This window comes from Onthophagus taurus, chromosome 8 (genome assembly GCF_036711975.1).
Source record: "Onthophagus taurus isolate NC chromosome 8, IU_Otau_3.0, whole genome shotgun sequence".
NCBI classification, from domain to species: Eukaryota; Metazoa; Arthropoda; class Insecta; order Coleoptera; family Scarabaeidae; genus Onthophagus; species Onthophagus taurus.
Window position 1 is genome coordinate 6,496,238 of NC_091973.1, and position 144,179 is coordinate 6,640,416.

The window sequence follows — 144,179 nt, forward strand, 5'->3', positions numbered from 1 at the left end:
ATAATTGATTTTGCTATTTTCGCCGATTAAGTTTTCAAAATTCGTATAAAATCTCCCAAATTTCCCAAAGTGTTAATAAAAGTGTTCTCTTTCAGAAATAAATGAGTGGTGGAGGAATATCAGTGTGTGCTTAATGCTTCAAAACTCAAAAAATTGATAAATATTAACAAATATAACAAATTAGGTAACTTCTTCGATGTACAGGATGGCCAAATAAGCGTGCAAAGTACCGTATCTAGGAAACTACTCCTTGTAGAGACTTAATAATAATAATAATAATAATTACCGCCATCTTGAATTAAAAATGTGTATCAACATAAAAAAAAAGTATGTGCATTTTAAAATTTAGATAAATTATAGTTTTTTTTTGTTAAAACACTTTTTGCCCTTTTTGGTTGGGTTGGGTTGGAATTTAATAAGCTTGGTATCGTTGAAAAGAGCTTTTCTTAGACTACAAATCCTACCTTATTTGTAAATTTGAGGGCATTTTTCGATATTACAATGAAGTTGTATATATATATTAAATATATATTATTATTAAATATATATTATTATTAAATATATATTATTATTAAATATATATATTATACTATTGATATTACTTTTTTTCATGAAAAAAATAAGCTAGTTAAAGCAGCTCCTCGATATCATGTTCCTAACCTAAAATATCGGTGAAAGAAGTTTTTATTAGAAAATTTTATGGATTTTGATAATCAATTACCGATTTTGTTAGAAGATTACGACTCGAGGGTTGTCCAGCACATTTTGTTATAAATGTGAGAGAAGAATTCGGAACAAGTTTGGATTTTTATTTATGTTATTAAATTTTTCACCGCAAATCTCTACAATGAGTAGTTTCTCAAATACAGTACTTATTTGGCCACCTATACACTTATTAATTAGAGTTGAGTTACAATTTGTGTATTATTTTATGTATTTTTATGATAAATAGAAAGCAACTGCCATCTATGTAGGAGTATTAAAACTAAACCATGGATTATGAAAAGTGTAAAATGAATCCTTTTCATCTTCCATCCCGTGAATCTAACTCTTTCTACTTTCTATCTAGATCTAATCTCGGGAATCAGTTGTCAATACAATTTGAACTAAAATACACGCTTTCTTTTATCATTTTAGCCAAAAAAATGAAGAAAAGATGGTGAGATAATAACGAAAAATCGTAAAGTAAAGCATAAACTGATTAAAATGAGATTTAACGGGCGGGAAATAACAAAAGTGTGCAACGAATTAACAACACCAAGCATAGAAGGCGTTTTGTTTTACATGAAACCACAGGGAAATGACTGGTCGGATTGGTATCAACAACCCTCGTTTAAAGAACGCACCTTTAAATTGGTATTTAATATGCTTTTTTATTATCGAGTGAACGAAACTGAACCTCAAGGGGTGTTTGTTTTGGAAAATGTTCAAGTCGCATACGAGCAGCCTAGAAAAGGTATTTTTTATGCGTTTTCAATCACATTTAGTGATGGGAAACATGTATTTGCATGTCGTTGTGAGGAGGATGTAAATAAATGGGTTTCTGCATTGAAATCATCTCCATATGAACATTGGAGGTCGCAATTAATCATTTTAAAAACTAAGTTGAGTATGAAAACGGGTAAAGATCCAGTGCTGGAATATATGAGGAGTAAGCAACCGCCAAGTCCACCAAAAAGAAGAAAAAATCGATCCATGTTTTATACTGAAACTAAGGATGAAATTGAAGAGAAAAGTTTTAGTAATGGCAGGAGTTTTGATAATGTACCAGTGAATAAATTAATTGATTTTTGAGGTGTATAAGAAAATTGAACATAACTAGTCCTTTTAATGTTAGCAAAAATTCGTTTTCCCATTTATTTTTTTTAATCTAATTTATTATAAATAATAGACTACAATATATTTATACCAAAAACTTATTTTTGATAAAAAAAACGCTCAATGTAACTGCAAATACTTTTATTTTTAATATAATTTCTTTTATTCCTACTTTACAGGACTACATATAATAATAACAATAAAAAAATCACGTTTTGCATAAATCACCTTTTATTCATACCTTTTTTAAAACATCTATTTTAAAATCTTTTATGGTTTTGGGCGGTTTCCAAAGTTATTTGGGAAACCGAAATAATTCGCAAAAGTTTATTGTATTCTAAAATACAGAGAGATTAAAATTCGCACACATCAAAATAAATATCTGCAAATATTAGTTTCGTAAATGTCCCAAGGCGCACAACACCATGGTAATTTTATCAAAATATGGAAATTGTAAAATATCTGATATCAAAAATGTATTTAATTTGATCGCAGAAAACTGCGATATGATTGAAGTCAAGATGTTTTTGAAAACAGCCTATGAAGAGATACTAAATTTCAGATCTAAATTTGATGAAATTAAGAGAACTCAGCTGGTTTAGCGGAAAAGTTGTGAATTTAAAAGGCGAATTATTTGTAGACGAGATTTAAAGATCTGAAAAAAAAATTTAGAATTACCACTTTTAATAGCATTTTAGACATTCTTAATTTCAATTAAAGTAAAGTTTTCCGCCGGTCAAAATGGCTGTTCTCCCGGTTTTCTTCTTATTAGCAATTGATCCACATTCAAATATTACGAGCTCTTACCGAGATAAATTTAAAAAGTAAAGCAAGAGAAAAAAGAGCAGAAGCCGCAGAACTACAAAATAAAATTAAAAAATTTGATTTTATTATAAATATAAATGTTGTTTCTAAAATATTACAACCAGAAAACTGCGATATGATTGAAGCCGAGATGTTTTTAAAATAGCCTATGAAGAAATACTAAATTTCAGATCTAAATTTGATAAAATTAAAAGAACTCAGCTGGTTTAGCGGAAAAGTGGGGTGTCGCAGAATGTTTTGAATTTAAAAGGCCGCATATTGTCAAAAAACATTTTGACGAATTATTTGTAGACGAGATTTAAAGATGCGGAAGAAAAATTTAGAATTACCACTTTTAATAGCATTTTAGACATTCTTAATTTCAATTAAAGTAAAGTTTTCCGCCGGTCAAAACGGCTGTTCTCCCGGTTTTCTTCTTATTAGCAATTGATCCACATTCAAATATTACGAGCTTTTACCGAGATAAATTGAAAAAGTAAAGCAAGAGAAGAAAGAGCAGAAGCCGCAGAACTACAAAACAAAATTAAAAAATTTGATTTTATTATAAATATAAATGTTGTTTCTAAAATATTACAACCAGAAAACTGCGATATGATTGAAGCCGAGATGTTTTTAAAACAGCCTATGAAGAAATACTAAATTTCAGACCTAAATTTGATAAAACTAAGAGAACTCAGCTGGTTTAGCGGAAAAGTGGGGTGTCGCAAAACGTTGTGAATTTAAAATGCCGCATATTGTCAAAAAACATTTTGATGAATTATTTGTAGACGAGATTTAAAGATCCGGAAGAAAAATTTAGAATTACTACTTTTAATACCATTTTAGACATTCTTAATTTCAATTAAAGTAAAGTTTTCCGCCGGTCAAAACGGCTGTTCTCCCGGTTTTCTTCTTGTTAGCAATTGATCCACATTCAAATATTACGAGCTCTTACCGAGATAAATTTAAAAAGTAAAGCAAGAGAAGAAAGAGCAGAAGCCGCAGAACTACAGAACAAAATTAAAAAATTTGATTTTATTATAAATATAAATGTTGTCTCTAAAATATTACAATCAGAAAATTGCGATATGATTGAAGCCAAGATGTTTTTGAAAACAGCCTATGAAGAGATACTAAATTTCAGATCTAAATTTGATAAAATTAAGAGAAGTCAGCTGGTTTAGCGGAAAAGTGGGGTGTCGCAAAACGTTGTGAATTTAAAATGCCGCATATTGTCAAAAAACATTTTGATGAATTATTTGTAGACGAGATTTAAAGATCCGGAAGAAAAATTTAGAATTACTACTTTTAATAGCATTTTAGACATTCTTAATTTCAATTAAAGTAAAGTTTTCCGCTGGTCAAAACGGCTGTTCTCCCGGTTTTCTTCTTGTTAGCAATTGATCCACATTCAAATATTACGAGCTCTTACCGAGATAAATTTAAAAAGTAAAGCAAGAGAAGAAAGAGCAGAAGCCGCAGAACTACAAAACAAAATTAAAAAATTTGATTTTATTATAAATATAAATGTTGTTTCTAAAATATTACAACCAGAAAACTGCGATATGATTGAAGCCGAGATGTTTTTAAAACAGCCTATGAAGAAATACTAAATTTCAGATCTAAATTTGATAAAATTAAGAGAACTCAGCTGGTTTAGCGGAAAAGTGGGGTGTCGCAAAACGTTGTGAATTTAAAATGCCGCATATTGTCAAAAAACATTTTGATGAATTATTTGTAGACGAGATTTAAAGATCCGGAAGAAAAATTTAGAATTACTACTTTTAATAGCATTTTAGACATTCTTAATTTCAATTAAAGTAAAGTTTTCCGACGGTCAAAACGGCTGTTCTCCCGGTTTTCTTCTTGTTAGCAATTGATCCACATTCAAATATTACGAGCTCTTACCGAGATAAATTTAAAAAGTAAAGCAAGAGAAGAAAGAGCAGAAGCCGCAGAACTACAGAACAAAATTAAAAAATTTGATTTTATTATAAATATAAATGTTGTCTCTAAAATATTACAATCAGAAAACTGCGATATGATTGAAGCCAAGATGTTTTTGAAAACAGCCTATGAAGAGATACTAAATTTCAGATCTAAATTTGATGAAATTAAGAGAACTCAGCTGGTTTAGCGGAAAAGTGGGGTGTCGCAAAACGTTGTGAATTTAAAATGCCGCATATTGTCAAAAAACATTTTGACGAATTATTTGTAGACGAGATTTAAAGATGCGGAAGAAAAATTTAGAATTACCACTTTCAATAGCATCTTAGACATTTTTTTATTTCAATTAAAGTAAAGTTTCCCGCCTAGAAAGTGTAATGAAGAAATGTAACACCCAAATCTCTAATAAATGAGACACGTTGCAACCTCTCACCAGCGACGCTATAATTGTAGTGGATTGTGTTCACCCTCCTAGAGAAGGAAATAACATTACACTTTGATAAGTTTAATGAAAGGCGATTATTTAAGCAAAAAGCATGTAGATTGTTTAAGTCAGATTGCAGTTTAGAACAATCAAGAGGTGAGGAGATACGGAGAAAGAGTTTTAAATCGTCAGCATACATTAAACATTGGGCATAATTAACGACGTCAAATATGTCGTTAACATAAATATTAAACAGTAAAGGGCCCAGATGGCTACCCTGTGGAACACCAGAAGGAACCGACACAGGATTAGAGAAAAAACCATTAACCGAAACAATCTGGCATCTCTCCTTCAGATAGGAAGCAAGCCATTGCAAAATATTTCCCTGAACACCAAACTTCTTTAGTTTGAACAGAAGTAAGTTGTGATCCACCCGGTCGAAAGCTTTACTAAAATCCGTATAAACTGAATCAACCTGGCAAGAATCATCCAGAGTAGATAAGATATACTGGGTATATTCAAGCAAGTTACTCTCCACCGAGCGACCAGCAAAAAAACCATGTTGTCTAGGATTGATTTTAGACTTAAGGGCAAAGAATAGACGTGCATGAACTACTTTCTCAAACACTTTCCCAAATGCTGGCAAAATAGATATGGGGCGGTAATCGGATATAGCACCACGGTCCCCAGATTTAAAAATGGGAACAACAAAAGCCCGCTTCCACAATAATGGAAAGACACCCATTATCAATGAAGCATTAAATAAAATAGTTAAAGGAAGGGACAGAGAGCGTGAACATTCCTTGATTAAAATTGATGGAATACCATCAGTACCTATAGTGTCTGTAACCCTGATGCCCATCAGGGCCTCCTCAACCTCAATTCTGTCAAACTGCATCCGACTCAAAGGAAGGGTATCCATTTCTATACAATCTACATTCTGCTGGATTGGAGCAGGATCCACAAAAACCGAAGAAAAGAAATCAGCAAACAATGAGCATACTCCGACACCATCGCCGACAACAGTTCCATTCCATGACATCGTAGAAGGAATGACATCCGCACGCTTCTTAGACTTAGTAAAAGCCCAAAACACCTTTGGATCAGATTGCATATTACTTTCAGCTCTTCTAACATACTCCATGTAATTGTGATGGATTAGATATTTTGCACGACTCCTTAGAATTGAAAAAGTGAGGTAGTCAAGTCGGTTTCTAAAACGCTTCCATCTACAGTGCTAAATGTTGTTTCTAAAATATTACAATCAGAAAACTGCGATATGATTGAAGCCAAGAGGTTTTTGAAAACAGCCTATGAAGAAATACTAAATTTCAGATCTAAATTTGATAAAATTAAGAGAACTCAGCTGGTTTAGCGGAAAAGTGGGGTGTCGCAAAACGTTGTGAATTTAAAAGGCCGCACATTGTCAAAAAACATTTTGACGAATTATTTGTAGACGAGATTTAAAGATCCGGAAGAAAAATTTAGAATTACCACTTTTAATAGCATTTTAGACATTCTTAATTTCAATTAAAGTAAAGTCAAAATGGCTGTTCTCCCGGTTTTCTTCTTGTTAACAATTAATCCACATTCAAATATTACGGAGATAAATTTAAAAAATAAAGCAAGAGAAAAAGAGCAGAAGTTGCAGAACTACAATACAAAATTAAAAAATTTGATTTTATTATAAATATAAATGTAGTAATGCTTACACAGTATTTTAGAAACTATAATGTGTAAGCCAACACTTTTTGAAAACAGCCTATGAAGAAATACTAAATTTCAGATCTAAATTTGATGAAATTAAGAGAACTCAGCTGGTTTAGCGGAAAAGTTGTGAATTTAAAAGGCCGAATATTGTCAAAAAACATTTTGACGAATTATTTGTAGACGAGATTTAAAGATGCGGAAGAAAAATTTAGAATTACCACTTTCAATAGCAATTTAGACATTTTTTTAATTTCAATTAAAATAAAGTTTCTCCCGGTTTTCTTCTTGTTAGCAATTGATCCACATTCACTGAAACGGGCGATTAATCTCGTTATTATTGAGTTATTAGGTACTGCAACATCTGGATATTTCGCACGAAATTCATCTGCAACACGTAAATATAAAGGAAAGTTTGCAAGTCAGTGAAAACCGTAATATTACCGATGTGAAATGACAAATTTCTGTTTCAATGGCATAGATAACATAAATTTATTTTGATGCGAACGACTTTTCGATCTCTCTGTATACATACAATTTATTACAAATTTAAATAAAATTAAATATAAAAAATATCACATTTTTATCACTTTTATTCGTTGTTATTCGTATCATCAAGGTTTGGATCTGCAAAAAAAAATTAAGGAAATTAATTTTTACCGCATCGAATAAAAATTAAAATTGATACTAACCAGAAAACAGTAATATTAAAAATTACTGTAACGGTCTTCGCTTGAGGGGAGCGCTGAGAACAAAAATACAACAAAATAATTATCAATTTCAAAAAAATGGGGGTTTGATTTGTGTTTGAATATAAAAATGTTTAGATATAAGATAAATAACAAGTTTTTTTTTATTTTTTTTATACTATGGTGTAGTTATAGTGTAAAGTTAAAAATTAAAATTTTTTACATATAAAAATAATAATTAATATTTACTGATTTTGGTTTGTGAATAGATTATAACTACACTATAGATATATTAATGTATCTAATGAATCGTTTCATACCTTATAAAGACAGAAATTTTTAACGTGAACGCTTAAAAATATTTTTTTGGTTCATTTTAAAAATTCTTTTCGGTCTTCTAAAGTTTCGCCGAAGATTTCCGCGAATTTCTCTGAAAAAGATTTGCATTAACCGAAACCGAACGGATTATAACCAGTGTTTCCGAAAATCCTAAAGATTCTAAACAGCAGTTATTATTTTATCACGAAAAGTACGATTTTTAGAATCTTAAGGCTGTAGTTTCACGGTCACGAAGTTGCATACAAGTTTTCTAACTCTCAATTAGGCAAGATGAGATTTTTCTTATATCTATAATATAGTATATTTCTTCAAGCAGGGCAGAGTTAAATATGTATGTGTAAAATTCAATCTAATTGGTGTTGATTTTATTATTTACTGCAATTAATTATGTTATAAATCCATCTCTCACTTTATTATTGGTCATGAAGTAAATTCCGAAATTAATTAGTTCATGCCTTATTTGATGGTGTGCGTCTGAAATAACAAGAAGCTCAAGAATATGAAAATATAAAGAAACGGCGAAAATAATACAACCACAACAGAATATGAGGAATCTATCTTAGAGTATTGATGATGTAATAATTAGTTGTGAAAGTATAGTGCAAATAAATTTTTTCGACCGCGAAACTACACTCTTAATCATTTCAAATTTGTTGCTATTTCGCGGAGATAAAAATATTTGAAGACTGTTTTTTTTTTAATTTTTCAATAAAGTAGTTTGAATTAAGAGGTGAATGTAGAATAAAACAAAACGTATGGGTTACAGAATATTTATATAAAATAATTAATACTAATTAATTTTCAAAGAATAATTAATATAGGAGAATTCCATAATTACCGGTTTACTCCTATTTCCACTATTTAATTAAATTGTGATTCGTTATAGTAAAATAATTGTCGTCTATATAAAAACGTGTACTCTTTTTAATAGAAGACCTTTTCAATATGTTAGTACCTAATTTTACTAAAAATTCCATTTCCAAATGTTACAAGAAGCACTTAATTAGCTATTTAAAAAAAATTTCACAATATAATATTAATAAAAAAAAATTTTTTTTAATTTTCTCGGGATACGAAAAATAAAACGCGATTTGAAGCTTTTTTTAAAAGCACATTTTAGAGATTTTCGTCTATTCTTTCCCGATATTGCTTTTAGTGTTCTGTTTTTAATATCGCCGACGTTTGTTGGAATAGTCTCGATTATCGTTGCCACCCCAATGGCCCTTGTTGCCGCCCATACGGCCGCCACCACCGCCGCCGCGTCCACCGTGTCCACCTCCGCCGCCGCCCTGATGGCCCCCGCTCTCGTAGCGGTTCGGTATATCGAAAGAATTCATGAACGGTTTTGACTCCTGAACGGAAACAAATCATCACTACATATAATGCCAACAAAAAAATAGACCCGGCCGTTTTTATATAAAGAAAGTATTCAAAGAATTTCTATAAACAATTGTATTTGTTTTTGTATCAAGTCTGTATGTTTTCGTTAAAATGGGGGATAAGGTAAGGGATTAATAATAAATAAGGCTATATTTCTTATTCTTATATAAATAAAATTGACCCGATTTTAATTCGATTTTCCGCAAATTCCAAATCCGCACGTATATATTTAGATTGATAAATAACAAATAGTAGTATTGTACATATTCAAACAATTAAAGATAAATGTTATATTTATAACTGTCATAACTAGCATATATACATTGCAAGTATGCAACCAATATCACAGTAATAGTATTACAACACGCGATTTGCATATACAGATATATTCAGTGTGATATTGGTTGCATACTTGCAATAATGACGTCGGGTACGATAATTAATTAACACAATGTATTGTATATAATAAAACAGTTTCAGAAGAAAGAGCCGCAATCGGAGCTGTAAGAAACTGAGAGCTGGACTGAAGAAAGAATTCCCAGGGAGTGGGCGAAAAGTGTCATCTTTCCAATATCCGGAAAACATAATTGGGAAATACCAGGCAGGTTTTAACGTAATTATTTATTGTTAAGCAAGTGCTAAATAAAGAATGGGAGCACTATATTTAGCCGAGAAGAATTGTACTATATTATACACCAATTTGTAATACCGGAAAAGATGGTAAAGCTTATCAAAGCGAAAATGGCGGATTCCATATACACGGAGATGGGCTGGTATCGACCCTGCTTAATTTGGCTTTAGAATACAAAATAAGTCAGAATTAGATGGGTCTAATAACAGCCAATAACAGGCAAGAATACCGGAAATGACTCATTATCACGACATCGTAAGGTAACTGGGAGAAGAGATTGATTGGGACCAGAAGAAAACGGAAACTATATACAGGATGTTTCATAATATATGCGCAAGACTTCAGAATGTGATAGCTTGTCCAAAAATTTGAAAAATTTTATTTTATTAAAACGTTAGAATAAGTAACTTCATAATTGCATAATAAAAAACAATTACAAATCATATACAGTTAAATTAAATGTTGGAAATGTCCGCCGTTAACTTCGGATTACGAAAATTACGAAAAGTTTAACATGTTAGAATGTTACATATTAGAAAATAAAGAATAATTTTTAGTTATAGTATCGTAATTTACAGGAAACTAAATTTAATTTCTTTGACGACACTAAAAAAAAGTTTATTTTTAGCTTTATTCTAAAACAATAAGAAATAGACCTATACAGGCTGTCCCGCAACGATTGTACAATACTGCATCAGCGTATTCTCTGATCGAAAACAGACAAGAAAAGTCTAATAAACATAGGTCCGAAAATGGACCAATTTTGAGATATTCAAACTTTTAGTTTCATAAGCTGACCTATTGTAAACATCATTAATTCTAACGATTTAGATGCAGTAATTATATGATTACCATGGTTACGATAAAGTTTAATAAATAATAAGATAATATTAAGTTAATTAATACAGTTCATTAATAATTTAACAAAACAAGTAACAAAGATTGTCGAAGAAAATCGTTCAACCAGCATAAAAACAACGAATATTTAACAAATTGGAAAAGATTCATATCATAATAAATATTCAATATGCGCACCATTTACTTCTAAACACAAACGGATACGTTTTCTAAATGAACTTCTAATGCGTTCAAAGATACCAGGAATTTGTTTTACTGTGTCAAATGCGTTACTAATTTTATTCTTCAAATCCTGCACATTTTGAACGTCTTCAGAATAAACAATTTGTAAATAATTTAACGGATTTAAATCTGGTGAACGAAGTGGCCACGGGACAGGACCTCCTCGGCCAATCCACTTATTGCCAAATCTATTATTTAAGTATGCTCGAGTAGCGCGTGCATAATGTGCTGGTGCTCCATCGTGCATAAAGTAGCAATCTTCTAGAATTTGTTGAGGTAATTCATCAAATGCCTCTGTAAAGTCATTTTGTAAAAAATGTATGTAGGCATCGGCTGTCAATCTCTTTGGAAGAAAAAATGGACCTAATAAATGATCACCTATAACTCCAGCCCATACATTAATTAGTATTGCATGGGAATTTTCATCGCTCCAAACGTGCGCATTATGAATATTAAAAATTCCGCTTTGAGTAAATGTTGCTTCATTCGTAAATACAATGTTTATGGGAAAGTCGACGTTTACTACCTCTTCCTGTGTGGCCCACCTACAAAAAATCTCTCTTTTTTCGCCATCATTTTCTGTTAGAGCTTGAACGGTGTTGTAATGATAAGGATAAAGCAACTGCTCCCTTAAAATGCGGTGAACGGTTGTTTTGTTAATGTTTTCTTGTGCAGAAATTCTTCTAATGCTGGTTGAAGCATTTTCATCGGCTCTTCTCAAAACTGCTTTTTCTAATTCCACCGGCTTTGTGTAATGTCTCTCCGTGGAATTGCTGTGGGTTACGCTTCCCGTTTCTTTTAATCTGAGAAATAGTCTGCTAAAGGTGTGACTATTAGGCAATCGTCTGTTCGGGAACCTTTGCGCGTAATGACGAGCTGCTAACGACGCATTTCCATCAGCTAGTCCGTAACAATACACCATATCCGCCATCTCTTCCTTGGAGTAATTAATAGGAGCCATACTTAATAGTTTTATTAAATTAAATAGTAAAATAATAATTTCGTGAAGTATTATTTTTTTTTGATTGGACAACTTATCGTAATCATAGTAACGACTTAATTATTATAAAAACAAATTTAAATTCATGATGTTAACAATATTAACTTATGAAACTAAATCTTTGAATATCTCGAAAATGGTCCATTTTCGGACCTATGTTTATCAGGCTTTTTTTGTTTATTTTTGATCATAAAATACGCTTATGCAGTTTTGTACAATCGTTGCGGGACACCTGTATAACCCCATATTTTTGTAATCAGAAAAAAATAACGAATTTAATAAGCGAGTAATCAGTGGTTGTTTCCATTTAAAAAAACGAAAATTGTCGTAATATCTAGAAATCTAAAAGCGAAAAATTTTTTTTGACTACGTCATCAAATTGTCTGTAAAATAATGTCTTATTTATAATACTCCACTTATAATCATAACCAAGATAATTGCATTTGCTGGTTTTGCGATATTTTCAATTTTGGCCTCTAGGAGAAAAACAAAAGACGATAACGGTTTGAGGTTTTTGGTATTAGCAGTTTCTTTCACATTTTTTCTAACTCTTATAGTTTTCGGACATCGAATTTGAACCACCCTGTACAAAAAGCCAATCTTAGCGGAAAATCTCTTGGCAATAACACTTTGGATATGATGGGGATACAAAAGTTGCCTTTTCAAAATTCTCCAAACCGTCGAGTGAGATAGGTTTAAGTTGTGAGCAATTTTTCTGGTACTTGTGGTCGGATTTTCATCAATTTCGTTGAGAACAGCCTCTTTTACTTGAGGGTTACTTGATTGTACGAGGTTTTTTCAAAATTTTTTCAAATCTTTGGACAAGTTATCACGTCCAGAAGTCCTGCGCATATATTATGAAACACCTTTTTTAAACAAACTTATATATTTCATGAAAATACAGAGGCCGTCCAGTACAGGACGTAACGTAAAGCCGATTTACATCAGTTTTTATGTACGGAGTTTCTAAATTAGATTTACGTTTCTCCAGTTTGCCTTAGAACCAGATAAGGTCTTCCAATTGTAAATTCAATCAACTCTCGTTAGTTTTATATACAGGGATGTTTCAGAATTGCACGGCACTATTTTAGGGATGTATTTTTCAGCACAAAATAAACAAAAATGTTCATATAAACATGTGTCTTAAATTAATTTATTACCGAGATATTGAAAATGAAAAATTTTGATTTTTCAATTAAGCGGTTAAAATAAATATTCAAAATGGTTCCGGGTTTGTTGAATGCAACATTGAGCGCGATTAATCCACGCTTCTCTGGCAAGTCTTACAGCACCAATGTCTTGTAGGAGCTCATACAAGTTATTTTGCAAAAAGTTCTATTCCGGAAAGTCTGGGTGGTAAAAAGAAAGAGCCGATGAGATTGTCACCAAGAAGACCACACCAAATATTTTAGGAAAAAGTATGTTGGTAATGAGTAGAAGCAGTCGTATGGGTGTTTCGAAAATTAATAATGCGGTTTCTGAAAAAAACAAGATTTGTAAGTAACTCAAAAAGTTAGGGTTTCGTGTACATAATCGACTTAACCACTGGCAGAAATTTCTATGCTTGTTATAGTCTTCTGGTAATCAATCTTGCACATGTGTAACGTGATATGTATACAACTGTTGCTCACGCAATGTTCGCCATACGTTTTTTTTTATTACCATTTGGGTCGCAAACAGGGAGAACATCCCCAGTGAAGCATCCTCACAAAATATCGAATTAACATTATATTTCATAAAGAGACAATACGCTTAGAAACACAAGCAAGAAATTTAAATATAAAGAAAAGTAGTTACAATGTTTTTACGAAGTTAATACAGAATTAAAGTGGTTCGCAACTAAACAATGTCGCGCAACACGAAATCTTTAAACGAACGCAATGACAGCCCAAATAGAGAAGCATGGTTGAAGCTCTGGTTGGAAGTAGAGATGTGTAACACTGCGCTGCGCGGCGCAATTGAGTTAACTCAGTACAGTGTGTTACGTGCGCTGATACCCCACTTTAAAATGAGTCAACTCAATTGCGCCACCTTTGGCATAGTAGCATACGCTGGTGTGGCTTACTAGATAGGTGCAACACACTGGTAGACCCAAAGTTTAACGCACAACCGCTATGGCGCAGGCAGCATAAGACTTAGGGCTGGTATTTTCAACTATCTATAAAGTTCTCAATAGGTATGCAACAGATCTGTCAGATTTATCACCCTATTATAGCCCTTGAAATGAGCAAATAAAATGGCGACATTGTACAAAACGCGCCATGTACTCTTTATATTCACGTTCTGTACACCGCCACCGTAACATATTCTCATTTTGAGGAGTTTAACAGGGCTAAAAATCTTGCAGATCTGTCAAATAGCTATTAAAAATTTACAGATATGTAGGTGAAAATTCTAGCCCTTAGTCACGTATAAAACCTGCATTTGCTAGAACTTGGAACGAGATATCAGGCTAGCTGCGCCGGCGCATATGATATCGCCGATAGATATGATGCATCAGCAACTGCGTTATGGCGCAATTGAGTTGATACATTGCGCTAACTCACTTAGGTGCGCCAGTATCAGTGTGTCAGCGCAGCAAATTTTGCTGAGTTACACATGGCTAGTTGGAAGTAATAAGAACTCGTATGATTGGCGAATTAGAATAAGTATTCGTATTAGATGTGCACAAACGAAAAGTGATATTATTTTCTTGTGAAGCGCTGTGGAACATTAAAATTCAGCTCGGGGATATCCAGCATGCCGTTAACAATTTTGAAAAGAAAGACCAGGTCAGACAAGAGCCGCTGTTGACTTATACGCAATATATACATAGGCCAGACGGGACGTAACCTCAACATTAGAATCAAAGAACACATATCTAAAGAAACATCTTCTGTATTTAAACACACGTCTGAGACAGGTCATAACTTCAACGCAGATTCAATAAGACTTCTAAAACAGCTTCCAAAATCTAAAAAATTAGATCTATATGAAGAAATGGAAATATCTAAATATAATAATAAAGAATTATTAATGAACGAAGCTACGGATATAAATTCTTACCGTTTGTTTATGCCTTTTATAAGTGTAAATTCACCACCTAAACCTGTTTCCGAAAATCTTCCATCTTAGAATAATCCAAAAGTTGCACATACCAGTTCCTTTTCGACAGTTGTAGAAATAAGATATTTTGGGATCTTGTTCGATTTTTTTAACAAATTTTTAACGTGTAAGTTTATCGTAACAATTTTCTTGTAAATTTTAACAATGCTGAGAGAAATTCAAAAGTGGAAAATCTTAACATCCGAAATTATTATACCACGCAGCCACTATTAATTGACGGTAAATACTTTTTCTCATGTTTATGTTTTGTAAATTTAAAAAATTTTTTACTCATGTTTTGTAGCAACAACCTGATGACGGAAATTTTCTCCGAAACCGGTAGTTGAGAACCAATAAATTTCATTCTTCGGAATCTTAATTAATTTTTTATATTTAACATTATAGGCAATAGGTTGAAAACCGTACAGCGTCTGTCGTAATCGCAGTACGGAAGATAATATTTATACGCCAAGTGAATAACAAAGCGACGTTGATTGGCTTCGATGCGATCACGATAGACGGCGTACATGCGACTCCATACCACAGAACCATAGCTTAATACACTGTTTACAAATGCCATATAAAAGGATTTTATACAGGTAACATTGGTGAAACTTCTACTTATTCTGATAACGAACCTCAAGTTACGTAATGCTTTTTACACCATAAGGTTTAGAATCAAGTGTAATACCAAGATCCTTCACTCTGTCAGTGGACGCAATAGTTAAAACTGTAATGAAAGTTAACCGGATATCGTTTCCATGTAAATGTAATTTTTTGACATTTGTCGTAATTAAGATGAAGTTTGTTGAAATGCAAACGGTCAAGGTCTTCCTGAAGCCGTAGACAGTCGAGACTTGATGTTATATTTGTAAATATTTTATTATCATCTGCATACAGCACGAAATTGGAAAACTTAAAGCTTATCATTAATATAAATTAAAAATAATGTTGATCCAAGATGGCTGCCTTGGGGCACACCGGAAGAGATGGACTTATAACCAGATACAAAGCTACCAACCTCGACTTTTATCTGATAAATATGATATAATCCAGTGAACAATGCCATTTGAGATGTTAAAGGAAGACAGTTTTTGAACAAGAATTGTATGGTCAATCTTGTCGAAGGCTTTAGAATAATCTGTGTAAATAGCATCGACTTGATGTTTAGCGTGCCAGTTCTCCTAAGACGTTTTTCAATGACTTCAAACTGAATGCAACGTTTCACGGTACCTTCAAACAGCAGCAGCTCCATTTTTATGTACATCGCCATAAATTAACAACATGTCTGTTTCTGCTCTCATGAATGTCTTTAATAATATTGCTGTCTACAATTCACCATCGAGAAAGGATCTAACCACAGCATTAATTTCCTAGATATAAACATAAGCAGACATACAAATGATAAATCATTAAATTTCAATATATATTGAAAGCCAACTGCTACTGTTTGTGTGATACCTAAGAATTCTTTCAATTGCATGAGCCATAAAATTGCAGCATTCCGATTCTTCTTTCATAGAGCTACACACATTCCGCTTAGCAATAGAGATTAATTCACCAATGAATTAATTCTAATAATTGAAATTGGACTTAAAAATGGATTTAATATAAAAGATATTCAGACTTTTACGTTTTTTTTCTTACAATACAAATTTAAAGAAATCCTATTCAAGCATAACATTAATGTCGCCTTCACAAACAACAATAACATGAGTCAAATACTTATAAACAACAAACACAAATTTAAAAAGAACGGAATGAGTGGTATCTATAGATTAAAATGTAGCGACTGCGAGAAATTTTATATAGGACAAATAGGAAGAAACATTACCAAGAGCACATTACAAGAAACACCTCCGCCTTTCATAAACACCTTGAAGAATATAAACATAAACCCAGTGAACTGGATATAAATATTATTAAAATTCTTAAAAAATCAAAATTGTTGGACTTATACGAGGAATATTATATAACACTGAACGAAAAGAATTTCCCAGAGCTATTATTGAACGATTAAAACAATTACAAATTAATACAGTGATCTGACACTTTATTTCATTCACGTGACCATATTCCCGCCATACACTTTAACATTTAAGGTTATGATTTTCACCTGATCCGGTTTTACATCGTGTTCGTCTTAATTTTTAATGTGTGCCCAATTAACTTGTGATTTGATATCTGATTATTCGAAGAAAAAATCTTTCCGTTGATTTATAGTGCCCTAACATTTAATTGGATCGTTTATATACGAGATAATTTTGTTTAAACATTAATTTGTAATGAGTTCAATATTCTACAACCTTCACCTGTAAACCCATCTGACGGTAATTAATTTAATAATTTTTATTTGTATTATTTACTTTTTATATTTAATTTTAGTCGTTCCTGATGACGACTCTGCTGTGAGTCGAAACATATGTAGCACTGATATTGAACATTTAATAAATTTTCATCTTTACATCTAAATTCCTCTATTAATGTCTGTTTGTTCTGAAAAAGTGAATAAATTTGTGATATCTCCCATGATAAATAATAAGAAATTAATTTATTTACAACATATGGTATAAAGGTTACAGTAACCTTTATACCAAAGAATGGAAAAAAGGACCCAACGGATCCTAAAGCCTTTCGACCAATTAGTCTCTCATCATTTCTTTTAAAGACGCTTGAAAGACTATGTGAACATTACATTAGAGAGAATGTACTTAAAGCGTTTCCTTTGCATTTCAACCAACATGCATATATCAAAGGTAAATCTGTGGATAGCGCCCTACACATGGTAGTGGGGCGCATCGAACAAGCATTTGATTCGAAAGAGTCCATTCTGGGAACTTTCCTTGACAAAGAGGGAGCGTTTGACAAAACCACCTTTAGTAGCATTAACCTGGCACTGGAATCTCGAAGAGTGCCATCGGTCATCGCGGGCTGGATTAAAACAATGCTAGCAAGCAGAGTTGTTCAGACTAAGGCGAAAGGACACACAGTACAGAGAGCTGTGGTTAAGGGTTGCCCACAAGGTGAGGTACTCTCACCGCTTCTCTGGTGCTTAATAGTTGATGATCTCATCCCTGAGTTAAATAATAAATATCTCTTCACAGTTGGTTACGCAGCCGACGTGACTATCTTGTTAAGAGGTAAACCTGACAATTTTCTTTGTTACAGAATGCAGCAGGCACTTAAACTCGTTGAACGATGGTGTGAAGAACATACCCTCTCTGTCAATCCTAAAAAGACAGAGACTGTTCTCTTCACTAAACAGAAGAAACTGGGACACTTAACGCCACCCAATTTCTGCAATAGTCCATTAACCTTTGCTCCAGAGGTGAAATATCTGGGTGTTATCTTGGACAAAGGACTAACTTGGACATCACACATTAGTTGCAAAATCAAAAAAGCAACGATTGTACTGACCCAGTGCCGAAGGGCTATTGGGAATACTTGGGGATTAAATCCGAAAGTTACAATGTGGATCTACACTTCTGTGATAAGACCCATGGTAGCTCACGGAGCCATAGTCTGGTGCTCAGCACTAAAACATGCATATAAAGCTACATTGCTGCATCAATTGCAACAACTGGCCTGCCTGCTAATCACAGGCGCTATGAGATCTACACCTACGATTGCAATGGAGACTATGTTAAACGTGCTGCCCCTAGATATTTTTATCAGGGAGGTGGCCGTGATGGCATTGCTTCGGTTGCGATCAGTAAATGAAAAGCAGGTTGTTAAAATGGGAATAGTCCGGAGCAAGCTCTGGAGTGAGGCTGTTAGTAAACAACCCCTCCTTAAAGCTCGCACAGACTACATTACACCTACTTTCTTAGGCAAGCCACACTTTGGCATTGAAACGATACCCCAGAGCAACTCAAGCTCGGGCAAAACGCTGACCATCTACACTGATGGATCAAAGAAGGCTGGAGGTTCCGGAGCGAGAATCTTCTCGCACGATCTCCAGCTGCACCTTTCCACTTCGTTAGGATCGTATTGCACGACTGCTCAAGCCGAATTAATTGCTATAAATATAGCAGCCGATGCGATTATCAACTCCAAAAAAGTCGGCAGAAACGTTGTAATCTGTACTGATAGCAGACAGGCTATGCTGGCGGTTGGCAGGCATCATACTGCATCATCGTTGGTGAAGTCCTGTCGGCAATCACTCGAAAAGGCAAACGTATACAACAACGTCACGATAAAATGGCGAAAAGGACACATCGGAATTAAAGGACATGATGAAACGGGCGGCTAACAAGTCACCGATCTCCCCTGAACCGTTTGTACCACTAGCTGTTAATACAGCATCAAAACTGATAAACTCCATCTCCCACCGAGCTTTTTGCGATAGATGGGATGGGACGGCAGTAGGTGCCTTTGCTAAGAAAACTGTGCTCTACCCTGACCGGAAGACATCTACTCAGTTTCTGGGAAAATCGAAAAGTGACTTGAGGCTTCTCACCCACTTCCTGACCGGACACTGCAGGTTACGTAAGCACATGTTTTACATGAAGCTGGCGAATACACCCCTCTGTAGAGGGTATGAAATGGAAGACGAGACGGTAAGTCATACTGTTTGTGACTGTCCAAACCTCATGTACTTAAGGGAATCTATTTTCGGAGTACCATGCCTCCAAATTTCGGATATAAGGAACATACCTTTCTGTTCTATATTAACGTTCATGAAAAGATTGGGCTGGTTTTCTGACCCTTGAATGAACAGTAAACTGTGGGGACGTACAAAGGGTCCGCTGGGGCCTAAGTGCTGTGAGTAACTCACCCCCACGTGAAACTACATACATACATTTATTTACAACTATTGAATTATCTATTCGTTATAAATTTGATTTTTGACGGGTAATGACACGCATTACTCGTGACTGATAAAGTGTTGAATAATGAAGCCATTATTCCACAGTTCTGACATATGAGCATATAATGAGGGCTATTATTCACGAAGGTTAAGTTTATATCACGAGCATAATTAACCTGAGTGAATAATAGCTCATTATATGCGAGTAGAATACTATACTTTGTCCACGACTATTGAAATTGATTCCATAAATTTATTTTTTAAATAAATTTTTGAATAAAGGTTAATCGTCAATGTGACACAAATTCAATGTTACTAACTGTAATTAACTTCACAACAATTTGTCAAAATTAAATGTCAGTTTTATAAAACGTCGTTTTCTTTACGAAAATTAATTAATTTATGCTTAAATCATACGAAAAAAGGAATTTGTTTAGGTTTTTTTAATGTCAAACATTTAGAAACTCCTAAAAAATTGAATTAAATTGACGTTTTTTGAACTTTTAACGTTTGAAATAATTATTATTAGTCTGGTCAAGATGGCTACCCGTGAATAATGATTATTATTCACTCCGTGAAAAATGACTACCATTTTGTTTTAGAAAACTCATTCTAAGGTATATATTATAAGGTAGTCGTGGACAAATAAAATATTAACAGAAATGACAGCTTTCTTATATTGAGGTTATGTCTGAAATGTCTATCAAGTTTATTTTTTTCCTTTTTTTGATTTTTTTTTTCAAAATTAAATAGTTGTAGATAAAGTATAGTATTCAACTTGCGTATAATGGATGTTACCCACTCAGATTACAACACTCGCTCGTGTTGCAACTTCATCTTCGTGGGTAACAGCCGCCATTATACGCTTGTTGAATAATATACTATTTTCGTACAGCACTAGAAAAACACATTTAATAGTAGATTTAATCATCAACTTTAAATATCTCGGTAATAAATTAATTTTGGACATATGTTTATATTTTGTGCTGAAGAATACATACCTAAAATACGCCATGCAATTCTGAAACACCCGGTTCTGGTATAAACTCCTTGAGTTAAGCTTAATAGATTTTTATTAGATATTTTCTATAACGCGATCTATAAACTGAAACAATTGTGATGTTATTACTGTAGCAAGGTTACCTCAAATAGATTTATTGATACGTTGAAAGAAAATGTAGAAAGAAATCGATTACGAACAAGAATTTATACCGCTAAATTTGTAATACTTTTTCGTTTACATTTAATAATAATCAAAAGTTTTAATTAGACGTTGATAGATAAGTTTTTGCGTTTACAGCCAATATTACAGTGTAAAAGGACGCGTTAGGAAAGGATATGACTTGAGCGGTTATGCTACAAAAGCAAATCAATATGATGAATACCGCGACTTAAATACTTTTGTTGGCACAATCAAAGAAAAACCGAGTTTAACCCAGATTATGCCGCTGTCTTTGTTTTCTTAGAAGATTAATAATCCCATTCTTTCTCTCTTCGATAAAAGCTACACTTTTAAAACACGCAACGATGATATAGATGTATTAGAGTTCGTAATCTAATTCTTATTCATCCAACGAATAGGTGTCGACGTCAACTCATAAAATCGGCATAATCTGGGCTAATAAAATAAAATTGGTCGCGAATTTTTTAGTCCAGTTCTGTTAGGAAGAAATAATTATGTAAACAAGGGAATGAGAAAAGGATTAAATATCGAGTTATTGCAACGATAATTTATAAGAATGATTTGTGTAGATTTCGCGAATCTAGTAAACGATATTATATGTCATATTTTATAAAAGATTCAGCTATTATTATTAAGAAACGTGTATTATATAGCCGCGATCGTTTGTGATTATCGATAATCACTGAAAGAAAAGATATATATAAATATAATATTGCCGCGAGTTATAGCATTTTTATAGTTGCATCAGAGATTGAGACTGTAATAAAATAGATATAATAAATTGCAATAACTCTTTTAATATTAATTAATTAAGACACCAATGATACAAGAATATTGAACAAGAAATGAATCCTTTTCTCATAACCCCTCTATATATTTTTCTAAAATAAAGTGTTAATAGCACCACTTACCAATTTATTTGGTGGTGCAGCTATAATCGGAAACAAAAAGCAAAGTGTTAACACAAAAACATAAATTACCTGGTTAAACATACATCCCCCTTCCTCAAATCCACCTTGATCCTTGAGCATGTTATCTAATTGTTGAGCCTGGAGAAATAAGCTATTTTCTTGCTGACGACGCCGCATTTCATCTTCTTGATGCATCATCCTCGACTCAATCTCTTCTTGTTGACGTCTCATCACCTCCTCACTTCTCCTTCTCGCCTCCTCCACTTGCTGTTCCTTCATTTCCCATTCGCGTTTTTGCCTACCCATGTCCATCTCCCTCGCGCGAAGTTGTTCACGTAACATAGCTGTATCATGTTCGTAACGCGCAAACTCCATCTGCGCTAATAACTTTTCCTGTTCAATTTCTTGTTCTTTTTTGAGACCTTCCATTTTTTGCTTGTACAATTCATTAAGTTGTTTCCAGCGCATTCCGTATTCATGCTCAAACGAATTAGTCTCTGCAAAACGGGGGCCAATTTTACGTTGTTGTATAAAATCTGGGTTACGTTTTGGTACGAATTTTTCTGAATAACCGTCCATTTCGTCCTGTGCTAAGTAAGGTTCAACGTAAACCGGTCGAATGCTTGATGTTAAAAAGAAACATTCGTCTTGGCATTTTCGCAAAGCGAATTGAGCGCTACTTTTACGTGTAAATTCAACGATGCCTTCACCAATCGATTTTCCATGATCATCCACAATAACCACGCTTCTATCAATCTCTCCAAAAATAGAAAATGCTACATGTAGAAGTTCGTTAGTTACAAACTCGTCCAAATTCTTTACCTTTATAGTTAAACTATTCGGAGCAAATCTTATTTTTAAAGTACGACCTTTAATCACTTTACCGTTTAACTCATTCTTCGCTCGTTCAGCATTAAAATGATAGTCGATTCTAATGAATCCAAAACATTTTTCTCTGTTAACAAACAACTCGCTTGTTTCACCGTAAGGTTTAAAAAGCTCTAAGATATCGTTATCTTCACAATCGGTCGAAATATTACCAATATATAATCTACTCCTTCCCGAAAACTTTTTTTCCTCATTTTGAATAGGAGGAAGATCGTAACTAGGGCCGGATATCTCCATTAATTTATCATAAAATATACGTTCATTTTGACGACCAGGCGGGCCTGAATTAAAATCATCGCCTTGGTGTTGATCTTTTCTTTGAAAACGGCCACGATTGTCAGGATTCTTAAAAATTAATAATAATTAATAAAAAAACGGTATAATTCAAGAATAATCATGTCGCTTAAAAATCATTAATTTTATTTTTAATCGACGGGAAATCACTCAAATAAGCATAAATAGGATATTTGGAAATTTATTTCTCAAGAACGGAAAGTGATTTTTCAAAACGGCTTTTTGCATTAAAAAGAGGATACTTTAATTAATAATTGGTGATATTTCCACAAGGATCCTTCAAGAAATTAATTTTATAGCGAATTTTGAAAATTATCGCAACATCGAAAATTGTATCAAAACTTCAAATATTGTTTTCTCAAAAACTAAAAGTTATTTTTCAAAACGGGTTGGTTCATTGGAAAGAGGACACTTTTCTTAACATTTTGGGAAAGTTTTATACTCATATTCCAAGAAATCGATTTTATACGAGTTATTAAAACTTAATCGGCGAAAATTATAAAATTCGAAAAAATTTCAAAAATTTATTTTTTAAAAACTGAAAGTGATTTTTCAAAACGGCTATTTGTATTAAAAAGAGGATACTTTAATTAATACTTGGTGATATTTCCACAAGAATCCTTCCAGAAATTAATTTTATAGCGAATTTTGAAAATTATCGATGAAAATTGCAACATCGTAAATTTTATCAAAACATCAAATATTGTTTTCTCAAAAACTAAAAGTTATTTTTCAAAAGGGGTTGGTTCATTAGGAAGAGGATAGTTTTATTAACATTTTGATAAAGTTTCATACTCATATTCCAAGAAATCGATTTTATATGAGTTATTAAAACTTAATCGGCGAAAATTGCAAAATTTAAAAAAATTGTTGATCATTTCAAAAATTTATTTCTCAAGAACTAAAGGTGATTTTTCAAAACGGCTTTTTGCATTAAAAAGAGTATACTTTAATTAATAATTGGTATTTTGATATTTTGATATAATTGATATTTTCACAAGGATCCTTCCAGAAATTAATTTTATAGCGAATTTTGAAAATTATCGAATTTTAAATATTGTTTTCTTAAAAACTAAAAGTTATTTTTCAAAACGTGTTGGTTCATTGGAAAGAGGATACTCTTATTAACACTTTGGGAAATTTTCATACTCATATTCCAAGAACTGGATGTTATACGAGTTTTTAAAACTTAATTAGCAAAAATTGCAAAATTCGAAAAAATTCTCGATTATTTCGGATATCCGTTCCACCACTAGCGTAAAGCTTAATGTCGTTATTTACCACGTATAAACTAAATATAACCTAAAATCTATACCTGATGCCTCTTTAAACGTTACATTCGGATCCACCTAATTTATTGATTTATTTCAGAATTTTGTGTAGAAATTCCACTTTGAGGTAGGTTAATTAACATTATGTCATAATTATTGATTAATTAACAGTGCGAATTTCTCAAATGTCGGGTTGGTCATGGAGTAGAGGGTGGGTTGTACAATACCGTTCAAAAGTATATGATAATTAATACTGAACAAATTTTCACACAATTTTCAGACATCATATGCCAAAGCATAGAGGCGTGACAATTTTTTTTAATCGATGTCAGTCCTAGAAATAGAATTTTATTTTATATTTTTGTTTTGCATTATTTTCACATGATATTTTCGGAAAATTATGAAATATTATTTTTAAGGCCGAGGTTACACGTAGCAATCGACTGCGATGGCAGTAACTACGGAGGGGCGTGGTTTGGCTATTCGCGTCAAAATTTACGTGTAACATGTCCATTGCCATAGTAATGGACTGCTACCAAAGGTACTAACTGTCATCGCTAACAAATTTTCTACTTTCGGTGTAGCAGTAGTGTTATACGTAAATTTGACGCTAACAGTCAAACCGCGCTCCTCCGTTGTTATCGCCATAGCAGTCGACTGCGACGTGTAACGTCGGTATAAATGGGTAAAAAGAAAGGAGCTCGGGATCTGTCGGAATCCACGCAGAAAGTTATCATAGAGGGTGCTTGACAAGGACGCAGCTCGCCACGCAGTTTTCGCTTGCACAGTCAACGATTTCGTTTGTGCTGAAGACATGAAGGACACTCGGGAGCTTCGTGAAGAAGAAACGGACTGGTAGACCTCGAATCACCAACCGTCTACATCGACCATCAAGAGGAGGCTGAAGGATGCGGGACTCATTAGTCGAGAAAGAAACCACTCGTTTCAGCTAAGAACAGGAAGGCGCACCTCAACTGGATCCGGCAGCAGTTGTGGAGCGACGAAAGTAAGTTCCTGCTATTGGGAATGCATGGGCACTCGCTTCGATCCCAAGTACCTAGCATGGCGGTGGTTCCGTGAAGGTGTGGGGGTTCTTCAGCGCTGTTGGCACCGGCCTCCTGGTCCGCATTACGGATACCATAGACCACCACAAGCACAGGGACATTTCGGAGGCCCAAAATGGACACGCAAAAACGTAGGTCGAGGTTGGCTGTTCCAACAAGATAATAATCCCAAGCACACATCCAGGGACGTCGCCAACTGAGCTTTGGGGCCAACCTCGCCCCAAAGCTCTGGGACACAATTTGACTTTCGCCGACGAGAAGTTCCAACAGTTGCAGGTGGAGTGGGCAAAGATTGACCATGCCACTATCGATGCGTTGATTGATTCCATGCCCCATAGGTGCCAGGCTGTGATCAACAGCCTGGGTTACCCAACCAAGTACTTGGTTGACTACTGTTGACCATTGTTATGTTGATATTCCTTGAGTTGTTATTTATTTTTGTTGACATCGCTTTTTACTATATTTTCGTATTTTAATATAAATATTTTTTTAATAACTCAAAGTTGAAATAGATTCTTCTACACAAGTCTATGTCATGTGAAATACATTAGAAAAACTATGGTGAAAAAATTGTCTGATTTCATAACACGTATACGACAATCACCTATTTTAAAGTGAAGTCGCATGAGACCAATGCATATTTTTGCAGGCGCTTGATATGGCCCACCCGTGGGTCATAATGTCTCAGGCGGATATTCTTTTGGATTGTGTACTTTTCTTACTTTTTGTAGTGTTATGCGTAGTAATAGATCTATTTATGTATTTTTGTAATAAAAACTTTAGCACAAATTAATGTTTTCTACACCCTCTGTTAAAGAGTAGTCAAACGTGCCTACAACTATTTCAATTCGATAACCTTTAATTTCTTCGTTTATAATCGATCCAGATTATAACTTTTGAAACTTTTTGTAGTTTTTAGTTTACAGGTAAGTTACAAACAATATTATTGCACATTAGTGTAAAATTAAAAATTTAATAGTTACCAATATAATTTAACCCCGGGGGTTAATTATTTATGGCGTTTTCAGTTATGGATGACGATCTAAATAATTTGGATCAGTTTTTGTTGGATAGTGATTTAGAAGTCTTTGATTTTGCTTCCGATAGTGAGGATTTATTACCAAATGGTGGAATTTTATCTAACTATAGTAGTGCAGATGATTCCGAGAAAGATGACGATAAGGGCGATGTATGGACAGCAAATGTTAAGGAAATGAACGACATGCCATTTGTGGATCGCGATTTTGGCTGGAGTGATCAGTGACATGGTTATCAACAGGACTGCATGTTCGTCGAATAAAGTGATGCCAGTAGGGTATGCAACCAACATTTACTTAAGCGCTCTTAATAAAATAGCATAATAAAACAAGTATGAGCAAATTGCTTCATGTGAATATCTAAAATGACATTATTAAAATGTTTTAAAATGTTATTATTAAAATATTATTCAAAAACATTATTTTCGTCGAAATTTTGAATTTGTTTGTAAACAGGTACTTTGTCATTTTGTCACTGACAAATGTACAGCAGGCCAGAAAATTGCATAGTAGAAGGGAATTTTTGATATTTGCGCATTTATCAGCCCCGCAATAGCATTAACCTTGCCGTGTGGCCTGCCGCTTTTGCCTACAATGGGCACTGTTGGTTGAATAACCTATTGGCATTACTCTTATACACGGGAACTATGCTTAACGCTCAGTCCAGTTAATAATCATGTCACTGGGAGTGATGAAGTGGTGATGGTTTCAACCCCGCTTGAACATTATTCACTGTTTGTGAATGAAATTTTGCACCATGTTGTCATTGAAACCGTTATGGCAACCAAACATCTCAAACTTGGAAGGACATTGACAAGGCTGAACTAAAGATATTCGTCGGTTTGTGTAGCCCGAGTTGCGTAGTTATTGGTGTAAATCTGGAAATTTTGCTGAGGTGACAATTTGTGCCAAGTATATGACGAGGTCTCAATTTGAGAATATTCTTGGTAATATTCATTTGAATGACAACAATCAAAATACAAATCAGGACAGACTTTACAAGATCAGACCATTGATCGATATATTCAACACAGTCAGTGGTCGTTTATTTCGTCCATCACGTAATGTTTGTATTGACGAATCTCTTGTGCCATTCCGTGGAAGGGTAGTATTCCGGAAATATATCCCCAACAAGAGACACTGGTACGGTATCCAGCTGTTCTGAAGGATGTTACACTTGGCGAATTCAGGTGTATGCTGGAAAGGATCCTACTAGACAAGGATCAGTAGCAGAATCTGTTGTACTAAATTTGAATTTGGCTGAGAAGATCGCTCACCAAACATGGTAGGAACAATGAGAAGAACCAACAGAGTAGGTTTACCAAAAGAATTTGAAGCGAGGAGAAATGGTCGCCATGCAAAACAAGAAAGGTGTAATGATCCTCAGATGGAAAGATAAACAGGAGCTGTTCATGCTGTCCACGATGCATGATGATTCGAGGGCGACAACGAACAAGCCAACATATTCGTGGATACAAGTGACCAAATGGCCAGTTACACTCCCTTTGTCCGCCGAACGTGTAAATGGTATGTTCGTGTTTTCTTTCACCATCTCACGCAAACGGCATTAGTTAATTCCCGGAAATTGTATTGTGGAAAAAAAGGGAAAATTAGCTTCACAAAATTCAAAATTTTGATAGTCAGAGAGCTGCTTCCTCAAAATTAACCATCTCAACCATCTCCCCACTGTTTTAAGTAGCTGGTCCTGCAAGAACTTCAAGGAAAAGATGTATTGGATGTTATCAGGACTTGGCTAAGACAGGCAAGTATGAAAAAATCTCAACACAAGATGCAAGAAATGTCAAAAAAGCTTTTGTTTAGATTGTTTTGGTGCACAACTTAACCGGTGTAGGAAATGAATAAAATGATTATTAATAAAATAAATTTAGATATAATAATTTTTTTCAACTAAATCGATAAATTCAAAATATCTTATAAAACTAAAAACATTTTTTTTGCTCATTTCTGTAGGACATTCATCTATCACAAATGATTATAAAACGAGAAAAAAAATCACCCAAAAAGTAGCGCGATATGTCACTATCGTCTTTATTGTCTCTCATTGACAAACACTCATGACTCACCGGTGGGTCATATTGTCGTATCCGTGTTAAAGACGTACGGCTAAACCCGATAGTTTCTAGCTCTAGGTCTAGTGTTAGTTCTAGTTTTACACTAACACTATCACTAGAACAAAGACAAGACGTAGAACTAGAATCATTCATTAGATTTAGCCGCACGTCTCTCAAGACGGCTAAACCCGAATGATTCTAGTTTTCGGTCTAGTGTTAAGTAGTTCTTGTTTTGCACTACAACTAACAAAAGATCTGGAACTAGAATCATTCGGGTTTAGACGTCTTGAGAGACGTGCGGTTAAACCCGAATGATTCTAGTTCTAGATCTTGTGTTAGTTCTACTGCAAAACAAGAACTAACACCAGACCTAGAACTAGAAACATTCGGGTTTAGCCGTCTGGAGAGACGTGCGGATAAACCCGAATGATTCTAGTTTTCGGTCTAGTGTTAAGTAGGGTAAACGCACCAGTGTTTGACCTGTTAAGGATTTTTTAATGTCAGTGTTTGACCTAGCCATATTATTTCTCTTGTAGATCCCTCTGCCTTTACATAAAATGATCAAAATATGATCAAATACACATCTGATTCATTTAAAGTTACTTACCCTACATATAAAATATAACATCATGAAGTAATATTTTTTTAAAATTAAAAAGGAAACCAGTATTTCGCATTTAGTGTTTGACCACTTTGCTTACATTACTTGACCAATAATATCTAGTCTTTGACCTTAAAACCGTCAATGTTTGACCGACACTTAATAATTATATTAAGAATATTCATTTTCATTATTTTTTCATACTATTTTGTTCACAAAAAAATGTTTATATTTTTTGACTCTTTAAGAACATCTTTTAAAAATGGAGCAAATTTTGAGATCTCCAACTTGGTTTTTGAGACAGGAAAACCCCTATCTGCTAAATGAAACAACCATTCAACTAGCAGTTTTTCTTTATCAGAATTTTAAAATGCTGGTGGGCCCATTTTCCTCTGCACTGGTGTGTTTTTCCTTTTTCTTTATAAATAAGATGTTACTTTGGAACGTTAAACATCTTGGCTGCTTTTTCATAAGAAGCCCCTACTTCTTACATCGAAAGTCTTTTGAAGATCTTCTTCACTATTTTTAATCTTAGGCTTCGTTATCATATTGGTACTGAAGAAATGTTAACCTGATTCATATTTACTAAATTTTCCATATAGATTTTCGATTTTTTGATAATTTTTGACTCATTACTGCTTAAGTGCGGTCAATTACTTTTATTGTTATAAAAAAGGTTTAAAAAATAGAAAAGAATCAAACATTTACACTTATATTTATATTACGTTTAAATATTTATAACATTTAAAATCGGTTAAAAACTCAGTTTTGAGTGTGTCCTATAAATGACCAAAAGAGGAACCAGTAATTGACCGCATATTTAAACTGATTGTATCTCACTTTTAAAGTATAAAAGTTTTGGTCAAATACTAAACAACTTAAACGGGAAGATATAAGTTTTAAAAGCAGGTATTACACATTTTTCCATTTTAGTAATCAAATATAAATCCTTGTGAGATTATAAAACAACCAATTCGTTTAGTAATTGACCGTTTGGTCAAACACTAATTTTTAATTAAATTTAGAACTACCAGTCTTGACCGGCGTTATTTCAACAAACAATTAATTAAAGCGGTATTTTTTTAATATAACCAATAGAAAACATTATTAGATCACTGGCAAACAAAAAAAAAACATCATACATGCAAGTACGGCTGAATAGTACTACCCTGTTTGGGCGAATTTCTAAACATAAAAATTACGCTTTTTAGCACGATGCGAATAGGCCGGCAGTTAGCGCGAAATTAAACAACAAAAACTTAAGAACGGTATGGTTGTGGACTTTTTGTGTACTAGGGGGTCAAGAGGAGACTGGTGGCTATTTATGGATATATTTATATTTTTTTAGATATTCCTTGGATCCTTATTTTTCACATTTTTTTACAAAAACGGTCAAACACTGACCAACGGTCAATTACTGGCGTTTTACCCTAGTTCTTGTTTTGCACTAGAACTAACACAAGACCTAGAACTAGAATCATTTGGGTTTAGCCGTCTTGAGAGACGTGCGGCTAAATCCGAATGATTCTAGTTCTAGATCTAGTGTTAGTTCTATTTTTGCACTGGAACTAACACAAGATCTAAAACTAGAATCATTCGAGTTTAGCCGTCTTGAGAGACGTGCGGCTAAACCCGAATGATTCTAGTTTTAGATCTTGTGTTAGTTCCAGTGCAAAAATAGAACTAACACTAGATCTAGAACTAGAATCATTCGGATTTAGCCGCACGTCTCTCAAGACGGCTAAACCCAAATGATTCTAGTTTTCGGTCTAGTGTTAAGTAGTTCTTGTTTGGCACTAGAATTAACACAAGACCTAGAATTAGAACTAGAATCATTCGGATTTAGCCGTCTTGAGAGACGTGGGGCTAAATCCGAATATTTCTAGTTTTCACTCTAGTGTTAGTTCTAATTTTAACACAGAGTCTATTGACACGCAGTCTATCTAACGACAGGTAGTTGGTCGTTATGCATGGAAAAGCACTTTTTTTTATTTTTAACATATTTTTTTGAATCATTTCACATTGATTAAAAAAAAATCGTCGATTTTTAAGCCACTTTATGATTCTCAAACTTGTTCATAAAAATTAATAAAAACTATTTTTACCCCTCCGCCTCTTCGTTTACCAAATCGTCCTGGACCACCACGTCTTGGACCTCTTTCCCCAAAATGTTGTTGCTGTTGTTGGGGGCCATCATTGTCGCCATTAGTATTATGCGAGGAAGATTCTTCCGGGTGGTTATCGTTCGAACTTTCAACTTTAACCGAATCGATTTCCGCCATCAGAATTATTTTAATCGTTTGATTTTAACTTCTATAACCCGAAACTAATCGAAGCTGATGAGAAAGTAACTTCGCGTTTAACTGACTTACACACGGCGTGAAGAAGTGTAGAAATGGCGATTTTCAGTGCTGCCAACTACTAAAAAAAAATTTTTGTATTGACATATTTTGATTATTTTTTTTTTATTTATAAAAAAACTGCTTTATTTAGTTACAACATTAATTTTATTAGATTTAAATAACGGCTTAGGTAAAATCTCACTGTGTTATTAAAATTGTCTGAACTATATTAAAATAAAAGCGCATTAAATATCACAAATGATGATAATAATAATATATATTACACTTATTGACTATCATAATGAAATCTTAAAATAGCTCTCCCTTGTATTTCAGATTGTGAAAGTTTTTTAACAACAATGGAAGCTGCATCTGCTGGAAATTCAGTATGAGATGGTGGAATTATCTAAAAAATGGTTTTAAATAGAAACAAATTAAAAAATGATTATTAAACAATTACATCATGTCTTGCAACAGTTTGTATCAAATCTTTTAATTGAGATAATGTTCCATCATCAATGGGGCAAACAAACAGTTGGTCCTCTTTTAAAATCTTCCAAAATTTTGGTAATAAACTTTCTGCAACTTCATGTGTTACATAAACCACCCCTCTTCTGTTTAAGCATTGCAAGGATCTAAGTAAAGATCTGGATGTTGTGCCAAAATCGATTACCACATCCACTAATCCATTACAAGCATTTAATGTTCGTTCATGTAAAACTTCCTCAAATATTTCTTCATTCCATTGCACTAAATTAACCCTAAAAAATAGAAAATATTAAATTAAGAGATGTTTTGAAGTATTCCACAACCTTACTTTTTAAGCTCATTAAGATAGAACCCCTCATCATTCAAACAAGCAACTGTTATTTGTATTTTATCTTTATATTCTGGACTTTTAAAATAATATTCCGCAATTTTAACCGCCCATAAAGCTAACCCACCAGTTCCAACAATCAAAACTTTAAAAACCCTTCCTGATTTACTTCTTTCATGTTCATCATAATGTTCCTTAACTTTAAGAATAGCATTTTTTGCTAAAAGAGCGCCTGTAGGGAGCATTGCAGCAACACTTAATGACATTGAATTAGGAATTGGAATTAAATATTTCAAGTCAGGAACAACCATAAATTCTGGATAACCATTAGGAACATCTTCATAAGGATACACAACCACTCTTGACCCAATTTGAATCTCTGGGTTTGAAGATTCTGAACCTAAAGCTTCCACAATTCCTGATACTTCGTATCCAGGAAACAAAGCCCCATCTCGAAATCCACAGCAAGTTATTGGGGATTCTGGTGTGTTAATTAAAGAAGGCGTTTTTTGCATGCGATAACAAGCACCTGCACAAATCACTTTTATTAATGCCCCATTTGGTGGTATTTCTGGCACTTGAACTGTTGTGTTAAAAACACATTCCTGTGTGACAACACCAGGTGATTCAATCGAAAGTTGTTTACACAATTTATTCATTTTCTGAAAAAAATTTTTTTTAATAAATACATTTAATTAGAAAAACAAGAAACTTACGTTATATCACTTATTTGTAAATGAAACCTATAACCGATATTTTACAGTATCTTTATAGATTGCGATTTAAAACGCACCGTGAGATGAACTGACAATCACCCGTTGTATAGCTGATCGTAACAAAAAAACGATTTATTATTCAGCCTTCTCTAAATAGCAAAAGATAACGATCCCATTGTTGTAAAACGTAAACAACAACGAACTGTGACCTCTCATTATACTTCCGGAGTACGCGTGATGAAAATGAAAACAACAGAAATTATTTATTTATTACAGAAAAACACCACTTTGTAGATAAAATTATCTATAAATATATTTATAAACACAACAAACAAAGCATGCAGAATATGTCAACGTCATTATCCCGTGTAAACATTCAATTAAGAAAACAGAAAAAATGCGAATTAATACGAAGAAGTTAAAAATTAAAGATGATGACAACCTTAGTTGTTTAAATAAAATATGATTCATCTAATTACTTGAGTTTAACCTTGAGTTATTTAAAATCTACATCAATCATTTATTTTGTAAATTAAAAAATTTTATACATTTTTAGATTTACCCAAAATTTCGTTTCATTAAAAAAATAATTTAAACCTTAGATCTATTTTATTTGTTATCTACTTTAATGCAATAAAACACTCGAGATAAGATATACAGTCAGTACCAAAAGTCATCGTACATCAACGATTTATATCATAATAATGCCTTTATTAACCCTTACAATTAATTTACAAGTCTAAGTAAAAAAAAATAAAATACAAAAACGTAATAATAATAAAAAATGAGTATAATTTGAAGAAAAAATGATAAAACGAAAAGAAACTAAAACTTTATTGATATAAACAAATTTACTTTAATAATAAGAAGAAATGTTACAAGTGAATTACAAAAATTATTAAAATTTATAACAAAAATTATACAGAAAAGTACAAAATTACTTGTAATTTAATACTTGATTACTTTATAATTAAATTACAAAAACTTTGTAAACATAGGCCAATCTCATTATTAATATGTAATATAATAATGTTTATCTACAACTATTGAAGTATCTATTCGTTATACATTTAATTTTTGACGGGTAATGACACGCATTACCCATGACTGACAAAGTGTTGAATAATGAAGCCATTATTCCACAGTTCTGACAGCCTACTAATCAAAAAATAAAACATTAACAGAAATGACAGCTTTCTTATATTGAGGTTATGTCTGAAATGTCTATCAAGTTTATTTTTTTTCCTTTTTTTGATTTTTTTTTTCAAAATTAAATAGTTGTAGATAAAGTATAGTATTCAACTTGCGTATAATGGATTTTGTCCACGACTACCTTATAATATATACCTTATGAATGAGTTTTCTAAAACAAAATGGTAGTCATTTTTCACGGAGTGAATAATAGCGGTGAATAATAATCATTATCCACGGGTAGCCATCTAGATCAGACTAATAATAATTATTTGAAACGTTAAAAGTTCAAAAAACGTGAATTTAATTCAATATTTTAGGAGTTTTTAAATGTTTGACATTAAAAAAACCTAAACAAATTCCTTTTTTCGTATGATTTAAGCATAAATTAATTAATTTTCGTAAAGAAAACGACGTTTTATAAAACTGACATTTAATTTTGACAAATTGTTAACAAACCTTTATTCAAAAATTAATTTATGGAATCAATTTCAATAGTCATGACAAAGTATAGTATTCTACTCGCATATAATGAGCTATTATTCACTCAGGTTAATTATGCCACTCGTTACACTCGTGACATAAACTTAACCTTTGTGAATAATAGCCCTCATTATATGCTCATATAATAATATACTATTATTTGTCGCAAAGAAATGTCCGTACAATAGTCAACAATACAAAAAAATAATAATAATATTCGATAAAAAATGCAATTTAAGTATTCCTCTATTGAGTAAAAGGAGTATTGTAGTAACAATCGCTTCACTTCCTCTGAAGATGGGCAACGGCAACTCAGAATAGCCTGGTGGCAATTCATTATATAATTTTATGCACATATAATTAGTGCTTTGTTGTGCTCTTCTGATGCGGTGATCCTGTTCTTCTGCCTAGTGTCATGTTGGTGCATATCACTATGAGATGAATATCTCATTTTGTTCTTATGAAGAATTAATATTTGCATCGTTTTAAATATGCTTCTGCAGCTATCTCGTGGTCCTGCACACGCCAAAGCTCTAAGGGCTTCCTTTTGCTGGATTAAGAGTATATTGATAGAGCCATATTGAAGTATGGAATTAAAGTGACTAAAGTAAGCGGTTCTAGCAGCTTCATGCGTTGAGATAATCCTTGTTCTTCTCATGAGGTAGGTTGCTGTGGCTAACATTTTTGTAACGTATTCTATATGTGAATTCCATTTCAGGTGGGAATCTATGTTAAGACCAAGGAATTTAGTCGTATGAGTGATTGCGTCTTTTTTTCATTCAGTCTTAGCTTATTGCTGACGAACCACTCTTTCGCTTCCAGCTCAACTTTTTCGGACCTTCCGAAGAGTTCCTGGCTGTCTCTAAATGTCACCAACAGCGAAGTATCATCAGCGAAAAGGCACGTCAAATCAGCTGTCAAGTTTTGTGGTAGGTCATTGATATAGATCAGGAACAAAACCGGGCCAAGAACAGATTCCTGTGGGACTGTCTGCCCTATCTGTCTTCTTGCCGAGAATCTTCGTTTCCAGTAAACCATTTGTGTTCTATCCTGGAGAAATGTCTTGAAGAGTGAAAGTGAAGTACCCCCAAAGTGAATCTGGTGGTCGACGCAATAAAAAGCCTTTGTTAGATCGCAGCATTTGAAGAAAGTGAATCAGTTGCTTCTTTATGACTCGTTCAAAGACCTTGGATAGTGTTGCTTGTATTGCTTTGTCACCACTCTTGAAAAGTGGCACTACCTTTGAAACTTTAAATTCTTCTGGGTTAATTCCATATGACATGCATTGATTGATAGCACCTCTATCAAATCTACTGGTGTGAGGAAAATAGAACTCGCGACCGACCTGCTTCTCTTCACGAAAATTTCCGGACAGAGCACAGGTTCAGAGTGCATCTGGTGCCAATCTCACAAAAATAATTATTAAAGTCATCCGGAGTTGGACCGTTATAGTCACAACATATAATAATACAACTGGTGTCTAATTTCTTTTGGTAGAATTCGTTTCTAAATGGCCTTAGAACGATTGTCGCTATTTTGTATAAAGTTGGAAAGAGTTATAGCTTTTTGTTGTTGAATTGCTTGCTTGTATTCTAATTTGTATCGCTTGTAAATTTCCATGTGTTCAGGCAAGTTCATAACTATTGCCAGAGTGCGCAATATATCCAATATTCTCTTTTTATTCTGCAGTTCCGGAGGAAAATTCATTTGATAACGTCTTTTGAGCATCTAAACGGCTTCTATGAGACATGTATTAATGACATGCGAATTCATATCTAATAAGAATGGACACGACATTTTTATTGTATTTATGCCAAGAAGACCAAATAGCTAAAATACTTGACAAAAGTGCTTCTACTATTCAGTACATAATTAAAAAGTTTGTAGATACCGGAAATATTCAAAATGCACCACGTACATCGAAGCATTAGAGACGAAGTTATCGCAAATCCTCTGACAAGCGCCCCAAAAATAGCAGCAAACCTTTAAACTAGTTAGTTTAAAGAACTAACACTAGACCGAGAACTAGAATCATTCGGGTTTAGCCGTCTTGAGAGACGTGCGGCTAAACCCGAATGTTTCTAGTTCCAGGTCTAGTGTTAGTTCTGTTTTTGCAGTAGAACTAACACAAGACCTAGAACTAGAATCATTCGGGTTTAGCCGTCTTGACAGACGTGTGGCTAAACCCGAATGTTTCTAGTTCTCGGTTTAGTGTTAGTTCTTGTTTTGCAGTAGAACTAACACAAGACCTAGACCTAGAATCATTCGGGTTTAGCCGTCTTGAGAGACGTGCGGCTAAACCCGAATGCTTCTAGTTTTAGGTCTAGTGTTAGTTCTAGTTTTGGAGTAGAACTAACACAAGACCGAGAACTAGAATCATTCGGGTTTAGCCGTCTTGAGAGACGTGCGGCTAAACCCGAATGTTTCTAGTTCCAGGTCTAGTGTTAGTTCTGTTTTTGCAGTAGAACTAACACAAGACCTAGAACTAGAATCATTCGGGTTTAGCCGTCTTGACAGACGTGTGGCTAAACCCGAATGTTTCTAGTTCTCGGTCTAGTGTTAAGTAGTTCTTGTTTTGCAGTAGAACTAACACAAGACCTAGAACTAGAATCATTCAGGTTTAGCCGTCTTGAGAGACGTGCGGCTAAACCCGAATGTTTCTAGTTCCAGGTCTAGTGTTAGTTCTATATTTGCACTAAAACTAACACAAGACCAAGAACTAGAATCATTCGGGTTTAGCCGTCTTGAGAGACGTGCGGCTAAACCCGAATGTTTCTAGTTCCAGGTCTAGTGTTAGTTCTGTTTTTGCAGTAGAACTAACACACGACCTAGAACTAGAATCATTCGGGTTTAGCCGTCTTGAGAGACGTGCGGCTAAACCCGAATGTTTCTAGTTCCAGGTCTAGTGTTAGTTCTGTTTTTGCAGTAGAACTAACACAAGACCTAGAACTAGAATCATTCGGGTTTAGCCGTATTGAGAGACGTGCGGCTAAACCCAAATGTTTCTAGTTCCAGGTCTAGTGTTAGTTCTGTTTTTGCAGTAGAACTAACACAAGACCTAGAACTAGAATCATTCGGGTTTAGCCGCCTTAAGAGACATGCGGCTAAACCCGAATGCTTCTAGTTTTAGGTCTAGTGTTAGTTCTAGTTTTGGAGTAGAACTAACACAAGACCTAGAACTAGAATCATTCGGGTTTAGCCGTCTTGAGAGACGTGCGGCTAAACCCGAATGTTTCTAGTTTTCGGTCTAGTGTTAGTTCTTGTTTTGCATTAGAACTAACACAAGACCTAGAACTACAATCATTCGGGTTTAGCCGTCTTGACAGACGTGCGGCTAAACCCGAATGCTTCTAGTTTTAGGTCTAGTGTTAGTTCTAGTTTTGGAGTAGAACTAACACAAGACCTAGAACTAGAATCATTCGGGTTTAGCCGTCTTGAGAGACGTGCGGCTAAACCCGAATGTTTCTAGTTTTCGGTCTAGTGTTAGTTCTTGTTTTGCAGTAGAACTAACACAAGACCTAGAACTAGAATCATTCGGGTTTAGCCGTCTTGAGAGACGTGCGGCTAAACCCGAATGTTTCTAGTTCCAGGTGTAGTGTTAGTTCTAGTTTTGGAGTAGAACTAACACAAGACCTAGAACTAGAATCATTCGGGTTTAGCCGTCTTGAGAGACGTGCGGCTAAACCCGAATGTTTCTAGTTCTCGGTCTAGTGTTAGTTCTTGTTTTGCAGTAAAACTAACACAAGACCTAGAACTAGAATCATTCGGGTTTACCTCCACGTCTTTCAGTATGGCTAAGGCGGCCGGCAACATCTCGAATTTTCCAAGTATAATTTTTGCTTAAAATTGACCAATAGCAACCGTTCTTTTTGGCGCTTCAATTTGAAAACACTCCTCCGAATTAACCCTTTCAGTCACGATTTTTTATTTGTCGTGATACAATTATGAAATTTGGTACACATATTACTTATTTTTTTTTTTAATTTTTGAATTTTTTTTTAATTTCGAAAAAATTAAGGAATAATCGAAAAGCGGCTTACACTACAGTGGACTGGGTGACCGAAAGAGTTAAAAAATAGAATATACTCAGATTTCATCGTTCATTGCAACATTTCGAACTGTACGATTTCTTTTGTGAGGAGGAATTTTTAATTTACCGTTTAAAATGAATAATATTTTAGAAATCATCCACAAACAGTTGGTGTACGATGACTTTTGCGACTGACTGTACATCAATAAAAAAAAAATTATGAGTAAATAGAACGTGTCTAGTATTTAAGTTGCTTAATTTAAATGTTGTTAAAAAAATAATGTATCCTTAGCAAGTTTTTGGGGCTATAAATAAATCTACCAGCGTAATATTATTATAGCCCCCCTCTCAAGCCTATAATCTCAATGAAGTGACGTCCCAAAAACTTTATTTTATTTTTTGGGCTATATCCGATATTATACATATTTATCTTAATCCTCTTGGTATTATATTGGTGTATGCTATATATATGAATAAGAATATTTTTTGAAAGGTTGATATTTTAAGATATATTAAAAGATGAATTCGAATAAGAGCCTGATGACGTCATTCCTTTCTCCTCCCGCAGCTTAAAATCGATTCAAAGAGCTGTTAGCAAAACAAACGAGAAGACACGTACCTAAACTACCTAACTTCTCCCTCAAAAATTGACTGTAATTTTGTCATGTACTATGTAGTTCCTCTTTAATTCTCCATAAATAAGTATTTGATTATATTAAAATGGTTAAGATTTGAAATAACAAGAAAACGTGAAAGAATCATAAACACTTTTCGATCGTTCTAAAACGAAAACATGGTTGTTTATTAATTAATTTGTTTTTATGTCTAAAAGGGATGTCTTACGTCTTCCGCCTTGGAAGTTACGATGTGAATGTTTGCAACGATCAAAGGAATTGATTTAAAATTGAAATAGTTAGTTATCTCTCTGTGGAATTGAAGTGAAATTTAAGAATGGTGGTTATATCTACGCCCCAAATGGACCAGTTTATATTACTAAGAGGTGTTGTTATATAGGAATTTTGATATTAGTAAGTACATATTTATTTATATTTCATTCACAAGCTGTAATTTATTTGTTATAATAAAACGAAATTCACTTCATGTTAAAATGTTAGGTTATATCCACATCCTATACTTATACAGAATACAGAACAGTATTGTATAGTATAGGTTATATCGTTTTTTTGTAGAACATGAGGTTAAAATCAAGGAAAGGAGAATCATATTATTTTTTGAAGTACATTTTTTGTCCCACATAAACTGGTATGTTCAAATATTGTTGTTAAAATAATTAAATAATGAAGTATTTTTAATTAATTTAGTTATGGGGTTGCCATGGCTGTCGCAAGTGCGTTCTTTGCACTTAGCCATAATAGCACTAACTGGTTCACTAATATTATATTTCCTCCATGTAATAACATACCAATCACCTCTAACGTTGATGTCGCTGGAATTTTCAAAATCTGTGAACCTCTCAACATCGTCAGAAATAGGATTAACTCAAAACAAAAACGAAACGAATCCTATCAAAAATAACGCAAGCAATCGCTCAACGATTGCTTCAATAGAAGGAGCCCAATCTCAACCAGATTTAACCAAAGGGATCCCAGCGAAAGTAATTTATGAAAGCGGTTACCTTCAAATACCGTTAAAGCTATGTCCAGATCAAGGTGTAGGTATACAGTTATTGGTGATGGTAACTTCCGCTCCAAGTCACGAAAGCGCGCGAATGGCAATCAGACAAACTTGGGGTCACTATGCGACGCGAAGAGACGTTGCAGTTGCCTTTATGTTGGGTTCCACGTCGAATGAGACTTTAAGAACGCAAATTGAAAGTGAACAGTATTTGTATCAGGATATAATTCGTGGAAAATTTGTTGATACGTACGATAATTTAACGTTAAAAACGATATCTATGCTCGAATGGGTCGATTCAAATTGCCCGAAGGCGGCCTTTGTACTTAAAACGGACGACGATATGTTTATAAATGTCCCGAAACTATTGACATTTGTTGGGAAACATAATCCCCAAGATAGGGCGATTTACGGTCGACTAGCGAAAAAATGGAAACCGATCCGAAATAAAAAATCCAAGTATTATATATCTCCACGTCAATACAAGCCTTCCGTGTTTCCCGATTTTACCACAGGTCCAGCGTATTTAATGCCAGCCCGATTGGCGAAAGAACTATACAACGCCGCTTTAACGCAGCCCTATTTTAAACTAGAAGATGTATTTGTAACGGGAATTGTCGCAGATAGCCTAAAAATAAAACGCGTACTCGTTCCAGAATTTCTCAATAAACGCGTTTCATTCACACCATGCAATGTGCAAAAGGGTATCAGCGTTCACATGGTGAAAGGCGCAGAACAATATGAACTTTGGAAGAAATTATTGGATGGATTAACCAAGTGCAAGTAACCGTCATCATTATCTTATCCCGGCCATATTATCTTAATTGGTGCTACGCATGAATATATGTTTAACTCGTAGCATATTAGAGTTTCCGTTTGTGCCTTTCAAAAATAATACACTAAATCTAGTAGTGAATCATACAAGAGAATGAATTTATAACACCAAATAAATTCGTTCATTTGGTGATTTTTCTATATAGACCAATTTCATTGTTGTTTTCTCAGTACAGATAGTTAACTCGAATTTTTACTCGTTTATTTCAAAGTAATTAGTAGCGTAAGCATTTTTACAATGTCATTATTACTACACCTTTTTTTCACTTATATATATAATGTAAATATATATATGTATAATATAATATAATATAGTATCTATAAAGGCGTTGTTTTATTTATTTCTTTTTCTTGCTGTTTATGGTATAACCTCTTCAGGTCGTGGAGGGACAAATGATCTCACTTCTTCCAAAACCAAGTCTGCAAAAAAAAAAAAAAGTTTTAATCTTTACAAATTTGATGTGAAATTGACCTATGCGAAGTTAACTCCCAATTAGATACGATTTTACATGTATATTTATCCTCGTAATTTTTTTATAACTTTGTTTATTAATTCCACTTACAATAGTAAAATATTAAAAATCACAATAATATGGAATAAATAATTGGAAACTACATTATGGCAAATCATGTACAATCATTTCAAGAAAATCAAAATCTTATATTGACTTTAAAGATTGGACAATTCAAAAACAGGGTAATATGTTATATATGTTATAATGCTGCTTTTGTTATAATGCTTTTGCTGATTATTTTGAGTCTGTTTATATTAAATCTGATCCTGTTTTTGTCGAGTTTGATTTACCCGATTATAGTCTTTGTTTGGTTGAGGATGCGCTGAAGCGTACAAAGAATACTCTTACTGCTGGAGTTGATGGGATACCGAGCTTTTTACTGAAGGACTGTGCTTCGATTCTGGCCGCCCCATTGCTTTCGATTTTCAATCTGGTCCTGTCTACTTCTACCTTTCCGTCGTTATGGAAAGAGTCATACGTCTGTCCAATTTTGAAGAAGGGCAACTCTGCTGAGATTGTGAATTACAGACCTATATCGCTGCTGTGTGGTTTCTCGAAGACTTTTGAAAGCGTTCTTTTCAAGCACATCTCATATCATTTAAACAAGTACATAAGCCCAGTCCAACACGGATTTGTTTGTGGTCGATCCACTGTCACCAATCTGACATGCTTCGCCCAATTTGTTGCTGATGTAATCGACGGTAGATGCTGTGTATCTCGACTTTCGGAAGGCGTTTGATCAGCTGGATCACTTTATCTTATTAAAAAAGCTGAGTAATTTTGGATTAAGTGCCCCTCTGTTGTCGTTAATGAAATCTTATTTGCTAGGTCGGCAGCAGTTTGTTAATTATGGCGGCTTCACTTCCAGAGGATTTTCTCCAACTTCAGGGGTTCCCCAAGGATCCAACCTCGGTCCATTGCTGTTCCTGGCTTTTATTAATGACGTAACCGAGATCTTGGATTGTGAGAAGCTGCTATTTGCTGATGATTTGAAGTTATTCTCGGCTGTTGGGGAACTCAGCGATTGTGAACGCTTGCAAGAAAACCTGATTTGTGTTGAGCATTGGTGCCTTAGCAACCGTTTATCACTTAATGTTTCTAAATGTTTTACCATGACATTTTCTAAAAAATTAAACACAATTGACTGTGCATATTACTTGGCCAATCAACCGTTGATGTCCGAACGTAAGTGCTCTGACCTTGGGGTGCTGTTTGACAGTGGACTAACTTTTAACGAACACATTCTTAATTTAGTTGCTAATTGTTATAAAATTTATGGGTTTATTGTTCGGAACTGTAAGGGTCTGTCCATCAGATGTTTATGTACGTTGTATTTTGCGTTGATTAGATCGCGGTTGGAGTATGCGGTAATTGTTTGGTATCCGTTCTATCAGTTTTACGCGAATGCGCTTGAATCTTTACAAAAGACATTTTTAAAGTATCTATGCTTTCGACTGGATCGTGTTTACCCGTCTAGGGGTACAGATTACGCGCTTCTCCTTTCGCGGTTTGGTTTTCTTTCACTACAACAACGCAGAGTTGTTTACATAGTTAAATTTATTCATAAACTGTTGCATTATGATATTGATTGCCGCTGGTTGTTGGAAAGGTTATCCTTTCTTGTACCGCGTCTCAACGCACGCTGTCCCCTCACGTTCTATAATTGCCGTAGTAATAGTAACACTTTACGAAAATCTCCTGTCTCGTTAATGTCCGATTACGACAATCAGTAGATTATTAGTAGTTATGATTACGATTAGTTTATTAGGTTATATTAGTTTGTATTTTTGCTTATAGCTATATCTTTTTCATTTAGTTAATTTAAATATTGTGATGTTATATATTTTTTTTCCTGTAACTGGGTGGTACCTGTGGGAAATAAAGTCCTATTATTATTATTATTATAATATGTAATAGGGGCGACAGAGGCGGAGCAGCGGTTATGGGGCATTGAATAATGCTCTCCACTTCACCGTTATGCTTGGCGCGAACAGACTACACATATTCCTGATTTACATCCATCCGTTCGACTTTAGCCAGAATCCAGCTAAGATTAGACACATCAGCCAATTCCTATCTTTGTAAAATTTTGTACAAATCAAGACACCTCCGACATACGTTATGGAGAACAATCCGAACTCTACTCCAGACCTGCTTTTCTGCACAAAAAATATGAGACAGAATCATCCTGGTAGAGGATTCTTGTGCACATCAACACAACATCAAAGTTACCTAAACCTGCTCCAACTATAACTAAAAATTACAAACTTTGCAACACGGAGAGAGTCAACTTAGCAATAAAAGACTTCATAAGAGCAAATCCTGTACTTACACCGGAGGTGATATCAAAGTTTAATGAAAAACTTAAGAAATCATCACCTTTCCGTTACCACCATTCATTATCCGCCTAATCAAAGATAAGAAACGGCTGTACCGAGACTTTAGAGCATGCGAGATCTCTGAACTGAAATAAAAGTTTAACGAGCTCAACAAAAACTAGTACAGCAATATAGAACGGAGAAATATATGGAAGCCTGCGACAAAATCAATTCATGTAAGGGGAAAAAGTATTGACATTAAGTTCGTAAAGTATCTAGATACCAAAAGCTTTCTGACACAAAAGATCCCACTTTTGAACCCTGAAGAGATTGTTAACATCCATGCTGACCGGAAAGAACCTGGAAAGAATATTTTCATTTGTTGAGGATGACTCATTTTGTTCCCAGAACAAAAGCACAATAGACAACTGGTATCAACTTGTTTTTATAAATCCCTCTGAAACACCTGAGGATGCAATTATGCTGGAGGACGACTATTTCACTCTTTTAGACCAAGGAAAGAACACGGCTCCTGGTTATGATAACATCTCGAGGAAGGTGTTGAGAAGCTTGGACCTTGATATTCACACCCATATCAGGGAAATAATTAACTTCTGCCTCATGAGTCAACATTCCAGACTTTCCGACCCAGCTCACTGCAGCCAGTGATAGGAAAGCTTTTCGAGACACATCTCAAGAACTAGCTCCTGGCTGTCGCCTCAAAGAACACCCCACCCTACCAATCCCAGTCACTTACGGTATTGGTTTCCAATTTTCAAGCGGCACGTTATCAAAAACGTAAATCCACGGCTGTGTTTCTGGATGTCTGAAAGGCTTTCGACTCAGTCTGGCACAAAGGCCTATAGGAGCATATTACCTCCTAAACTTGATAAGACAATTCCTTTTAGATCGCTCTTGTTCTGTAAAGCTGAAAAACATCACTCCCGCAGGTATCTCCCATCTCTCCCTCTCTATACAACGTCTTCTGCCACGATATTTACGACAACAATCCAGGCGCCTTTGATGTGAATAAATATACTAATAAATATACAGGGACGTTGCCTCTTCGGTCCAAAAGCTACAGGTGCTTATCGATGAAACAGAGAACTGGTACCGAAAATGGCGGATTCAAATCAACTCCTCAAAATCGCAATTCCACGCCCCTTCTCCTCCAATCAACTCCCCTCTCAGCCTCACCAACCTACAAATACCTAGGCATAACACTCGACAGAACCCTAAAATTCTCTGCCCACGCCATCAAAGTGAAGATGAAAGTGAAAACTCGAATTTCACAGAATTTCCACAAAATGTGCCTCGCACATTTACAAATCCATATGCAGACCAATTATAGAATATGGATCTAAACGATTCGCCTACAACATCAAGACACCATTTAGAAGTCGCAGAAAGATCGGCATTGAGGTCCATAACACGAATAAGGAATCCCCAAAATCCTCTTTTCAACCCTAGCAATAATCTCCTTTATAATCTCATTCATTAACTTCCGTCTACAATCTTTATCTCATAAAACTACCCTAAATTTCCCTACTAACCTTCTCCACCATATGCTCATTATCCCTAGAGTAAACCACCCATCTCTCCTTCAAAAACTGTTGATGAACAGAGAAGACTGAAGCTGCAGCTAACTAGAACTTGCATGGGCAGAAATACTCCGATCGATAGCCCTATTTTTGGCTGAGTTTTAATTTATAACTTTTTTTTAAATTTATTTGTATTTTTTGCACATCCAAAAATAAAATTTGTTTTCTCTCTCTCACAATATTAGAAGTTAGTGTTGATCAAAAACAAGGGAAATTTTGCGAAATTGTCAGTTAGAATCGCAAATAAACTCCTGGACAAAATTAACGCCCCACTTACTCCAGTATTTTTTAATTAATGATAAGTTGTAATTTACTAGCTTTACTGCTAGTAGGCTATGGATCATGGCTATCGTTTAAATCGCTTTTCATTAAAACTCTCTAGTTTTTTTTTTTCAAAAAGTTACGATTTAGACAATTTTGCTGTAAGAGTAAAGCTTTTGCGTGTGATTGATTTTCACATACATGTTTAGTTTCATCTACCAGTGCGAAAAATGAATCACCAAAGAAATTTATCGCCAGTATGGGCATCAACTCTGCTGGACGAGGGGTACTCGATGCGTTATGTTGCCAATGTGTTAGGAAGGAATCATTCCAGCATAAGTCGTATGATTAGACGGTTTATCGAAACTTCTATCGAATCTGGGAGTATGTTCGTAATGTTGCAAAATCGTCTCGAACAATCAAAAGACGTTTAAATGAAGCCGAATTAAAGGAGACCATAAAAAAAACATTATTTACGCACAAAGTTCAAAAATTGCGTTTTGCCCGAAATCACCAACATTGCTCTGTTAATGATTGGAATAAGATTTTATTCTCTGACGAAACGAGGATTAGCTTAAAATTTCTTGATGGACTTTCTTGAGTGCGTATGGCGAAGACAAGGAGAGAGATTTGCTCCAAGGGTGCCGTTTGATGACGGCTCTGTAATGTTTTGACGAGCCATCTGCTTCGATACTCGCACAGCGTTGGTCCCTATACGTGCGAGGTCTATGAATGCGGATTATTACCTGCAAAACATCGTACTTGAACTTTGCTCCTTTTTTGGGTCCTAATTTTGTATTCATGCAAGATAATGCACGTCCTCATGTAGCTAGACAGGTTATTGACTACTTGCATGCTGTTGATATTCAGTTCATGGATTGGCCACCTAACAGTTCCGATCTCAATCCCATAGAACATTTATGGGACTATCTTAAAAAAAGGTCCGTGGAGATGTTTAGAATCATTAAAAAGTATAATTCTTTTCACTGAACATGTATTGTACAATCGATTCTGCCATATTAAAGACATCATAAAGTGTGAAATTGATGCATGGACATCTCAAAGCTGCATAGAGAAATGGATGAGAATATTTAAAATAGTGAAATATGTGGACTAAGTGTTTTGCATTCCAAGACACAACGCAGTAAATGCTATAAGTTGTACATTTAATATACGAGATAATCCTATCTAAATCGGGGCTAATTTCAGATAGGTGCGAAATTGCATATTTTTACCTCTCCACCGTTCTACAGGGAGCTCCATATCTTCAATACTATGATCGTAAGGTTGGGAAGTAGGTTCATCAGTCGGATCCGCATATTGTGCTAAATATGGATGAGCTAAAGCTTGCTCAGCTGTTATACGAACATCACTATCCAGCTCCAACATCAACCTGAGTAGGTCTATTGCTAAATGATTAGCGCCGGTAAAAACTTGCTTTAAATCTTTTTTGTGTACTGGTGGTAATGATTCGATGTAACTTCTAGCCTGTTAAAAACACACTTCTTGATTAGTTTTGTTGATAAATATAAATTTTAATAAATACTTACACTTTGTGAAGTAATTTTTTTCATAAACTCATCAGTCGGTGTTCCCAAAATTTCCATAATCAAATTAAGTTGATGTATGTCTAATAATTTTGATAAGAAAAATAAATGATTTAAAAAACAATTTAATATTTATAGTAAGGATACGATCTGTGCCAGGAAATAAAGTTCTACCAGTAAGTAACTCTGCCATAATACATCCAACAGACCAAATATCAACGGTCTGATTATAGTGCATCCAATTGAGCATGATTTCGGGTGCGCGGTACCACCGCGTGGCGACGTAACCCGTCATTTCAGTCTCCGTAGGTCGGGCAAGGCCAAAATCGAGGATCTTTAATTCGCAATCCTCATTAACAGCGATATTTGACGGCTTTAAATCCCGATGGATAACGCCCGCGGAATGAATGTATTTAAGCCCTCTCAAAATTTGATATACCAAAAACTGGACATGCTCATCTGAGAGTCGTTGTGTACGAATTATATTGTTTAAATCTGCTCCCATCAAATGAGTGACAAGGTAAATCTATTTATTTCATTTTATTAATTAATTACAAATACAGTGTGTCCCAGGATAGATGTTACAATAACCTAAAAATTTTTTAATTTTATTTTAAGGATGGGAGTTAAACTCTGCTTGGTGTGGAGTGAATTTTAAGCATATTTTGAAAATCATCTCGGGCATCGCAGTGAAACAAAAAGTATTTTTAGTTAAGCTTTTTGTTCATGATACGATAAAATTTCATTAAGAAAAGTTGTTCAGAATGAGGAATTATGGCACTGTGCAAAATTTTGTGAATAGCCGGATATCGGATATATATATATATAGTATATTAAAAGTTGGCACGAGCTACGAGCTTCGTGTGTGCTCGGCTCAGCTCGTTTAGCCAGCGGTATGTCGGATCTCACAACAGCGCTTGACCTTGAGTGCGCATTTCTCCTGAACACGACTGTACCTCCTTACTACCAGAGAAGTGTAGGTCTTTTAAATGCCATAAAACGCAGATTTATTGAGCTCCATCAAATCGATACAATCGTTGCTCCTTGATGTTAAAAAAACATTTAATTGGAAACTATATTACTACTAAAGCCAAATCGCTAATTAACGTCAGAAATTGGACAATGATCCAAGAACTAGGAAATATTGTGAACAGGGTGTCAGAGGCGGAGCGGTGGCTATGGGCGATCCTGCACTACAAATTGGAAAATCGAATCCTCGTAGAATAAATTCTCCACTAAACAACGCCCTCCACTTTACTTTTATGATTGGCACAGAAAGAGTACATACACTGTTGGTTTATATACATCCTTTCAGAAAGATAGAAGAAACAATATTTAACATGGCTGCCCGGTATGACAATTGTCTAATAATTGGTGACTTTAACCCCAACCCAGCCAAAAACAGACACATCTACCAATTTGTGACTATGTCAAATTTTGTGCGAATCGCAACACCTCCGACGTTTATCATGGCAAATAATTCCAACTCAAAGCCTGATTCAATCTTCTACACAAACAACATAAGACCGCTCATCACGTCTGTTAATGTCGTTCCTGATCTGTGCTCTGACCATCTGGGTCTTGTGATCTGCATTAATACAAAGTAGCTCCTACCTTAATCAAAAACTATAAGCTTTGTAATATGGAAAGAGTGAACGCAGGAATAAAAGAATATGTAAAATCTAACCCTGTTATAATAATAACGCTTGCTAAATTTGGTTTATGAAGCGAGCCCCTCCATTATCAAGAAACATTACAATTTCCCTCTGCCACAATTTATTCTCCGTTTAATCAAGGAAAAGCGACGACTCTACCGCGATTTTAGATCCTATGAAGAATCTGCTCTGAAAAGAAGGTTCAACGAGCTTAATAAAAACATTCAAAACTGCTGCTAGTGCAGCAGTTCAGAAGCGAAAAATACATCGAGGCCTGTGATAAAATCAACATAAGCAAGGGTAAAAACTACTGGCAAGAAGTCCGCAAGCTTTGGAAGTGCTAAAAGGCTGCTCACACTATAGTCCGGAAAAAATCGTAGATATCCACGCTGAATACCTTGAGAGGGTGTTTTCCTTCAGCATTGGAAGAGCTCTATCATCATATGCATCCCCAAGAAAGATTCTTCTCTATCCGCCTCTGCGAACTACCGTCTTATCTCATTGCTACCCGTAATGGGGAAGCTCTTCGAGGTACACTTGAAGAACAAGCTGTTCGATGTTGTTGTAAAGAGGTTTCCGTCAATCCAATTTGGATTCCAACAGGGTAGATGTACATCTCATCCCTTGGCAGTGCTTGTTTCAAATTTCCAAAACTCTCCCATCTCGCCAGCACTGTACAATGTCTACTGCCACGACATCTACAACGACAATCCAGACGTCTTCGATCTGAAGTCTTACGCTCTACTTTATGCCGACGATGTGGATATCCCATCATCAGTCCTAAGGCTGCAGACGCTTATTCAAAACATAGAATGGTACCGAAAATGGCGTATCCTAATATCCCCTTCCTCCCTGCTCGTGTTGCTCCTCCCACAATAATAATTCAACCTTCTCCTATCACAGCTTCACCAACTTGCAACTACCTCAGCATTATCCTTAAATTCTCTGCCCACGCTATTAAAGTAAAACCACTGTCCGATAGAGTATAGAGGCCGAGGAATATCCACCAAATGCGCTACTCACATATACACTTCAATATGCCGACCTATTAATATGACTCATTAATCATGACTGAAGCGCCAAGAGGATCACAGTACCATCTGGAGATAGCAGACAGAGCAGCCCTGAGAATCATCACTCGCATTAGACACCCTCACAACCCACTTTTCAACCCTTCCAACGAACTCCTATACGACCTTACAAAGATTCCTCCAAACTTCCCCATAAACGTCCTAAAAAATTTCATCGTCACTCTCCTCTCCCCCACCCACTGTCCCATCACACGGCTCACACTGCTTAAAAAATGAGGCCCAATTGAGAAGACCGAAAACCAAACAGAATTCAAGTCACGGGCAGGAAGACTCATATATGTGTGTTATATTAATATTATAAAAAATTTATTTCTCAAGAACTAAAAGTGATTTTTCAAAACGGCTTCTTGCATAAAAAAGAGGATACTTTAATTAATAATTGGTGATATTTCCACAAGAATTATTCAAGAAATTAATTTTATAGCGAATTTTGAAAATTATCGCAACATCGAAAATTTTAAATATTGTTTTTTCAAAAACTAAATGTTATTTTTCAAAACGGATCGGTTCATTGGAAAGAAGACACTTTTATTAACACTTTGGGAAATTTTCATACTCATATTCCAATAAGTGGATTTTATACGAATTTTTAAAACTTAATCGGCGAAAATAGCAAAATCTATTATTTCAAAAATTTATTTCTCAACAACTAAAAGTGATTTTTCAAAACGGCTTTTTGCATTAAAGAGAGGATACTTTAATTAATAATTGGTGATATTTCCACAAGGATCCTACAAAAAATTAATTTTATAGTGAATTTTGAATATTATCGCAACATCGAAATTTCAAATATTGTTTTCTCAAAAACTAAAAGTTATTTTTCAAAACGGGTTGGTTCATTAGAAACAGGACACTCTTATTAACACTTTGGGATATTTTCATACTCATATTCCAATAAGTGGATTTCATACGAATTTTTAAAACTTAATCGGCGAAAATTGCAAAATCGATTATTTCAAAAATTTATTTCTCAAGAACTAAAAGTTATTTTTCAAAACGGCTTTTTGCATTAAAAAGAGGATACTTTAATTAATAATTGGTGATATTTCCACAAAGATTCAAGAAATTAATTTTATAGCGAATTTTGATAATTTTCATACTCATATTCCAAGATATATCATATTGAGATTGTTACAATGAGGTTGCTAAAGATAAACCTGATATAAATAAAGTTGTATTAAATAAAAAAAGTCCTATTTGGGTTGAACTTGATTGTTATTCACACCTCTACTGCGTGATATATTATTAATATCATTAAACATATTGTCATTTTGACTTTGTTATTACTTTATTTTTTGTTAATTTTTCTTTTTTCCTCTTTGCTGGTTTTTGTTTACTTTTATACATATATATATTTATTTTGTTATTATTATTAACATAATTTTTTTGTTATTCTTCTCTTATGCTTCAAAGATTACAAATAAATTATCTGCAGTGTTCCACACCTAAAAGAGATACTAATTCCTGTACCATCTATATTTTCTCAATGTGATGGTTCAACCAAAGTAATGCAATTTTGCATAGTGTCATAATTTCTCATTCTGAACAACTTTTCTTAATAAATTTTTTTGGTATCATGAACAAAAAGGTTACTTTACTTTACATTAAGAATAGTTTTTGATATGAAAATTTTCTTAAAATTCTCTTCACACCAAGCAGGGCTTAATTCTTGCGCCTTAAAATAAAATTAAAAAATGTTTAAACTTGTAACATCTATCCTGGAGCACACTGTATGTTAGATTAAATCTGTTTTACCTGACTAGTGTCATTATGTGGATAGAAAACATCTAACAAACCTATAACATTTTCATGTTTCATGTGTTTGAGCAATTTTAATTCACGGTAGGTACGTTTGGCATGAACAGCTGATTGAAATGGACGGGCTAACTTCTTGATAGCTACCTTTGTATTTGTGCTTGTATCTAAGGCTGAACTGTTAAATAAAATATTGTTCATAAAATGTTAAATAAGAAGTTGGTTTATGATGAAATGATGAAATAACCATTATTTTATTTTTAGGTTGATTTGGGGCTCAACCTAAAATTTCAAACACCTTAAAAATTTTTTTTTTTTTTGATGATAAAATTAGATAAATGAGTGGAAAATTTGATATTGTAATTAGATTTTTCGTAAAATTCGTACCATACTTGGCCGTAGGCCCCAGATCCAACCGCGTTCAGCTGTTGGTACCTGTCAGGCACTTCCCAAACGGTTCTGTTCACCTCGACCCTGTGAAAATTGGACATAGTGGGTAGACCTTATCGTAGTGGATATGCAATTTCAACTAAAACATATTTTGCGTTAATTAGCGAATAATTGTTTGCAAATTTATAAGCACCTTATAGAAAAACAGGATAGTATGTGCTGTCATTTGACTTAATCGACGATCAATGCTGCCAACTTATATAAAACAAAAAATTTTTTTATAAATTACTTTTTATTTCATTTAATAACCATTATTATTATATTAATACAATAAAAATTTATTTAAACAACATCAACTAAAGTTTTAAACCAAATTAAAAGAATCATTAAGAATAAAGACGATGAAAAACGTCACGATGGCAAATATAAAGGGGTCATTCGAACTTCGTGACGTGGATAAAATACATTTAAACCACATTTAAACATAAATTTGGATGAATTAGTCGAAAATAAATTATTTAGGGGATTTTAATTCGATTGGTAACGCTGCAGTTAGAACTAGAGTTCTACATTATCGATAAATATAACAACAATTTGGCAGATGGTGAACATATGATCGGAACATAATTAATATGGCGTATAAGTGAAAAAAAAGAAAAAATTATAAATTAATTAAAAAAGGAATGGGTGTATAATTGGAACAGGAGCTAATAACGTGAGTAAAAATGGAAGCAGATCGGCAAGACACTGAATCAGACATGGACTGTTCAGACAATGAAAACGAGTGTTATGACGATTATGATTATTACAATATCCCTGAAGACAATGATATGGAGCAAATTGACCCTAGTGAGACAGATCCAGAGTATTTCCTGTATGAATGCCTTACAGAAGTGCAAGTTGAGCAGCTTTTGAATGAAACAGTCGCTTTGTTGAGTACCACATTACAAATAACACCTTCTCTTGCAAAGGTAAAGTAAATAAAACGTTTTTTAAGCAAAGTTAGTTTAACATTATTATTTTTGTAGGTACTATTACATGCACATAATTGGTCAGTGTCAGATATTGTGTCAAAATATCGCGAGAACCCCAGCGCTTTGCTAGTTTCATCAAAAATAAAACCAGCAGCTATTCCAACAACATTTACATACACAAGATATGCAACATGTCCTGTTTGTGTCAGTCCCCAAGTCAGTCAGAGTTTTTGTCATTTATCATGCGCCCATTTGTTTTGCAAGGACTGCTGGACAATGCACTTCGAGGTGCAGATTAATCAGGGAATTTCCACTGCCATCAGTTGTATGGCGCGCGACTGTGAAGTCCTCGCGCCTGAGGATTTTGTCCTCAAACACCTTTCCAAGCCGAATTTGCGCGAAAAGTACCAGCAATTTACTTTTCAAGATTATGTTAAATCTCATCCTCAACTACGCTTTTGTCCAGGACCTAATTGTCAAGTTGTTATTAGGAGTAGAGAATTAAAGGCCAAACGATCTGTTTGTACTCATTGCAAAACTATTTTTTGTTTTAAGTAGGTATATTAGTGGAAAATTTTTAGTTTACATCACCATTCACCTAGCAATAAAATATCTAATCACCAAAAGAATGTATGACTAACTTTAACCAGGAAAAAGAGAATTGAAATTTAATATGAATTGATAAGAAACGATTTGTGATGTAAACTAAAAACTTTCCGGTGTAATTCAAGAATCACCATGTGGAAATCACTCAAATAAGCCGTTACAAATAGAAAAAACATACAAAAGTTTTAGTCTTTTTTAAAACCTATTATAATAAAGATGAATTAACTGTACAGAGTCAATCAAAACGTTATGGCAAAACAAAATTATTTTTTCTTTAATGGAACACATCTTGAAATTCTAAACAAAATTTATGTAGCACATCATACACCTAAACTTAACCATTTTCGAGATATTCAACTTTGAAATTACTCTTATAAATAACACAAAAATATTTTAGTCGATTTTGTCGACCTTTGAAAATTTCTCATCTCATAAGAAAATAATTTGCGCCCAAAGTCGATTGATTACAAAAAATTACGTCACTAATTAGATAAATTCGTAAATTTTTAAAAGCTCGATATCTGAAAAACGGTTAAGTTTAGGTCTATGATGTGCTAAATAAATTTTGTTTAGAATTTCGAGATGAAATGAAATATGAAATAATATACAGGATGTTCCATTAAAGAAAACGTAGCTTTGTTTCGTCATAACTTTTTGACTGATCCTGTATACTTAATTTGTCTTTATTGTAATAGATTTTAATAATCACTCAATCTTTTGTATCTTAACATTTTTCGCTAACTATCTTACTTTAGGAGATAATTGACCTGTTCAGATGTTCAGCGAAATGATTAGAACGCACTCGTATATCTTTCGGACGCGGCGGAACTGTCCAGAAGCGTGGAAACTTTCTTAAATGAAAATTTGGTAAAACTAATAAAAAATTAAGTTCAAAAAACAGTATGACGTCACTTTTTGTGACGTCATCGACCATGCAAGGTCGCTAATATATACGGAAACGCTCGGTTATCTCCTAAAGTAAGATAGCTAGCAAAAAATGTTAAGATACAAAAATTTTTGTATTTTTTAAAACCTATTATAATAAAGATGAATTAACTATACAGAATCAATCAAAACGTTGTGGCAAAACAAAATTATTTTTTCTTTAATGGAACATCCTGTATATTATTTAATATTTCGGTTCATCTTGCAATTCTAAACAAAATTTATGTAGCACATCATACACCTAAACTTAACCATTTTCGAGATATTCAACTTTGAAATTACTCTTATATATTACACAAAAATATTTTAGTCGATTTTGTCTACCTTTGAAAATTTCTCATCTCATAAGAAAATAATTTGCGCCCAAAGTCAATTGATTACAAAAAATTACGTCATTAATTAGATAAATTCGTAAATTTTTAAAAGCTCGATATCTGAAAAACGGTTAAGTTTAGGTCTATGATGTGCTAAATAAATTTTGTTTAGAATTTCGAGATGAAATGAAATATGAAATAATATACAGGATGTTCCATTAAAGAAAACGTAGCTTTGTTTCGTCATAACTTTTTGACTGACCCTGTATACTTAATTTGTCTTTATTGTAATAGATTTTAATAAACACTCAATCTTTTGTATCTTAACATTTTTCGCTAACTATCTTACTTTAGGAGATAATTGACCTGTTCAGATGTTCAGCGAAATGATTAGAACGCACTCGTATATCTTTCGGACGCGGCGGAACTGTCCAGAAGCGTGGAAACTTTCTTAAATGAAAATTTGGTAAAACTAATAAAAAATTAAGTTCAAAAAACAGTATGACGTCACTTTTTGTGACGTCATCGACCATGCAAGGTCGCTAATATATACGGAAACGCTCGGTTATCTCCTAAAGTAAGATAGCTAGCAAAAAATGTTAAGATACAAAAATTTTAGTATTTTTTAAAACCTATTATAATAAAGATGAATTAACTATACAGAGTGAATCAAAACGTTTTGGCGAAACTAAATTACTTTTTCTTTAATGGAACACCCTGTATATTATTTCATATTTCGGTTCATCTTGAAATTCTAAACAAAATTTATGTAGCACATCATACACCTAAACTTAACCATTTTCGAGATATTCAACTTTTAAATTAATCTTATAAATAACACAAAAATATTTTAGTCGATTTTGTCGACCTTTGAAAATTTCTCATCTCATAAGAAAATAATTTGAAATATGAAATAATATACAGGTGTTCCATTAAAGAAAACGTAATTTTGTTTCGTCATAACTTTTTGACTGATCCTGTATACTTAATTTGTCTTTATTGTAATAGATTTTAATAAACAATCAATCTTTTGTATCTTAACATTTTTCGCTAGCTATCTTACTTTAGGAGACAATAGACCGTTTCCATACATATCAGGGCCCCTGTATATTTTCGTTAAAACGCATATTTTCGGGTGAAATACGGTTGGTTCTTAGGTTTTCGACGCAAAACGACTAAACTGTCGTTGTTTACCATCTATAAACTAAAGATAACCTTAAATCTATACCTGATACAACAAATGAACCAAAACGTACAAAAAAATCGACGACATTTTGGATTTACCTGGTGTGGAAATAAAGTATCTTGGAGTCAGATTCCAAAATGTATTGTATGTGGAGAACAACTTACAAATACAGCAAAGGTTCCTGCGAAATTAAAACATAATAATTTATCATCTAAAAATAAGGAGGAACAAGGAAAACATTTTCAGAAGACAGTTACAGTTTCTGACAAGGCGCAAATAGCGTCGTATAAAGTAGCGGAAGGATGATACAGTTAAAAGAAGAATTGTAGATGTATCACAAGATATCTAAATCCAAAGAACAGGCCAATATATGCAGGGTGAGTTATTATTATCCCGGCGGTCGATAGTTACTAAACCGTTTGAAAAAGAAAAAAAATTTTTATACAAAAGTTGTTTGACTCATGACTATTTATTACGTAAAATTATTTTCACTTATACAGGGTGCTCCATTTAAGCGTAAGGAGAGTACAACAAATTTATTTAAATGGAACACCTGTATATTTTATCATATTATGAATACAACTAAATTTGTTTATACAACCGTATATGTTACTATTTCACAGCGTTCATAGTTCCTGAGATATTCAATTGTTTTTCCAAAATGTGCCCATTACAAGACCTTTTTAAAAACGATGAAATTTTTTCCAGTTTTGCCTTGAAACTACGTCACACGATAGTCAAAGCCAGTAGATAGATGATAGTATTCAAAGATATTAGATACACTATATTAGATACAGCGTGTTTATAATGCTTAGTTACTTTTGATGTTTTTCAAATGGCTTTTTCTTATGATTTTTAAACGGAACACCTTGTATATTGTGTGCTGGTTGAATTCCCCATCAAGTTCTCTTTAATTAATGATAGGTATGTCATATGTCTAACTTTAATAGTTTTCCTGATATTTAGAATTTAAAGAAAAATGTGTAATAAAATGTCAAAAACGACATTTTTGCTAATTTTGTCTTGAAACTACGTCAGACAATAGTCAAAGCCAGTAAATAGATGATAGTATTCAAAGATATTAGATACACTATACAGGGGCTGTTTATAAAGCTTAGTTACTTTTGATGTTTTTCAAATGGCATGATTTTTAAACGGAACACCCCGTATATTGTGTGCTGGTTGAATTCCCCATCAAGTTCTCTTTAATTAATGGTAGGTATGTCATATGCCTAACTTTAATAGTTTTCCTGATATTTAGAATTTAAAGAAAAATGTGTAATAAAATATGTCAAAAACGACATTTTTGCTGATTTTGCCTTGAAACTACATCAGATAATAGTCAAAGCCAGTAGGTAGACGATAGTATTCAAAGATATTAGATACACTATACAGCGTGTTTATAAAGCTTAGTTACTTTTGATGTTTTTCAAATGGCTTTTTCTTATGATTTTTAAACGGAACACCCTGTATATTGTGTGCTGGTTGAATTCCCCATCAAGTTCTCTTTAATTAATGATAGGTATGTCATATGCCTAACTTTAATAGTTTTCCTGATATTTAGAATTTAAAGAAAAATGTGGAATAAAATAAGTCAAAAACGACATTTTTGCTGATTTTGCCTTGAAACTATGTCGGATAATAGTCAAAGCCAGTAGGTAGATGATAGTATTCAAAGATATTAGATACACTATACAGGCTGTTTATAAAGCTTAGTTACTTTTGATGTTTTTCAAATGGATTTTTCTTAAGATTTTTAAACGGAACACTCTGTATATTGTGTGCTGGTTGAATTCCCCATCAAGTTCTCTTTAATTAATGATAGGTATGTCATATGTCTAACTTTAATAGTTTTCCTGATATTTAGAATTTAAAGAATAATTTGTAATAAAACATGCGTTATTGTACTTAATATTATATTCTGTCTATTTTTATCAGTTTTCTTGTTCTTTCTTTTATGATTTGATTAATATTTTATAATGTAAAATAATTTTGTGCCGATATACCAGATTTTAATACGACTTAGTACTTTATGAGATTCGAAATCGTCAAACTACTTTTGTATAAAACATTTTTTTCTTTCTCAAACGGTTTAGCAAGGATCGTCCGCCTGGATGCTAATAACTCACCCTATATATGACAGCATCAATTCATATTTAGAAGAATTCAACTTGTCGTGGAACTGCTTCGTAGGAATTTGTACAGATGGAGTTCCATCTATGAACAAATGCTCACTTTGTATACATGCGTTGTTTCTTACATAGAGAAGCATTGGTTTCCAAAACATTAGCAATAAATCTAAAATGAGTGTTAGAACAAGTGATATCTGTAGTTAAAAAAACATTTTAACTTGCACTGATAAATTGCTAACATTCCAGAACAAAATTTCATTTTGGAATAATCGAATATTAGAAAAAAAGGACAGTCGATATGTTTCCATTAATTTCATTTCAAGTGAAGATGCAACCGAAATTATTTCTATAATTGCAGAACATTTATCTAGTATTTTTAAATAGTTAGTTATTTACCATCTCTTAATGTAGAAAAATATGATTGGATACGAAATCCATTTTGTAAAGATTTTATTTCTTCATCATCTTATCGTACATTAAAAATGAAATTTGAAGAGGTAGGTCTTGAACAATTTTGGATATTTGCTCAAAGGGAATATCTAAAAAGGCACTTAATATTTTGCTACTATTTTCGACGTCGTATCTATGTGAGCTCGGATTTTCCACACTGACCAACATAAAAACTAAAAAAGGGAAAGATTAAGCAATTTAGAAGATGAAATGAGAGTAGCATTATCGCATATAAGGCCAAATATCAGGGATATCTGCAAGACTCGACAAGTTAACTTTTAAAATTAATATAGCTATTGTTAATGGTGTCCTTTATTGAATTTTTTCAAGATAGATACTCTTAGCCTTTCTAACTAAAGATGGTGTTCTGCTATTTTTTATTACTGTTAAAAATGTTCCGCCACCACGAAAAAGTTGAAAACCACTGATGTAGAAATTCCACTTTGAGTATGGTCTGAAGACGCACGGCTAAACCCGATACTTTCTAGTTCTAGGTCTAGTGTTAGTACTAGTTTTATACTATCACTAGAACTAACATTAGACCTCGAACTAGAAACATTCGGGTTTAGCCGTCTTGAGAGACGTGCGGCTAAACCCGAATGTTTCTAGTTCTAGGTCTAGTGTTAGTTCTAGTTTTGCATTAGAACTAACACAAGACCTAGACCTAGAATCATTCGGGTTTAGCCGTCTTGAGAGAAGTGCGGCTAAACCCGAATGTTTCTAGTTCTAAGGCTAGTGTTAGTTCTATTTTCGCACTAGAACTAACACAAAACCTAGAACTAGAATCATTCGGGTTTAGCCGTCTTGACAGACGTGTGGCTAAACCCGAATGTTTTTAGTTTTCGGTCTAGTGTTAGTTCTTGTTTAGCAGTAAAACTAACACAAGACCTAGAACTAGAATCATTCCGGTTTAGCCGTCTTGAGAGACGTGCGGCTAAACCCGAATGATTCTAGTTCTAGGTATAGTGTTAGTTCTAGTGATAGTACTAGTCTAAAACTAGAATTAACACTAGACCGAGAACTAGAAACATTCGGGTTTAGCCGCACGTCTCTCAAGACGGCTAAACCCGAATGATTCTAGTTCTAAGTCTTGTGTTAGTTCTAGTGCAAAACAAGAACTAACACTAGACCGAAAACTAGAAACATTCGGATTTAGCCTCACGTCTCTCAAGACGGCTAAACCCGAATGATTCTAGTTCTAGGTCTTGTGTTAGTTCCAGTTTTATACTAGCACTATCACTAGAATTAACACAAGACCTAGAACTAGAATCATTCGGGTTTAGCCGTCTTGAAAGACGTGCGGCTAAACCCGAATGTTTCTAGTTTTCAGTCTAGTGTTAGTTCTAGTATTAACACAAAGTCTATTGACGCATAGTCTATCTAACGACAGGTTATGCATCGTTATGCATCAAAAGCCTAAGAAAAACAAAGGTGTTTCATCCGTAAATATACGTTGTAATCTCACGTAGTTTAGTAAAAATAACTTTACTTTTAAGTTTATCAGATTGATTTTATGCGTGGCTATAAAACGTGTTTTTCGAAAATTTTTAAGCCACATGATGATTCTTGAATTTTTTCAACTTTCCTATTTTTTTGTCTTATCTAATATAACTATTGTTAATGAATTCTTTAGGTGTGGAATGGATTATCACGCACCTACTGATTGTGGAATAATAAAACAGTGGTTAACAAAATGTGCGGACGATAGCGAAACAGCAAACTACATAAGTGCACATACCAAAGATTGCCCAAAATGTCATATTTGCATAGAGAAAAATGGAGGTTGCAATCACATGCAGTGCTATAATTGTAAGCACGATTTTTGTTGGATGTGTTTAGGCGATTGGAAGTCTCACGGTTCGGAGTATTACGAGTGTTCGCGTTACAAGGAGAATCCAAATATCGCGCACGAATCGGTTCATGCTCAAGCTAGGGAAGCACTTAAAAAATATTTGCATTATTACGAACGGTGGGAGAATCACTCGAAATCGTTAAAACTGGAGGCTGAAACGTTGGAAAAATTGAAAGCGAGGATAAACCAGAAGGTGATGTCAAATTTGGGAACATGGATCGATTGGCAGTATTTATTTGTAGCGGCGAATTTATTGGCTAAATGCCGATATACGTTGCAGTATACTTATCCGTACGCGTATTTTATGGAAACGGGGCCGCGAAAGGAGCTGTTTGAATATCAACAAGCACAACTTGAGGCGGAAATAGAAAACTTGTCGTGGAAGATCGAACGAGCTGAAACGACGGACCGCGGAGATTTAGAGAACCAAATGGATATCGCTGAGAAGCGAAGGACTACTTTATTAAAAGACTTTCTAGACGTGTGATATTTTAGAAAATGTAGCCTTTTTCTCAAATTCTAAACTTTTCATCTTAATCGTATCGTCTCTGATAATAGGGATTAGTTCAGTTTCCGGCGTCTTGTCGTTAAGCGTGGATGATAATTAATTACTATTTAGTGTTTTTCGGTAAGACCGACACGACTACCAGCGTTATTAATTTATTGTGTCCCCCACCTCCCCCTTTCACTTTCCTTTATCCAAAACGCAACCTATCATTTTTCGTTATCGAATTAATTCACAATCTCTCGTAGGTGGTCGACGTACTTTTAGGAGACTTTTATTCATTTCCGTTCAATTTTACTCGTACTCTCTGTACAGAAATGTAAGTGCAAATATATTTTTAAGTCTTATATATATATAAATATATATGGAGATATATACCGAGGAGTTTACTACACACGTGTCTTTGGCAGTTTTAAAAATATGCGGAAATCTATTTTCCCATTCGTTTTTGTAAAGTTATCTGTAATCAATATAATTAATTAGAATTTTTAAATAATAAATTCGCAAAATTTTAATATGTTTTTATATTTTTTCATTTTAATTATCTAGTATCTCTTTTTGGTGTTGAACTCGTATAAAATCCAGTTCTTGGAATATAAGTATGAAAATTTTTCAAAGTGTTAATAAAAGTTTTGATAAAATGTTGCGATAATTTTTAAAATTCGCTATAAAAGTAATTTCTTGAAGGATCCTTGTGGAAATATCACCAATTATTAATTAAAGTATCCTCTTTTTAATGCAAAAAGCCGTTTTGGAAAATCACTTTCAGTTCTTGAGAAATAAATTTTTGAAATAATCGATTTTCGCCGATTAAGTTTTAAAAAATCGTATAAAATCCTCTTCTTGGAATATGAGTATGAAAATTTCCCAAAGTGTTAATAAGAGTGTCCTCTTTCCAATGCACCAACCCGTTTTGAAAAATAACTTTTAGTTTTTGAGAAAACAATATTTGAAATTTTGATAAAATTTGCGATGTTGCGATAATTTTCAAAATTCGCTATAAAATTAATTTCTTGAAGGATCCTTGTGGAAATATCACCAATTGTTAATTAAAGTATCCTCTTTTTAGAGTTGCTTCGTTAGTTACATCAGCATCAATAAGTTCATTTTGTATCTTGGATCCAAATAAGTTGACATATTATCTTATCAGCTTTCTTATTAATTTCATTTTTATTCAAATATCGCAATAATGTGGCAATGCAAATTGTTACTAACATCACTAAGACGAAAAGCTTCGTCTTGCAATACTTTTTCATAAGGTATATTGAATGTTCCAGAACGAATTTGGCCATTTTTCCAAAATACTGTTAAGAGCCAACATTTATAGCAGTAATCTTGTAATTGAAATCGACCAGAGCTAACAGTACAATTGAGAAATAATTCTTATAGTTATAAAATAAAGATCCACCTTTAAAAATGGAAGACATATTGGAAGTCAGCAACTCAAAATTAACTAAAAACGCTCAACTGATGTTATTAAATGTTATTTTACACCAGACTGCTAACTGCTACGTTAAAATTGGTAACGCGTAAAGTGTTATTTTTGGATTTGTCCACTATGGGGGCGCTGGTGGATTTTCTAATAATAATGGATATGATTAAGAGATGGTAGCACCATTTTTGATTAATATTCTCCCTCTTATATTTTCTCGTACTAATAATAAAAATTGTTTAGTATTTCTTTTTTAATTAATAAATAAAATTTTATTGTATGAAAACAATTTTCTGTAAAAACCGGTTGTTTCTACCAGTTTATTTTCATTAAAAGATAATATTAATTTTTAGAGAAATTTTTGCATTACTTTGAACAATTTGAAGAGTTTTATTACAAATGTGTCGTATTCATTATTGTTTGTTATTGTCAATACCACAAAAAAAGAAAACGTAAATATAATATTAAATTTGTACGATGTCGGAAAATAAATGTATAAATTTCCTCGCGATGAGGAACGTTGCCAAATATGGACAAAAAATTTAGGTTAGTAATAAAGCAGACTTACTTAATTTTTAGTCAATAAAGAAGTATTATTATTGCTGTGACTCTTAAAACTTTTTGGTGCTACATTATTATTAATTGTGACAATTTATTAATCGTGAAAAGTCATGGCAGCTAGTTTATTTGCTTTAAATATCTATAATTATTATTTAAAACTAAAATTATTGGTCTTTCATTGTAAACAAGCTTTATCTTTTATTAATACTTTGAAATAATATAGTAATTAGACAAGGGGTTAAAAGGTATGGAAACAAAATATATTGAAACGTCGAGCTGGAACTCGAGCGGAGATTTTCATTAAAGTCCATCCTAAATAAAATATTGAAACATTTATTAGAGGTACTTGAGGTAGAGGTACTTCAGATAGGGATACTTGGGATAGAGATAGAGATACTTGAGATAGAGGTACTTGAGGTAGGGGTACTTGGCTAGAGATATTTTATAATTAATTAATAATTTAAATCTTAAAGCTCAGTATGTACATAGTACATAAAGAAATAGAGATATTTTATAAAAGCATATGTTGTTTCTTCAAAGAAGAAACCCTTTCTGAAGAAGAACGCATCCCTGGAAGAGCTAGAGAGATAAAGATAAAGATAAATAAACCTGCGTTCTAGGAGGAGGTTCTTGATATTAATTTTTTTTAAATAATGTTGATCATTTTTAATTAGTTCCTTTAAGTTATTGTTAAATTTAAGGGTGGGATTATTCTTAATTTTTGTCAGCATTTTTGTCTCCCATGGTAACAATATGATTTTCTATTTTAATTTTCTATTTCAAATTTTTAATGTTGCAAAGAATTGATTTAGTAAAGCGGAAAGACCCGAAAAGGGTCGATAGCTTAATAAAGATATTTTCTCTCTTCTCTCTTGATTTAGTATGGAAAAATTTTATGTTGACGCTCTTATTCCCACTTGTTTTCCCTCACTCTTTCACCTTTATCATCTGGCGAACGTTCCTTACGACCTCAGTGCAATTTCACCCCCCCATCATGCTGACTCACGTTATTTAATTTTAAAGGAAATTTTTACGTGTTAATTGTAAGTTTAAAAATTTTCCTTTTTTTTTTGATTTCTTATATTTAGTTATTATGGTTCTTTCTCTACTGGTTCGGTAATTTGTTTTGTCATTAATTTTGAACATTTATCTTTAAACACTTTGAAAAACGAGATTTACGATGAAGCGGAGAAACGCCATTTTAATTTTTTGGATTTTTCAATTTACCCGGGGAGGATTCGTTCGAAAAAATTCTTTTCAATTTTATATTTCACCCTTTAGGTTTTTTACTTTTTATTTTTTGTAAACGGAATCTTTTTGAAGAAATTCTAAAGATATTGAAGTGTTTAATACATTTTCCACTAGGAATAATAATAAAAATTCCATATGTACGTATAAATAGAATGTTCGTGCAAAATAATTTGATATTAAAATAGTATTATTTAAGTGTTTGCCTAACCTACCATTTAAATTAGCTATAATATTGAATAATTAAAAGGCAGGGTGGTTATGATGAAGAATAATTTATTGAATCTGAAGAATATATTTAAAAATCGTCATCAGGCACGACTGTAATTAATAAAAATAAAAATAAAAATACAAAAATAACTAAATGGCTGTAAAAATACCAAAAAAAAAAAAATTAATAAAAATAAAATAAAACTAAAAAATATAAAAAAATAAAATAAAATAATTACCGTCGTAAATTTGGGGTAGCATTTCGCAGGTGAAGAATCAAAAAGGGTCGTCATAAAAAATTATTTTTCATTACATCCGTTTAGCGAGCAAGTTGAAAGTTAAAGTTAATATAAAGACTAAAATAAGAATGAATAGGAGAATAAAAACAAAAACAATCTTAAATGAAAGTAAAAAATACAAGCTTAAATCAAATCAATAATAAAACGTGAAATCCCTTCAAATAAATAAAATAAAATTAAATTAAAAAATTAATAATGAATTCTATCTCTTTTCAACGTGCAAGCCAAAAACGCAAAAAAACAAAAAAAAAATTCCAAAACCGAAAAAACAGATTTACATTAAAATATGAAAAAATTTAACATGAAAAAGAAAAATGAAACAACAGAAAATTTATTTTATTTTATATTTTTTAGTTTTATTTTATTTTATTTTTATTTATTTTTGTTTTTGGTATACAGCCATTTAGTTATTTTTGTATTTTTATTTTTATTAATTACAGTCGTGCCTGATGACGATTTTTAAAAAATCAAAACATATGTAGCACCGAATTCAATAAATTATTCTTCATCATAACCACCCTGCCTTTTAATTATACCATTTAAATGACTCCATGTACCTACCAACTGGAAGTCTGGTCCCCAATTAGAAAAAATTAATTTTGATTAAATTCGCTATAACTAATGAACGGTTTGACCGATTAACACGTTAAAATTTCTTATTGGTACTTTTAAGGGTGGGTATCAAAGGGTTCAGTTCAATGGAGTTGTATAGAGTGATGTCAAATTTTTTTAAATAGTGTTGATCATTTTTAATTAGTTCCTTTAAGTTATTGTTAAATTTAAGGGTGGGATTATTCTTAATTTTTAAAATGTTATTTTCTTTAAAAATAGCAATTTTGTCTCCCATAAGATTTTCTATTTCAAATTTTTAATGTTGCGAAGAATTGATTTGGTATGGAAAAATTTTATGTTGACGCTCTTATTCCCACTTGTTTTCCCTCACTCTTTCACCTTTATCATCTGGCGAACGTTCCTTATGACCTCAGTGCAATTTCACCCCCCCATCATGCTGACTCACGTTATTTAATTTTAAAGGAAATTTTTACGTGTTAATTGTAAGTTTAAAAATTTTCTTTTTTTTTTGATTTCTTATATTTAGTTATTATGGTTCTTTCTCTACTGGTTTGGTAATTTGTTTTGTCATTAATTTTGAACATTTATCTTTAAACACTTTGAAAAACGAGATTTACGATGAACGGAGAAACGCCATTTTAATTTTTTTGATTTTTTTTATTTAATCGGGGAGGATTCGTTCGAAAAGATTCTTTTCAATTTTATATTTCACCCTTCAGGTTTTTTACTTTTGATTTTGTGTAAACGGAATCTTTTTGAAGATATTCTAAAGATATTGAAGTGTTTAATATATTTTCCACGAGGAATAATAATAAAAATTCCATATGTACGTATAAATAGAATGTTCGTGCAAAATAATTTGATATTAAAATAGTATTATTTAAGTGTTTGCCTAACCTACCATTTAAATTAGCTATAATATTGAATAATTAAAAGGCAGGGTGGTTATGATGAAGAATAATTTATTGAATTTGAAGAATATATTTAAAAATCGTCATCACGCACGACTGTAATTAATAAAAATAAAAATACAAAAATAACTAAATGGCTGTAAAAATACAAAAAAAAAGAAAAAAATAAATAAAACTAAAAAATATAAAATAAAATAAAATAATTACCGTCGGAAGTTTGGGGTAGCATTTCGCAGGGGAAGAATCAAAAAGGGTCGTCATAAAAAATTATTTTTCATTACAACCGTTTAGCGAGCAAGTTGAAAGTTAAAGTTAATATAAAGACTAAAATAAGAATGAATAGGAGAACAAAAACAAAAACAATCTTAAATGAAAGTGAAAAATACAAGCTTAAATCAAATTAATAATAAAACGTGAAATCCCTTCAAATAAATAAAATAAAATTAAATTAAAAAATTAATAATGAATAAAACGCAAAAAACAAAAAAAAATCCAAAACTGAAAAAACAATTTACATTAAAATAAGAAAAAATTAAGCTTTTTGAAGAAATTCTCTTCGATGCTTGAAACAATACTCTCGATGCTCCTACACCGACGGTAATTATATACAGGGTGATTCTCAACCTATACGCATAAACTGAGGGCTTTATTCCTTAGGACAAATAATGACTAATAGATGAAAAAAATTTTAGTAAAAGTTTTTTAGTTTCCTAGATATCCGATATAATCGGCGATATCTAGATAATGTGTTTCCTGGAAGATGGATAGGTCGAGATGGTCCAATAGCATGGCCACAGTGATCGCTGGGCTTCAATCCTCTTGATTTATGATGTTATTTTAAAATGTTCTATGTTTTCTTAATATGAAAGTAAATATCACGGATACCTATGGAACAGAAAATCTTTTACTACTAACTTTTTCGCTATTAGTCATTATTCGTCATGAGGAGTAAATCCCTCAGTTTATGGGTATAGGTTGAGAATCACGCTGTATATTTTTTATCTGCGTTTTTGTTATATCTGACTGTTTCTTTGTTCCCATAGTCGTGTTCGAAATCTTCGAAGATTAAAACCTAAATAAAATATTTCCATCGGTTATACGACTTTTCATTTTTTTAGCAGCAAGAAACCCTAGGCATCTCCAATAGACCCCGACATCAAGAAAATCTTAATCCTTCGAGAAAAATCAAGCAAGTGCCCGAAACTCTATGGTCTGCCCAAAATCAGCATGGATTTTCCACCGGATGTCGCAGGTGGTGCGGAGGGTTCATTGACCTGCTCTCCGGGGCCTGACGGTCCATCTTTCAGGAAGGCTGCTCCGGATCGGGGACGGTGTAGGACCGTTTTGTAAGTGGCTCACAAGAGTTTGGTCCTCCAATGTGGAACGTTGACTATTTCCATATCGGAAGCTGTTAGTTTTCCATATACAGGTGTCCGGAAATGACGTGTACAACGAAAAACCGCAAATACCTTGACCAAAAGTATGATGATTTAACTCAACTTATCCATATATAAAATTGCTTAGTTTAGTCGCTAGAGGGCTTTAAAAATTCATGATGAATCAAAGATAAAACGCAAAATGAAAATTACGAATACCGCTGTCAAAAACTATTAAAAAAAAGTTATTATTAAAACTACCTTACATCACTCATTCGCGTTTGTGGGGATTTAGAAAATATAGTTTTGTGGCTAAACCGTTCGCCCAGCTGAAATTTTGTAAGAGAGAAAATAGTTTCTAAATTAAAGTAACTAAATATTCAGAAAAGAAAAATGGTAGTGTTTGTACAGGGGGTTAAAAAGATATGGATGCGTAAATTATTGTGACAAAGTTTTTAAGCACCCTATAATTTTCGAAATTGAGTTTACTCCACAAATAACTGTAGTCTACTGATACACGCATGACCAAAAAATGAGTAAAATCCATCGAAGATTTTTCACTTATTAAAAAAATATATTATTTTTAAAGCCCTCTAGAGGCTAAACTAAGCAATTTTGTATATAGATAAGTTGAGTTATATGATCATATTTTTTGTCAAGCTACTGGTGGTCTTGCGTTGTACACGTAATTTCTAGACATCCTGTATACATATACATAGAATAATCATGCAAAATAATTTGATATTAAAATAGTATTGTTTAAGTGTTTACCTAACCTATCCTTTGATATGGACTCTCTCCGCTGATAGAATGAGAGTCATTCGACTTGCGCATACTACATATCAATCCTATTATTTCACGTGGAAAATAACCATGATGCTTTGATCTCAATGAGAGTTAGTACTTTCATGGAAGCATGTGGTCAGAGAGGCTTACAAACCCTCCAGCATGCCTACGAAGTGGGTATATTTGCATCTTGGTTATTTTCCACGTGGAATAATAGGATAGATATGTTGTTTGCCCAAGTCGAATGACTCATTCTGTCAGCGGAAGGAGTCGATATCAAAGGATAGGTTCGGCAAACACTTAAATAATACTATTTTAATATTAAATTATTTTGCACGAATGTTCTATTTATATGTACATATGGTACACTAGCTCAAGATATGGAAGTGCTCAATATATTTTCCACGAGGAATAATAACAAAAATTCCATAAGTACGTATAAATAGAATATTCGTGCAAAATAATTTGATATTAAAATAGTATTATTTAATTGTTTTATATCTCAAACGAAAGCTTGCGTTTGGCTGAATAATTATGTGTAAAGTATATTGATCACTTCCATATCTGAAGCTGCTAGTTTTCCATATGTACATATACATAGAATAATCATGCAAAATAATTTGATATTAAAATAGTATTGTTTAAGTGTTTGCCTAACCTATCCTTTGATATGGACTCTCTCCGCTGATAGAATGAGAGTCATTCGACTTGCGCATACTACATATCAATCCTGTTATTCCACGTGGAAAATAACCATGATGCTCTGATCTCAATGAGAGTTAGTACTTTCATGGAAGCATGTGGTCAGCGAGGCTTACAAACCCTCCAGCATGCCTACGAAGTGGGTATATTTGCATCATGGTTATTTTCCACGTGGAATAATAGGATTGATATGCTGTATGCGCAAGCCGAATGACTCTCATTCTATTAGCGGAAGGAGTCAATATCAAAGGATAGGTTCGGCAAACACTTAAATAATACTATTTTAATATTAAATTATTTTGCACGAATGTTCTATTTATATGTACATATGGTACACTAGCTCAAGATATGGAAGTGTTCAATATATTTTCCACGAGGAATAATAATAAAAATTCCATAAGTACGTATAAATAGAATATTCGTGCAAAATAATTTGATATTAACATAGTATTATTTAATTGTTTTATATCTCAAACGAAAGCTTGCGTTTGGCTGAATAATTATGTGTAAAGTATATTGATCACTTCCATATCTGAAGTTGCTAGTTTTCGATATGTACATATACATAGAATAATCATGCTAAATAATTTGATATTAAAATAGTATCATTTAAGTGTTTGCCTAACGTATCCTTTCATATGGACTCCCTCCGCTGATAGAATGAGAATCATTCGACTTGCGCATACTACATATCAATCCTGTTATTCCACGTGGAAAATAACCATGATGCTCTGATCTCAATGAGAGTTAGTACTTTCATGGAAGCATGTGGTCAGAGAGGCTTACAAACCCTCCAGCATGCCTACGAAGTGGGTATATTTGCATCTTGGTTATTTTCCACGTGGAATAATAGGATTAATATGTTGTATGCGCAAGCCGAATGACTCTCATTCTGTCAGCGGAAGGAGTCGATACCAAAGGATAGGTTCGGCAAACACTTAAATAATACTATTTTAATATTAAATTATTTTGCACGAATGTTCTATTTATATGTACATATGGTACACTAGCTCAAGATATGGAAGTGGTCAATATATTTTCCACAAGGAATAAGGAGTGGTATGTGGTATGCACTAATAATAATATTTTATTTCTCCATTTCACAAAAAAGCGGAAAATGCGCCTATTTAACAATAATTACATTTTAATATAATACAAATTGAATTCAAACATTAAATTGGAAAAACATGTCAATGACATTGTACCCTCCGAAATGTGTAATGAAATAAAACATTGGCTTAGATATTTTGTAATTTATATTTTCTCATTGTAAAATTCCTAAATTCCTCTGTAAATCTGGGTATTTCCTGTCCGCACTATAACTGTTTAGGCAAATAATTTCTTCATTTGTATAAAAAAATATGTAGGCAAAAATAAATTTTTCGATAATTTTATGATTGATTTATCAAGTTGAAGGTTTCGAACATTATCATGAATTATTTATAAAATTTTTTGAGTGCATTAACAGGATGAAAAAACGGCCGAACCCGAAAGACCCACCTTTACAGACGGAAGGTGCTAAAAAACCGTTTACAGACGAAGGGTTAATAATATATATGATTGATATAGCTACAATATATTATAGGAGTATTATAATAGAGAGCATGACACAGATGCCGATTAATAATTTTTATTAAAAAAGAAAATCTTAAACTATTACCAATAAATCAATTAAAACAAATCAGTATTATAAATTTATCGGTTAAAATCCAACGCTCTATGTTTGATTTTTTTTACATTTATTAATTAATATTGGTCTTGGCAAAAAAGAAAGTAATGAATAAAAAAGTTATTATTATACAAACGATGCCAGTTACGATAACATTACAAGATTGAAGGAAGAGTTTATTAAAGATTGGCGTATTTAAAAATAAAAAAAGTGATGAAACTATTTAACATATTTTTTTCTTAAAACATGATTCAATTTTTATTTTTATTTTAGTACCTACATTAGTTTATGTAAGTAGTTGTTATTAGAGTATATGCGATAAGATAATTTATAATAATTAATATTGTAGAGTCTATGTTCGAATATATGCCTTTAATATTGTATTTTTTCATCTTCATTTTTCATTAATTTATTTAAATAGATTATATTTATTTATTTCTTTGATGATTTGTTTTTTTTATTTACTCAAGTTTTATTTTATTTAATTTTTTTTTCTTTAATACAAGCGCCAATTCACACCATCAAATCACTAAACAAGATACATTAAAATATATTTCCACATTTAAAGATTGTTATTATTTCCTTCAGTAAAATGTTTATTAGTCATATTTCATTTTAGTGCGTTTTTAAGATTCTAAGGAGAATTTTAAATAGTAACGATTGTATCTAAGTAACACCAGTGAACTTTAAGTATTAATTGTTAGCATTTTATTCCTCGGAAAATGAGAGAGATGAAGAAAACTTTTTCAGATGCTATTTCTTTGATGTTATTTATACTTTGCAACTTATATATAAAACGTTTAGGTAATATATGAAATATTATTAATTTTATACTTTGCCTAGGTATTCTAGGGGGAGGAGAAGGCTACGGTTCTAAAGTTGTTTGCCCACTACGCTTAAAAAACGCTTTAGCTGTAGTTCCAATGATAATTTAACAGAACAAGCTCGGAAAACGCTTAACACTTCCGGAAAGAAAATTCCCCATATGCCATTGGGTACCACTGTAAAAATCCTTGTTCCGGAAGTGGACAGAGAACGACGAACTTTATAAAATAGATACCAAAAAGTGTTAATATCGCAAAAGTAAGATTTTATGCACTTCAAAATGTCACAATAGTTCCTCATGTAAGAATAAATAAATATATATTTTTATTTACTCAATTCTGAGAGGCTACGTCTTGTTTTTACAGAATTATTTCATTTCCTAAGTTTTTAATACTTATTACTTGATTTTGTACAATAACTTATAGATTATAAAAAAGTTTATTATGGGTAAAAATTGATAAATACAGACCAAAATCTATTTATTTTATACATTGCCGGTCGACTAACACATTACCTAGGTAAAGTATTTAAGGGACAATAATCTTCATAATATTTCATGCATTGCCTAGACACCCCAGGTATTTTATACATTACCTAGGCATTGTATATAGCACCTGAATTATACAGATAGACGGTAACATATATATATTCATCTACATTTATTCTCTTTTTGAGAATAAACAGTGCGTGATGCAACCCAACATACACAGCTGCCAATATTATACATATAGTTAGCGATCTAGATTAATATAATCAATGGTGTTATTAAGCAGTTAGGCAACCCAAATAACCGACCGCAATTAACTAAATTATTAATCAACAATCATGATATCTTTTTTAATATAAATTTTATAACTATGAATAGAAAGATATAAATAATTTTTTTTTGCAACTTTACCGTTTGAATAATTATGCATATTTACAAACCGAGATATTACGTATAAATTAAACGCTTATCTAACAAAAACAATGAGTATAAAGTAGTAATGGAAATTCATTTAATCAGTCAGCACTTTGATAAAAAAAGGGTCATTATTTATTGTTTTATTAGTGAATAGATAATTAAAACTATAACAATGTAATAAACCGATGTGTAAAGTAATAAAAAGTGTTGCAGCTGTGGGTTAAAATAAAGTTACACCTGTTGAACATAGATACATGTAAAGAATAAAGAAGAAAGAAGGGACCTTGTGGGTAATTCAATAGCAATCTCCGTTTAGAAAAGACGAAGGCCTCCGGGGCGTTACGATCCTTAATCCGGAATCCGCAACGTTCAATTCAGAGGTTTCGAATTCAGAAGAGTTGTACAGCAGCTGCCGTCGAGAGTCCCCACATCCCCACATTGTCGAACGACCCACAACACAACGAACGAAACTAACGAACGTTCGCATTCCATTTAGATCATGTTCCCAAAGTGGCATCCCACCACGCGGCCACAACCGTCGTTAGCCTGACATAGTAGCCGGTACTGCGAAGATCGCAGTCGATCCAGTCGATGTCATAGTGGGCAGGTATATAAATACAAAGGCGTTTTCGTCAACAACGTTTTGATTTTTGTGAAAAATGTGTGAAAAAAGTGCGAGAAGTTGACTTGACGAAGAACTACAACTGTGAAGGTCGACGCCTCGACATCTCGATATTCTGTGTCGCTATAAAAATAACGCTCAGACAAATGACCGGCAGCTGTTGATGAAATGTTGTTACGCCACGGCCTGACATTGAACGAAAAAATTTAATTTAATAACAAATATCTTTTTTTGTGTTACTTTTGCGAAACGTTTTATCAACGCTTTATAGGTCCCCCGTGCTTAATGAGATTAGATAACAGATATTTTCGTTCACGGTTTGCTTGCCTCCGGGCTACAACATGTCCTACTCTGACTCCGTAAAGAAAAGTTTTGGTAAGTTATTTTTACTTTTTCCTTCGTCATTTCTTCGAGATTTTTCTTATTCCGATAGAGTACGAGTGGTGCCAATGTTCTTGTTGCCCCTATGGCTACCACATCGACCTCGACTTCGTACGCTACTGCGAGTCAATTTGTCAGTCCGAAAGGACATCCTCCATTTCCAGGAGGAAGGACCGCAGGAGGCAACGGCAGTCGATGGACGTTCTTCTAGGACTCGCTCCATCGACGCCCACACCAGTCCCAGAGAAACCTCCTTCCGCTCCAGGCTTCGTTCAATCGCCCACCGTTAGCAGTACGTTATCCGATGTTGTGTTCGATTTTGAAAAAACACTTCAAAGAACCGCCAACAAAAATGTTTTATCTAGTAATCTTCCCGATGTTACCGCTGTTACAGGTAAAATATATATTAACACTAAAAACATTATTAAAAAAAAATTCATAAAGTGTACATTTGACTATATTTTTCTTATGTAGTTTGGTTCCCTAAACCCAAAAATCACATTTAAAATTTATTCTATGGATACGTTTTTTTTTCTTTTACTATTTGCAGCATATCTCGAATTAGATATGACCGATCTGGTCGTGCTATTCATAAAATTAAAGAGTATTGTATAGCCAATAAATGTTATTAATACTTTTTCCAATCGCTTCGGTAATTTTAAAGCGATGGTCCATAATATGTAAAAAAGGGATTTTTTTTAGACAAAATGTGAACCAAAACTTCATTCATTATCCGAATGATTGAGTCGGAGAGTCGCAGAAAAATTCTTTTTTACGTTCTACGTAATGTTTGCTCTTTTAAGAAGACAACAAGGTACGCAGGATGAGAATCTCCGGAGAAATTATCAATTTTCTATATGTGAGAGCACAGCTTTTTCTTGTACATGAAGTTCCGCGCAACCAGACCGTTAGAAGTTTTTACGTTTCATGTTTCGTACGTTTCTGAGATTTTACGTATAATAATAATAATAATAATATTAGACTTATTAGCTTATTAGCTTTATTAGACTCTTCAAATAAATAAATAATTGGTATTTCCTGATTTCCTGCACCGAATAGAACTCGCCTTCCAATAACATTCTCTTCATAGTAATTTTAAATTGACTGTTATTTAATGATCTTATTTCGGATGGTATCAAGTTGTATAACTTTATGCCAACATATTTGAAAGAATTCTGGGATTTTTCTATCCTATGGTACGGAACCTGAATATCATTTCCGTGTCTGGTATGGTAGTCATGTATGTCTGCATTTCGTGTATATAGGTGTTTCTGATATGAGTCAAGCAGGTTAGTGTGAAACAGGTGGGTATCGTTAAAATTAGTGATTTTTTGAAAATTATTCTACAGCTTTCCCGATTGTTTAATTCCTTTAAAATTCTTACCGCTTTTTTCTGCAGTTTAAAGATATCGATTATTTGACTAGATACCCCCCAAACTTCAATTCCATACGTTGCCATACTGTGGAAGTAGGCGTAGTAAATCTTTAGCTATATCTGATGATAAATTCTTGGTCACAACCCTTAAACAATACAACGAACTTGCTAGTTTCTTTTTTAGTTCATTAATATGCTCTGTCCAGGTTAAAGTTTCTGACAACGTAATACCCAAAAATTTATTTATTCCTTTACACAATTCCATTTTGATATTTTTCCCTTCCAATGAACTTGTTGGTACCTCTGATCAAGGTAGGAACTGAGTAATCTTTATACCTCCCTTCATTTCATACGCACTTATTTTTTCTATCAAAATTTTATGATCCACCAGATCAAACGCCTTGGTCAAATCGCAGAAAGCAATGTGTGTAAACCTTTGTTCATCAAAACCGTCAAGAATCAATTGTAGAACACTTACGAGAGTTGTAGTTGTCAATTTTTGAGGTTGGTACCCATATTGATATTTTGTTAGAATATTTTCCTTGGTTAAATGCGTCATAATCTTCTGCTTTATAATCGATTCAATAATTTTTGACATAGTTGGCAAGATAGAAATTGCCCGATATTTACTACAGTTTATTTACAGTACAGTACTATTTTGGCAAATTTTAGTTCTTCTGGAAAAATTCCTTCAACCAGGCATTTATTTATAACCACCGTTATAGGAGCTATTCATCCCAATCTTTCGATTTAAAATAATTTCAAGATGGCTGCCACATCTCAGTGATTATTCAGTGAATTAAGTTTACTTGAAAAGGGATATTTGAGGTATCAGTGCATTTTATTATTCTTCGAAAATCCTTTGTTCTTCCGATATACTCCCAGTTCCATGCCCCCATCTGTCTTCCTAGTGACTAACACATCCAGGAATGGCAACTGTTTTTACCATTTTATCATGGGGTGCTATGAATTGAGGTGGTCTAGAAATTCCTGGAGTTGCTCTTTTCCATGTTGCCAGATCATGAAAGTGCTCTTTCATCACAGGAGACAGAGGTGATCCCATGGCTGCCCCTTCGCATTGCTCGTAGAATTCCCCCTTCCAGCTGAAGTATGTCGACGATAGGCAGTACTCCACTAGTCCTGGGATATACTTGGGCAAACCCTTCGGGATTTGAGACCATCCACGGCATCTTTGACTGGTACTCTGGTGAATAGAGATTCCACGTCGAAACTTATCAGCATATCCTGAGGATTTAGCTTCATATTCCTAATTGATTCTGCAAAATGTGTGGAATCTCTGACATATGACTCTGTTGTACCTGTAAAAGGAGACAGAATCTTGGAAAGGTGTTTTGCTAGCTGATAGGTGGGAGAATTTATGACACTGACAATAGGGCGTAGTGGGACGTCTGGTTTATGGATTTTGGGTAATCCATATATCCTTGGTGGTACTGGAGCCTGTACGATCTGCTGGGATTTCTGTGGATTTTACCAGTTCTTTCATCTTCCTTCTTTCTAAAATCAAGTTTAAGGAAACTCAATAATTTTGATATTTTTAAGATTTCGACTTTCTAACTAAAAAATTGTTGTAATTAATCTAAATCTGATTATGGATTATATATTTTCAGTTCATTACAAACAATTTATATGTAAAACATTTTTTACCATCATCTTTAATTTTTGAGTTATGATCAAGTTTAGTAACGAAAATCAACAATTTTGATATTTTTAAGGATTATGGCTTTCTAACTATAATAGGATTAAAACTAATCTGAATCTTTTTATGGATTATCTATTTTTGATTCATTATAAGCAATTTATATATTAAATATCTTTCTCCATCATCTTTAATTTTTGAGTTATGATCAAGTTTAGTAACGAAAATCAACAATTTTGATATTTTTAAGGATTACGACTTTCTAACTATAATACGATTAGAACCAATCTGAATTTGGTTATGGACTATGTACTGTTGGTTCATTATAAACAATTTATGTGTAAAATATTTTTCTCCATCACTTTTAATTTTTGAGTTATGATCAAGCTTAGGAACGAAAATCAACAATTTTGATATTTTTAAGGATTTTGACTTTCTCACTATAACAGGATTAGAACTAATCTAAATCTGGTTATGGATTATGTATTTTTGGTTCATTATAAACAATTTATATATTAAATATTTTTCTCCATCATCTTCAATTTTTGAGTAATCATCAAGTGTAGTAACGAAAATCAACAATTTTGATATTTGAAGAATTCCGACTTTCTAACTATAATACTATTAGAACTAATCTGAACCTTGTTATGGATTATGTATTTTTGGTTCATTATAAACAATTTATATATTAAATATTTTTCTCCATCATCTTTAATTTTTGAGTTACGATCAAATTTAGTAACTAAAATCAACAATTTTGATATTTTTAAGAATTTCGACGTTCTAACTATAATAGGATTACAACTAATCTAAATCTGGTTATGGATTAGGTATTTTTGGTTCATTATAAACAATTTATATATTAAATATTTTTCTCCATCATCTTTAATTTTTGAGTTATGATCAAGTTTAGTAACGAAAATCAACAATTTTGATATTTGAAGAATTCCGACTTTCTAACTATAATACTATTAGAACTAATCTGAATCTTGTTATGGATTATGTATTTTTGGTTCATTATAAACAATTTATATATTAAATATTTTTCTCCATCATCTTTAATTTTTGAGTTACGATCAAATTTAGTAACTAAAATCAACAATTTTGATATTTTTAAGGATTTTGACTTTCTCACTATAACAGGATTAGAACTAATCTAAATCTGGTTATGGATTATGTATTTTTGGTTCATTATAAACAATTTATATATTAAATATTTTTCTCCATCATCTTTAATTTTTGAGTAATCATCAAGTGTAGTAACGAAAATCAACAATTTTGATATTTGAAGAATTCCGACTTTCTAACTATAATACTATTAGAACTAATCTGAATCTTGTTATGGATTATGTATTTTTGGTTCATTATAAACAATTTATATATTAAATATTTTTCTCCATCATCTTTAATTTTTGAGTTACGATCAAATTTAGTAACTAAAATCAACAATTTTGATATTTTTAAGAATTTCGACGTTCTAACTATAATAGGATTAGAACTAATCTAAATCTGGTTATGGATTATGTATTTTTGGTTCATTATAAACAATTTATATATTAAATATTTTTCTCCATCATCTTTAATTTTTGAGTAATCATCAAGTGTAGTAACGAAAATCAACAATTTTGATATTTGAAGAATTCCGACTTTCTAACTATAATACTATTAGAACTAATCTGAATCTTGTTATGGATTATGTATTTTTGGTTCATTATAAACAATTTATATATTAAATATCTTTCTCCATCATCTTTAATTTTTAGTTACGATCAAATTTAGTAACTAAAATCAACAATTTTGATATTTTTAAGAATTTCGACGTTCTAACTATAATAGGATTACAACTAATCTAAATCTGGTTATGGATTATGTATTTTTGGTTCATTATAAACAATTTATATATTAAATATCTTTCTCCATCATCTTTAATTTTTGAGTTACGATCAAATTTAGTAACTAAAATCAACAATTTTGATATTTTTAAGGATTTCGACTTTCTAACTATAATTCGATGAGTACTAATCTGAATCTTGTTATGGATTATGTATTGTTGGTTCATTATAAATAATTATATATAAAATATTTTTCTCCATCATTTTTAATTTTTGAGTTATGATCAAGACTCTGTTCTACCTAGCTGATAGGTGGGAGAATTTATGGCACTGACAAAAGGGCGTAGTGGGACGTCTGGTTTATGGATTTTGGGTATCCTTGGTGGTACTGGAGCCTGTACGAATAAGCTTTTCTGTTGATCTGCTGAGATTTCTGTGGATTTTACCAGTTCTTTCATTTTCCTTACTATCTTCTCGGTTGGGTCCTTTTTTATTTTCTGCACAAGTTCGTCACTTCGAACTTGTTTCTGAAGAAGGTTGCAACATGGCATCCGAAACGTCAAACATTTTTTCAAAAAACGCACGGCTTAACCCGAAAGTTCTAGGTCTAGTGTTAGTTCTAGTGATACTGCTAGTTCTAGTTTTAGTGTAACAAATTAACAGTATCTCTATGATCAGGAATTAATAAATTTATATTAAAATCACCCAAACAAAAAATCATGCTATATCGCAACCTAAGTTCAGTCAATTGGAACTCCAAATCATCAATAAAAGTTGTAATATTAGTTGCAGGAGGCCTATTTCAAAAGCAATAGACTTAGAAGCAAAAACATTTCTTGCATAGATCGCAACACCACCTCCACGGCACTCTATCTCTACGATAAACACCAAGCCATCATCAATAGATGGCGATAACCAAGTTGCAGAAACACACAAAATATCAAAATTCTCATAGTGAAGTAATTCGGCAGTAATTCAACATCTCCAGTTTACTAAAGAGATCCTCATTCATGAGAAAGCAAGTAAATCCAGAGATCCAAAACGTATCCATAAAAAAAATTTTAAATGTGATTTTTGGGTTTAGACCAAACTACATGATGATGTAGTATGATTTTTTTGTGGTCTAGTGTAATTATACAATTAACACATTTTTGAATAGGTATTCATAGATCCCCTTCAGTGTCATCTCTTTCAACTTCAACGACTTCCGCGTCAAGTTTAACCATACTACCATACGAGCAAAAAGATTTTGACGCGATAAGTTTAGAATCAAACGGATTAAGCCCGGCAGCTCTTCAAAATATACGAGAACAAATGGCATTAAGTCTAAAAAGAATGAAACAATTAGAAGAACAAGTGAAAACGATTCCTGTTTTAAAATCGGAAATAGAGCGTTTAAGAAATGAGAAGAAAGAGTTAATTAATTTAGAACAAAATAATCTAAACATCAACGGTAATTATCGCCAAGAAGAAAATACGACTCCGAAACGAGATTTTGGTGTGAATTGCGTCGTTTTAACGCGTAGCGTAGGCGTTGGACGTCAAATCCCAAACACCAGGTCAGTATCAACGGCAACTATTCAAGACGTCGGGATGGCTTTTACCAAATACACTCAAACCACTCAAAAAGAAAGCGTAAACGCCAAAATCGGCCCGGACGCGGTTACCACAGCTCAAGTGGCAGTTCAAGCGGAGTCCACAAGATTTTTAGTTAACAAAGAGTGCATCGCAACTCCTGATGTGGCATCTAAAGCCTCTCAAGCCGTCGTCGAAACGAAAGTTGTTGGCACTTCAAACGACGAATTCCACCAAAACGACTTTAATAAAGACTCCCATTACATTTCATTAGCCGATTTATCCTCCCATGAGTCAAAAGTAGAAAACAAAATAAGTAAAAGCACCGTTGGGGTTCAATGTCAAAAAAATGGTTCAAACAAATCAACCCAACATGAAGTTAAAGTCCAATCTAAAGGCTGCCAAAATTCGGTTAGGTTGCTCCATAAATACACTCAACCAGAAATCTTTTTGGGAACATCAAAAAATACCGATACAACCGATTTAATACGTTCCGCCGAAATCGGGGTTAACACAGCCGAACAAGCTAAAGAATGCTTTAATTGTAAAAAAGAAAATGTGGAAGTTGTAAAAGATGAGCAACCTTCTAGAATTCCTCGATTAAACGAAAGAAGAAAATTCGAACGACAAATCACTTACACTAAGATCCCGGCTACTACATCTACATCAACATCATCTAGGTATGTAATAACCCCGCAGAGGGCGCCACCCAAAACCCCCAAAAAATCAATACCCAAGTTGAGTAAACAAAGGTTTAGTTTCAGTTTTGTTGTGCTTCTTTAAATGTTACTTGCTACGCGCTTCGAATGCTAAGCCCAAAAAATATTTCCACCAAGCATGCCCACTGCTCTTACATGCATCAAAGCATTATTTTAACGCGGTACTCCGGTATTTGAAAAACAATTAGCTTCGTCCCGGTAACGACGAATTTTTTTAGGTTGTCAGGATTAGATTTATCGCAAAAAGCCCGAGAGGAACAACTGGACGAAAAGTTTCTTACAAGCGATGATACACCCCAAGATGATGACCTACCGAAAATGGAGAAATCACCTTATGACCAAACTCAAAGAAAAAAGTAAGTTTTTTTCTTATTTATCTTATTACACTTTGTTGATAAAATTTTTAATTTAGAGCATGTCCCAGCAAAGAAATGCAAGCCGCCATGAAAGTATTAAACGATTCGCTTCAAAAAGGCCATACAAAAAACATTGAAAATCAAGTAAAAAGTGCTGTTCACATAATCCTACAAGAATGGTTTAAAATTTCGAGTTTAGTTACCGCAGAACCGCGCGACGTCGAAGATTATTTAGACAGTTTCGAAGAAGTCTCATCCTCCCTCCTAGAATACATAGTCAACATGGTAGATGCAAGCGGAAATACCGCAATGCATTACGCGGTATCCCACGGAAATTTCGATGTGGTATCCATACTTTTAGACTCGAAAGTTTGCGATATTAACAAACAAAACAAAGCGGGTTACACCAGCGTTATGCTCGTTTCTTTAGCAGAAGTCCGCTCACAAACCCACAGCAATGTTGTAAAGCGTTTATTTTCATTAGCTGACGTAAATGTCCGTGCCAAACAACATGGTCAAACGGCCCTTATGCTTGCAGTAAGTCATGGACGTCTTGATATGGTTACTATGCTCATAGATGCAGGAGCTGATATTAATATTCAAGATGAAGATGGTTCGACGGCATTAATGTGCGCCGCAGAGCACGGACATGTCGAAATTGTAAAGTACTTTTTAAGTCAATCAGAATGCGACTCAAGTATTTCAGATGTGGTTAGTTTCAAATAAAAGACATAGAGATGAAATGAATTAATTAATCATTTTTTAGGATGGAAGTACCGCGTTGAAAATAGCGATGGAAGCGGGTCATCGCCATATTGGGGTTTTGTTGTATGCACACCAAAGAAATTTGTCCGGCCCACCGAAACCCAGGAAATGTAAATCAGCCTCCGCAAGTCCAAGAGCGCCTTCGTCGCCAATCGTAACGAGAAAATACGTTCGAACGAGTAATAAATAAACGTTTAATTATGTACTAAATGAAATAATATAAATTAAATTTAATATGAAACGGCATTTTTACCAATAAGATGACTACTTAACATTCCATTTTAGACAATAAATGTATATATGTTAAGATTTCTTTTTGAGATATTAAAATTACACTAAAAATGAAACGAGTTACAATAAACTTTTGTTTGAAACATTCTTCATAATTCTTTATTTTTCGTAAAATCATCAACCGAAAAGAGTCGATTAACCACACCTCTGGTTCGGAAAACTGTGGCAAATTTAGCCTGGCGTTAGACGCAGCAAAAAAAACTTTCACATTAATACAGATTAACATGCACCGAAACAGGGTAGCGGATCATCTCCTCGTCCAATACCAGCGCGAAATGAATATCGACATAGTAATTATTAATTTAATTAGTTTTAAATTAAATTATGTAATCCTTTATTGATGCTTAGTCCATTACAAAAATCATACATAGATTTTAGAAGATTTAGATTTAAACGAATAAAGGCGTCCGCTAGGCGTGAACATCACAAAAGCACCAAGGTGCTGCGCGTGACTTAAAATATTTCAACTTTTAGGGGCCCATACACGGTGATGCAAAACTGAAGCATGTTTGCATGCGAGCAAATGTGAAACGAAAATGATGGAACACACGGTTCAAATTTACTTGTCAGTTTTAGTATCAGTTTCATAGTGAGTTGTGACTAAAAGGTGTGACTTGTTACTATAATGAATGTAATACGACAAAATGATTTATATTTAATTGCTACTGCTATCGCAATAGTAGTGAAGAAGAAGAAAGAAAGGAAGAGAACAAAATGGGTAAAAAATTGGCTGAAAAAACGGAAACAGTATTCTCACGCGAATTTACTGAACGAATTACGGTTAGAAGTCGATGACTATAGGAATTATTTGCGCATGGATGAAAACACATATATTGAACTACTACATCTAGTAACGCCGCTAATAGAAAAGGAAGATACGATAATGAGAAAAGCTATTAGTCCTCACGAAAGGTTATCAACGACATTGCGGTTTCTAGCTTCTGGTCGGTGTTTTGAAGACTTAAAGTTTTCTGCAATCATATCACCTCAGTCATTAGGTAAAATCATACCTGATACATGTGCAGCAATTTGCCAAGTTCTTAGCAAAGATTACATAAGCGTAAGCACTTTTATAAAAAAAACAAATACTTATATTAAATATCAAATTGTATTTTTATAGTTTCCAACGACTGAATCGCAATGGATACAGATAGCGCGGGAATTTCAAGAAAAATAGCAATTTCCTCATTGTTTAGGCGCAGTGGATGGCAAGCACATCAGAATTGCACGACCAGCGAATAGCGGATCATTTTTCTATAACTATAAAGGATTTTACAGCATAGTTTTGTTAGGTATTGTAAATAGCAATTGTGAATTCTTGCTCGTCGACGTCGGTACCAATGGCAGAATTTCGGACGGCGGTGTTATAGAAAATACAAATTTTTACAACAAACTAATACATAATCTTCTAAATATTCCGGCAGAAAGACAAGTACTTTGTACTGAAACAAAGTTACCTTTTTTTTTATAGGAGATGAAGCGTTTGCTTTACGTTCTAATTTTCTAAAACCTTTCAGTCGAAAAGAGTTGAGTTACGAAAACAAAATTTATAATGCAAGAAATACGGTGGAATGTGCATTTGGAATGTTAGCTTCCAGATTTCGCATTTTGCACACCGAAATTAATTTGAAACTAGATAAGATTGAAAAAGTGGTATTAACATGTTGTGTGCTTCATAATTTTTTAAGATCAAAATGTGATCCAAATTTGGGCACGTCACTCACTTCAGATAGTAATATACGTGCAAACTTTACAATTCCTGGTTCTGAATCAGAAAATAAAAGAACCGTCCCGTTGCAACGTTCATATAATCGTCACGCAACCCAACAAGCAAAAGACGTCCGAGACCGTTTTGTAAGGTACTTTATTGATGATGGGCGCGTACCTTGGCAACATGATCGTGTTACATATCAAGAATAGTGGAAATGTTAATTTTGAAAATGTACTTACATAACACTGTTTCGTTATCATATATAGTGTATCGTGTCCTTATGTATCTTAACCCTGCTGTACGAATGAATAAAATAGATAAAACTTTCTACAGTTCTTTATTTAAAACAACAATAATTTAAAAAAATATATTAAAACAAAAATAGTAGGCATACATTATTCACTTAAGAATTGAGAATAATATTGCCCAGTTGGTAACGGCGTGCTCACTTGGGAATCAACATCCTGATAATTGTAGAATGGCTGATGAGCATGTTGCTTTGTTGAATGTTGAGAAACTTGTGGAATGATAATGTGAGCGTATCTGTTTAATGTTCCCAACTGTCCCTCAAACAAGGTATCGTTTATCAATTTTTCCGCAATTATTCTCATATTAGGGTCCAATTTTCGCAATTTTTCTGCCACATTTCGTCCTACAATATCAAATTCATCTTCGGCTCGTGAATTTTGGAGTTTTTCTCCAACGACTTGTAGAATACTATCAGTATCCACTTTACTTTTTTTTTGTCTACGTGGTTTGTTTGTAGATGATTTTGATGATATAGAGGTAGCTGATGAAGGTGTTGGTGGCATATCTGGCGTAGAAGGATGTGGGATATCTGTTTCAATATCATCGACATCAGCATCATTTTCACTCTGTATAAACAGGATGATTTACATAGTAAATTATATAAAAATTATGTATACAGAGCGTTTCAAAAGTATTATTGTTTTCCATCTTTCATGTTATTTTGATATATTATTTTCTGTTTGCGTTTTTCTTTTTTTTGATGCGCGATTTTTTCATAAATTGTTTATAATAATTTTATCGAATTTATCCGTTACTTTTGAAACGTTTATCACTGTATATTAAATTATATATTATACAAAGTAAATTGTTAACGTCTTTTTTCACTTACTCCTGTCTGCCTAGTCATGAAATCAGGGTCATCGGTTGCTATGCTGTTTCTGGGAACTTCGTGGTCTTTAAGAAACATCAACAAATCAAAATACCACAAAGAAGGAGTATAGATGTCCTCGCTGCCTGCACCAGATTTTTTGGATTCTATGACCATTTTATATTCTTTTCGAAAACAACTCCTCATTGAATTAATTTTTTTCTTTACTAAGTCAATGTTCGCAGCAGGGTTTATTTGCTTAAAAACTTCCACCAGTAGCTGGTAACCCTCATCCTTTTTATTTCGATCCATGTATTCGGCACTTTTCACTTTCCAAAGACAACTATTTTTTTGATAAACACTTATAAAATCTCGCATAACATCTTCTTGCTTACGCACAGCCATTTCGTAATAATTTTAATATTACTCTTGCAAAGATCAATTTAAAACTGAGAAGAATGGCATGAACTATCTCCACACGTACAAACTTGCACGCGGCGGGCCGTGCAAACTCAAGCTCAACCAGATCGTATCGTGCCATGTCTAGACCTGACAGCGTCGTCAGTTTTGAGACATAGACGATCACATTTGCTCGTGTGCATTAGCTCTGCGTGCAAATGTGACAGTTTTGCATCACCGTGTATGGGCCGGTTTTAAGTTAACGAACGACAGTTATAGTATATGTTCAGATATGAAAAAAAAAAGAAGCAAATAAAGACATCAAGTAACGGCTAAGTACAGATTAGTTAATTGTTCGTCTGTAATTGATTTTATCCATAATTTTATGAGATAGTTCAAGTTTGTACCAGTTACACTCCTATCAGTTGCGGAGAGAAATCCAGTGAAGCTATTGTAAATTCTATGTGCATGACAAAAAATTTTTCTGTGTGCGCTTTAAAATGCTTAATAGGTCTTGCCAGACTATCAGAAACATTTCTAGTAGAGTAAGTGTGCCTCGGAAATTTCAGCAGTGGTGGATTGTTGATAATAAATTTAGCAATCTCGATTGTATAAAGTTGCCTAAACGTGCATCTCCACTATGCCGATTGGCAAAGCCAATTGGCTTTGCTGAAATTTTAGTTAACGTCCTCACAATACAGAAAGTGAGAACGTGCCGGACTATTTACACCCGATTCTATTTGCGTTTATTTATCCCTGACAATGAGTGATGAGGAAGACCAACTTTTATTAGCAGCTGCTGCTGCAATTATTGTTAGTGAATGTGTTGTTAAAAAACGCACGAAATTGAAGAGAAGATTTTGGATTCGACCAAGCCTTCGAAACAGAAATAAATATCGGGGAAGTGATTTAATAAAAGAATTAATATTGGACGACGCTGATAATATAAACTTAGAATATAGAAGTGATGTTGGATTCAGAAACTTTTTTCGAATGACGAGTTCGGATTTTGAAAATTTACTAAATATGATAGGACCCAAAATTACCAAGAACGATACAAAATTTAGACAAGCCATACCAGCTAGCGAACGTGTAGCAGTAACATTGCGATTTCTTGCTACAGGACATTCTTACCACTCTCTTATGTATACTTTTAAAATTTCAAAGCAAGTTATTTCAAGAACTGTACCGGACGTTTGTGCAGCATTAATACAGTCACTTCGAGATTATGTTAAGGTAAGAAATACAATGAGATTTTTTTATAATTTATTCATAAATAAAAAAATAAAAAACTATAATTGGCACAAAATTGAATCAATATCTTCTGTTACTGACGTTGTGGAAGACATTGTGTCCGAAATCAAATGCACTTCTGAAGGAGTAGTAGATGTGGTTGGAGGTCTTAAATTTGTTGAGTAGTTTGCATGAACCATTGGTTGGGGTTGTAAGTAATGATATTGTTGGGACCCAAAAAAAAGGTTTGTCGTATTTTCCCATTTCAGCCTCAAAGAGAGTGTTAGTTATTATGTGTTGTACCATAAATCGAGCATGAGGGCATGGTAATTTCCTGACTTTGATGGCAACCTGCTCGCCAAATATTGCGAACTCATCTTTTTCCTGCTTCTTTGTGTTTAATGACCTTAAAATGTGTACAGGCGTAGTAGATGGAGATTCTCGTTTTCTTTTAAAAGATCTACTTGAAGATGATGTAGAAGATGCAGGTGTAGGTGGATTCTCTTCTGTTGGTGCATGTATTGAATTTTCTTCTATTGTCTCATCTTCTTGTTGAAGTGTTTCCTTAATCTGAAAGAAATTTATCGTTACAGATGCCAAAAAATGAAAGAGATTGGGAGATTATAGCCCGAGAGTTCCAGGATAAATGGAACTTTCCACAGTGTGTTGGTGCAATGGATGAGAAGCACGTAACTCTACAAGCTCCTCTGAATAGTGGTTCCGATTTTTTTAACTACAAGTCATTCTTCAGCATTGTACTATTTGCAGTGGTTGATGCAAATTACAACTTTATATATGCAAACGTTAGTTCTCAAGGAAGAATATCAGATGGTGGCGTATTTAATGCAACACATTTCAAGAAATGTCTTGAAGAGAGCACATTGAATCTGTCTTCAGCCCTAGTTTTACCGGAACGGCACGTGGAAGTTCCTATGGAGACAAGATGTTGCGCATTTCCAAATGATGAGTATTCTAAAAATACCTCGAAGGAGCACAAATGCAGCACAAGCTGTAAGAAACGAGTTTAAGGAATATTTTAATTCACCGGAAGGAGATTTACCATTTCAGCGCAAGCACAACTAATAAATTATTTTGTACTCTATACACTTAGTAAATATAAAATTAACTTACCTCTGTATCTCTAGTTTTTTTTGGTTTATTTCTATCCCTAACAAATTCCATACTTTTATAGGCAAACCATTTGCTTTTATATGAAGAATCTGAACCAGTGCCAGACTTATTACATTCATCTTCTTTTTTAATTTCTCTTGAAAAATCCGTCCGATGGGAAGTCGCGCGGTTTATATGTTATAATTTTTAAAATAGTTCTCTGGGCAACCTCAACGTTAGTAATAAGATAAGTCGAGGCATCTCCCCAAGCTAAGATACCGTATATCAACAAAGATTGGACTAAGGCGTAATAAACCACTTTAAGAGAACCACTCGGTAGAATTTCACGCAGTTTCTTGAAAACATAGAATAGTTTTCGCAATCTAGCACACAAGTTACTTATATGATCCCCCCAACGAACGCACTGATCAATCATGACACCAAGGTACTTGGTTAACCTGACCCGGTTTATTTTATTTGAGCAGACGCATGCTTCTGGTTAGCATTTATCTGAGTGAAATGTTATTTCATTTATATTTGGTAAGTTAGCAGAATACGAAGAGAATATAATGAAATGAGACTTCTTAATGTTAAGTGATAATTTATTTCTATTTAACCAAGCTTTTATTATTCGTAAATCGCACACCACGATTCGCCCTCAAGATGAATATCAAATATATCATTTATGTAAACTAGAAAGAGTAGAGGTCCCAGGACGGTGCCCTGCGGGACACCAAATATTTCTCAGAGCAAGCAACACCGTTTATATTAACTTGCTGATATCTCTCACTTAAGTAGTCCCTAAATAACTCAAGAGTGCTACCTCTACATCCACACATTTCCAGTTTATTTAACAAAATGTCATGATGGACTGTATCGAAAGCTTTAGACAGATCTAGAAAGGTAGCTATGCAGGGCCTTCTTCTATCCAAAGAGTAATGAATGAGTTGTGTTAAGCGCGAAATTGCATGATTTGTAGACCGCCCAGCCCTAAAACTATATTGATTTTTATTTAAGATGTTATTTTTTTCAAGAAATGCAATAAAACGAGATTTAATTATTTTTTCAAATATTTTGGACAAAGTGCTTAGTAACGATATGGGTCTATAGTTGGTCGGTTCAAGTTTACATCCATCTTTGTATATCGGGACAATTAATACTCTTTTTAGGGGTCGCGGGAAGCGACACCAAAAAGCATCTATTAAAAATACTGATATCATTAATTGAGGCAAATGATTTATTTTTTAAAGTTTTGATAGTGTCAGTAATTTCATCCTCAGTGACAGGCAGTAGAAATAGAGAGTTTGAATTGTTAGTTGTTACCGGCAAATCGCAGTGAATGTCATTCTGAATGGTGGCAGATAATGTCGAACCAATGTCAGTAAAAAAATCATTAAAATGATTAGCAATTTCAATAGGTTCACTAATTGTTGTTACACCTTTTGTTATCTGAGTTATATTAGTAAGTTTTCTTTGCCTCTCTATGTATGAATTAGCGGTGTTCCAGGTATGTTGTATTTTAGTACTTTTATTAAATAAATCGCTTCTTGTTTTTGCTATTGGTTTTTCTAAAGAAAGAGGATTGCTTTATAGATAAGTTAATGCATTTCAGGAAGTCTTCCATACATGCATCAACGCCAGACGTGTCTTTAATAATATCTTCCCAGACAACCGACCCTAGAATATTCTTCGAGTTCTTGAAATTAATCACTGAGTCGGTCCCCTTTTTAATTTCTACAGAAATCGCCTGTCGAAAATCTTCTCCAGGGAAGACGATGCTGGCTAAGGTGGGATAATGATCAGTTAGTTTGAGCGTAAATTCGAGGATACGATCCAAATGATCGAGAGAAGAAAAATCAGCGTGGCGGGAGATTTTAACGGGAAAGCGACCGAATGGAGTGCAAACAGTATCGACTCCAGGGGCCGAAGTATCCTTGAGCTAGTGTCCAGATGCGGCTTGGAAACCAGAATCACCAGTAAGAAAGTGATTAAATACCTAGGAATGATGCTGGACAGCAAACACACTTTTCGCGACCACATCAAGACGGCTTGTATTAAAGCCGACACAGTTACAACCATGCTCATACTCATACTAATGTTATAGGGCTGTATGGGACCGGCGGTATCGACCTCTTAGCTGCTAAAAGAAAGAAAATATATGAGACAAAGGCAGAAATAATAATGTACGACATAGCAAGTTTCGTGGAATACGGAGCTATGGAGGAGGTGGACAGCAAGACTCATCCCAAATGTCAAGGAATGGTGCGAGCGAAAACACGGTGAAATAAATTTCTACACCACGTAACTATTAACGGGACATGGCTGCTTTCGCAACTATCTACGGAAAATCGGTAAAGTCAACAGCTACGGAGACACTCACTTGGATGATGCGGAGCACACTTTTTTTTACTGCCAAAGAGCCCCCCTCCGATACCAGTAAGTTAAGGTTTTGCTTTCTGAAAATTAAAAGTAATCAGTACCTTTTATTGTATACCTACCCGAATATGAGTACTGCATCCAATACCAGAAGACGGAGCATATCTGAACCCGAGCAAGACGTGATGGAAGTAACTGGAAAATTTTACACTTTCATACTTCCCATTAGAGATGAGCGAGCCACCATCCAACGCCCGCAGTTTCTCCGAAGAAATACCCTGAGGGGTGGTACCGGAGAAGAGTGGTGCACATAAAGTCCCAGGCCGAAATAAACCTTACGGACATCTTTAGGAGCCAACAATTATTATTTGCGTCACCAATTGTAACGAGAAAATACGTTCGAACGAGTTATAAATAAACGTTTAATTATGTACTCAATTAAAGTAACGAAATAATATAAATTAAATTTAATATGAAACATTCTTCACAATTCTTTATTATTTTTTATACTTCATTTTGACAGTTTTTTTCGGTTTTTTGGGAACCGTAAAATCATCGACATCTGCGTGATCCGCGCAAACCCTCGCGGTCGACGATTGAGATAACTCCTTTAATTGTTGGCTATATTTGACTGTAACGGCCAATAAAGCATCGCCGAATTTTTCGTAATTCGCTTTGGTGACGTGTTGTATTTTCATAAAATCGTCTTTATTATCGGGAAGTTGTTCCGACATGATCCGCAGAGCTTGCAAATTTATTATCGACGATAACGTGACACGTCGTTCCAAAGCGAATTTGTTGCAAACCTCTAAAAGTTCTTCGTGACATTTTAATTTTATCGAAGATACTTTATAGTTTTGGCCATCTGATGGGGAGGAGATTTCGACTGGTAGTGTTGGTGCGCTTGATGTTGATGGTTTTGGTTCATTTAATGGAACGGGCGTTTCGTTGATTGATATTTTAATTTTATCTAGATTGTTAATTAAGTCTTTATATTTTGGGCCTGGTTTGATGTATTGAACAGGGAATCCGGCTCCGCTGTTTGTGGTGGTTTTTTGCAAGTAGTTTTTCGAAACCATTTCGATTAAATATCTTTGAATATCTGCTCTGTTTTGTTCGGCGCCTTTCCCGTAAAGTGCGTGTTGATTTAATCTGCAGCTTATAATTTTTTTTAGTTTCGATCCTTTGTAAATATCCGCAACTAAAGCCATGGTAAGTTTTTGCGTTTTAGTGAGATCGTTAATTAATATTGCTAGTTCTTGGCACTCTTTGGTTACGTCTCTCTCGATGTATTTGCAAGTATTTAATTTTAAACAATTATCGCAAGTGGATGATTTATTACTTATGCAAATATTTCTGTCGAATTTTTCTCCGAGATGGGAGAGTTGCAAAACGCGTCTACAATCGACCCGATTTTCGCAATACGCCACCATTTGGTTCAAATTTTCGTTGTGACCCGCCGCGTTTTGTCGGTTTCGGGCCCCTGTTAATTTCATGAGTTTTTCCAACCGGATTATGTCGCTGTATGAATAAAATAAATATGAGTAGGAAAGTTCTCCGTCTCTTCCCGCTCTTCCCGATTCTTGATAAAAAGCCTCAACCGATTTTGGAACGGAATGATGAATGACAAATCGAACGTCCGGTTTATCAATGCCCATCCCAAACGCTATCGTTGCTACAATTACGTGATACTCATCGTTCATCCATTGCTGTTGAACCGCTCCTCGTTGATTATCGGACATTCCAGCGTGGTACGATCGAGATTTAATTCCTTTTTTGCGTAATTCGTTTGCTAACATATCGCATTCTTTTCTACACAAACAATAGATAATCCCGGATTTTCGGGCAAATCGAGATTTGATCAAATTTGATATTTCGGTTAATAACTCAGCGGCTTTCGGTTTTTTTAATACCTCATATTTAATGTTTTGCCTGTTAAAGCTTGTTATGAAAACTTTAGTATCGCGTAGCTTTAACACGTTTGTTACGTCTTCTTGAATTAAATTAGTTGCAGTCGCTGTTAAGCATAATATTGGCACCTTAGGGTATTGTTTGCGTAATTTTGATAATTCTTTGTAATCGGGTCGAAAATCGTGCCCCCACTGAGATAAACAATGCGCTTCATCTATTACAAATCTGGATAATTTATCGCGGTTATACAATTGAGATATCGTTTGCTGAGTGGATGCGCTACAATTTATCTTTTCTGGTGTTAAGTAAAGCAGTTTTATTATGGGTTCTTTACAATTTAATTTTAGTAAGATTGCGTCGGTGTCTTGTCGATTTACGTCGCCACATAAATGGGCGGCGTTTATCTAAATTATGAAATGAATTAATTACTTTAATTAATTATTTAATTCTATACATACATCTAAGGCATTTAATTTATCCACTTGGTCAATAATGAGTGCTCGCAAAGGTGAAATGACTATTGTAACACCCGGTGTTAAGACAGCTGGGAGTTGATAACACAAACTTTTTCCACCTCCCGTAGGCATTAACACAAAACAATCATGCTGTTCAAGACAAGCATTAATAACTTCTTCTTGATTTGGGCGAAACGTTTTTAAACCAAACCTCGTATGAAGTATTTCTTTCATTATTGGAGTGTGAGGATACACTTTTTGAAAGTCTTTTGTATGGCTAACTCGATTTGTGTTTGTTGGTGGTTGTGTTTTGTTGTCTTCAGCAAAATGTTCATCCCAATCAACATCTAAGAGTCTTGCTAAATCTTCATCATCCTGCATAGAGCTTTCATTACCGAACGATTCCATTGCTGCATCCACGGCTGATCGGTTTGTAAGAATTTCTTCTTTTTCTTGTAATAATCTCGCGAAACGTTCATCATCTTCGACAGAACATTGACTAGAGAAAATTTCGCGCTCCTCTGCATCTAATAATCTCGCCAATTCCTCATCTTTTTCTAATTGCTGTTGTTGGTCAAGATTTTCATTTGTAAAAAGAACCTCATCCTCATCTTTTATTAATTGGCCTAATTCTTGGTTATCAATTTCATTTCTCTCTTTAACATCTTCATTTTCATTTGTAATAAGAATTTGGTTTATGAACCGTTTACTTTCATTATTATTTAATTTTGCTACTTTATAACCATTCGATTGGAAAGTTATTAATTTAGATAAATTGCTTTGTGATGTTGACTTCGATCGAAATTGAAATTCTCCTAATGTTCTAATTTCTGGTTCATTCTTAATATTTTGTTTTAAAATACTGGTGTCGCTTTTTATTTTGCTCAAACATAATTTACTTTGTTTAAGGGGTGGCTCCTTGGACTTGGTAGTTTTTATAGGCACTAATTTTGTTTGTAGCATTTTAAATTTTTCATCAACATTCGTTTTATTACGTTGTTTCCTTTCACTGGGTTTTTGTGGTGATAATTTTGTTTTAAATTTCTTCTTTGGAGGTGAATTAGCGTCACCCATTATTTGAAAAACAAAAAAATTCTATTTCACTTTTCTTTTGTTATTTTAAGGTTAGAAATTTAAACATTTTTAGGTTATGTCTGTTATGGTTGTATCATTTTTTTCTCATTAGGTGGCGCAATACAGAATGTTTCATAATACATGTCCAAAAATTTGAAAAAAAGTTTCTATCAACTTACTGTAATGAATTTAGTTTAGTTTATTTAAATAAGTTAAAGTTAGGCAACTTAGATTACTCTTCTGCATTCTAATGGAAAATTCAAGAAAGCAATTAAAAGAGGCTAAAAAAACCTTGGCAGAAAATAGGCCTGAACATATTTCAGGTAAAAAATCAAATAAATTATAATATAATTATAAATTTAAATAGAGATATGACATTAAAAAAGGTAACAGAGAGTCTTAAATCAATTTTTGCGAGACACGGAATACCTAAAATTGTAATATCAGATAGTGGAAGTGAACTGAAGAGTAAAGAATATGCAAATTTTGGTAAAGAATGGAATTTTACATTTATGAATTCTTCTCCATATCATCAACAATCTAATGGTCAAACAAAAAGAACAATACAAACCATAAAGAAAATGTTCAAAAAATCGCTGGAAGCAAATGATGATTTTTATTTAGCTTTGTATTACATTGTTATACTCCAGGTCAAATTTTAATGAGTAATGAGAAATTACAACCGAAAACTATAAACAAAACTATTTATAATTCAAAATTGAAATAGGATAAAGAAAAAAGTGGAAAATATTATAATAATAATCATTAATATTATTACTTCCCATCTTGTTAGAATATTTATGTGAATAAAAAACTTTGCTTTTCAGAAGGGTGGAATTTTTTTACTATTTTTTAGTCATCTTCAGGAACAATAGCCACGTCAGTTTCACTCTTAATTTTCATAATCTGAATTCATCTCTTCTTTTATATACGCTTTCTTGAATTCTTTGTTATTAAATGATGTTAAAATTGTTTCTAATTTTATGTTTATCTTTACAACAAATTTTTCACATAAATATAATAATAATGCCTATAAAAAAGTTATAAAAAACTGCCAAAATCGTGAAATAGTTAGATACCAAGAAACACCTAAAAGTGTATGGCAAAGAGGTGAAGTTATAGGTAAAGTTAGGGAAAGAACATATAAAATTAAAATCTCTTGGCAATAAGGCTTGTACTCTTTGGATACGGTAGGGATACAAAAGTTGCCTTTTCAAAATTCTTCAAACCGTCGAGTGAGATAGATTTAAGTTGTGAGCAATTTTTCTGGTAATTGTGGTCGGATTTTCATCAATTTCGTTGAGGACTGCCTCTTCTAGTTGGGGATTTGCAACTTCCATAGGCCGCTCATTATCATCAGTACTCCTTTTAAAACTTCCATTTTCTCATAGTCGTTAGTGAATGCATAGAAACAAGTTTTGGCTTGATGCAACCGCCTTGCTTCTACCGAATTACCTCACGCCATTCCGTAAAGGTAATGCATTTCGCACATTTCAGCGTTTGTATAATTCATTTTTAATTTTGTAATACAAGTTTACTTTTTGCAGATACAAACTAATTGTTATTTTGACAGGAGGTAGCTTTTGTTATAAAATTTAAAGCCTACTTGTAAAAATTAAATTATACAATTTTTTACACAAACGCTGAAATGTTACCTTTACGCTTTGGAGAATTTTGAAAAGACAACTTTTGTATCATTTTTTAATTTTTTTTATTTTGCAATTATGAAGTTAACGCTTGCTTTTGTTACTTGTTTTAACGTTTTAGTAAAATGAAATTTTTATTCCAAAAAATTGACCATGTTTTTCAACATAAAAGTTGATTTTTCCTTTATAGCCGAGGGTTGCAATCGACCGTTGAAGAAAAAAGCTATCGGGGCTCTGCCTCGCCCGCTACGCGACCTCGGCTTAATCATAGAACATCGTGATCTTTGTTATACAACTATTTTATATTAAGACAATGAAAATGCTGGTCGCGAATTCATATGGCTGAGATTATTTATAGCCAAGGTATTATAATCGACACCCTTAAAGAAAATGCTATCGAGGATATGCCTCGCCCGCTACGCGACCTCGGCTTATTAATAATACATCATCATGTTATTATGCAACTATTTATTCTATTTTCAGATAATGAAAAAGTTGGTCGTGAATTGTTATAGCTAAGATCCTTTATAGCCGAGGTGTTGCAATCGACCGTTAAAGAGAAAAGTTATCGAGGCTCTGCCTCGCCCGCTACGCGACCTCGGCTTATTGATAGAACATAGTGATCTTTGTTATACAACTATTTTATATTAAGACAATGAAAATGCTAGTCGCGAATTCATATGGCTAAGATTATTTATAGCCGAGGTGCTATAATCGACACCCTTAAATATAATGCTATCGAAGCAGCGCCTCACCCGCTACGCGACCTCGGCTTATTAATAAAACATCGTCTTTTTATTATACAACTAATTATTACATTTTAAAATAGTGAAGAAGTTGGTCGTGAATTGTTATAGCTGAGATCGCTTATAGCCAAGCTGTTGCAATCGACCATTAAAGAAAAAAGCTATCGAGGCACTGGCTCACCCGCTACGCGACCTCGGCTTAATGATAAAACATTGTGACCTTTGTTATACAACTAACTATATTATATTAAGACAATGAAGATGCTGGTCGCGAATTCATATGGCTGAGATTATTTATAGCCGAGGTGTTATAATCGACACCCTTAAAGAAAATGCTGTCGAGGATATGCCTCGCCCGCTGCGCGACCTCGGCTTATAAATAAAACATCATCATGTTATTATACAACTAATTATTCTGTTTTGAGATAATGAAGAAGTTGGTCGTGAATTGTTATAGCTAAGATCCTTTATAGCCGAGGTATTGCAATCAACCGTTGAAGAAAAAAGCTATCGAGGCTCTGCCTCGCCCGCTACGCGACCTCGGCTTAATGACAGAACATCGTGATCTTTGTTATAGAACTATTTTATATTAAGACAATGAAAATGCTGGTCGCGAATTCATATGACTGAGAATATTTATAGCCGAGGTGTTATAATTGACACCCTTAAAGAAAATGCTGTCGAGGATATGCCTCGCCCGCTACGCGACCTCGGCTTACTAATAAAACATCATCATGTTATTATGCAACTAATTACTCTATTTTGAGATAATGAAAAAGTTGGTCGTGAATTTTTATAGCTGAGATCCTTTATAGCCGAGGTGTTGCAATCGACCGTTAAAGAGAAAAGCTATCAAGGCTGTGCCTCGCCCGCTACGCGCCCTCGGCTTAATGATAAAACGTGATATTTGTTATACATCTATTTTATATTAAGACAATGAAGATGCTGGTCGCGAATTCATATGGCTGAGATTATTTATAGTCGAGGTGTTATAACCGACACCCTTAAAGAAAATGCTATCGAGGATATGCCTCGCCCGCTACGCGACCTCGGCTTATTAATAAAACATCATCATCTTGTTAAACCAAAATAATGTAAAAAATTTTGTACTGGTTTTATTGTTAATATAAATCCGCTTTACATGTTTCGACCTTATAGGGTCATCTTCAGAAGCGCTACAATTAATGACAATAAGATTTGTTATAAAATTAACTACTAAAGTTAACTTATTTGTATTTTGTAATCAATATTGATCAAATTAACACCAAAGTAATAGCTGGCTATTTACTATTTGGAATATATCGACGAGTCATCCTCAAACCGTTTTTCCTTGCTCTGGAGTGGTTTCAAAAATAACGTTTTGACCAAAAATAAAACAAAATTTATTAATATTAACTATATTATTTATTTCAAACACTGAAAGATTTAATAAAGATGAATAAAGTTATCTTCAAAATTACAATTAATAAAATAATTAATAAGATTTAAAATAGTACAAAAATACGTTAGAAATAGCAAGTAAATAAAATTAATGTTCTTTCTTTTCTTTCCTCTTCCTCTTTTTCTTTTTATCAGATTGATGAACTTCTTGTTTTTTAGCTAAACACTGTCTGCAGTACCAATTTTCATGATCATCAGGCGGTACTTGTATACCAACGCACACCCTTAATAAAAAATAGTAGTATTAATAAAAAAAATAATAAATAAATAAAAAAATTGATTTACCAATGGTACCAAGCATCGCAATCATCACAACCAATCATTGGGCTCCCATCGTCTTGTTTACCACAAGCGGGACAAATCCAAACTTCATTCCCCTCTTTATCCTAAAGAACAAAAAATGAAAAATTAAAAAAAAAACTGTGCTGCGGTTAGTCTCAAACCTGACCAAACCAAAAAATGCGTTTTTTAACGAAAAAGAATGATGTGAAGGATGTCTAAGATGTTAAAAAAATGTCTCACCAGTTGGGTCTCCTCAGTACTCACTTTAATTGGTACTTGTTGTGGAGGTTGTTGCGCTACTTGCTGTTTTTGCGCTTTAATTGGTTTCTGTTTAACAGGGTGTATTCTGGGCCTACCTGGACCTTGGTGTTTCGATGGCGAAGTTACCACCACTGGTTCTTCAATCACTTCATCCTCTACTTACAAACTTATGTTTTAGATAATGTATGAAAAAAATTATAATAAAAACATATTTTTTAATGAGTGAAAAAAATTGCTATAAAAAATATAATTTTAACCGATCAATGCTAGATACATATTAAAAAGAAATAAATTGAGAATTGGCACCGATCCATGCATACCGATTAAATTTATCCACCACCTTAACTAACTTTAAAAATTTTTCTTATTTTTAAGCATGCGAAAAAAGAAGAAATATTTATATACAAAGAAGTGTTTCTCGATTTTAATAGCAAAATTTTTCTAAAATCGAAAAACTATTACACATTTCAATAAATAAAATAATAGGAAGCATACGAAGCTGTAAAGAAGCTGATTTAATATCTATGAATTATACAGGTGTCCTTAGCAAGGTATAATCGAAGTTCCTTGCTTGGGAAAAGCTGTATACGAAATTGAAAATGGGGATTATTGAGATGATGACAAAAAATCAATGAAAATGAAAACTCTATTTGGTCAGATTTGAATGAACACAGATCTCGTTCAGCGATTTTCTTTTAATTACTTACGATATAACGAGACGGTGGCGGCTGAAAAATCGCGGGTATTGGTTCTGGTTCTTTTTTTGGTATCGGTTTAAACATAGATTTTTTCATTTGAGAGTGGTACGTGTCGCCGCTAGGCGGATAGAGGTCGTTTTGAACTGTATAATCAAAGAAAATATTAAAGTACTTTTTTACCGAAGTTTATATTTAACTAATATATAAAATTCAAGTTTGTTGTTACGCAAACTAAACAAACAACGGAGAGAATGCGATAAATCAAGGCCAAAACATAAAATGGAACAAATTGGTTAGTAGTTAAAGTGTGGAAACATAAAAAATAAAATCAGAATTGTGATGCTTAAAAATAATAATCATTATTATTACAGTATATCAATAAAATAAATTAAAATAAAATAAAAATCATGCCGTCTACTATTTACTTCAAGTAGATAATCAACGCTTTTACTATTTTAAACCAACACTTACTTATTGGAGTTGTCACCTTTGGTTTTGGCTGACCAGTTACCAATGCGCTAATTTTTGCTAATTCTGGCGAAACTTCTCTTGTTGATTCCGTATGAGTTACTTTAGGTTCTTCTTCTTCTTTTTTTAATATAGGTTTTATATTCCTAAATAACATGTTGAATTTTATTATTTTTATTTTAACAAGTTATTCCAATAACATAGTTGATAAATGAATTAATGTGTAATGCAATCACCAACTTATGAGTTTACATGGAGAACAATATACATTTAAATAAATTAGTAATGGAACAGACATGAAATTTATTTCTAAAAAACTAAAAGTTATTTTTCAAAACGTGTTGGTTCATTGGAAAGAGGACGCTTTTATTAACACTTTTGGAAATTTTTATACTCATATTCCAAGAAATTGATTTTATACGAATTATTAAAATTTAATCGGCGAAAATTGCAAAATTCGAAAAAAATGTCGATCATTTCAAAAATTTATTTCTCAAGAACTAAAAGTGATTTTTCAAAACGGATTTTTGCATTAAAAAGAGGCTACTTTAATTAATAATTGGTGATATTTCCATAAGGATCCTTCAAGAAATTAATTTTATAGCGAATTTTGACAATTATCGCAACATCGAAAATTTTATCAAAACTTCAAAGATTGTTTTCTCAAAAACTAAAAGTTATTTTTCAAAACGGGTTGGTTCATTGGAAAGAGGACAGTTTTATTAACACTTTGGGAAATTTTCATACTCATATTCCAAGAAATGGATTTTATACGAATTTTTAAAACTTAATCGGCGAAAATTACAAAATCGATTATTTCAAAAATTTATTTCTCAAGAACTAAAAGTGATTTTTCAAAACGGCTTTTTGCATTAAAAAGATGATACTTTAATTAATAATTGGTGATATTTCCATAAGGATTCTTCAAGAAATGAATTTTATAGCGAATTTTGAAAATTATCGCAACATCGAAAATTTTATCAAAACTTCAAATATTGTTTCCTCAAAAATTAAAAGTTATTTTTCAAAACGTGTTGGTTCATTGGAAAGAGGACACTTTTATTAACATTTTGGGAAATTTTCATACTCATATTCCCCGAAATCGATTTTATACGAATTTTTAAAACTTAATCGACGAAAATTGCAAAATTCGAAAAAATTGTCGATCATTTCAAAAATTTTTTTCTCAAGAACTAAAAGTGATTTTTCAAAACGGCTTTTCGCATTAAAAAGAGGATACTTTAATTAATAATTGGTGATATTTTCACAAGGATCCTTCAAGAAATTAATTTTATAGCGAATTTTGAAAACTATCGCAACATCGAAAATTTTATCAAAACGTCAAATATTGTTTTCTCAAAAACTAAAAGTTATTTTTCAAAACGGGTTGGTTCATTTTAAAGAGGACACTTTTATTAACACTTTTGGACACTGTTCATACTCATATTCCAAGAAGTGGATTCTATACGAATTTTTAAAACTTAATCGGCGAAAATTGCAAAATTCGACAAAATTGTTAATCATTTCAAAAATTTATTTCTCAAGAACTAAAAGTGATTTTTCAAAACGGCTTTTTGCGTTAAAAAGATGATACTTTAATTAATAATTAGTGATATTTCCATAAGGATCCTTCAAGAAATGAATTTTATAGCGAATTTTGAAAATTATCGCAATATCGAAAATTTTATCAAAACTTCAAATATTGTTTTTTCAAAAACTAAAAGTTATTTTTCAAAACGGGTTGGTTCATTGTAAAGAGGACACTTTTATTAGCACTTTGGGAAATTTTCATACTCATACTCCAACATATGGATTTTATACGAATTTTTAAAACTTAATCGGCGAAAATTGCAAAATCGATTATTTCAAAAATTTATTTCTCAAAAACTAAAAGCGATTTTTCAAAACGGCTTGTTGCATTAAAAAGAGGATACTTTAATTAATAATTGATGATATTTTCACAAGGTTCCTTCAAGAAATTAATTTTATAGCGAATTTTGAAAATTATCGCAACATCGAAAATTTGATCAAAACTTCAAATATTGTTTTCTCAAAAACTAAAAGTTATTTCCTCTTTCATTGGAAAGAGGACGCTTTTATTAACACTTTGGGACATTTTTATACTTATATTCCAAGAAGTGGATTTTATACGAATTATTAAAACTTAATCGGCGAAATTTCGGATTTTAAAAAATCCGTTCCACCATTAAAATAAATGTATATTGTACAAAAAAACGATTTGGATGATATTTTGCAACATTCTAGAGTATAAAAATAATATTTGAGCCCAACATTAATTTTAATAAATAATAATAAATACTTACAATTTTCTATCAGTTTCCGCGGAAGTAACTGTAGAAGCTGGAGATCCTAATTTTAATGTAAGCTTTGGAACAAGGACATCAGAATCACGTTGCTGTATAAATAACATTTCAAATCAAAAATAACAAGAAAAATCATAAATGAAAAAAATAAAAAAATTAAATAATAATAAATTACCTCCTTTTCTTTCTTCTTATCCTTTTTTTCCTTTTTAATTTTTTCTTTCTTTTCCTCCTTTAATTTCTTTTTCTCCGCCTTATCCTTGACTTTATCCTTCTTATTCTTTTTCTTAATCTTATCCTTTTTCTCTTTTTTGTGTTCCTTGGTTTTCTTTTCTGGTTTGGGTGGTTGTTCTTCCTCCTCCTCATCGTCGTCATCGATGAGAATAGGAGGTGCTATCGGTGGTATCGCAAGATCCATAATCATAGGATTACTTCCAATAAGGGGCGAAGGAAACGGTGGTCTTGGAACACCAAGCGGAAGTGGCATGTTATGAAACAACGATTGAGGAATTAAACCAGGCCCTAAAGACGGAGGAAAAACGGGAAACGGAATTGGTTGAAACATATTGGCTACTTCCGGGGTTTTTGGTCGAGGATAAAGTTCGAAATCTCCAGCATCAACGTTTGTTTGTTTTGGTATTCGTTTCATTTTTTGCGGTTTTTCACGTCGTTTTTTCTCTTTAGTTAATGGTGGACTATGCGAGACCATTTCTGGAGTTTTTGGTGTTAATGGTGTGCCTGGGGGCGAGTCATCTGAGAAGTAACGTTCTTGATTAATAGGCGGGGGATTTTGAGGTGGTGGTTTTGGAACAATTTCCACCGTCACATCAGACATTAAATTAAATTTATTAGTTGGGTTTGTATCTATGAAGGGCTCATCTATAACAAGAAGAGGCGATGTTTCTCTTGAATCCAATTTTTCATCTTTAGGTTTTACTTTATTTTCTGATTTATCTGCTTTTGCGGAAATTTTACGGAAAATGTTTGCTTTTTTACGGTCGGGTTCTGAAAATAATTTTATATTTTCTAATGGCATAATGGGAGTGATTGTTACACCAGATTTATCAGGTTTTAATCTATTTCCCATCGAGTTTTTATTAACTCGATTGTTAGTTTGATTTTGGGTTTTTCCACCTCTAGATTCATTCGCGACTATTTGTTTGTCGGTTGCTTTTATTTTCGGTTCTCTCGGAGTTGTAACTTTTTTAACTTTATCTTCTTGCGTTTTAAATAATTCTTTTGCACCTTTCTCTTTTTTCTTTTCTATTCGTTTTGGTCCTTTTGGTTTGCTGATTGCTGGCGGATTTGGTGGAGCGGTTGTATTCGGTAGGGGCGCTGTTTCTAATGTTGCTAAAGGTGTTCTAGATTCTGGTAATTTTCCTTCGCGTGCTGGTGATATGAAACCAGATGTGGTCATCATAACACTACTTATTTCTCTCGTTGGCCGACCTTCTTCTTCTAACACCAATCTAAATGAATAATAATTTTTTTAAAACGCCTTATTAAGAGGATTATCTTACTTAGGTCTTTTAAAATTATCACTGGGTGATATTTCTGAAGGGCGCTTAAATATTGTGCTGGAATTTTCTTGTTTTTCATCTTGCACTTGATCCTCCACTATTGGTTCTGGCTCATTTTCATTAACAACTGTAAAAATAAGATAAGTTCTATATTATAAACAGTGGTGGTCATATAATCAGGGATTCGATTTTTTGAACGAAAAAAATTATGTTTATTATCTTATTATTCATGTAATTATTGAAACAAAAACGAAAATAATACAGTTTTTTTTATACATTAACAATTAATTAATTAACTACGTTTTAAATGTAAATTTTCATTTAAATCTAATATTTAGTAGGATAACCTTTTAAACGTTCAAGTACGTTTTTGCATCATTGATATTTCAATACTTAATTGAGCCGTTATTTCGCAATGAATTCGCTTAGAACTCAAAAAAAGATTGGCTCTGCTTCTGCAAATTAAGCGATCTTCTACTGGAGTAGTTTTCTTTGGCCTGGATTTCCGTTACGCGCCATGAAAGTGACTTGGCCTGATGATACGCGTCAGGAAAATTTATGTATAAAATGTAAACTTTTTAAGTATATTTGAAAAATTTGAAATGTCCTTAATTAGCTGACCAAGCTAAAATAATCAATATTTATATATTTTATTTTTAAGTTATTATGAGCACGTTATTTTTGTTTCTTTTTCAATTAATACATGAGTTATAGGATAATAGACATAATTCTTTTTTTTAAGAAAATAGATGTAACATTTTACTAAAAAGAACGCAGTTTTAAATAAAAAATGCTGTCCTTAATTATATGATAAATGATAATACATTTTTGAAATAAATTTTCGCCGATTAACTTTTAAAAATTCGTATAAAATCCATTTCTTGGAATATGAGTATGAAAATTTCCCAAAGTGTTAATAAAAGTGTCCTCTTTCCAATGAACCAACCCGTTTTGAAAAATAACCTTTAGTTTTTGAGAAAACAATATTTGAAGTTTTCGATGTTGCGATAATTTTCGAAATTCGCTATATAATTAATTTCTTGAAGGATCTATGTGGAAATATCACCAATTATTAATTAAAGTATCCTCTTTTTAATGCAATAAGCCGTTTTGAAGAACCACTTTTAGTTCTTGAGAAATAAATTTTTGAAATAATCGATTTTGCAATTTTCGCCGATTAAGTTTTAAAAATTCGTATAAAATCCATTTCTTGGAATATGAGTATGAAAATTTCCCAAAGTGTTAATAAAAGCGTCCTCTTTCCAATGAACCAATCCGTTTTGAAAAATAACTTTTAGTTTTTGAGAAAACAATATTTGAAGTTTTGATAAAATTTTCGAAATTCGCTATATAATTAATTTCTTGAAGGATGCTTGTGGAAATATCACCAATTATTAATTAAAGCATCCTCTTTTTAACGCAAAAAGCCGTTTTGAAGAATCACTTTTAGTTCTTGAGAAATAAATTTTTGAAATAATCGATTTTGCAATTTTCGCCGATTAAGTTTTAAAAATTCGTATAAAATCCATTTCTTGGAATATGAGTATGAAAATTTCCCAACGTGTTAATAAAAGTGTCCTCTTTCCAATGAAGCAACCCGTTTTAAAAAATAACTTTTAGTTTTTGAGAAAACAATATTTGAAGTTTTGATAAAATTTTCGAAATTCCCTATATAATTAATTTCTTGAAGGATCCTTGTGGAAATATCACCAATTATTAATTAAAGCATCCTCTTTTTAACGCAATAAGCCGTTTTGAAAAATCACTTTTAGTTCTTGAGAAATAAATTTTTGAAATAATCGATTTTGCAATTTTCGCCGTTTAAGTTTTAAAAATTCGTATAAAATCAATTTCTTGGAATATGAGTATGAAAATTTCCCAAAGTGTTAATAAGAGTGTCCTCTTTCCAATGAACCAACCCGTTTTGAAAAATAACTTTTAGTTTTTGAGAAAACAATATTTGAAGTTTTGATAAAATTTTCGATGTTGCGATAATTTTCAAAATTCGCTATAAAATTAATTTCTTGAAGAATCCTTGTGGAAATATCACCAATTATTAATTAAAGTATCCTCTTTTTAATGCAACAAGCCGTTTTGAAAAATCACTTTTAGTTCTTGAGAAATAAATTTTTGAAATAATCGATTTTGCAATTTTCGCCGATTAAGTATTAAAAATTCCTATAAAATCCATTTCTTGGAATATGAGTATGAAAATTTCCCAAAGTGTTAATAAAAGTGTCGTCTTTCCAATGAACCAACCCGTTTTGAAAAATAACTTTTAGTTTTTGAGAAAACAATATTTGAAGTTTTCGATGTTGCGATAATTTTCAAAATTCGCTATAAATTTAATTTCTTGAAGGATCTTTGTGGAAAAATCACCAATTATTAATTAAAGTATCCTCTTTTTAATGCAAAAAGCCGTTTTGAAAAATCACTTTTAGTTCTTGAGAAATAAATTTTAAAAAAGTGTTAATAAAAGTGTTCTCTGAAAATGTTTTAAATTTGATAGTTCTATTCTCTTTTTAGAGTTGCTACATTAATTAAATCAGCATCAAAAAAGTTCCTTTTGTATCTTGGATCCAAATAAGTTGAGGTATCTTATCAGCTTTCTTATTAATTTCATTTTTATTCAAATATTGCAATAATAAAACCGGATATCCAGTAAACAGCTTTTTTTTATTTAAAACATTTTTCTTTAAACCCACAAATGGCGAAATTATTGGGTATATTCCAGACATTTCACACACCCTATATATAGAATCTTACCTTCATTCATATTATACATAGGTGGTAAATGTTCATGAATATGTACAGGTCTTGTAACACATTCTTTACTCCCTGGCTTTAAAAAATTTAGATGATTCTCTTTTGGTATTGGAAAATTTGGAGCTGATAAAGGGGGCCCACCCATATCTACGTTACTTATATATTCTTCAAGTTCAGGTAGGTTTATGTGATAGTGGTGAAATGCTAGGCCCAGATGATCCAAATTAGCCTCAGAAAAATTATCTGCAAAACCATGTGATAATTTAACTTAATTAATAACAGAAAAACTTACATAAATTGGCATATTCGTTTGTTAATTTCCCCAAGGATTTAATATATTGGGCAGCAATATCAGTAAGTATCTCCAAAGGGCTTGTGTTTGATGTGTGGTATCCTATTGTATGCACAATTTTAGCAACTGATAGTCTTGTTAATTCACGGGCGTACTCCGTGCTGCCCATTTTCCCAAAAATTAATAATTATTTACAAGAAAAGATTAAAAAAAATACTTCATTTCCGTTCATGTAAACACGAACGGACAGGTCGATAAGAAACTGACATATCAAGCTTTATTTTAACTCAACAGATGGCGCTGTAAATAATAATAAAACATAAACACCAAATTCAACATTAACAGATGTTTTTAGATTTACTTTAACTTTCATTATTTAATTAATAAAGGAATAAAACATGTTTAATTTAAAGATATGAGGATTATTATTGTTTACAAAATGTTAAATGGTGACTCACTTGACGTTCGTATAAAATAATAAAAAAACAAAATTTTTTGAATGTTTTAAGAACACAAAAAGATGACAAAACTTGAAGTTGTAAGAAAACGATCTCGGTCTTTCTTATGTACTTTTTAATTTCACTCTGGTTAGAGTGCCGAAAAAGATCAGATTAACTCTGGGGCAGCACTACTGATTAGATCAGCGCATTATTTAGTCTAAATTGATGATGTTGATAAAGACAGAAGGGGACTTAGTGGAGAGTCAAGAATCAAAAAGAGCTGCAGTTAACAAGGGGAAGACTAAATATATGCTTATGACAAGAAAAACAAGATGGCGTCGAGGAAGATCTTGCTTGAATTCGAGGATGGAGGCCAAAAATCGTAGAGAACTAAATCAACTGGGTCAGATCATTTAGTAAAGCATTTAATAGCACTCCATCCAGATGTATAAAAGTATTATCTTTATAAGTTGGCAACTTATAAAGATTTAGCACTTGCCTTTTTTCTTAAAAATGCTTAAAAAGGGTGGTCCCAAGAATATATAACTACAGCTACCAAGGCTATTCTACTTTATTTTTCTAAAATTTTCGAAAAAATCATGGCAATTTTTTTGATAAGAATAGATGAGAAGTAAATGCCCTTCAGAGACTGATTGAATGGGTTTATGATCGTTTTGAATGTGAAGAAAACTGTCTAGCACACTTCCATGATCTTTCAAAAGCGTTTGATTATATGGACCATGAAATTTTTCTGAGCATTATGGTTTTCACCGAGTTATACCGCTCCCAAATAGTGGAATGGAATCAATTGAAGGGCCTCTGTTCTTTATTATCTATATTAATGAATAATAGGCGGATGATATAATAATGAACACATCTATATCTAACTAGTTTACTACCAATAAACTTGTTACAAATCGTGAAAAGTCCAACAAGAGTTCCAAGGTGGAAAGGTGCAGTATTTGGGTGTTGTTCTAGACTCTAGACAGTCTTCATACTTGGTACGACCACGTAGAATTACTGTGTAAGAGACTCAGTCGTCAAATATATGCGCTTAGAAGGGTCCGACAATTAATTGGTAGTGAGGAAGCCAGGACAGTTTATTTTGCCTTATTTCAACTCTTCCTATGCTTAAAGAGGTTCAAGCCGTTCAAGGGCAATTGATGGAGTTCCCCAAACATCAAATATGATATAATGACATTACCATATGCCTATATACACGAGAGATTGAAGATGTAGTAGACACTGCCAGTTACTGGGTATTCCAAAAAGTAGACTTAACTCTAACTCACTGATACCAGGTTTGCACCTCTACAATAAATTACCAGTACGAATACAAAGCTTGCGGATAAAATCTTCTTTTGAAGTAGACTTTCTACAGTATCCCAGAATTTTTTTTTCTTTTTATTTATTTACCAGACCAGCTCTAGAGCTATACATGGCATTTTTATTATTTTGCAACATATACATACAACATGAATCGCCTTCACTCTCCTAAGCACCCTGTGAATTGTAATCGTCTATGAATATTTCTTCTGCCCAAATTATATTCATTCTGTTGATTCACACATGTGTAGTCGTTCGTGGAACTTTTTGGTTTTCGTTGAAATAAACTCTTGAATCGTTTTAATGCCCAATTCATTTTTAAGGGAAGATTTCCTGTTTATACTATACGAGCTCACCATCAAACTTTGACATATGATAGCTAATCCAATTATCAAAAAAAAATGTTAATGAACATATGAAATGCAGGGAATTTATTAATAGTTAGTAAAATCAAACATTCAACAAAAACAAAGTTGTCATTGTAATATGTCAGTTTGCAGTAAGGTTTAATTATTACATACAAGAAGAAACTCAAAATGTACGCTTATAGTACTGAAGAGTATGCTGATATAATTTTCGTGTATGGTTTTTGCAATGGAAATGCTCGATAATATCAAGAAAGATTTCCACAGCGTCATTTGACCGCATGTAGTTAATGTAGAGGACGAAGAAGCTGTAATTAATGCAGTCATTGATAATCCTTCCATCAGCACTCGAAGAATAGCACACAACATACATGTAAGTCAAGCCAGGAGATAAGCAGCATCAATGGTTAGTATTTTGTGAATGGTTATTGCAGCAACATGCCCAAAATAATGACTTCATTTCAAATATTCTCTGGGCAGATGAATCATGTTTTACACGAGATGGTATAAACAATTACCATAATGAACATATCTGGGCATTACAAAATTCACATGCGATTAGACCAAGGATATTTCGACAACGTTTCAGCATCAACGTTTGGGGTGGAATATTTAACAACAATTTACTAGGTTTGCATGTACTTGATGGACTCTTGGACTGTTGATGGTTTCTTATACGTCTTAATGTGAAAATTTTTCCTGCACATTTTTGTTAGGTTGAGCCAATTCTTTATCTTGGTCGTAATAGTTTGTAATTTACTTATTTATCTTTTGTAAATAAGAGTGTATCATCCGCAAACATAGCTATGTCATTCTGAATAATTTGGGGCCAGAACACTGCCTTGTAGAACACCTGTTCGTATTGGTGATTTTGGCAGTCGTGGATTTTGGTGGAAAAAATTCGATTTGTCAGGAAAGATAGAAGGATTGATTTGAGGTATTGTGGTTAATCAAGTTTAAGGATTTTGAATTTCAATCCATCCAACCAAATTCGATCGAAAGCTTGTGTAATGTATATTTTGTTTTCGAAAAACTCTATCTTACTAATATTAGGTTTGCACCTCTACAATAAGTTTCCAGTACCAATAAGAAGCTTGCCGTATTCACTATTTTACAAAAAAGCTATACATGAAATTTTCATTATTTAACAATATATACGATGTAATATACAATATGAGGAGTCGCCTTCGCTCTCTTAAGCACCTTGTCGGTTAGGTTGGGTTGCGTTGGGTTGGGTTGGGTTAGAGGAAAAATAATATACAATAACTATAGATCTTCAATTCTATAGATCAATCGCCTGTGAATATTTCTTCTGCCCAAATTATAGAGTTGTGTTGATTCACACATGTGTGACTACACATTCGTGGAACTTTTTGGTTTTCGTTGAAATAAACTCTTGTATCGTTTTAATGCCCAATTCGTTGTGTAGTTGCTTGTTTGTGATAAACCATTCGGCGCCCACAGCTATTCTAAGCAGTGATGGGCACTGGGTAAATACCCGGCGGGTAGGTATTTCTAAAATGGGTATTTATCCGGGTATTTACCCCGGCCCAGGGTAAATACCCAAACAGTGAGTATAAAAGTGATACCAGTAAAAATATATCAGATTCAAAAAAAAAATGAAGAGGAAGATGATGAGGACGTTGAAGACGAGGAATTGTCAACAATCAAAGACGTATTATCATTAAACGAATCTGTCGTAATTTAGATTAGATCAAATTATTATGATTATTATCATCAAGCAGCCCTCTGCGTCCATTGTTGGACATCTCTCCTATTCTCTTCCATTCGATTCTATTCTGTGCTGTCTAAAATAGTCTGTTCGCTTGCGGTCTCCATTCAGCAACCGTTTTGTCCACTGGTCATTCTTCATTCGCGCGACATGACCCGCCCAGTTCCACTTAAGCTTTGCCACAATGTTGATCACATCATTTACGCCAGTTCTTCTTCATAGGTCTTCATTTCGTATATAGTACCTCAGAGTTAGAACCAGGATCGACCTCTCCATCTATCTTTGCGTTACTTGGATCGTCCTGGAAGCGGCTACCGTTATGTTAAAGTTTCGGAGCCTTATGTCATAACCGGAAACACGCATTGATTGAAAGCCTTTCTTGGCCTTTTCTCTTGAAGATGTCTCTAAGTTTCCCGTAGGCTGCCCATACGAATGTGATCTTTCTGTTTAGTTCGCTTGTTTGATTATCTCTCGATACACGAACCTCATAGCCAAGATATACATAGCTGTCAACCCTTTCAATCTCATTATCCACAATATTGATGTTAGAGTTGGGAACAAGATTTGTCATAAATTTTGATTTCTCCACGTTGATATTTAGCCCGACTCTTGCACACACCTCCTTTAAGTCGTTCAGCATTAGTTTAATCTCTCCAAGGCTGGCCGATATAAGAACTATATCGTCCGCGTAGCGCAAATTACTTAAGCATTTGCAATCAATGTTTACCAATTTTTGGGTGCAAACCAGTTGTTTAAATGCACTCTGAGTACTGTGTGAACAATTTGGGTTTAATAGTGTATCGCCTTGTTTTACTCACAATTAGTACTTTACTACTTTTACTCTCTTCAGTACTTTCATTTTACCGTCATTGTAGCATTCATCGATAATCGACTCTGCATTCTTGAAGTGCTTGCAAAACTGCCATCAACTCAATTTAAATTAAATTTTATAAATACCTCTAAATACCCATCTTGGGTAAATACCCCCGGGTATATATCCAGGAAATTTGCCCTTGAAAATAAATACCCGGGTATTTAACAACACTAATTCTAAGTATCTTATTTTGTAGTGCACACAACTTTTTCCAATTTGATTCTGCCGCATTTCCCCATATCTCACAGGAGTACATCACCATTGCGAGAATTGACGAGGTGTAAATTAGAATAGTGCATTCAGGTTTAAGGGAAGATTCAGGTTTAAGAGTTGATATGATATTTCCCTGTGAGTCTTGTATACAAATGAACTGCACATTTTTGTTCGTTAATGTCTAAATTCCATAGGTTGAGCCATTTTGGTCGTAATAGTTTGTAATTAACTTATTTATCTTTTGTAAATAAGACTGTATCATCCGCAAACATAGCTATGTCATTCTGAATAATTTGGGTGATATCGTGCATATAAATATTAAAAATAATGGTGAAAATGTGTGATTTGGAGGAGAAGCTTTTGGATTGTTGGAGTTGATGAATCTCTTTTTTATAATCTTCTCAAGGAGTTTTGATAACGTACATAATAAATTATTTGGAGTTTAGATTTGTACTTACTTGGTTTATGGAATAATAATATATTAGCATGCTTCCATAGTTGAGGAAAATTCTGGATGAATAAACAATTTAAATAATATAAATATAAATTTACTTTATTAAAAGTAGTATTCATTATTAAGATTTCAAATATCCCGCAAATTGAGGTCAACGAAATGAAGTTGCGAATCGGTATAATCAAACAGTTTTTGTTTTCTTTTTTAAGTGTTTATCGTGACTTTTAAACTCATTATCAACACATAAATAGTGCTGAGTAAAAAGTTTTCTTTAAGTAACGTGTTAAATATTTAGAAATTTAGATTTTGATGGGAACAGTTTGTGACTAACTTCACGGTTCATGCATCAGTTTCTCACGAATCGCTGTTGCTTTGCGGTCAGTTGTGCTTCGTATCAATCTTAATTTGTGTATCGAAGCGATTGTAGCTGTGTAGCCGAGTATTTAACATTTTAGGTAATATCTATCGTTATTATGTGCGTTTGTGTGAGTTTATTTAACATCGCGAAAGTGTTTTGATGAAATATATGTATTTTGTTTGGCATGACTACTCAATATGGCCGCCAGGCGTTCTTAAGTATAACAAGTATTGGCATACCGAGTGGTATAAAAAAATCGTTTATCTTAGTATTAGCTTTCTAAGATTTCCGTTATTGTTTAAATTTATAATTAATAATGTTTTTTAAACATCCCCAACGAATGACAATGACTAAGCATATTTATCTTTGATTCTCCACCATATCATCAATAACAATGAACTGCTGTGACATGTTTCAAATATCATTTCTAGAAATTATTTTCTTTTATCTTCTCGAATTATCGAATTCGTTGAAACTTTTATTGTTTCTCTTATATCATATTACCATTGTTTTTTTACATTTCCAGATACAGTTTGGTATGTTGAAACGTTTATGGTCCGGTGTTATAAAATATTAATGACATAATGGTGCGTAGTCATGGCGGAAAGTGTGTATTACAATCAAAGTAAGTAATTAATATAAATACATTTTAATCCCTTTTACTTACTTATTATGCAGTTAATGATCAAAGCGATGAGGGGTCCGTAGGGGAGGACACAAGAGCCATGAAAATCGACCATAACCGTATCCGTAAGAGCACCACGGAGCCTCCATCCGAGTGCAAGGTGCTCATTGATCGCCTTAAGAAATGTAATAGACTACAACTCTTAGAGGAGCTATCAAAAATTAATACATGGACGTTTGGGAAATGTGAATTGGGCCATTGGAAGGAAGTGTTGCATCTTTTTGATGCAATTCTAGATGAAGCCACTGAGAGTCATCCAGAAAACAAATGGGCTTTAAATTGTGATTGGAAATATAACATTTCTGTAAGAAAAAATATTTTAATTATACAGGGTGATTCACATAAAACCCCTCACAGAGCAGAGGACAATAAATTAAGATGATTTAACTAAGTTGTACACCTTAGGAGTTATAAGCCTTCAAAGTTGGATTTAAATTTTTAAAAAATTCAATATCTTCCTAATACATTAAGCTAAAAAAACCAACTCAATTAAGGCAGTTCATTAATTCTAAATTTTATACATTACTACTTCATTTCATGTGGAATTTAATTCTAAAACTTTTCTTACTCTTATTATTTTTTAAAAAACTTTGTCGTTTTGTAAATGTCATAAATATTAATAGTTATACCTATGTTATGGTCACCACTGATTTAGAGCTTATAAAAAAAAAATGGTAATAATTGGGTTTAATCTTGTTATGGATTTAGTCTTTATGGCCCATTACTAAGATTTTATGTATAAAAAGTATTTCCCCATCGCCTTTAGTTTTTGAATTATAATTGAGTTAATTTTCGAAAATCAACAATTTTTATGTTTAATCGATTTAGCTTATAAATAAAAAATGGTAATAATTGGGTTCAATCTTGTTATGGATTTAGTCTTTATGGCCCATTACTAAGGTTTTATGTATAAAAAGTATTTCCCCATCGCTTTTAGTTTTTGAGTTATAATTGAGTTAATTTTCGAAAATCAACAATTTTGATGATTAATCGGTTTAGAGCTTATAAATAAAAAATGGTAATAATTGGGTTCAATCTTGTTATGGATTTAGTCTTTATGGCCCATTACTAAGGTTTTATGTATAAAAAGTATTTCCCCATCGTGTTTAGTTTTTGAGTTATAATTGAGTTAATTTTTGAAAATCAATAATTTTGATGCTTAATCGATTTAGAGCTTATAAATAAAAAATGGTAATAATTGGGTTCAATCTTGTTATGGATTTAGTCTTTATGGTCCATTACTAAGGTTTTATGTATAAAAAGTATTTCCCCATCTCGTTTAGTTTTTGAGTTATAATTGAGTTAATTTTCGAAAATCAACAATTTTGAGGTTTAATCGATTTAGAGCTTATAACTAAAAATGGTAATAATTGGGTTCAATCTCGTTATGGATTTAGTCTTTATGGCCCATTACTAAGGTTTTATGTATAAAAACTTTTCTCCATCGCTTTTAGTTTTTGAGTTATGATTTAGTTAATTTTGATGTTAAATCGATTTAGAGCTTATAAATAAAAAATAGTAATAATTGGGTTCAATCTTGTTATGGATTTAGTCTTTATGGCCCATTACTAAGGTTTTATGTATAAAAAGTATTTCCCCATCGCTTTTAGTTTTTGAGTTATAATTGAGTTAATTTTCGAAAATCAACAATTTTGATGTTTAATCGATTTAGAGCTTATAAATAAAAAATGGTAATAATTGGGTTCAATCTTGTTATGGATTTAGTCTTCATGGCCCATTACTAAGGTTTTATGTATAAAAAGTATTTCCCCATCGCGTTTAGTTTTTGAGTTATAATTGAGTTAATTTTTGAAAATCAATAATTTTGATGCTTAATCGATTTAGAGCTTATAAATAAAAAATGGTAATAATTGGGTTCAATCTTGTTATGAATTTAGTCTTTATGGCCCATTACTAAGGTTTTATGCATAAAAAGTATTTCCCCATCGCTTTTAGTTTTTGAGTTATAATTGAGTTAATTTTCGAAAATCAACAATTTTGATGTTTAATCGATTTAGAGCTTATAACTAAAAATGGTAATAATTGGGTTCAATCTCGTTATGGATTTAGTCTTTATGGTCCATTACTAAGGTTTTATGTATAAAAAGTATTTCCCCATCGCTTTTAGTTTTTGAGTTATAATTGAGTTAATTTTCGAAAATCAACAATTTTGATGTTTAATCGGTTTAGAGCTTATAAATAATAAATGGTAATAATTGGGTTCAATCTTTTTATGGATCTAATCTTTATGGCCCATTACTAAGGTTTTATGTATAAAAAGTATTTCCCCATCGCTTTTAGTTTTTGAGTTATAATTGAGTTAATTTTCGAAAATCAACAATTTTGTTGTTTAATCAATTTAGACCTTATAAATAAAAAATGGTAATATCGATCGGTTAGGAAGATATCGATCTCTAAAGTGAGGAGCCTTGACTTTTTGCCTACTCTGTGTCGGTTCTTATGTGAATCACTCTATATATGCAATAGTGCGTCTAGATTCTTTGGTAACTTTTAACTTTTCGAAATTTGGAAGTACCATAACTTAATTTTTTTAAATGGCACCCCCCATATTTTATTGCTTAGTCGTCTTCGGCATCTCATTTTACATCTTTTATATCCCATTGGTCCTATACCTAACATTAATAGTTTGGGAAATAATTAGGGTTTTTTGAAAAATCGGGAATATCTCCAAAACCATTTAAGATAGACACCATGATACTTGTATAAAACTGAAAGGAAATTAAATTTTACATCCAGTTATGCAAAAAAAAAAAATTGTTCCATTTAAAAAAATTAAGTTATCAGCAATAAAATATGGGGGGTGCTATTAGACAAATCCAAATATGTAAAAATATACAGGGTGTTCCATTAAAAAAAAATACATTTTTTTATTTTTTATTTTCATACTCATATATTATAGTACAAATTTGCGTTTGAAAGAAATTCCTAACTTAATTGGTATAGGAGTTATGGATGCCTGACGCATTGTTGTAGAACTCTTTATAATTGAATAATTATTTTATTTTTCATTACAGGATAAAAAGCTTTTGTTATGGATATTACATTTTACTACCCTGCTAATCGAGCATTCCTTCTCTCGACACACTTACAAAAGCATGGACACTCTACTGGTTCTTTTGGGTTCCAGCGATATGTGCGTTGTTTTGGGAGTTTTAAACTTATTATATATCTTTTCCAAAAGAAGTAATTTCATCACCCGAATGCATCCTGAACAACGTTCTGTCTTAATCTCACGTTTACATCATTTAGCTGAGGTAATATTATTAATCAATGTGTCATATTGAATTAATCATAAAATTACGAAACTTTTTTTAATTAACGTTTTATGTTATGTAATTTAGAGTTGGGGCGGAAAAGAGAATGGTTTTGGTTTAGCAGATTGCTGTAGTTCCACAAAACCAATGCCCCCTTCAGCAACTACATTGCATTTTGAGTTCCACATTGAACACGCAGAATCCAAAGATACAAGATCAAAACAAAATATGTCTTACATCCACATTCCCCATGTGGATCAAATTAGGAAGATGCCTGCTGAAATAATGAAATCGCTGCTTTCTATGTACAACGTCCCGGCTGATAAAGAGGTTTCAAAAATCTATTATATAGGGTGTTTTAAAACAACGTTTAAATATTTATAGGGTTAATACTACAGTCGAAAAGTGTTAATAAACATTTAAATGTTTTGGGACTCTACTGTCTCTTTTTTGAGAGTAACATTAATTCGAAAAAAATTTTGTATTCTTTATGGTTACCATTTTTTAAAGTAAATTATTAAAAAAAATTGAATTGACACAATGTAATATTAATACTTTCGGTTTTTATAAGTTTCACAAATCGATGTAATATGAAACTGTCTCTTTTTGAGATTAGTATAATAGCTTCCAGTTGATATAAGTTATTCCATTACAAGGAGTAGGCTTTGACTTACATACAATCTGCCAAGATACATTAATTTAACGTTTTGTTCAAATTACGAAATAACCAAACTCCAGTAATTTGACTTTGCGAAACCTGAAGCGAAATCTTGTATTCAAATGCTGAAATGAGCGATATGGTGTTTATGTAAGGCCAAGTGTGAGAAAAATTTCGGCTCAAGTGGGTACTACTTTAGAGATCAATATCTTTGTAACCGCTCGATAGAAAAAATTGTGGTAAAGCTTGTTGTAATCAGTGAACATTTCTGCGTATAACATATTAATTTGGAAATTTTCGGGTCCGCGGTTTTTCTTTTATCGGGAGTTAATTGAAAAAAGTACCCGATTTTTGAGACTGCCAGCAACTTTGCCTACTTTGCGATTTTTTTTCTCCAAAACTATTTGACGAAAAAATTTCAAATTTGAACTGGTGGTAAACCGATGTGTTCTTAATGTGGGGCATATTTTATTTTTTCGATATTCTAGATAGTTCCGCGGAAAATCGCGGTTTAGTAGGATGCGGTTATTTCGAAAACGACTTGGCGGATTTCAACGCGGTTTCTATCAAAATATGTCAAATAATGTCGGTTGTCGGATTCCGTTATTATTTTTTCAAAATTAGGGCTCCCTAACTTTTTAAGATCGATTTAATGGAATTACTAATTAAAGAGAAACAGAAATAAGCAATCGGAACAGATGCTGCGTCCCAGACAGTACGTCGCGCCTTTATTTTACCTATATAAAGAAATAAGGCGCGACGTCCTGTCTGGGACGCACCATCTGTTCCGATTGGACGGAACTCCTGTCACCCCGCGCAGCTTACTTCTGTTTCTCTTCAATTTGTAATTCCATTAAATCGCTCTTAAAAAATTAGAGAGCTCTAATTTTGAACATTCGACATTATTTGACATAATGAAAAATCAAAATAACCTCTTACTTGCTTTTATGAATATGCTTCGATACTGGTTTCGAGGTATTACCTCATCTTCAGTCGAAACCTACAAACTCAAATAATTAGGAAAAACACGTTAAAAGAAAAATAAAACTTACAGTTAAAATGCTAGTTAATGATGCTCACAAGCGAGAAAAATAATAAAAAATATCTTAAATTTGAACATGGTGAAAACAAATTGTTTTAAATACGCAGTAAAATTCTTTGAAGGTCAAAAGGGTTACAACGGTTGAAGACCAAAAAGTTTTTAGAGGTTAAATCTAAAAGAAAAATAATTAATATTAAATAACAAAAAATAAATAAAAACTTACAAATAAGCGAAGAAAACGAAATAAGCAAAAAAGGACCGAAAAACGTTAATAAAATTTTGAAAAGTACGTTAGAAGTCCCGCAGCGATGCGGTGGAGGAACCAGCCTATGCTTATTTCGTTGACTTCGCTTATTTGTAAGTTTTTATTTATTTTTTGTTATTTAATATTAATTATTTTTATTTATCCTCTAAAAAGGTTTTGGTCTTCAAATAATTTTACTGCGTATTTAAAACAATTTGTTTTCACCATTTTCAAATTTAAGATCGAAGCATATTAATATTATATTATCGAAGTATATTAATAAAAGCAAGTAAGAGGTTATTTTGATTTTTCATTATTTACATACACCTTGCAACATGGATAATTACAATATTATTTGACATATTTTGGTCAAATCCGCGAGGAAATCCACCAAGCCGTTTACGACATAACAGCGTCTTACTAAATCGCGATTTTCCGCGAAACTGTAAGGAATATCGAAAAAATAAAATATGCCACTCATTAAGAACACATCAGGCTACCACCTATTTAAAATTAAAATTTTTACGTACGATACTTTTCGAGAAAAAAAATCGCAAAGTTGACAACGTTGCCGGTACCGTAAAAAATCGGGTACTTTTTTCATTTAACTCGCGATAAAAAGAAAACCGTGGATCCGAAAATTTTCAAATTAACATATGTTACGTAGAAATGTTCAGTGATTATAACAAAGTTTGTCGCAATTTTTTTTATCGAGCGGTTGCGAATATATCGATCTCTAAAGTGAGGGGCCTTGACTTTTTGCACGGATAGATGTTGTTTGAAGAACTCTCCATGAGCAACTTATTTACCCTTACCATATCTAACGTGTCCAAGCCCTCAATTCTCCGGATTACCATGCGGACGTCAGGATTCTCAGCTAACATACTTTTTACCGATGAAGTTAGTTCTACCAAAAATGGAATATTCCATATTAGCGTTTTAGTTTAAATATCTGGTTAGGCGTCGTAGGGGATAGGTTGTTGGGACCGATAGTTTTATCACAACCATTAAATGGTCTAACATACCTTGATTTTTTGGAAAACACTCTTCCTCAACTTTTGGAAGACTTGCTAAATCAAAGACCAAATCTCTGGTTTATGCAGGATGGAGCTCCCCCACACTTTACGCGTATTGTTAGATTACATTTGAATGAAAGATTTCCTGAGAGATGGATAGGGCGATTACATGGCTTGCAAGTTCGCCGAATTTGAACCCGCTGGACTTTTGTTGATGGGGCTACTTAAAAAGTTTAGTGTATGCGATACCTGTAAACAATCTTGAAGACTTGCGGCAACGAATAGAATCGGATTGCGAGACAATTCGTGAAAACTATGGGTTATTTGAAGAATTTTTATAATTTCTTGTGTGTGGAGGTTTTCTTTTATTATTTTATTATAAAAACATTACACCATTCCCTCCTTTAACTATTTATTTCCAAATCATTACAAACCACAATATATAGAATATGATTCTTACCAAAAACTTTTTTCAATTTTATCATTGATCTTCTTTTAATTTCTACCCATCTCATCACACTTACACGTCATATCTTTTTCAAAATTTCTCAACAAGGTCAAATTTCAATTTTATTGTTTGCTGGAAACCAGTTTCCATCTCCCTCGCTCTATTATATAACCAATTTATTTAAAATATCTGCATAATGCGCCCTATTCGTCCTACGTCAGTTTTAAAGTTAACCGCATTATTAATGTTTTTTGTTATGAAAATTGATTCCAAGTTTTTTCTTATTAGTGTGTTTTTATTTGTTGTTAATATTTTGGGATTTTCAAAATCAAATTTGTGAGTTAAAGTTACCGAATGTTGGCATAAAGCCGTTTTTATTTGTTTAGTATCGTATTTATGTTGTTGTATACGTTTTTTGAGATGTTGTTTAGATTCCCCTATGAATTGATATACGGTATCTACTCTATCTAATGTCTTGATTTTATCCTGCATATTTGATATTAAGGTGCCAATTTTGTTGTTATTATATTTAGCAAATTTTATTTCGGATATTTCATACCTCTTAAAAACATTCGTTACTTTATTTGTTAATATTTATGTGAATAAAAAACTTTGCTTTTCAGAAGGGTGGAATTTTCTTTATTTTCGGCTCAACCGGTTTCGACTATTCTTTTTTAGTCATCTTCAGGAACAATAGCCACGTCAGTTTCACTCTTAATTTTCATAATCTGAATTCATCATAAAATTAGAAACAAATTTGACATCATTTAATAACAAAGAATTCAAGAAAACGTAAATAAAAGAAAAGATGAATTCAGATTATGAAAATTAAGAGTGAAACTGACGTGGCTATTGTTCCTGAAGATGACTAAAAAAGAATAGTCGAAACCGGTTGAGCCGAAAATAAAGAAAATAAGTTTTTTATTCACATAAATATTCTAACAAGATGAGAAGTAATAATATTAATTATTTGTTAATGTTGGTATAAATTTAATTTTACAAAATTCTTTATTATTTTGAGTGCTTTTATTGTTAATATTTCCGCGAGTACGAAGATCACTTTCTGAAACATTCTATTAGTATGTCTAGGTATGAATTGTGTAATTAGGGATTATCTAATAGTTGGTTTATTCTTTTTATTCATATCTCCTTTTATTTCATTTTCTGTATTTGTATTCTTTGCCCTTTGTTGATCATCTTGTGGGGTTATATTATTTGTTTTGACTTTCAATCCATCTATATTTTTTAGTATTGTAAACCATGAGTTATTAATCAAGTGTTTGGGATAAAAGTTATTTAACAAAATATCATATATTTAAAAAAAAAAAATTGTATCAAAAACCTTAAGGAATACAAATTTTTTTTTCGAATTAATGTTGTTTAGAATTAAACAATCTATCCAATTGTTAAATAAAATTTTTGAATTTTCTGAAAAATAGAGATATGTATTTCACTTCCGGTCTAACTGGAAGCAATGGAAACACCATACTACTCTCAAAAAGAGACAGTTTCATATTGCATCGATTTGCCAAATATCGAATCTGTAGTAGTTATAGTTAAAAAAAAAAAGGTAGAGTTTTTTAACTTTTTTTCGACTGTAGTACTACCCCTATAAATATTGAAACGTATTTTAAAACACCCTGTAATTCTTAAAACCATAATCTAAACCTTATTCATTTTTAGATGTTGTTATTCACACATCTACGATTAGCTTATCATTTTTCCAACTACAGAAACAGATTGCTTTGTGTTCAAGCGCGATTACAAGCCCTTTCGGTGTTAGTTTATGCGAACGCTTTACAAGGTTCAGCGCACACTTTACTGTACAACGGACTTTTGGAAGAATTAGTAGAACTAATTGAGTTAAAATTCCCATATTTGGTTGAGATACGTTCTGCAGCTTTAAGAACATTGACATCTATAATACATTTAGACAGAAATCCTGAATTTCCAAAGTAATTAATAATTATTTTAACATAATTTTAGATTATTAATTAATTTTTTTTTTAGAAAACCCGGTTCGAGACTTAATAACATAATAGACGTAACCGGAGCGAATCAATACCACGGATTCCTCCCAGTGTTGGTAAGACATTGCATTACGTGTTTAACAACGAATCAAAATGAAGCATCAAAAGATAAGACGCTTGTGGAAAATACTGAAGTTGAAGAACTCGAAGAAGAGCTTCAAATATCCGAAGATGATGCTTTCCCATATCTTAGCACACATTCAGATTACAAAGGAAAATTTCCTCAGCCGTTAGCCACAGCTCTATTTTCATTTTTATATCATTTAGCGAGTTACGAAGCTGGCGGTGACGCTTTGGTGTCTTGTGGTATGATGGAATCTCTGCTTCAAGTGATTAATTGGCATGGTGTGGAGTTAGAACACATTACGTTTGTAACCAGAGCAGTTCGTGTTATTGATTTAATAACTAATATTGACATGCAGGCGTTTTATACTCATGCTGGACTCCAGAGTTTTATAAATCGTCTGGACGTCGAAGTGAATCTCTGCGTAAAAGAACATTTATACGAATTTAAACACATTACGTCTGAATATTTAGAAAGGGCGGAGACGTCGGAGAGTACCGAAATGGAAGGGGGACCGTCCAACTTCGAATTTCAATACAACCCAGAAAATTCTGGAAAAACGTGTCTTCCTCAAAGAGCGGCTTTATTAAAGAGTATGTTGAATTTCTTAAAAAAAGCTTTACAAGATTCCACGTTTTCGGAGCACATTCGACACATCATGGAAGGCACCTTACCTAATTCTTTAAAACACATCATTTCCAACGCGGAATATTACGGCCCTTCCTTATTTTTGCTTGCAACCGATGTAGTTACAGTCTACGTTTTTCAAGAACCCAGTCTCTTATCCACCATTCAAGACAATGGGTTAACAGACGTCGTTTTACAAGCTTTATTAATCAAAGATGTTCCTGCAACCCGCGAGGTTCTTGCGTCTCTTCCAAACGTATTTAGCGCGCTTTGTTTAAACGCAAGGGGGTTGGCGTCGTTCGTTAAATGTAAACCATTCGAGCGACTTTTCAAGGTGTTACTTTCACCTACTTACTTATCCGCTATGCGTAAAAGACGAAGTTCAGATCCGATGGGAGATGCTGCTTCGAATCTTGGCAACGCGATGGATGAATTAATGCGTCATCAACCAAGTTTGAAGGTGGACGCGACGGCCGCGATTATAAAATTACTTAATGAACTATGCCAATTGGGGACTGATCCAAAATACATTTGTTGGAGGCCTCACAGTAAAACTGAGACATCTCCTACGCCCGCAGCGCAAAGATCTACCAGCAACACGGAAGGATCTTCCGACGATGAAGAAGAGGATGATGAAGAAGAAGCGTCAACTTCGTCTCAAACCGCGCAAACGGATACGCAAGAAACACATGAGTCACCGAATTGTAGTGAAAAAACTCCGATAGCTTTGACGGAGTACATATTAAATGTTACCAAATTTATTGATGCTATTTTAAGTAACAATTCAACGGACGATCATTGTAAAGAATTTGTTAATCAAGGTGGTCTTGTGCCATTGTTGAGAATTTTAGGTCTACCTAATCTTCCCGTTGATTGTCCTGTTACAAATTCTGCACAGGCTGTAGCTTCAGTTTGTAAAAGTATTTTAAATTTAGCTCATGAACCCAAAGTTTTAGAAGAAGGGTTGAGCCAACTCGAAGATGTCCTCCTCATTCTCGAACCTTTGTATCTCGATTTAGATTTGTGCAGCGGTTCTAAGCTTTTGAATGAACTCGCAGACGCTCCACATTTAGAAACTGCGTTCAGTACCGAATCTGCTACGCCAATTTTACACGCTATGGGTGCCGCCCACGGTTATATTCTCATGTTTGTACACGTTTGTCGCACGGGACAGAACGACATACGAACTTTGTCGCTTCAACATTGGGGTTCAGATAAAGGATTGGAAATGCTGAATTGTTTAGAGCAGCTTTATATGGCTCTCGTATGGGAAAGCACGTTGTTACTTGCATTATGCAGCGATGATGTTATCCCCTCTGATTGCGATTTTGGAAGGGAAGATATGGAAAGGTTAAATATACCGGTTGCGGATAGGGCTGAATCAAGCGGTGATAGCACCGGGAATGTTGCTTCAGCAATGGAAGCACTAACTACGAATCCCCCCACGGTAATGGACGTTGACACCGAATCGCATTCATCAAATAAACCTACAACCGAACAATTACGATATATCAAACCACTCCTTGGAGCATCTTCACGTCTTGGAAGAGCATTGGCCGAGCTTTTTGGACTTTTGGTCAAATTATGCGTTGGATCTCCGATGCGTCAACGCCGAGGACAGAATATGGTACCCACTCCATCATTCCCCATCCCAAACGCAGGATCCGTAGCTACCGCTTTAAATTCATTATTGGCAAATAGCTTAAGTTCCGATAGATTACCTCCAAGTCCGGTCCCTAAATTCCAATTAACTTTCCTTATTTGCAGCGTAGGATTTACAAGCCCCATGCTATTCGACGAAAAAAGATATCCCTATCATCTTATGTTACAAAGATTTGTTAGATTTGGCGGCCAAGACGCGTTCTTTAACACTTTCCGCTGGGCTTTATCTGCGGGCGACACCATTCCTTTGGGAGAAGGCATTGAACATCCAAACTTACCAGAAGGTACGGGAGAATTCTTAGACGCGTGGTTAACACTTTTGGAAAAAATGGTTAATCCAAAAGCAATTCTCGATTCGCCCCACGTTATAACAACGAAATCACAAGGTACTTACAAATCCGTAGCTTTCGATCCATTGAAGTACCTAATACAAATTCACAAATTGGCTTTCGACGCTGTCATGTTGCTGTGGGGAAAGAAGCCTCTCCCAAATTATGGCATACGCATGAGCGAATCTATTTTGACCATTTTGCGCCATATTTTGCGGGGTGAAAAAATTATTAAGGATCGATTGAACAAACAAGACGATAAATCAGTAGAGACTTCATCAACCGCGGCTCCCTCAACAGTCGCCACTAATAACAGATTAGAAAACGACGTTAATCAAGAAAGTCTTCGTCAACTTATTGACATGGGTTTTACAAGAGAACACGCCACCGAGGCTCTAATGCACACCATGAACGTCGAACAAGCAACCGATTACTTATTAACGCATCCATTAAGCGGGCAGAGAACGGTCGGCATGGATTTGGATATGTCCGAAGATGATCAAGTCATCCAAGCAATTGCTATTTCATTGGGAGAAGCCGGGCCATCCACAGAAACAAAGAAAAAAGAGGATGATGACGTTACTCCATTATCTGAAGAACAAATCGACAATTTCACAGAAGGCGCCCTCCAGATTTGCTTAAACTTAGTAGAAGAAATACCGGAATCCGTCTTCAAAGTATGCGACTTACTCGTAACGATAATGAAACGTAAAGGTTCCGAATTTCGCGATCAACTACTCAAAGATTTTTGCGAAATGTTACGAGTCATTTATGCAAAATACGAAGCCGCCATCGATGAAGCGGAACGTCTCGAAAGTCCAGATCTGTTTGTCGAATCTTTCAACAGTCTTCGTTTGGCGCATTACACTCACTTGCTTACGTTGTTCTTCGAAGTACCTCCTTATTTCGACATGAAAGGCGCCTGCGGATTGGCCATCTTCGAATCTGGTTTAATACCCCACTTCGTAAAACTTATGGGAGTCGCCGAAAGGGCATTAAGATCTAATCAAAACGTTACTGTACCCAAATGGCTTACACCCGTCATTTTATTATTGGATTGTTTAGGAAAAGTTGCGGTAAGCACTCGACGCAAAAATAGAATGCACTGCGTTACAAAGCGGTTATGGAAATGGTACGACGTTCTCTCAGGGAAATGGCAAACTTATTCCCCTGCGAATAATAAAATAATTAATGAAGCCTATTGGAACGGGGAACAATCAACAAGAATTACATGTGGGCGTCGTAGGTACACAATAAGTTTCACGAATATGCAGCAAATCAACGAGGAAAGCAGTAACAATCGGCCGATTTGTATGACCCCGATAAATTTAACTTTAGATCGATGTTCCGATGGCAACCCGGAATTTTATGAAACCAAAGAACACGCCGAAGTAACCCTAACTGAAAAAGAAGCAAAACGTTGCGTACCAATTGCCGGATTCTGCCGGGTTCATTCTTTTGAAATCGTTAGATGTTGCGTCAAATTAATAAACGCCAACATCGATAAAGACACTTTACACGCAATTATGCGTTTGTGCTTGCGTTTAACCCAAGAATTCGACCTCGCCAAAGAGTTTGTCGTTGAAGGCGGGATCACCAGATTATTACAACTAAAAGAAAACATGGCTTTCGTCGGCTTTCGTACTCTAGCCACACTCTTAATTCGCCACACACTTGAAGGCCCCTCAACTCTTGCCTACGCCATGGAAAAAGTAATGAGAGGACGTACGTTACCATCCACCCCACCGCCTTACAAAGAATTAATGTTTATGCTTCGTTCTTTGGGAAGCGCCGTATCTAGAGATCCAGAGCGTTTCCTTGAGGTTGCTAAAAATACTCTGCGAATCGATATTAGCAGTTTTAGACGATCGGAAGAAGCGGATAGCCGCATGCCGATGAAAACCGAGCCTTCAAATCGGACTCAAGCTCCGCAAATAAAAGAGCAAGAATCAATAGACGTGATTTACGAACTTCTAAACGCATTGATTTTACCGATTGATAACTCAACATCTTCAACGGAAGACGAAAGTTTTGATAGCCGCCAACCGCCGAACGCACAAAATAAATCGAGTACTCGAGAATCCATGTCGCAACGTGCAACATTGTTATTAAACAGCAACGCGGGAAACAGCGACGTGTTAAATATTGATGGACCAGAGGAATTTCCGCGCGTTCGATTATTTCACGCAGCAAGCGAAATGAACTTGGACCCAAAAAATACCGAATCTCTTCGCAGTCGTCAAATTCTAGCAAAGCACAATATATTAAAAATATTGGCTGACGCAGTCGTGTCTTACGCCGGGGTGGCCAAAATAATCACCGAATACTCTTACAAAGCTAAAAGTGGAGAACACGTTACCGAGGAATGTACTTGTTTGGCATTCTTATTCGATAAAATATTGCCCATAGTTGAAGAAGTCTCCGACCGCGATTGTTCCATTATGTGCAAAAACTTAATCTCTGGTATCGCATCTTGTAACCATTCGCCTGACGCTCAGTCCGCTTTGGTCACCGAAGTAAAAGCAGCTCTAATCCGAGCATTGCTTCTCACCGAATCTACAGAAAAACACAAACGCATTCAACATATCACCACCATGATACTCAACATGATAGAACAATGCCCGCCAGTTCAACAAGTTCGAATTTTCAAAGCCCAAACGTTTAACGCGAACGTAAATAACATCGCGCGTTTAATGTTGCGTAAAGGGATATTTAACGATCTTGCTCGTGTTCCGTATTGTTTGGATATGTCCAGCCCAAATTTCCCAAACACTATTAATTCCGCTTTAAAACCCATGGAGTGTTTATCAAAAATCGTTAATCAACCAATTACTGGAAACGTCACTGGAAATATTAAGAAACGCCCCAGAATTAACATAGACGATAATGGCACTACGCATAGCGGAACCACTTCCACCGAAGCAACAAACGCACAGGGCGAAGAAACAGTAGAAGATACTGAAAACACAGAACACGATGTAGCTTCTAGTTTAGAAGGGAACCCCATTTCATCAAACGCAATGGATGCTAATGTTCTCGATGATATAATGGAACGTCTTTTAGAACGCGGTCCCAACGTAGCTCTTGATACTACAATGGATCTTGATGATGATACCAACATGGGATTTGAGCATGAAAGAGATGCGACGGTTTGTTCATTAAAAATAACTTCAAATAAATCTCTATATATATATTTTTTTTTTTGAAATTTAGGAAGAATTAATGAGTACCGATTCGGGTGAATCAGAAGACGAAGTGGATGACGATGAAAACGATGAAGATAATGAAGTAGAGGACGGCGATGGGGATGGCGACGATAACGACGACGATGATGACGAGGATGAAGATATCGATGAAGGGGATGAAGACGACGAAGACAACAACTACGACGACTTCGAAAATAGTAAATATTAATTTTTATGACAAAGTTTTTTACTATTTTATTAAAATTTCTAGTCCCTAATGTAGATCGAGATGGAAACTTGGTGATGGTTCGTTGCCCGGATGATAGAGACGAATCTATTGGGTTAATACGCTACGACGACAATGGATTCGCGATTCCGTTGTTTGAAGAGGCTACTAATACAAGTGACCAATCCGGTATTTTTTATTTAATTTTTTTCGTAGCATTGTCTCATAATTTTGTTTCAGCACCAACAACTCATCCTTTATTAGTTTCACGTCACAACGCCGATGCTAACGCGCCAACTGCATCCCGTACTCAACGAGCGAATAGAACAAGACGCTATCAATATTTACAATTAGGAACGCGTGGAGCTCAACCCCCCGTTATTTTACAAAGATTACTTGGCCCCGCCGCCCAAAATATCCATTTGAGTTCGAATCAAATGCTTAATTCACCCGGATTACGCGATTCCGCCAGAGTTGTCGTAATGGATAACTTTGGAATATTCCCATCAGTTGAGGAACAAATCGATTTTGTCGATCAAGGATATTTGTTTGGGCCAAGTATGATGGCGACGATTAATCATATTCCCGTGGCGTTACATTGGTGGAAGGAGGAGTCGCGATTTATCGATGGCGAATCTATGCACGACATAGTTACTTACATATGTAATAGATTAGTTCCAACATTGCTAAAACATAAGTGTTTGGAAATGCAAGAAAGAAAACGTAAATCCGAATTGGAAGAAAAAACCAAACAAAAGTTTAAACCCGTCGAAAGTCGGCGACAAGTTGAAGACGACGCTCAAGAACCAAGCAGCGGAAATACAACCACCGTAGGAACGGGAAATACTGAAAATCGTACAGATAACATGGAAAATACAATTTATGGTAAGTTTTTTTTTTACTTTAATTTTTTTAAACTACAAATATAATGGTAGATTCGGACGAAGAAATTGATGGCGTGGTACCAATCGACGATCCCAGATTTAATATTGCAAATACGTCAACACCAATGGCATCCATTTCTTCAGAGAATCAATTGGAACAACAATTAATTCGAGTCGTTAACTCTTTAGGTAGGTAACGAAGTAATCCTCACCTTGACTTATACAGGGTGTCAAATCTCTGAAATATAGTGATTGGCCATATCTTCGCTATTTATGGTTTTAAAGAAAAATGTTTCAAATACAAGTTTCTTTATTAATCGTGGCGCATTTTTTAGTTTCGTTACTATGGCAACCAACATTGTTATTTTAAATGGGATGCATATGTTTTTTTTGCAAATTTTGATGTGATATGTGATATCAAATCATATGGTTGTATAAAAAAAAATCGAGAAAGAATGCATTTACATTAAAGAACATTATACAGGTGATTCAAAAAACCGCTGACAGACTTCTAGGGCAGGTAATAAAAAGCCCTTTTTTAAAAATATTTTCAACGCCACTGCTAATTTTGTCAAACGGGTAGTATTTTCGTGTAAAATGATCAATTATTTACCAATTGGTCTCTTACAAAACTTTGATAAAAGCAACAGTTTTTGATTGGATTAACAAATTTTCTACAAACGTGTTTTTCTTAAAAACTATTGCTTTGATCAAAGTTTTGTAAGAGACCAATTGATAGATAATTGACCACTTTACACGAAAATACTGCCCGTTTGACAAAATTAGCAATGGCGTAGACAATATTTTTAAAAAAGGGCTTTTTATTGCAGGTAATGTTAAATTTTAAAGAAACTTTGACCCGTTATATCTCGTTAAGGAGGAATTTGCGACCCCATGTATATTAAGACTATTTATTCATCTTAATTTTTCATGTATTATCTACTTTAGAAGTCTGTCAGCGGTTGTTTGAATCACCCTATATATACGGGGTGTTTTATTAGTATCTCGGCGGTCGATAGTTACTAAACCGTTTGAAAAACAAAAAAAAATATTTTATACAAAAGTTGTTTGACTCGTCACTTTCTATCACGTAAAATTATTTTCACTTATACAGAGTGTTCCATTTAAGCGTAACAGAGAGTACGTAAATTTATTTAAATAAACAGCCTGTATATTTTATCATATTATGAATACAACTAAATTTGTTTATACAACCGTATATGTTACTATTTCACAGCATTTATAGTTCCTGAGATATTCAATTGTTCTTCAATTTGATGTTTAATCGATTTAGAGCTTATAAATAAAAAATGGTAATAATTGGGTTCAATCTTGTTATGGATCTAGTCTTTATGGCCCATTACTAAGGTTTTATGTATAAAAAGTTTTTCTCCATCGCTTTTAGTTTTTGAGTTACGATTGAGTTAATTTTCGAAAATCAACAATTTTGATGTTTAATCGATTTAGACCTTATAAATAAAAAATGGTAATAATTGGGTTCAATCTTGTTATGGATCTAGTCTTTATGGCCCATTACTAAGGTTTTATGTATAAAAAGTTTTTTTCCATCGCTTTTAGTTTTTGAGTTACGATTGAGTTAATTTTCGAAAATCAACAATTTTGATGTTTAATCGGTTTAGAGCTTATAAGTCAAAAATAGTAATAATTGGGTTCAATCTTGTTATGGATTTAGTCTTTATGGCCCATTACTAATGTTTTATGTATAAAAAGTTTTTCTCCATCGCTTTTAGTTTTTGAGTTATGATTGAGTTAATTTTCGAAAATCAACAATTTTGATGTTTAGCCGATTTAGAGCTTATAAATAAAAAATGGTAATAATTGGGTTCAATCTTTTTATGGATCTAGTCTTTATGGTCCATTACTAAGGTTTTATGTATAAAAAGTTTTTCTTCGTCGCTTTTAATTTTTGAGTTATGATTGAGTTAATTTTCGAAAATCAACAATTTTGACGTTTAATCGATTTAGAGTAGTAGTGTTCACTAATTTTTGATCAAAATCAACTTTTTATATCAATTGATATTTATTTGGTTATTTCTTTCCATCTCAATTTTAATATAATTGAAATAAAACTATGTGTATTTATAGATGGATGGTTTTTTTTTATTGTCGGCTCTACCGGTTTCGATTGTTAAATTCAATCATCTTCAGGAACTAGCCACGTCATTAAACATATTTAAAAAAATATATATATATCTTGTTTATTATTTTAGCTGTTATCTTCTTGATTCTGATTATTATTTATTTCTTCTTCTCTTTGTTACCTTGTTAATTTACTCAAAAAGCTTTCTTTGCACCACTACACGCCATGTGTTTCTTTTCAAAAGATAAGTAAATTAACAAGGTAACAAAGAGAAGAAGAAATAAATAATAATCAGAATCAAGAAGATAACAGATATGTTTTTTTTTTAAATATGTTTAATGACGTGGCTAGCTCCTGAAGATGATTGAATTTAACAATCGAAACCGGTAGAGCCGACAATAAAAAAAACCATCCATCTATAAATACACATAGTTTTATTTCAATTATATTTTTATATAAATGTCTTGCCAAGATCGACCGAAGGGTTTAAAGTAATCTTCCTTTTTTTTTGCTCTGAGGCCCAGATATTAGATATTTCAGATTCATGATTTTCTTGGCGATCGACTCAAAACTGCTTTGCGATCGACGTTATGGACACCACTGCTATACACGCTGTTTATAAAGCTCAGTTACTTTTGATGTTTTTCAAATGCCTTTTTCTTAAGTTTTTTAAATGGAACAACCTGTATATTGTGTGCTAGATGAATTGCTCATGAAGTTCCCTTTAATTAATGAGAAGTATGTCATATGTCTAACTTTAATAATTTTCCTGATATTTAGAATTTAAAGAAAAATGTGTAATAAAATATATATGTTGACAGCTTTAAATGTCAAAAAAATTTCAGTTTCATCAATTTTTTGACATTTAAAGCTGTCAACGGCGTTATTTCGGCGCCTACTTTGATTATAATTTGCTGATTTAATATTTTTTAGAGAACGCATTTTTTCTCGATTTTTTTCTTATACAACCATATGATTTGATATGTTCATCCCGTAGATTGATTTATCCTCCATCAAAATATGCAAAAAAACATATGCAACCCATTTAAAATAACAATGTTGGTTGCCATGGCAACGAAATAAAAAAATAATGCTAATAAATAAATATCGCCAAAATATGCGCCATATTAAATAAAGAAGTTATTGGCTATATTCCAAACATTTGGCACACCCTGTATATAAAAAATATGATGGTACACTCTCTGTATATAAAATTTATTTTGTTATTTTTTTATTTGATGATTATGAAGATGGAACATCCCAATCAGATTCATCATCTTTGAGTTTACCAAATTTACCGCCTCTACCTTCACCTCTGGATGTGGATCCATCGCGTACAGAAGAAGCTCAAGAACAACGCGATGAGCCTTCTGAAGAACATCAAGAGGAAGATGCTGAAGATGAAAGTGTTGACACTCAAAGTGGGACATCAAATTTATTCTCAAACGTTTATCAAAGAACTTATCCGTTTAATACGCCCAGTCTTTTAAGACCTTTGTTCCATTATCATCTGCCATTAAGTGTTGGGTCAACGGAATCATCTGCTGATTTGTTGAGGCAAATGGATAGTCAAATTCCTCAACAGCAATCAGCGGCACCTCAAAATAACGAAGAAGGTTCATCATCGCAATCAAGCAGCGGTGATCAAGCTTCGACCAGTCAAGAACAAACCGGAGCCAGCGATAATGCAAGAAATTCGGAGGTGAATGAAGATATTCCCGAAGGTGTTGATCCGTCTTTCTTGGATGCGCTTCCGCCGGAAATGAGACGTGAAGTTTTAGAACAACATAGGTTGTTGAGATTGCAACAAAGGATGTCATCAACAACAACCGCTTCTACGTCGGATCAAGCGACAGCAAGTGGCTCAAACGAAGTCAGCCCCGAATTTTTAGCTGCTTTACCACCGTCGTTACAAGAAGAAGTTTTAACGCAACAGAGATTAGAACAACAACGACAAGCAGCAGCTCACGCGAATCCCGATGAACCAGTCGATGCGGGCGCATTTTTTGAGACTTTACAACCGTCGTTGCGCACCATGATTTTGTCAGATATGGAGGAGTCTCAAATGTCGGTTTTACCACCCGATTTGGCAGCTGAAGCGCAAACGTTACGCCGAGATTGGGAGGCTCGAAATCGACAGATCGTCCAAGAAAGATTTTTCCATAGCAATTTAACTACTATAATACGCCACTCGGCGCGCGGGGGAAGAACGCGATTCACATCTTTACTACCTCATAGACAACATTGGAATTGGGCTTCTAGAGGCGATACGTTGCCGCAGAGTAGTACAGCTGGAAATATAAAAATACGAGGTAGACAGCTTCTCGATCATGAATCACTTTCTTGTTTGTTAGTTTTACTTTTCGTCGATGACCCAAAGTTAAATACGGGGCGATTACACAGAGTGATAAGAAATTTGTGTTACCATATTCCAACGAGAGATTGGGTTGTTAAAGCTCTTTTGTCGATTATCGATAGGAGCGTCCACGTCAAACCCGACGAAAGCTTAAATAAACCAAAACGACTCCCAAGACCCGGACCACTCACTTCAAAATTACTCACCGATTCGAAAAATATGGGAAACGGCGCCAATTGGTTAAATATCAGAATGGAGGCCGCCTTAGGATGCCACGCGAACGTTTTTATTGTAAATAGAGCAACGGGAAAACGAAACAACGTTACCATATCGATTCACCCCCAAGCGGCACCGATCGTTTGTAAACACGCATTGGATCTCTTCACTTCGCTCTCTAGAAGCTTCCCGACGTTCTTATTACCATTAAAAGCAAAAGACAAAACAAAAACGCCCGCGCCGATAAAATCGAAAAATGAATCAACCGATTTCTGGGATATGCTTTTAAAATTGGACGCCGCTAGTACCAAAAAAGGAAAGAGTTTAGCAAAAACCCACAGCAATTTAAATTTGAATTCCGAAACCGAAAACACTGCCCTTAGTTTCGAACAGTCCGCCTTTGGCCAATTATTAATTATGTTATCCTCACCCGTTATTCAAGCTAGTATCCCCCTCACCGATAAACTATTAAGACTCCTCTCCGTTATTTCAACCGGAATGCCCGAATTGGCCAAAAGTTCCGACTCTCCAAGATCAAATCGAATTAGTTGGCAAAATTTCGAAAGCGTTTCCGCCCCCGAAGTCGCCCTCAACTTAGCCGTAAACGTACTAACATACAAAAGTTGCTCCGAAGAAGGATTAGAAGAAGTAACAACGTTACTCCTAAACTTATCCAATTGCTCTGTAGATATGAGCTTCACCATATTAAATTTATTATTGAAAGGAGCTTTGCGAATCGGCGAAATCGTTCGGACCCAAATTCAAGCGATGCTTGTTGACTTAAAGAACGTTCATTTAAACAACGAACATAAAAAGTCGCAAGAAGACGTCAATCCAACCACCTCGAAAGGCGTGGTAAACAACCGATTTACAAAAGAAACCGTCGTTATAACTGCCTCAACCAAAGTAAAAACTTCTTGTGATTTACAACTCCCCTCAATGATACCATTAACTTCGAAATCATCAAGCCAAATATTCTTTTTGCGCGTTCTTAGAGTAATCGTTCAGATCCGCGATGCCATTAAAAAATCGTTAGAGAAAGAAGAAAAACCATCGCAACCGCCATTGCATCATTTAAGCGATCAATTAGATGAATTAGAAAATTTATGGAACACTTTAAGCCAATGTCTTCTTGAATTGGAGCACACTCCAGATCATCACGCCGTGTTAGTGCTACAACCTGCCGTGGAAGCCTTCTTTTTGGTTCACTCGCCAATACAAGAGGCTCTTGTTACTTCAGAACAATCCAGATTATCAACCGCACCCGTCGTTGATCCTGTACAAGACTCCCCTGAAACATCAACGCAGGGCAGTAGTCAAGAAGTAAACACCCAAGATAACAACGGTCAAGCTAACAGAGCAGTTAGCGTTCCAGCGGACCAACAAAAATTCTTAAATTTCGCTGAAAAACATCGCACAGTTCTTAATCAAATCTTACGACAAACAACCGCGCATTTAGCGGATGGACCATTTTCCGTTTTAGTCGACCACACTAGAGTTTTAGACTTTGATATTAAAAGGAGATATTTTAGAACTGAATTGGAGAGGCTCGATCAAAATTTAAGACGAGAAGAAACTGCCGTACACGTTAGAAGAGAGCACGTGTTTGAAGATTCATTTAGAGAATTGTATAGGAGGACGCCAGAGGAATGGAAGAATAGATTCTATATTGTCTTTGAAGGTATTTTTTTTTATATTAAAAGTATTAAATTTTATTTATGGTTTTTATGTAGATGAGGAAGGCCAAGATGCAGGTGGGCTACTTAGAGAGTGGTATATGATAATATCGCGCGACATTTTTAATCCAATGTATGCGCTGTTCACCGTTTCTCCTGGAGATCGTGTTACATACATGATAAACTCCGCTAGTCATTACAACCCAAATCATTTGTGTTACTACAAATTCGTTGGACGCGTAATTGGTAAGAAAAAAATTTTAAATATACTGTTGGAAATAATTCACGAGTACACCCTGTATAATCTAAACGCGTGTGTCAAGCGCAATTTTTTTTTTATCTATATTATACATAATTGTATAACACCTAAATACATACTAATTAGTTATTTATTTTGAACACCAAATTAAACTAGATAATGTTTTGCAGCTTTTTCTAGTGGTCCAGTCTCTTTGCCCATAATATACAGTGTCCGCCAAAAAATCAGCAACACCCGTTTTATTTCTGTTCCATTGCATCAACGTTTCTGAAATTTCGATCCACCGGAAGTAGACCTCACCTTCGTTATTTTAAACGGAATGCTATAATTTTTATTGCACCTTTTAATTGTATGCGAAAAAATATGTTGATTTTGATAAATGTTATTGGTACCTAGCATTTTTCGTTTTCGAGTTATTTTGATTTTAAGTTTTTGTTTGGTAAATTTCATTATGCTTTTAAAACCCCATATCTATATATATATATATAAACTGTCAAAATATCATGGTCTAATAAATGGCAAACTCCCTTTCTGGTGAGCTAATAAAATATGGGGTTAATAAATTTTCGACTTTATCGCCATTAAATGCGGAAAAAAGATAATTCACTTTTTGACCATCCTGTATAAGATACTGTGATACAATTTGAAGAGTAATCGTGCCAATTTATAGTTTTTTTGAATGAACGTTTGCTGAGATATTAAATTTTAAAGAACATGGTGAAAATTGTCGAGAAGAATTTAAAATGAAAATAACTCGAAAACGAAAAACGCTGGGTACTAATAACTTTTATCAAAGTCAACTTATTTTTTCGCGTATAATTAAAGGGTGCAATAAAAACTATAGCATTCCATTTAAAATAACGAAGTTGTGGTCTACTTCCGGGGGATCGGAAGTGGCCACCATCTTGAAAATACTTTAGATCGAAAGATCGGTATGAATTTCCTATATAAACTAAATTTCAGAAATGTAGATACGATGGAACAGAAATGAAACGGGTGTTGCTGACTTTTTGGCGAACACTGTAGATAAATATTGTCATATTTTTACCGTTGTAAGACCAAAACACAAAAACACATGTTTAGGGTATTATTGACATCCTCCTTGTTGAGAAGCTGGATGGCCTTGATGTTGGGATGATCGTGCATTCTCTTCTTATGTTTAGATGCGAATGATGCAATATATGATGGCACCGATGCTATTTTCAAGTCGTGATGGAGGTCGGTGTTTCTTATATACCAGGGTGCATTCACTATGCACGATACGATTTTAACAGTCTAACCTCTAACCAGACTTTGTCGAAAGATTGTGTAACATCCAAAAGTACGGCGGAGCAGATTTTATTTTTTTCCATTGCTATTTCGATAGTACAGTAAAACCTCTATATAACGGACTAATACGGGGAAGGGGGTGTCCGTTATAGCCGAAAGTCCGTTATATAGAAAAACAGTTATAAGGCAAATATGAAACTTTAATGCTTACCACAATTGAGGGTTATTCGTTCACGATGAAAAGAATATAGTGTATATCTCGGTAAATGTTGACTTTATAAAAAAGAAAAATTAAACAAAAGTTATTTAATATTTTATTTGCCATAATGAGACAATTGTTTCAATTGTTTTTAATTCAGAAAACAAATTAGTAACGAATAACACTTGATTTTTTTAAATGGCAATGTACCCTTTCGATAGGCTCAGTTGATAGAGATTACTTTTTTCTTTACGATGACGTAAAATTTTTGTACCCTTACATCAGAAAGTTTTTGAAAAAAAATGTAAAAATTGTTTATTAAGAAAATTTAACTAATAATATTAATCTAGATATCCGAGATCGTCAAGTACCTCGAATTATTGGGGATGTACACTAATTTTTCGTTTATTTGTTTACGGTAATAATAGACTGCCTAAGTCTGACGTCACAAAGATGGGCGGCTATGATGGGGATGTTGCTAAGATAAATCGCCAAAAAATGTCATTTGAAATGTCATCATTTAATTTATTTTATTTTAACACTAATGGAAAATTGCATATGGTGATTTACCGTTAGCAACGAAAATGTTTTGAATCAGTATAAGCTCCGGCCATCTCTGTGACGTCAAGGCTTAGGTTGTCTATTCGAGATATTTAACGATCTCGAAAATCTAGATTAATGTTATTAGTTAAATTTTCTTAATAAACAATTTTTACATTTTTTTCAAAGATTTTCTGATGTAACAGTACAAAAATTTTACGTCATCATAAAGAGAAAAGTAATCTCCATCAAATGAGCCTATAGAAAGAATACATAGTCATTTAAAAAAATTCAAGTGTTATTCGTTATTCATTTGTTTTCTGAATTAAAAACACTTGAATGCAATCTTAATATGGCAAATAAAATATTAAACAACTTTTGTATAAAATGTTTTTTTATAAAGTCTACATTTACCGAGATATATACCATATTCCTTTCACTTGTTTGCTATCAAATATAAAATGAATTGAATAGTTAAACGAAAAACTTTAGTTCTGATATGTGTATACCCTGGTTATAAAATATTATGTACTGGATGTCGAAGTTCTTGTGGTTGGCAATGCTTTTTTAAAAAAACAATCAAGTTTTGTTTCCTCTTTTGAAATTTGTTGTTCTTTTATGATTAACTCCCTAAAATTACGGAAATACAACTGCATTTTTTTATTTGATGAATCATCTATAAATGTTATTAAATCGTCGAGATGCGCGAAACCATTTGTTTTCGAATCTCATATTGCTCGCATATTCGCGAAACGGACACTTCAGACTCCAACTGTTTTATTTCAAGTTTTTGATTTCGATTGTCCATGTTTTAAACGTGAACTTATAACGACTTTTTAACACTTTTTACTTTAAACTGCTTGAATGAAAAATTTTAACGCATATATTAATTCATGTCATATATTTATTCTTAATACAGAACATCGCATAGAGAAGAAACTCGGGTTATACCCCGAATGTCGGGTTCGATCGATGATTGACGTTCATCGGTTTGTATTTAACCCTCGCCCGGCGAAGGCAGGGTCATTGTGACCCGGGATTTCAGCGCAATCTTACCAGAAATTTTACGTGTGTCGGTTGAACGGTATCAGGTAAAAAATAATGAGCACGTCAGTTCATGCCAATTTAATTCCTTATGAAATGTGATCATTTATTTTTGCATTTTTTTCAATTTCATTGTTTCTGTAATGATTAAATAAAATCTTCGTCTACATTGTAAACTGATGACTTTTAGTGCCTTTTTTGTGAGTACACGTAGTAACTATTCAAACGACGAACGTGTTCACCAACGCTGCGGCGGCGTCGCGGCGTCTTTTTTTATCTGGCGCCGGGGGTTTTGCACATATGCATGGCGCGGAACTGGGTATCATGACTCATTACCTAATTCGAGTTTTATTTGTATATTTGAGTCAGAAAGCGAGTGAACCGATAGAGGTGTAGTGCATTTTACTTCAACTGCGTAAAAACATGGAAAACACTACGAATTTTAGTGATTTTGCCAGAGATGAAGAAGACGATGAGTTTTCAGAGGAAGAATCATGTAGCACAATGAGCGATGTGGAACCGGAAATGCAAGATAGTGAAGCGGATATATTTACTGCGTCGGAATCAGATGAAGAAGATAATGATAACCGAAGTGAAACGATTTGTAATCGTACATGGAAATATATTGCTCCGAAATCTGTTGAATGCCCACAGAGTGTTCATCAAAGTGGCTCTTTGACAAATAAAAGTCGAAATGTAAAATCTATAGAAGAATGTTTCAAATTATTCATGGACGATAGTATCATTGCAAACATTGTTACACACACCAATCAAAGAGCCAATGCACATTACGCTACTGACTTTCACTCTTGGAAAGAAGTAGATTCCATAGAAATATATGCAGTTCTAGGTCTTCTACTACTCATCGGAAGATTTAGAGAATCTCGTGAAAGCAGGAACGACTTATGGCGAAAAGACAATGTATTATCAAGGCAGATGTATACCGTGGTTATGGCACGTGACAGATTCAAAGATATTCTGAGGTTCATAAGATTTGACAATACGGAAACCCGGGAAGATAGAAAAAAAGTGGATAAATTAGCACCTATACGGGAAGTATCAGATATGTTTGCGGCAAATTGTCGGGAATCTTACGAGGCATCAAATACAGGTACAGTAGATGAACAACTAGTTACATACCGGGGACGGTGTCCCTTCAAAGTTTATATGCCGTCAAAACCAGGGAAATATGGTATAAAAATATGGACACTTTGCGATGCCAAAACATATTACTGTTGCAATTTCGACATTTATCTGGGTAAGATCGGACAAATTCCTGAAAAGGATCAAGGCCAACGCGTTGTCAAACAACTAACTGATTTTTGGAAGAATTCTAATCGTGTTATAACCACAGATAATTTTTTTACGAGCATAATATTAGCGGAATATTTATTAGATAATGGTTGCTTTCTTGTGGGCACAATTCGCAAAAATAGAAAAGATCTTCCAAAATCTATTGTTGGCACTTATCATAGAGAACAATATTCATCGCAATTTCTGTTCACAAATAAGTTGACTTTAGTCTCATATGTACCTAAGATACGAAAATGTGTTGTTTTACTTTCAAGTATACATCATGAATTCAGTATATCTAATTCCGAAAATAATTTCAAACCTGAAATTATAAAGTACTACAATTCGACAAAAAGTGGTGTAGACACACTAGATAAATTACTAAGAGAATACACATGTCGTCGATCCACAAGACGCTGGCCCATGTCTCTCTTTCAAAATTTTATAGATATTGCAGCTTATAATGCATTGGTTATTTGGATAACCAAAAACCCTGAATGGGAGTCAAAAAGTTCTATGAAAAATAAACGAAAAATATTTCTTGAGATTTTAGCAAAAGAGTTAGTTACAGAATATATTGAGCGACGGGCACAACGATTCGAAAACAACGCAACAGGGTTACATAAACACATAGCACAAGCATTTGAAGCGTACGGTAGACCAATAAGAAGAAAGAATCAGACTCCACAAACATCTTCAAAACGATCACGTTGTCATGTTTGTGTGGGAAACGACAATAAATATAGTAAAAAATGTGAACAATGTAATAATTTTATATGTCATAATCATACAGTACCTACTAAAATTCTATGTATAGATTGTTCTTCAACATAAATAAACTAGTTTATAATATTTTGTATTAGTACATTTTTTATTTTCCCTTCTTAACAAAATATTATTTTGATGTGGGTCTAATTGACCCGGTATTCGACTCGCGCGTCGCTATCAAGGCATCCGTCATCCGAGGGTTAAATATGTTATCTATTAAACATATTATATTAATAATATTATTTAAAAAAATTTAAAATTTTTATACTTAACGGATATAAATTTTATTTTGTTTCCAAATTAAAAAATTTTACTTTATTAAAAATAATTAATTTAAAAAATTTGGTCCGTTATATCGAGGTTTTACTGTATTCATTATTCTATGCAGTTGGTGTATTGTTGCATGTTTATTCCGAAACCCAAATTAATGTGTTGGTATTAGGGCTTTTTCTTCTATGACAGGTTTTAGTTTTTTTAACAGTAATTTTTCAAGCAGTTTTGATAATAAGGGTAATAATGAGATTGACCTATATGATGTAACATCTTTTTTTGGTATCATTATTATTTCAGCAACTTTTCATATGCTTGGGAAGTATTTCTGTTTAAAAGCAGCATTAATTATGTGCAATAGTTTTGTAGCAGCCCGTTTTGGTAGATGTTTCAATGTTTGTCCATTAATTAGGTCATAACCTACTGATTTCTTTATATTTAGTTTTTGCGCCGCACCATCGGGGCGCGACAAAGCTTTTTTTTTTTTATTTCTTAAAAAAAGCATCCTTCATTCGTCAGTCAACTCTTTTAGAATTTATAAAGCCGTCAGAACCGACGTAATAATATACGTTTTAATATTATTTATCTACAACTGCTTGAATAAGTCTTCATTACCACACTTATTTGAGGTGATTTGAGTTACATAATGAAGTTCATTACACTGGTTTCATTACGTAACGCAATTTTAGCCCAATCAGAACAGACTTAATTTATTGAAACGAGCGAGAGAAAATACTATTTATTATAAACATTAATTGTTATGTTTTTACATTTCGAAACACTTATTCCAGATGAGTAAACATGTTATTGAAACTGACATTAATTCAAAATTGTCAACAATCATTTCAAAATATTTTTATAAATGTCAAAATAAACCTTTTTAACGAAATAAATATAATGTTGTATATCACACGTGGGCTCGTGTGATTACACGAGTCGGTCTACGACCTCGTCGTGTAATTCTCCACACTCGTACAGTAATTATGTTTCTAGTCCACTTGTAACATAAATAATTATTATGTATAGTCTTCCACGCGGCGATCAGTTGTTATGACTAAAAACGAACAACTGGCAAATTGTAGAAAAATAGTAGGGTGATATATAAATACATACTCATTATTCTCTTATTTGTTGTGCTTTTAATATTAAGTGCATTGTCTACTTACAAAAGAGGGCGGAGGATAATTAGATTCTTTAAAATTTTGTTATTCTATTTAAAATATTTTAATATTTTTTTCCAAGACTTTTATACTAGTTTTTATAATTAAATTTTAGTTTAAAAAAATTTAAGTTCTACCCTGTCCTTGTATGACTGTCATAAATCTTTTCAGGTACTCGAGCGGGCAATAATCACCCGGGCTTTTATTTATGACTGTCGTAAAAACCGATCTGGATGTGGAATATATATATTTTTTCGAGAAAATAAATTTACTAAAATTAGTACTAGTATTATTACTATGTACATACATTTTTTTAACAAAATTAATGTTTATTAATCCTTGATTTTATAATATGTATTTATCGCATTTCGACTGGGTATTACTTTATTTTATAATACAGTTCTTTCATTCTTACACATGGTATATTACTCTGCTGATCACTTTGAATTGCGCTAACGACACTATTTAGCATAGTTGCTGGACTCTCTGATGCAGACAAGTTAACTTTTTCTTGATTGCTTTTAGCCCAACTTCCATTATTATTTCGAATTGGAGGTGTATGTGTTTTTGGAACTTTAAGCTTTCTTGTTGCCTTCCACGGAGAATAATCAGTACTAGCATTGTTAGTAAGGTCTTTTAAGTAATTTTGAGTATTATATTATATATTAATTCTATTGATTTGCCGTTTCTTTCTTGGTTTCCATTTTTCTGCAATTTTGTCTCTAATATATTTAGGAAAAATATTAGATTTAGGTTTTGGCGTTAAAAAATTTTGTTGTGTGGTATTAATTATTTTCCATATAGCTGCCGGTTGATTTTTATGATTGATATTGTAATTATCAGTAGCATTTCATGTGTTTTGATGTTAATTTACTGTCTATTCGATTTTGACACGCATTCCTAATATGTTTGTTATTTCATGGATTCTTTTTACATCCTCTGACGGTGCAAAATCCAAGATGTATAAAGAAAGAGCTACTTGCGCTCCAATAGATCATCTTTGATATCATTAACATCACAGCTTTTATGCATCTTTTTAGCGACCACTTTCACATTTCTGGTTTGCTTATTTACATAAATTGATCAGGACAAATTCTTTTCAATAAGCATTTTTGATGCCTCTCTGTACTTTTTGAAATGATCGAGAATTTTTTCGAATGACGCAGTCAATAATGCCGCGACAGAGAAACTCGTCTTCAGTAAACCTTTATTCTCCGCAAATATTATTTGATTTATTTTCGCGCGTTCAAATTATATAGGGTGAATTATTTCCAACAAATTTACGTGTATCAAAAAATCTAATTAAATTATTTTTATTATTAGCAAAAGCAATTTACGACAATAAACTATTGGAATGTTACTTCACGCGGTCATTTTACAAACACATTCTTGGTATTCCCGTGAAATACACCGACATGGAGAGCGAAGATTACAGCTTTTATAGGGGTCTTGTGTACTTGATGGAGAACAATATAAACGATTTAGGTTGCGATCTTACGTTCAGCACTGAAATTAACGAGTTTGGAGTAACTGAAACCAGAGATCTCATTCCTAACGGCCGAAACGTCTCTGTTAATGAAGAAAATAAAATGGAATATGTAAGAAGATCGTGTCAAATGAAAATGACTGGTGCGATAAGGCAACAGTAAGATTTTAAAATTTGTTAATTTCGGTATATATTTATTTTTTTATTATTATTTAAGGTTAACTGCTTTCTTAGAGGGCTTTTATGATATAATACCTAAACGATTAATTTCGATATTTAATGAACAAGAATTGGAGTTATTAATTTCTGGTTTACCTAACGTTGATATTGAAGATCTTAAAACGAATACAGAGTATCATAAGTATCAAGCTAGTTCATTACAGGTAAAGAATAAACTTAAAATTAAAAAATTTTTTTTTTTAATTTATTTTTATTTTGTAGATTCAGTGGTTCTGGAGAGCTTTAAGGTCGTTTGATCAAGCAGATCGCGCGAAATTCCTACAATTTGTTACTGGTACTTCTAAAGTACCTCTACAAGGTTTTGGAGCTTTAGAAGGAATGAATGGCGTGCAAAAGTTTCAAATACATAGGGACGATCGATCTACAGATAGATTACCTTCCGCTCACACTTGGTAAATTTCTAAATTAATTATTATTTCTTGTTATATTGAAAGAAAATTTTTGTTTTAGTTTTAATCAACTGGATTTGCCTGTATACGAAACGTACGATAAGCTACGCTCTTACCTACTAAAAGCTATCCACGAATGTTCAGAGGGCTTTGGCTTTGCTTAAAAAAAATCCTAGAAATTCAAAATCGGATACGTACTAAACGATCGATGATAGTTAATGATTATATTTATAACTATTTAAGACTGAGAAAGAGTTAGGATTCCATAAACGACTTCAGTTTTTGGAGACCATAAAATATTATAAATTGCAGCAAAAGAAAAAAATCAAGAAAAATAAGAAACTATGTTGGGAGAAAAAAAAAACACTCAGTTAAAATTACTTTTCTTGTTAAATACAATAGATAGTTTGATTTTTCTATGTACATATTATAAAGTATCTAGATGTACAGAAGTAATATTTTACAAATGTAATATAAGATGTTGGTTAGCCTTATTTGATTTGCAATTTAATTTATCGGTTGCACGTGCTAGATTTTTTTCTGATTATTCACACTGACTGTAAAAAGCGTTACTACTCGATGCAAAGGTGTCACATGTATTTTTGTAAAGGGCCGTCTGGCATTTCCAAGTGATATATCGAACGTTAAGTTATCCTGAGTACGTGTCTCCGTTTCGACTTGTTACACACCTAATTTTCC

The 144,179-nt window shown here is 33.4% G+C and overlaps 10 protein-coding genes and 1 long non-coding RNA gene across 19 annotated transcripts in view; 6 read left to right on the forward strand and 5 right to left on the reverse strand.

Annotated features, from left to right (window-relative positions):
• The first annotated feature begins 1,055 nt into the window (after positions 1-1,055).
• On the forward strand, positions 1,056-2,042 carry LOC111425260 (pleckstrin homology domain-containing family J member 1-like). Its single transcript, XM_023059182.2, has one exon. It carries the CDS (start codon positions 1,207-1,209, stop codon positions 1,792-1,794), a length of 588 nt encoding a protein of 195 aa, XP_022914950.1. The 5' UTR covers positions 1,056-1,206; the 3' UTR covers positions 1,795-2,042.
• On the reverse strand, positions 1,945-31,503 carry LOC111425451 (hrp65 protein-like). Of its 4 annotated transcripts, XR_011641395.1 has the most exons (6): positions 31,140-31,503; positions 21,891-23,040; positions 21,808-21,827; positions 7,393-7,445; positions 7,145-7,327; positions 1,945-7,088 (listed from the first exon to the last, which is right to left on the reverse strand). XR_011641395.1 is itself a non-coding variant. In XM_023059472.2 (5 exons), coding segments are annotated over exons 1-5 (1,401 nt in total). In that variant the 5' UTR covers positions 31,317-31,503; the 3' UTR covers positions 1,945-7,326. The 4 variants fall into 4 exon arrangements, 3 of the variants coding, with proteins under 3 accessions (XP_022915240.1, XP_022915241.1, XP_022915239.1); XM_023059472.2 differs by having other exon boundaries at positions 1,945-7,327; XM_023059473.2 differs by lacking the exon at positions 21,808-21,827 and having other exon boundaries at positions 1,945-7,327; positions 21,877-23,040.
• A 123-nt stretch (positions 31,504-31,626) lies between these two features.
• Positions 31,627-33,261, reverse strand: LOC111425453 (Death resistor Adh domain containing target). Its single transcript, XM_023059474.2, has 4 exons — positions 32,910-33,261; positions 32,194-32,855; positions 31,837-32,137; positions 31,627-31,782 (listed from the first exon to the last, which is right to left on the reverse strand). Exons 2-4 carry the CDS (start codon positions 32,850-32,852, stop codon positions 31,663-31,665), a joined length of 1,080 nt encoding a protein of 359 aa, XP_022915242.2. The 5' UTR covers positions 32,853-32,855; positions 32,910-33,261; the 3' UTR covers positions 31,627-31,662.
• A 6,183-nt stretch (positions 33,262-39,444) lies between these two features.
• LOC111425151 (beta-1,3-galactosyltransferase 5-like) lies at positions 39,445-41,121 on the forward strand. Its single transcript, XM_023058941.2, has 3 exons — positions 39,445-39,641; positions 39,804-39,876; positions 39,936-41,121. Exon 3 carries the CDS (start codon positions 39,938-39,940, stop codon positions 41,033-41,035), a length of 1,098 nt encoding a protein of 365 aa, XP_022914709.1. The 5' UTR covers positions 39,445-39,641; positions 39,804-39,876; positions 39,936-39,937; the 3' UTR covers positions 41,036-41,121.
• Positions 41,122-41,267: 146 nt separating this feature from the next.
• Positions 41,268-52,477, reverse strand: LOC111425152 (mitogen-activated protein kinase p38b-like). Of its 2 annotated transcripts, none has more exons than XM_023058942.1 (7): positions 52,409-52,477; positions 52,213-52,354; positions 51,826-52,003; positions 47,472-47,850; positions 47,328-47,407; positions 47,013-47,265; positions 41,268-41,502 (listed from the first exon to the last, which is right to left on the reverse strand). In XM_023058942.1, exons 2-7 carry the CDS (start codon positions 52,314-52,316, stop codon positions 41,441-41,443), a joined length of 1,056 nt encoding a protein of 351 aa, XP_022914710.1. In that variant the 5' UTR covers positions 52,317-52,354; positions 52,409-52,477; the 3' UTR covers positions 41,268-41,440. The 2 variants fall into 2 exon arrangements, with proteins under 2 accessions (XP_022914710.1, XP_071054920.1); XM_071198819.1 differs by having other exon boundaries at positions 51,826-52,107; positions 52,409-52,465.
• A 313-nt stretch (positions 52,478-52,790) lies between these two features.
• On the forward strand, positions 52,791-61,694 carry LOC111425354 (E3 ubiquitin-protein ligase ari-2). The gene is made up of 3 exons (XM_023059331.2): positions 52,791-53,186; positions 53,244-53,743; positions 60,456-61,694. Exons 1-3 carry the CDS (start codon positions 52,941-52,943, stop codon positions 61,159-61,161), a joined length of 1,452 nt encoding a protein of 483 aa, XP_022915099.1. The 5' UTR covers positions 52,791-52,940; the 3' UTR covers positions 61,162-61,694.
• Positions 61,695-72,796: 11,102 nt separating this feature from the next.
• LOC111425186 (KN motif and ankyrin repeat domain-containing protein 2 kank) lies at positions 72,797-82,335 on the forward strand. The gene is made up of 6 exons (XM_023059027.2): positions 72,797-73,672; positions 73,731-74,072; positions 79,702-80,797; positions 81,055-81,192; positions 81,249-81,903; positions 81,959-82,335. The coding sequence occupies exons 1-6, from the start codon at positions 73,639-73,641 to the stop codon at positions 82,145-82,147; spliced, it is 2,454 nt and encodes an 817-aa protein (XP_022914795.2). The 5' UTR covers positions 72,797-73,638; the 3' UTR covers positions 82,148-82,335.
• Positions 82,336-82,699: 364 nt separating this feature from the next.
• LOC111425332 (uncharacterized) lies at positions 82,700-84,287 on the forward strand. Its single transcript, XR_011641522.1, has 2 exons — positions 82,700-83,308; positions 83,369-84,287. It is a non-coding gene; the product is annotated as an uncharacterized lncRNA (long non-coding RNA).
• A 67-nt stretch (positions 84,288-84,354) lies between these two features.
• On the reverse strand, positions 84,355-85,481 carry LOC139431022 (uncharacterized). Its single transcript, XM_071198589.1, has 2 exons — positions 85,098-85,481; positions 84,355-84,834 (listed from the first exon to the last, which is right to left on the reverse strand). The coding sequence occupies exons 1-2, from the start codon at positions 85,479-85,481 to the stop codon at positions 84,355-84,357; spliced, it is 864 nt and encodes a 287-aa protein (XP_071054690.1).
• A 5,165-nt stretch (positions 85,482-90,646) lies between these two features.
• On the reverse strand, positions 90,647-106,402 carry LOC111425247 (TBP-associated factor 3). The gene is made up of 11 exons (XM_023059164.2): positions 106,078-106,402; positions 105,786-106,028; positions 103,020-103,146; positions 101,675-102,968; positions 101,500-101,591; positions 99,179-99,321; positions 97,989-98,164; positions 97,752-97,852; positions 97,558-97,690; positions 92,564-93,655; positions 90,647-92,509 (listed from the first exon to the last, which is right to left on the reverse strand). The coding sequence occupies exons 1-11, from the start codon at positions 106,244-106,246 to the stop codon at positions 90,692-90,694; spliced, it is 5,388 nt and encodes a 1,795-aa protein (XP_022914932.2). The 5' UTR covers positions 106,247-106,402; the 3' UTR covers positions 90,647-90,691.
• A 5,423-nt stretch (positions 106,403-111,825) lies between these two features.
• The window catches only part of LOC111425619 (HECT, UBA and WWE domain containing E3 ubiquitin protein ligase 1), a 32,632-nt gene continuing 278 nt past the window's right edge, over positions 111,826-144,179 (forward strand). The window contains exons 1-17 of one of the 5 annotated variants that reach the window (XM_023059753.2): positions 111,826-111,936; positions 112,366-112,464; positions 112,518-112,828; positions 115,560-115,799; positions 115,887-116,129; positions 120,891-121,162; positions 121,218-127,068; positions 127,133-127,322; positions 127,376-127,519; positions 127,571-128,215; positions 128,266-128,403; positions 131,566-134,568; positions 134,621-134,809; positions 142,689-143,010; positions 143,069-143,234; positions 143,293-143,483; positions 143,542-144,179. The exon at positions 143,542-144,179 is cut by the window's right edge and continues 278 nt beyond it. In XM_023059753.2, coding sequence (XP_022915521.2) covers positions 112,437-112,464; positions 112,518-112,828; positions 115,560-115,799; positions 115,887-116,129; positions 120,891-121,162; positions 121,218-127,068; positions 127,133-127,322; positions 127,376-127,519; positions 127,571-128,215; positions 128,266-128,403; positions 131,566-134,568; positions 134,621-134,809; positions 142,689-143,010; positions 143,069-143,234; positions 143,293-143,483; positions 143,542-143,644 — 12,036 coding nt within the window. In that variant the 5' untranslated portion in view covers positions 111,826-111,936; positions 112,366-112,436 and the 3' untranslated portion in view covers positions 143,645-144,179. The remainder of the gene's footprint in view (positions 111,937-112,365; positions 112,465-112,517; positions 112,829-115,559; positions 115,800-115,886; positions 116,130-120,890; positions 121,163-121,217; positions 127,069-127,132; positions 127,323-127,375; positions 127,520-127,570; positions 128,216-128,265; positions 128,404-131,565; positions 134,569-134,620; positions 134,810-142,688; positions 143,011-143,068; positions 143,235-143,292; positions 143,484-143,541) is intronic. The other 4 variants (XM_023059754.2, XM_023059756.2, XM_023059757.2 and 1 more) reach the window with 4 other exon arrangements.

Bases quoted from the DNA above. Each gene is read 5' to 3' on its own strand.
- LOC111425354 (XM_023059331.2), top strand. From the start codon at position 52,941: ATGGAAGCAGATCGGCAAGACACTGAATCAGACATGGACTGTTCAGAC. The intron at 53,187-53,243 runs GTAAAGTAAATA...TTATTTTTGTAG, and splicing joins TAACACCTTCTCTTGCAAAG to GTACTATTACATGCACATAA. The intron at 53,744-60,455 runs GTAGGTATATTA...TGAATTCTTTAG, and splicing joins AAAACTATTTTTTGTTTTAA to GTGTGGAATGGATTATCACG.
- LOC111425186 (XM_023059027.2), top strand. From the start codon at position 73,639: ATGTCCTACTCTGACTCCGTAAAGAAAAGTTTTG. The intron at 73,673-73,730 runs GTAAGTTATTTT...TTATTCCGATAG, and splicing joins CTCCGTAAAGAAAAGTTTTG to AGTACGAGTGGTGCCAATGT. The intron at 74,073-79,701 runs GTAAAATATATA...ATTTTTGAATAG, and splicing joins CGATGTTACCGCTGTTACAG to GTATTCATAGATCCCCTTCA.
- LOC111425260 (XM_023059182.2), top strand. From the start codon at position 1,207: ATGAGATTTAACGGGCGGGAAATAACAAAAGTGTGCAACGAATTAACA.
- LOC111425453 (XM_023059474.2), bottom strand. From the start codon at position 32,852: ATGAATAAATTGTGTAAACAACTTTCGATTGAATCACCTGGTGTTGTC. The intron at 32,138-32,193 runs GTAAGGTTGTGG...TCTATTTTTTAG, and splicing joins TATCTTAATGAGCTTAAAAA to GGTTAATTTAGTGCAATGGA. The intron at 31,783-31,836 runs GTAATTGTTTAA...ACCATTTTTTAG, and splicing joins AAACTGTTGCAAGACATGAT to ATAATTCCACCATCTCATAC.
- LOC111425151 (XM_023058941.2), top strand. From the start codon at position 39,938: ATGGGGTTGCCATGGCTGTCGCAAGTGCGTTCTTTGCACTTAGCCATA.
- LOC111425451 (XM_023059471.2), bottom strand. From the start codon at position 31,316: ATGGCGGAAATCGATTCGGTTAAAGTTGAAAGTTCGAACGATAACCAC. The intron at 23,041-31,139 runs GTAAAAATAGTT...TTAATTTTTAAG, and splicing joins GTAAACGAAGAGGCGGAGGG to AATCCTGACAATCGTGGCCG. The intron at 21,828-21,890 runs GTATGTTTAACC...TTCCGATTATAG, and splicing joins TGGATTTGAGGAAGGGGGAT to CTGCACCACCAAATAAATTG.
- LOC111425247 (XM_023059164.2), bottom strand. From the start codon at position 106,246: ATGGGCAGCACGGAGTACGCCCGTGAATTAACAAGACTATCAGTTGCT. The intron at 103,147-105,785 runs GTAAGATTCTAT...TTATTTTTACAG, and splicing joins TATGTATAATATGAATGAAG to TTGTTAATGAAAATGAGCCA. The intron at 93,656-97,557 runs TAATTTTATTTA...AAAGTGAAATAG, and splicing joins GGAAAGAAAAGAAAGAACAT to AATTTTTTTGTTTTTCAAAT.
- LOC111425152 (XM_023058942.1), bottom strand. From the start codon at position 52,316: ATGTCCAATTTTCACAGGGTCGAGGTGAACAGAACCGTTTGGGAAGTG. The intron at 47,851-51,825 runs GTAAAACAGATT...TGAAATAAATAG, and splicing joins CACATAATGACACTAGTCAG to ATTTACCTTGTCACTCATTT. The intron at 47,408-47,471 runs GTATCCTTACTA...CAAAATTATTAG, and splicing joins TTTATTTCCTGGCACAGATC to ACATACATCAACTTAATTTG.
- LOC139431022 (XM_071198589.1), bottom strand. From the start codon at position 85,481: ATGGCTGTGCGTAAGCAAGAAGATGTTATGCGAGATTTTATAAGTGTT. The intron at 84,835-85,097 runs GTAAGTGAAAAA...CTGTTTATACAG, and splicing joins TCATGACTAGGCAGACAGGA to AGTGAAAATGATGCTGATGT.